Raw genomic sequence first — 144,179 nt, 5'->3', positions numbered from 1 at the left:
CTACCTACCTCTTACACTTTACATGAGAGAAAAATAAATTATCAACTATAAGCCCCTGTTGTTTAGTCTCTGTTAAAACAGCCATGCATTAAAGCAACATCCATTGGATCATAAAAAAGGCAAGAAACTTCCAGAAAAACATCAACTTCTGCTTTATTGACTACACCAAAGCCTTTGACTGCGTGGATCACAACAAACTGGAAAATTCTTCAAGGGATGGGAATACCAGGCCACCTGACCTGCCTCCTGAGAAATCTGTATGCAGGTCAAGAAGCAACAGTTAGAACTGGACATGGAACAACAAACTGGTTCTAAATCGGGAGAGGAGTATGTCAAGGCTGTATACTGTCACTCTGCTTATTTAACTTAATTGCAGAGTACATCATCAGAAATGCTGGACTGGAAGAAGCACAAGCTGGAATCAAGATTGCCAGGAGAACTATCAATAACCTCAAATACGCAGATGAGACCACACTTATGTCAGAAATCGAAGAAGAACCAAAAAGACTCTTGAAAGTGAAAGTAGGCTTAAAGCTCAACATTCAGAAAACTAAGATCATGGCATCCAGTCCCATCACTTCATGGCAAATAGATGAAGAAACAATGGAAACAGGGAGAGACTATTTTGGGGGGCTCCAAAATCACTGCAGATGGTGACTGCAACCATGAAATTAAAAGACACTTACTCCTTGGAAGAAAAGCTATGCCCAACCTACTACTACTACTACTAAGTCACTTCAGTTGTGTCCTACTCTGTGCGACCCCATAGATGGCAGCCCACCGGGCTCCCCGCCCCTGGGATCCTCCAGGCAAGAACACTGGAGTGGGCTGCCCTTTCCTTCTCCAATGCATGAAAGTGAAAAGTGAAAGTGAAGTCACTCAGACATGTCCGACTCTTAGCGACCCCATGGACTGCAGCCTACCAGGTTCCTCTGTCTATGGGATTTTCCAGGCAAGAGTACTGGAGTGGGGTGCCACTGCCTCCTCCAACCTAGACAGTATATTAAAAAGCAGAGACATTACTCTGCCAACAAAGGTCCATCTAGTCAAAGCTATGGTTTTTCCAGTAGTCATGTATGGATGTGAGAGTTGGACTTATAAAAAGGCTGAGCGCCAAAGAATTGATGCTTTTGAACTGTGGTGTTGGAGAAGACTCTAGAGAGTCCCTTAGACTGCAAGGAGATCCAACCAGTCCATCCTAAAGGAAATCAGCCCTGAATATTCATTGGAAGGACTGATGTTAAAGCTGAAACTCCAATACTTTGGCCACCTGATAAGAAGAACTGACTCATTGGAAAAGACCCTGATGCTGGGAAAGACTGAGGGCAGGAGGAGAATGGGATGACAGAGGATGAGACGGTTGGATGGCATCACCAACTTGATGGACATGAGTTTGAGTAAGCTCCAGGAGTTGGTGATGGACAGGGAAGCCTAGCATGCTGCAGTCCATGGGGTCGCAAAGAGTCGGACACGACTGAGCAACTAAACTGAAATGAAAGCAGCCAAATCCATACACTTTACTTCAAATATATATTCATCTTTTGATACTACTCTACTCTTTGGGTACAGCTCTTAAAATTTATGTAGTATAAAATACCTTCCAAACTTAGCTAAAATTGTATCTCACCAGTTATAACAAATACTGCAAGCATTTTGTCGAATTTATTTTTGCCACAACCAAGCATATTACTATTAGATGGAATGTTCTGCTAAGAAGACCTTTTTGCCCACTATGAAGCAGGGTTAAACATGCTGCAAATAAGAAGTAAGAAGCATGTCATAATGTCATGCTGGCACAAACAGCCCAAACTTATTAAACATGCAAAAACTTTCCCTCATGAATATAAGCAAGAAAGCAGTCAAAGCGGTAACAGCTCCATTCATAAAAAAAAACCACAGTGAACAGAGGCAAATCTGCCTGTACAGATCCTATGGTATACTATTAATTTCTAGCAGTGATTATACTACAATTATTGTTGAATTGTTTAGAGCAGTAATTCCCTTAGAAACTGGATTTGACTTTATGCAACAGAAACTCTATTGCTTGGTTTAACCACATGTAAAGCCATTTACTCCTTGGAAGGAAAGTTATGACCAACCTAGACAGCATGTTAAAAAGCAGAGACATTACTTTGTCCACAAAGGTCCATCTAGTCAAGGCTATGGTTTTTCTAGTAGTCATGTATGGATGTGAGAGTTGGACTATAAAGAAAGCTGAGTGCCAAAGAACTGATGCTTTTGAATTGTGGTGTTGGAGAAGACTCTTGAGAGTCCCTTGGACTGCAAGGAGATCCAGCCAGTCCATGCTAAAGGAGATCAGTCCTGGGTATTCATTGGAAGGACTGATGTTAAAGCTGAAACTCCAATACTTTGGCCACCTGATGCAAAGAGCTGACTCATTGGAAAAGATGCTGATGCTGGGGAGATTGAGGGCAGGAGGAGAAGGGGATGACAGAGGATGAGATGGTTGGATGGCATCACTGACTCAATGGACATGGGTTTGGGTAGACTCCAGGAGTTAGTGGTGGACAGGGAGGCCTGGCGTGCTGTGGTTCATGGGGTCGCAAAGAGTCGGACACGACTGAGCGACTGAACTGAACTGAACCACATGTAAGATTAGTTATATCACATTTAAAGAAATCTAGAGTAGACTGTAAGGTCCACTTTCTCTTAGTAGGGAAGAAGGAGAGTAGATAAGAGTAAGGAACCATCTGTTTCTACCATCAGTTCAGATCAGTCGTGCCCAAATCTTTGCAACACTATGGACTGCAGGACACCAGTCATCCCTGTCCATCACCAACTCCTGCAGCTTACTTAAACTCAAGTCCATCGAGTTGATGATGCCATCCAACCATCTCATCCTCTGTCATCCCCTTCTCTTCCTGCCTTCAATCATTCCCAGCATCAGGGTGTTTTCCAATGAGTCAGTTCTTCATATCAGGTGACCAAAGTATTGGAGTTTCAGCTTCAACATCAGTCCTTCCAATGGATACCCAGGAGTGATCTCTTTAGCATGGACTGGTTGGATCTCCTTGCAGTCCAAGGGACTCTCAAGAGTCTTCTCAAATACCACAGTTCATAAGAATCAATTCTTTGGCACTCAGCCTTTTTATAAGTCCAACTCTCACATCTATACATGACTACTGGAAAAACCGTAGCTTTGACTAGACAGACCTCTGTTGGCAAAGTAATGACTCTGCTTTTTAATATGCTGTCTAGGTTGGGCATAGCTTTTCTTTCAAGGACCAAGCATCTTGTAATTTCATGGCTGCCGTCACCACCTGCAGTGATTTTGGAGCCCAAAAAATAAAGTCTGACACTGTTTCCACTCTTTCCCCATCTATTTGCCATGAAGTGATGGGACCGGATGCAGTGATCTTAGTTTTCTGAATGCTGAGTTTAAGCCAACTTTTTCACTCTCCTCTTTCACTTTCATCAAGAGGCTCTTTAGTTCTTCTTTGCTTTCTACCATAAGGGTGGTGTCATCTGTATATCTGAGGTTACTGATATTTCTTCCAGAAATTTTGATTCCAGCTTGTGCTTCATCCAGCCCAACATTTCTGATGATGTACTCTGCATATAAGTTAAATAAGCAGGGTGACAATATACACCCTTGATGTACTCCTTTCCTGACTGGAACCAGTCTGTTGTTCCATGTCCATTTCTAACTGTTCCTTCTTGATCTGCATCAGGATTTCTCAGGAGGCAGGTCAGGTGGTCTGGTATTCCCATCTCTTGAAGAATTTTCCACAATTTTGTGATCTACACAGTCAAAGGCTTTGGCATAGTCAATAAAGCAGATGTTTTTCTGGAACTCTCTTGCTTTTTCTATGTTCCAGCAGATGTTGGCAATTTGATCTCTGGTTCCTTTGCCTTTTCTAAATCCAGCTTGATAATATGGAAATTCACAGTTCATGTACTGTTGAAGCCTGGCTTGGAAAGTTTTGAGCATTACTTTGCTAGCATGTGAGATGAGTGCAATTGTGCAGAATCAAACATTCTTTGGCATTGCCTTTCTTTGGGATTGGAATGAAAACTGACCTTTTCTACCATGTATTGTCACTAAAATTTCTGCTACTCTCTGGATATCATGTGCTCAGAAAGACTAGAACCACTGGAATACAAGATTCCAAACATTTCTGAACACTCACCAATCCATTCTATTACTTCTTTTCACAGTACTTTGTCATTTTATCATAGGAAGAATGAACACAACTGCTTATTAATCTTATTTTTCTTTGTTATGTCTTCATTATTAATTTAAAATGTTTAATACTAAATTAAAGATATTCACCATTTTTTTACATTCATAAAATTCACGAGGTATGGCCCTTTTCTTGAATCTGAGTGAGCACTGTGACTGCTTGTCGGATAGAAGATGACAGAAACAGTGCTGGGCCAGTTTTCAGGTCATAGCCTCAATAGGCTGGTATCTTCCTTTTCCTGTCTTTTTAAATACATACTCTTGGAAATTTGTTACCATGTTGGGAGGAAGTTCAAACAACATTGTGGAAAGGCCAACAGGCAAATAAATCAAGGCCACTAGTGCACAACACTGCTAATCTCCCAGCTCAGAACTGGCACCAACTTGCCAGCTTTTACAGTGAGCCATTTTATAAATAGATCCTTTACCTTCAGTTGAGCTGTCCTAACTGATGCTTCATAGAGCAGAAATGAGCTGCTCCTTCTGAACACTGCCCAAATTTCAGATTTGTGAGTAATGTAACTGCTATGCTTTTAAGCTGTTAAGTCCTGGGTGTTTGTTACGCAGCAATAAATTATGTTCAGTGAAAGAAATGAATGATGCTTCATGTGCATGCTTAGTCGCTCAGTCATATCTGACTCTTTGCAACCCCATAAACTATAGCCCAGCAGGCTCCTCTGTCCATGAGATTCTCCAGGCAGGAATACTGGAGTTGGTAGCCATTCCCTTCCCCAGGGGATCTTCCTCACCCAGGGACTGAAATGGGTCTCCTGCACTACAGGTGGATTCTTTATTGTCTGAGCTACCAGGGAAGCTCCTTAATGATGCTTAATGAAATGTAAATATAAAATGAATTTCTAGTAGTCAAATATTGTGAAGAATATAAATATCATCATGAACATGCCACTTATCTTTATTTAGTACAATAAGCCAAACTGTATTTATTACTAGTATTTGACTTTGAGTTTATCTTGCTATATGCACAGAGCCATTGACACAAATATTTGGTCTAAAAATTAAGAGGGGTAGATATTTTCCTCATTCACATGAAAACAAAAAGTATTTAGGAATAAAAATGAAAACTATACCTGAAAAGTATTTGATGTAACAGTATCACCTTCCTGAATTCTGAAGAATTTAGAATAAAGATCGCCTATTTTTTTTAACAACGTACAGCTAGCTCTATTGTGTTTCACTATTTAGAGGATTGGTTACTGACACTAAGCCACTCAGCTGATAAACAAAAAATGAAACAACAGAATAGAGTGCAATGGTCAGTCAGAATGGTTTATCTGTCTAATGTTGCAGCATAGTATAATTTCAGCTTACATATTTTCTTTTTAGTCTACTACGTGTATAATGTTTAGGGTTTTCAGCAGATGAAGTCATTTCAAAGTAGAGCTCCCTAGTCTGTTTAGAGGTGCAACTAGAGATACTTTTCCTTATCCATCTCAGGATGAGTCTCACCCCTAAATTAAAACTTTTTAATGTACCCAACACACAAATAAACATTACAGTTGATTTTTCAATGAGACCTGGTCCATGAGTGGGCAATTTGGTATGAGATCTGAAAATTGAATCACATTTTGCCCTCTCACTTTCTATAAAAATAGACATGTTAGGATATAATAGGTGGTTTATGACCAAAACTCAAACTAATAATGTCTTAAACATGTTCACAATAGACAGTATAATGTTACTATGGCAGCTCTGCTCTGCAAGTTGTTCAGGGACCCAGACTCCTTTTGTCTTGTTGTTCCTCTATCTTTAGGCTATTTTCTTCACCCAAGATGGCTTGTCACCACATCCACATTCCAAGCAATAGGATGAAAAAAGGGCATGCCTTCCCTTTCAGGATGCAACCTAAAGTTTCACAGATCAATTCTGCTCACATGACATTGGCTGGAATTAGTTAACACAGCCACATCCAACTGAAAGAAAGGTTATTGGAAAAGGTGTTTGATATATTTTAAATCTTTTTATGTTTATTGAGACTTATTTTATTGCCTAACTTGATATCTACCCTGGAGAGTGTTCTATGTGCGATTGAAAAAATATATATTCTGTTGATCTTGGATGAAATGTTCAATAAATATCTGTTAAGTTTAAAAAGAAAGAAAGAAAGAAAGGTGGACAATGTGCAGGCTTTATTCGGTATGGCCATGCATCCAGCAAAAAAAATTCAGTATTCTACTGCTATGAGAAAGAAATGGAGATTAGATGTTGAGCAACAACGAGAACGCCTTCCATAGGTGCACTCTCTTTGAAGGAAGGATGAATCTTCCAGCTAATATTTTACATTATACAAAATCAGTGACTTGAATTTTCTGCCTGAATGAACAGTAGACAAATGCTTTACCTAAACCACTCTGACCAAAATTTCATAAAGAATTCTTAACTATCAAATGAGATGATGCATTTTTAAGTCATCTTTATGTACTAGTCATAAAATAGTATAATAAAGAAACCAGAAGTCATTGATTCAGACATGGCTAATAGATATTCACCGCACTTTTATCTTTGCTAAGCAACAATTTCTAGAGTGCTCTACATGTTTGCTTTTTATATAATTTTAACGTACATAATATCTTTCAGCAGACAATCTCAAGAAGCTTTTATAAACATTAATTAACTGAACTTCACACCACTCTTGAGAACTGAGAATTAATACATCCATTTACATGGCAGGAAGCCAGATGAACATTACAGTCAAGCAATATGGAGCTTACTTAGTTTCAGCCATGTAACAACATCAAATAAGCAGTACTAGAAACTCAATGTTAATCTGAAAATTGGGTATTTAGCTATTTCTAGGCTGGCAAATGATTATTACCCTATATTCAATTCAAGCAAAATCACATTACTAAAACAAACACAAAAGAAACACTATTTTGAAGTGATACTTCAATTTAAATGCAACTGATACTTAATCTTCTATATATAAATCTAAATATAAAAATAAAATTGAAACGATTCTCACCAGATAGACTTTTAGCATGAATCTTGATGTAATTTGTTTCCAGATTTGCTTTAAAAAATGTTATTCAATTCATGTGTAAGGAAAAGATAGCACATATCGGATTTCTCTGAATAAAATAACCAAACTATATACGAATACATGTTATGTGTACTTTCTCAACCTATCTTAGAGTTATTGTGATGAATAAACAATAAAAATATGGTAAAATATATTACTGTGAATACACTATCCAAAGAGCTAACTTCTCAGTATGACTGAAACATATTGATAATACTTAAGATCCCAAAACTGTTATTCATTGGAAAAAATTAATTATATGATTTTATTTGTTGTAGGGAATTTTCCAAATACACAGAGATTTGTAGGACCATAACCATGGTCCCTTAATGAAGCAGATAAGATTAGCTTAGTCACTAAATAAAAGCTTTAACATTACACTTATTTCTTGCAATCTAATCTAGGTCTGAAAAAAGTGAGGTCTAAGCCTCACTTTAATGGAAGCTAAAATACAGAAATAAAGGCAAGAGCATTATTTATTTTTTTATACGACTGGACAAGTGTCCAGTCCAAGATTTACTGATGACAAACAGCATGAAGACTAATGAAATATGAACCAATAGCTTTTAGCTCAGAGTTTCATCAGTAAGCTTTCCAAAATGCTCCTTGAATAGATTTTTTCAAACCCTTCAAAAAAAAAGCAATACAAAGTTTAGATATAGGAGAATATCCTGAAAGATCTTTTGAAGCTGCTCATTTTCCAAATCACAAGAAACTTAAAACAAATTTTTGGAAAATTTCTCCTAGGACATTTATCCTGGCTAGGTTAATAAAGAGAGGGAACTGGGATTCCATTCCACCTGGCTCACCCTTTCCTATGGACTGACACACCCAAAACATTAGACTTTTAAGCCAGCTAACTAATGAAAGCCATTTCAGAGCTAATAGTTTAAACTTATTTTGTTTGGTTGAAGGGATGTGGGGAGTACTTTTCCAAAGAAATGTCAAGTTACTTTAGTAACTTACCCAAGGAAAAGAATTCTCGTCATCAAAACCTGATAAACATGCAAAGTCTCTGCCAATAGTAATGGTGGAATAGAAACATGATAATAATTCATGATAGAATGGGAAATAACTTTATCTAGGGATATAATAACTCTTTTTAATAAAGATACATATATATGTTTTCCAATACATATTACAAAGTTTTATTGGTTTCTTTTTAAATAAAACTAAAAAATTCTGTCTACGTATATGACATGAAATTCATTTTAACAACGGTTACTGAGAGTCTTCTACTGTGTATAGTAAAAGATATGGAAATGAGCAAGACAAGTTCTGCCTTCAAGAAGTATACAATGAAAAGGAAGATGAGGAGGTATATTTCCAGGGAGAATAAAATAAGTATTGCTAGAAAAGGAGAACTTTAAAGGAGGGAAAAAAAATGAGTTTCTTGGAAGATTCAGGAAAGGTTGATTAACCAAGGAAATATTTTACATGGACCTTAATGGATAGGTAAGATTTTGGTGTTTGGAATCTAAGAGTGCACAACAGTGATGGAAGGATTCCAAGTAACAAAAACAAAAACAGGAGAAATGAAAGTCTAAAGCATACTGAGTGGTATAGTGTAGAATGTAGAGAGCCATGTAATAGAATATAAATTTGGAAAAATAGATCAGGGTCAATACTGTTCTTTTGGGCTTGCAATATGTACCTCAAAAGTACTGGGTACAGGGACTTCCCTGGTGGTCCAGTGGTTAAAACTTTGTGCTTCCACTGCAGAGAATATGGGTTCAATCCCTGGTCAGAGAACTAAGATCCTACATGTTGTGTGGCACAGCCAAAAAAAAAGTGTGGGTACAAACTCCTGAGACGATTTGATTTTAAGAACTTGTTCCATACACTCTTTATTACTAAGAGTACTCATTCAATGCTTGTGATAGTGAGCTGTGCCAAATAATTGTACAGTAAATGCTCTGAATGCTTTATTAATTATGCACTTAAAATGATCATAGCTAAATTAAAACTTCATTTATATTCTTCAAATGAGAACTACATTGGCTGAATAGCATCTGTGATCTTTTTCTCTTTGAATATATAAATATATTGTAGAAGAACTTTAGAATCTAAAAATGAACCTTAGAGGTTCGATGTCTCCTAAACAACCCTTCTCCTGAAATGTTGAAGGAGCTGCTGCTGCTGCTGCTGCTAAGTCGCTTCAGTCGTGTCCGACTCTGTGCGACCCCATAGATGGCAGCCCACCAGGCTCCCATCCCTGGGATTCTCCAGGCAAGAACACTGGAGTGGGCTGCCATTTCCTTCTCCAATGCATGAAAGTGAAAAGTAAAAGTGATGTCGCTCAGTCGTGTCCGACTCCTAGCGACCCCATGGACTGCAGCCTACCAGGCTCCTCCACCCATGGGATTTTCCAGGCAAGAGTACTGGAGTGGGTTGCCATTGCCTTCTCCGTGTTGAAGGAGAACCAGTATTAAATGACTTAAGTTTGACTTCCTCTCTGTGCCCCTTCTTTTAATAGAATTATTAATTAGTATTGAGATAACCCAATGCAAGCTCAGCTCTTAGAGCCAAATGTGATATAAAAGATCGTGTGCTACGTCTCTTCATTCAGGTCTGACTCACTGCGACCCTATGGTCTGGGGCCCACCAGGCTCTTCTGTCCATGGAATTCTTCAGGCAAGAATACTGGAGTGGGTTGCCATAGCCTCCTCCAGGGGATCTTCCTTACCCAGGGATCAAACCCCCATCTCTTACGTCTGCTGCATTGGCAGGCAGGTTCTTTACCACTAGCACCACCTGGGAAGCCCAATACGAAAGATTACACATACCCAATTGCTTGTTTAACATCCAGGAAATTAAAACCCATAGATTGTGACTCATCTAAAGTTACCCAGTGAGTTACCCTAGCAAATTTTCAGAGCTAAAGATGAACAGATAAAATATTCAGAGCAAGAGAGAAAACTTACTGAATTTGCCAAAAAAGTATTTTTTTTCTATTTGTCAAAGATCACCTACTAAATTAAAACTTCAATTTTAAATAATTAAGACAAGTATGTCTGAAACTGTTTTTATCACTTATGTTTCTTTGTTCACATTTGTTTCTTTGTTAATCCTCAAAGATGCTACGATGCCTAGCATGGTATCTATTTCATATATACATATATATTTTGTATACATATGAAAAAATTCTATGATAAATCCCACAGGTTTAACATCTCAATTCTGGAGGCCCAGAAGAGACAGCAGAGGAGATGAACAGGAGAAAAAGTCATGTAAAATATTATCAAATTTTTCAACAACAAGAATGAAGTTAGAAGATAATAGATATTTGTCTTTCAATCTAGACTTCTACATCCACACAACCTATCAAGCAAGCAATAGGGTAAAATAAAAACACATCCAGACTTACTAGGTCTTAAAAAATTTCTGTCACATGCATCCTCTTTCTCCTTCTTTAATTTTTATTTGAGGTAAAATTGGTATTAACATGATATAAGTTTCAAGAGGGCAACATTATAACCCAACACCTCCATACATTACAAAGTGATCATCACCAAAGGTTTAGTTACCACCCATCACCATATAATTGACTGCCTTCACCCATTTCACCCACCTCTCAACTCCCTGTCCCTCCAGTAACCACCAATCTGGGGTTACCATACCACCATACAGAATGCACCAATCACATGCACCCTTTTTCAGGAGGCTACAGGAGGCAGTGCTCCACCAAAAAATGAAAGAGTAAACCAAGAAAGAGGAAAACAGAGGACCTGGGAAAGGTAAGAGGTAACAGAGGTACAGAGGTGAGAGGTAACAGAAGTGTCACTCACCCTACTTCTGCCCTCGGGGCTCATGCCTAGGATGTAGCATTGCTTCATCCCTTAGTCCTGACACATAGTACCGCTTCTTAATTTTTAACTTTGTCATTCATTTTTCAACCTTAATTCAGATACTCTGGCTATATTACCATAGCCATCACAGATAAATAAGTAAATCTTTAATTTGACCTGACCTGCAGGACCTTATGCTACATGTGATCCCTCATGAATGGACTTCTGTTGAAGTTACATTAGTCCAGTGACCAAGTTACAGATAAGTCCCAGGAGACTTGAATCATATAACCATGAAAGACTACAGCAAGCACCTTTTCAGAAGGATTATGCTGTCATTCAAAAGCCAAACCTTTGCTACATATTTTAGAATATTGCTAAAATTAAGGATCCTTCCTAGGTAAGGTTTCATTTCATTTCTTTTCATTAAAAAGAGGAAGTAATTTCAGGAGCCAAAGCAACAAACAGGCCAATGGAATTTTGCCTGCATGAGCAGTACAGGACCGCTGGCAAGCATGGCTCACTTAGTCTTAGAGTGATAAGAGAGTTTCTTCTCACCCTATAGCCAGGGGCCATGGGCATGATCAGCAAATGCATAAAAAAGATAGGTGTACTCTGAGTCCTTGGTTACATCCAAGTACAACCCTCCTTCCCCATGCCCATGAGACTGGTTTATTGATACCTTCCAGTTACACACTCTACCTCATTTGTGATAGGGCTAATGGACACATCCAGTTCCCTACATTTTTGCCTCCTCAGTACTAAGCAGTAGATACCTTGTGAGCAACTGATAGAAAACAGCTAGCAAGCATATTATCTGGACAAAAAAAAAAAAAAATTGTCCCAAGAATTTTCAACACACTGCATGGTTCTCCCTTTGTGTAGTACATATAATACATCTTTTGGGGAGTTTATACTCATCTCAGTGTGACTTTCTTAAGAATAATCAACACTGGCACCCTTTGTTAATCCCATTTTTTCCCTAAGAAATGGGAAAGGCATGGATCAAACGTCATGAGACCCATAAAACTGGTTGCATATGAAGGCTTTGTCTTGAGAGCACATCTCCAATGCTTGCTACGCCTTCAGAGAAGTCTACAGAGGATATAGCCCAATTTCCAGACTTGCTTGTGCATTTTTAAAACTTTATAAATACATAGATACCACGGATTTTACACAAATGGATTAAAGGGGTATTATTTCTGGTGTCTGGCCTAACCAAGCAAACGCAAAGCTGGATTATACTGTATTTTCAACATGGAAGCCCCTTCTGAAGGTACAACACTCTAAGAGATGTAAAACCTTCTACCTCTGCCCATCCTCGATGACAGCCTTTCTTGTTTTCTTTGCCCTAACTGCTTTCTGATCCATAAAGGAGAAGACAGGAAAAAAATCACATGAATTAATATATCATGCAGTTACACTATCAACAACAACAACAAAAGAATTATAATATAGTGTGAGATATATGTGAGAAAACAGATGAAGTGTGAGATAGTGTGAGAAAATAGATGAAGCAACCTGTTGGCCAGCCCAGGGTGTGGGACAGAGGGTAGTGGGAGAGGGCCAGTCAAGGAAGCACTTCAACATTAGTTGAAGAATGAGTCAAAATTTGCCGTGCAAATATAAGAAGGAAGGCCATTCCCACCAGAGAAATAAACAACGCCAATACCATTGCCTTTGCCGACAAGGCTGCTGACACTGCCTCCTTCACCATTTTCTTCTTGGAATAGAAGACATCCGTGTTCTCCATTACTGGCTTTGGAGAAAAGCAACACACACACACACACAAAGTACTCTCCAGGATACACCTCTTTCTAGGTCAAGTCTCATTTCCCAATACTGACAACAAAGTCAATACCTCATCACTATCATCCTTGAAGTTCACCCTCTTCCCAGGGTAGGAGTGGTCTACGAAGAGAAAAGCAAATGTTTATTCCAGAGTTCTTGAATGGGAGCCCCTTCTCCTCATTCCTGTTCTTGACCTGCTCATGACGGGATCATCACTGAGCCAACAGAATCAGGAACTCTATTCCACAGCTGTTCTTTCAACAAAAACCAACATGCTGTGCACTTCACCCCAAGAATGGCTCAATCTGCCAGCAAGAAGAAAATCTTTTTTCCTGCCACAATCTGCCTTAGTCCTCCTCCCTGTCTCCAAGGCATCTGGGATCGTCATGCCTGGCTCTCTTTGGCCCAGACAACTCTAGAACAGTAGATTGTATTAAAATGTTCACATCCAAATAATAACAATGATGATTTATTTTGAAGGCATAAGAACCAAATGTTGAATTTTCATGAAATTCCTCTTAGTTATCCTGACAATTTCTCCTAGATACAATAAGATCAACATTTTGCACTAATGATCACTATCACATCAGTAAAAACAACAGTCTCTCAAAATCAAAACAACTTCATATGATAAAAATTTCAAGTATTCAGTTCAGTCACTTAGTCATGTCCAACTCTTTGTGACCCCATGTACTGCAGCACACCAGGCTTCCCTGTCCATCACCAACTCCTGGAATTTACTCAAACTCATGTCCATTGAGTCAGTGATGCCATCCAACCACCTCATCCTCTGTTATCCCCTTCTCCTCCTGCATTCAATCTTTCCCAGCATCAGGGTCTTTTCCAATGAGTCAGTTCTTCGCATTAGGTGGCAAAAGTATTGGAGCTTCAGCTTTAGCATCAGTCCTTCCAATGAATATTCATTGCTGATTTCCTTTAAGACTGACTGGTTTGATCACCTTGCAGTCCAAGGGACTCTCAAGAATCTTCTCCAGCACCACAGTTCAAAAGCATCAATTCTTCGGCGCTCAGCTTTCTTCATAGTCCAACTCTCACATCCATACATGACCACTGGAAAAACCATAGCATTGATAAGATGGACCTTTACTGGCAAAGTAATGGCTCTGCTTTTTAATATGCTGTCTAGGTTGGGCATAGCTTTTCTTCCAAGGAGTAAGCGTCTTTTAATTTCATGGCTGTAGTCACCACCTGCAGTGATTTTGGAACCCAAAAAAATAAAGTCTCTCACTGTATCCATTGTTTCACCATCTATTTGCCATGAAGTGATGAGAACAGATGCCACGATCTTAGTTCTCTCAATGTTAAGTTTTAAGCCAACTTTTTCACTCTTCTCTTTCACTTTCATCAAGAGGCTCTTTAATTCTTCTTTGCTTTCTGCCACAAGGGTGATGTCATCTGCATATCTGAGGTTATTGATATTTCTCCTGGCAATCTTGATTCCAGCTTGTGCTTCATGTAGTCCAGCATTTCACATGATATACTCTTCACATAAGTTAAATAAGCAGGGTGACAATATACAGCCTTGACGTACTCCTTTCCCGATTTGGAATCAGTCCATGTTCAGTCTAATTGTTGCTTCTTGATCTGCATACAGATTTCTCAGGAGACAGGTCAGGTGGTCTGGTGTTCCCATCTCTTAAAGAATTTTTCACAGTTTGTTGTGATCCACACAGTCAAAGGCTTTGGCATAGTCAATAAAGCAGAAGTAGATGTTCCTCTGGAACATCTTTTTCTATGATCAATCAGATGTTGCCAATTTGTTCTCTGGTGCCTCTGCCTTTTCTCAATCGAGTTTGAAGAACTGTCAAGTTGTTCAACTCTACGAGCTTCTCTGGCAGGTATGGGGTTTGATTCTAAATGTGATTTTGCCCCTCCTACCATCTTTCTGGGGCTTCTCCTTTGCTCTTGGACATGGAGTATAATTTTTTGCTGGGATCCAACCTTCTCCTGTCAATGGTTATTCAGCAGTGAGTTGTTGAACAACTGTCAACAGCGACAGTTGTCAAATTGTTCAAGTATTAAATGTAGTATTTTTTTCAAGGAGTTATGTTTGAAAATACGCTTTGGTTGCAGCTTTAAAAAGATTCAGTCTGGGAACCTGAAACACTATGAGTGATACGGAAGAAGGAATTTATAATAAGAATTAGTATCTACCCAATTGTGGGAAGAGCTGAGAAGATAAAGATCCAAAAAACTGCAATTGAAGGAACAGGGGAAAAAAAGTCACAAACATGTCAGAACTTGTAGGGAGCCAGCACATACTGCTGTTGGGATGGGGACTACAAAGTCTGTGAAAGGTTGCTGGCTCTTCACCTCTACCACCTATTGAGTTGTCAAAAAAGCATCTAATGGAAGCCTGAGGTCACTTCTGATGGGCAAGGCCAGCATCAGGAAGGAGGGAAGAGCAAGAACAAACCAGCACTCAGCAGAACCCCAGGCTCGATAATAAGTTTCAGAATATAATGACTGCTGCTTCTCTTTTGCCTTCCAGAACTCACGGTTTTTGTTTAGACCAACTCCAATCTGGAATTAGATGGAGAAGGAGAGTCTAAGAAACGTAGTTCTCAGCATAATGAAATAGACAATAGAACAATCAGGCACATTGGTATTTTGACTTAACTACCAGACCTCCAAAACCCAAAATGACAAGTTATTATGTCCCAGAATTTCATTAAATAACAACAACAACAACAAAGATAAACTTTCCTTTAAGTCAAAGTGATCTGTCTAAAATGTAGTATTCTAATTATCTTATTTAAAATATTTTAGTGGCTCCTTATCACCTTATCACCACACGGATTTTCTTTCTTGGTGTGCTATATAAAACCCATCATATTCTGATGCTCACCTACTTATTGAGAAGGGCATGGCAACCCACTCCAGTACTGTTGCCTGGAGAATCCCATGGACTGAGGAGACTGGCAGACTACAGTCCATAACGTCGCAAAGAGTTGGACACGATTGAAGTGACTGAGCTTACACACACTCACCTACTTATTTAGCCTGATTTTCTGTCCTAGTCTCAAACATACCACACTTTCAACTATTTTGAACCACTTGCAAAATGCTGAATATTTCATTATTTTAAGCCTATGTGCCTACTCCCTCTCTTAAGAATGAACTTCCTCACCACCATCCCCCTGTAAATACAGTCACCTGGCAAACTCCTGCTCATCCTTTCACATGTGGCTCAAATGTGGCCTCCCTTGGTGTCTTCCATGTTTCCTCACCTCCTCCTGATCCCCACAGTCAGTTCATAATACTCTCCTAACAGTGTTTTGCATTTGCCACATTGTACCAGGTCCGCTAATTTATATGGCTTTCTATGCCAGACTACAATCTCCTCAGTGTTAAGGACACATCTCATTCATCTTTGTAGCCCCAGACACTAACACTTCTCTGGCACATGGCAGGGGCTCAATAAACATTTGGTTAGAAATTTACCTGATGGATTACAAAACCTGACATGTTTAAATATTTTATTCCATATTTATAACTGCTTCTATACAAATTATGATTCTCATAAAATATAGGTTTATATTTATAAAGAACTGATTAATTTGGAAGTAATTCAATAGATGTAGATGGCCAAATATTGAAATTCAGTCTAAATCTTCAAATGGCCCTAAATCATATGACCTCACTGACCAGACTAATAAGATCTCAATTTCTACATCTCGGTTTCACTGGTGCTGTTTAAACAGGCTCCTGACCTGCCATTGGGATATAGAACAACAAAGGAAACATCTGGTTTTTCTTAACTTTGGGGTGACAAATCCATTTGTTAACAGTAGCAACGCGAGAGCCGACAGTACTTGATAACAGCTCTAACATGGGGAGCTTGGGCCAAAACAGATGGCCCAGACACTTCAGGCAAAGCTTTAAAAAGATGTCTTTTCTAATTCAGGTTGCATACTCCTTAAAAGTCCCTTCAACACAAGCAGAGATTTGCAGATGATTTTATTGGCTCTGACAAGAGGTCTGTCAAGAGGTTAGTTTGCAATTGCCTCTTGGGGGTAGTTTGGTTGGATTTTGTTTTTCAAAGTAAGTAAAGGCAGGAATGTTTATAACAGACCAAAAAACTGGAACTCTGAAGCAGTTTACATCACCACTGACTTTCTGAACATGACCTCTGACTAGTCACAATTTTTCTGTGCACTCAATTTTTAAAACTTTGTTGGTAAACCAAAATTAATGCAGAGTTAGTGTCTTTCCTTCCAGGTATATATATTAATAATAATTATGTTTAGACTCTGAAGTTGTTAAACAAAAGGTTAAAATCTGGCCAATGGAAAAGCATTGGAATTATCTTTCTTATACATCAGAATACATTAGTTATGTGTAATACTTACAATGACTCTAATTAAACATTTCAAACATTCTATCACTTTTCAACGTCACTAAAACCTAGATATTCCCTCTCAACCTGTTATGCTTTGTAGCCATTTCTGAATTGCCAAATTTACTTTTGGATTCACTAAATATACTCTTCTTGAATTATTAAATCAATCAGTCACTGGAACAGAAAAAAGAATTTTATCATGTATGAACAAGGCAGTAGTTAATAAGAAGCACACACTGAAGTGCTTTCTTCTTAATATAATGTCCCTTTATATATAGAACAATTAGTAAATTGTTTGCTATATTCACTCCAAATTGACTTGTTTAGTAAAATTTTGGTTGATATTTAATTTTTTTAAATCATTTATATCAGACTTTGGAACTGCTTTTATAGCTGACGAAACTAATCCACAGGGATTAAGTGCCAAAGCCCTCATCTAATTAGTAGTAAAACCTAGAAGTAAAGTAATTACACAAACATACTCATATACACATTTTTAAAGGGTTATTCACAAAGAAAAGTTGATAAATGGAGGAAACACTTTTTTAGTACATTGTTTCACAAAATGGATTAATCCATTTGTATTACTGCCAAACAGTTTAGATTAACAGATGAAATGGATAAAGTAGTTGAGAAATAATGTCATACTATTTTATATGAAAATGAAAGATTTCTTCTTATATTCTTTACCAAAATATTTTTAACAGTTTACCACAAGGTAAAGACAGAAATAAACTGTGGAAAATTCTGAAAGAGATGGGAATACCAGACCACCTGACCTGCCTCTTGAGAAAGCTGTATGCAGGTCAGGAAGCAACAGTTAGAAATGGACATACAACAACAGACTGGTTCCAAATAGGAAAAGGAGTACGTCAAGGCTGTATATTGTCACCCTGCTTATTTAACTTATATGCAGAGTACATCATGAGAAACGCTGGACTGGAAGAAACACAAGCTGGAATCAAGATTGCCGGGAAAAGTATCAATAACCTCAGATATGCAGATGACACCACCCTTATGGCAGAAAGTGAAGAGGAACTAAAGAGCCTCTTGATGAAGGTGAAAGAAGAGAGCAAAAAGCTGGCTTAAAACTCAACATTCCAAAACTAAGATCATGGCATCCAGTCCCATCACTTCATGGCAAATAGATGGGGAAATGATGGACACAGTGAGAGACTTTATTTTGGGGGCTCCAAAATCACTGCAGATGGTGACTGCAGTCATGAAAATTAAAAGACGCTTGCTCCTTGGAAGAAAAGCTATGACCAAACTAGACAGCATATTAAAAAACAGAGACATTATTCTGTCAACAAAGGTCTAGTCTAGTCAAAGCTATGGTTTTTCCACTGGTCACGTATGGATGTGAGAGTTGGACAATAAAGAAAGCTGAGCACCCAAGAATTGAATCTTTTGAGCTGTGGTATTGGAGAAGACTCTTGAGAGTCCCTTGGACTGCAAGAAGAGCAAACTAGTCAATCCTAAAGGAAATCAGCCCTGAATATTCATTGGAAGGACTGATGCTAAAGCTGAAACTCCAATACTTTTGCCACCTGATGTGAAGAAATAACTCATTAGAAAACACCGTGAAGCCTGGAAAGATTGAAGGCAGAAGAAGGGGACTACAGAGGATGAGATGGTTGAATGGCATCACCGACTTGATGGATATGAGTCTGAGCAAGTACCAGGTGTTGGTGATGGACATGGAAGCTTGGCGTGCTGCAATACATAGGGTCACAAAGAGTCAGGCACGACTAAAGCAACTGAACTGAATTGAAAGACAGAAAAAACGAGGGGAAGGGTGGAGAGAGGATAGAAGGGGAGAGGAGGGAAGGGGAAAGGAGAGGAAAGAAAAAGAAAAAAGGAAATTAACACAGTTTCAGGGAGGAAAGTATTTTGATGTATTTTTTTTAATTGGTGGAAAATTGATTTACAATGTTGTATTGGTTTCTGCCATGCAACAATGTGAATCAGACATAATATATATCGCCTCTCTTGAGCCTCCCTCTTCTCCCTCCATCCTCTAAGTCATCACAGAGCACCAGCCTGGGCTCGCTGTGTTATATAGCAATTTAGTAATAACTATTTTGCACAAGACAGTGTATATATATCAGTGCTACTTTCTCGAGGAAGGAAAGTATTGACAGAAAGAATTATGAGAGCAGGCTTCTGGGACTTTCTGCAAGTTTTAGTCTTTATTTCGTGTCTTATGAGGGGACAGATAGTCTCCAAAAGACCCTCTATTACTACTGACTCTCCGTCACCTGGTACTCCTCTTTCTTTCTCACATTCCCCCGGGTCTCCAAAGGAGAGCTCAGGTGTTGTGAAAACAGAGACACTGGGGAGAGAGCATTCCAGTTCCTCTTCACACAGGGAGATCTTGGTCATAAGCACTCAAAGTCCAACACTTAGGTCACCCTGACTGCCCAGGCCCCATGCTCCACCCTGGATAGTGTTCTATAGATGGACAACGTAGGTGGTGCCAGCACCTTCACTATGCATGGCAACATCCAGTTCCGAAGGCAAACAGAGGGGTGACTCTGTCTTAGGTTGTGACTGACTTTGTAGACAGAGAAGGGAAAATGAAAGGAAGCCTTGATTTCTCCTGACCTACATTAAAAGACTGCACCATTCACCACAGGACCAGGGACAGTTTATAATAGTTGCAGGTGGACATGGCAACTCACTCCAGTATTCTTGCCTGGGAAATCCCATGGACAGAGGAGCCTGCCGGGCTACAGTCCATGGGGTCACAAAAGAGTTGGACATGATTTAGCCATTAAACAGCAACAACAAGGGGAGGTGCAGGAGTTCTAGAAAGAGACAGACTTATGCCTGTTGTGTGACCATGGGTAAGTTACAAGATCTCTTTGAGTTTCATTTTTCTGGATGTAAACCAAGAAGTGTGATACTCATCTTGGAGTTTTGTTATAAGGACCTAAGTAGAACTCAAACACATGACAGATACATAGTAGACACTTAATAAATGAGAATGAAATGCATCGTATATTTTCCTGATTTGGGGAAAGAGGCAATAAGCTGGATGTGAAAATGAACAAAATTAAAGCAGCCTGTTGGAGATGGTAATTTATTTTCCATTTTTCTGCCTCCAGTTTCCTAGACCTTCTGATTAAAATTGTGATACTTATAACTTTTAAGAGCCTAGCAGTCTTGTACTTGTTCTCAGTATTGAATATGCTTACTTATATTTTTAGATAACTTTATTATTGCATGTTTTAGAGAGCCCAGCCACAAATATGTGACCAATATAAATGGACATAAAAGCAGGTCATACTGAAAGTGCCATATTTTCATTCTTTAAGGCAAGGCTTTACAAAGTATGTTACCTATTAAACTAATTTTATACAAAATTGCTACTAAAGATGTTAAGAAGGGAAAAAGGCATGTTTTTGCTTTTTTTCTGTTGTGGTTTTTCCACTTGAATTTTCAGAATCTTCAATAGTCTAATATACATGATGTATCTCTAAAAAGGTAAGAGAAGTTCTATATCCCCAAATTGTATTTATCCACAAAATGACCTAAGGAACTATAACCTGAATTCTTCTTATCCTTTTGAGGAGACATCTTCCATAGGCACAATAACAGGGGCACTGGGGCCAGGGAAGGGAGGAGAGCAGAGAGAATCCAAGAATAAGAAAGGGGTCACAAATCCTAATGCCTAAAAAAGTGACATCACGATCAGAGGTAGGCAGTATGCATTAAAAGAGAAGATGGGAGGACAATGGCAAACTGTAGAACACATCCTCTGTCTACACAATTCCCATTTTTAAAAAGCACTTTATGAGCCTCCACATATCTGTGGGCCCTTTCACACAGTGCCAATAAGAAGTCACTGTTCTAAGAAGACTGCTTTCATTTTTGTTTCAAAAATAGTACCATGTGAATACACTTAAAGAGTACCATCAAATTACAAAACAGATGGAAATTTTTTTTGTGTTGAAGGGAGAGCAGAAAGTGTGTGACATGTTTAGAGTAGAGCAGGTTTAGAGCACGTTTAGAACTGCTGTTCCTCTTCTTCTTGACCATGGCTACCTTTAGGTCCATCTCAGGATTAAGACGGAGGAGGTAATGGCACCCCACTCTAGTACTTTTGCCTGGAAAACCCCATGGATGGAGGGGCCTGGTAGGCTGCAGTCCATGGGGTCACCAAGAGCCGGACACGACTGAGTGACTTCACTTTCACTTTTCACTTTCATGCTTTGGAGAAGAAAATGACAACCCACTCCAGTGTTCTTGCCTGGAGAATCCCAGGGACAGGGGAGCCTGGTGAGCTGCCGTCTATGGGGTCACACAGAGTCGGACACAACTGAAGTGACTTAGCAGCAGCAGCAGGATTAAGAGATGGGATTGTCTTTATAGTTAAGCACTATGTGTTACTGACAAAATACATGTTAAAGAGTAACTCATGCCTTTTGAGCACTTACATTTTACCAGAAACTATTTCATGTGCTTTATTTACAGGTTCTCATTTCATCCTCACAATATCACTATTATTTTCCCCATTTTACAGATAAGGAACAGAGACTTTAAGCCACTGGCCTACAGTTAATAACATAACAAGCCGCAGAATTGAGATTGCAATCCAGGCTGCCTGGTTCTAAAACTCAAACTCTTGAACTACTATGCCAAATTCAGTCTTGAAGATGTCTTTCTTCCCATTTGAGGGGTATATCAGTTTTGAATGCTTCTGGCCCCAGGTGACAGGTGGCCCCTGGCTAACAGTGCCTGGAACAAGTATTTTTTCCATAAAATTAGACATCTGGAAGCAAGTGTCAACTGGCATTGGTGCTATAGCTCTGCAATGTCAGAGTCAACTTCTCTCCCCATTGCTAGCTCTCTGCTGAGAGAGAGCTATTTATAATTGTATTATAAATAAATTTAAAAAGTAAGAAGTGGGAAGGCACTGCCCAAGTTTACCACATCCTTATAATGAGAAAACTGAAGTCTTGCCCAGAGGTCTCCAACAGAATTCAGCTTAACCTCCTTGCCAGAATGATATCACATAGTCATGTCTGCTAGCAAAGGAGTTTGAGAAAGCAAGAATTTCTCCTTTCCAGCACTAACAGTGGAGGCAAGCAAGGGAATATCTGGTTAGGAACAGGTGCTGGTCAAGCCAGCCAGCAGCACCAGCCGCAGGAGTTTGGTTTGGTTCAGAAAATACCAACAGAACTTTGTCATACAGTGTGTCACCCATGCCACAGACCCAAGGAAAATTACATAGCAACAATTAGAGTTTGCCGTAAACCCAAAATGGAATTGTAGAATTCCTATTGCATTTTTAAAGTGTCTGCTTCTACCGAAATCCTTCTTCTAACCCTTTTTCTGATCAAATTTGTCTAGTAGTGTGCAAAACTGATTATTTGATTTTCACACACTCATACTTTTGTCATGTTATTCTTAGTTATGCTATTTTTATAAAATGTTTTCTCCTTATTTATGGTTAATAAATCAAAATGATAATTTTTAATCCAGTTTCAAAATTGTATGGAAATTTGTTAGTAACTAGAAACTAGGAAACTTCAGGGATTAAAATATAGATTATTTGGATTTATAATCTATTTCATTATCCAGTTTGCAATGTTTTTGCTGGGTCTTTCTACCACTTAAATTGCAATTTTTTTTCTATTTTTATCATGGCACACAAACTCAGAAAACCTGTTACAGCAACTACATAATACAATCTAAAAACCCAGTTAACATATTGCTATGGAAACCAGGAAATAGAAAAATAGAAACAGCACTCTAATCATTCCCTTGGACAGCTATGGCTAGTTGTGTGTGTGTAAATTCATTAATTTATTCTTTTATTGAAATTGAAAGTTTGTACTGAACCCAAATATATAATTCACCTGTCCACCAATAGTACCAGCGCCCTTCAACTAGTAAATTAGCATTTTAATATGATTATTTTAATGTGAAGTAGTCGTTGTTAAATTGTGTCATGTGATATCAGAAAATCTTCAGTAGAACTGGGTTGTTTAGGTGGCCTTGCCAGCCTGCAGTCTCTTGGCACGGTGTGAAAAACACCTGGGCTGGGACTTGAGAGCCTGCTTCTAATCTCTCCTCTTTAACTAACCAGCTGGGTGAGGCTCTTAGGAATTCTTAGGTTCTTGGTTTCCTCATCTGGAAATGGTTCCATGCCGGGCGCTAGTATTACCTAAAATAACAAGAACTTTCCTTTTCCACAAAATTGGGGACTCATGAGGTAAATCACTTTTGAGGGTTGAAAGTGCTCTGTGTAGTGCCTGCCTCATAAGAAGCTCTCAGGAAAACGATAAGTGTGCCAACTATATTTTTCTGTTTTTAATTCTGTGGTAAATAATTCCTGAACCTGCATGGTAAATGCTGTTTTGTTCCTTGACTCTCATTAACTAACAGCCGCCATTATCTGACTAGCCCTTGAGAGAGTTGGAAAGGAGACCTGCTCAGTCCTTACAGACAAGGCTGTAACTTTCATAAGCTTTATATTTAAACGTGAGATTTTTAAAAAAGCTACCTTAACACAAAAATAATCCACCAAGCCCTCAACCCCCCTTCTTAATATCGTGATTTCCACATTTAAGAATTAAACTTTTGTTCTGTTGTGTTGTTTGCCTAGTTATTTAATCAGCCTATTTCCTGCTATGAAGGGGGGGAGGGGTAAAAGGGTGGTGGTGGGGGAGCTAAAGAAGCAAGTTTCCTCAGGGTTAAACTCCTGTTGTTCCTCCCTTCAGAAATCTGAGTTATCATAATAGGGGATAATCATTGCATTAATGAAACCATTGGGACAATTTGTCTACCCACTCCTATCTCCTTATCTGACAAAGAATTCCCTGTTTGTGTGGTGCCCAAATCTCCGCGTCCCCGGGTCAGCGCTCCGCGGCTAACGGAGATGAAACGCGGGAAAAGCTCTTTAGAGCAGAGCCTCGAGCTTTCGCGCCGGTAGCGCGGGGGTGCGCGCCTCGTGCGCGTCGTGTGCGCGCCTAGTGCTCTCGGTGCTTCAGGGCCGCTAGCCACACGGGCACCAGGAGGGGGAGACTCGCTGCCGCTTATCGTCAGGCTGTGCTAACTTCAAACTGCCCGAGCTGAGGGCGGGGAGAGTGCGAGCGGCCAGGGCGAGAAAACTACTCCACCTAGAAAGTTTCACCTTGTCGTGGACGGGGGAGGGGCGGGAGGAAACGCGACCCCCCGCGGGGCCCGGCGCGGCGCGCGGGCGGCAGGAAGGGCGGGGGCCGATTTCCCCCTCAGGGTGTTGCCAGTCCCCACCTCAGCGCTCCTGGGACCTGTGGACGAGGTGGACGGACCTCGCGTGAGACGGGCTGACACGTGCAGGGGCGGGCGGGCGAAAGCCCGAGTCTGTTCTCCTGGCCGTGCTTCCTCCTGGACGTGCCCGGGCTGCCCCGGGCCGCGCGCGCCGGTGCCCGGCTGAGTCACTGGCCGGGCAGCTCGAGGGTGGGAAGGGGCGGAGGGAGAGCGGGGCGGAGGGAGGGCGCAGCCGGAGGGCGGACTAGTGCGCGGCTGGGCCCGGCCGCAGGTGACCCGGAGGCTTTCGCCGCCCGCGGCGCCCCCAGCGCTTTGTGACCAGATGCGGTGTCCAGCGGAGGGCGGGAGCCAAATGCGGGACGACAGCTGACTTGCTTCGAGGAGGCAGGGAGGCGCGGAGCGCGCGGGTGGTCCCTGCGCGCTTGACTTCTCTTCCGCCGGTTCCTGGGTGCCGCAAGGTAAAACTCCAGCCCGCTTCTGCTTTTCCACCCCCACCCCTGGCCCTGGCCGATCTGCTCTTTGTTCCCCCGGAGACCTGACTGGTGTTCAGGAGGGCAAGATCAGAAAGGTGGGTGAGAGTTCAGGGGCTTCAGAAACTGAACGGTTGTGGCCCCAGAGGCTAGGTCGAAACTACAATGGGGCTTTTCGTTTTAGGGAGTTGCTTCTGACAGCCACCTGTGTGACTCAGGAGAGAGGGGCGCTGGGGTAGGAGATGGTGTGTGACTGTTACTGCCCGCAAGTTCCAAGGCTGTGATCTGACTCAGCCTTTACAAAAGGGATCGAGTCACCCTGTCGTAGGGTGATGTGACCAGAAAGGAGCAAGCAAGCAGTTTTCTAGTTTCCAGCCTTGCTTTATGCACATTACGTGGGTCAGCTTCCAAGGGGCAGGTGTTTCTGTGAGGGGCTGAATTTTTAATTTCTGGCAAATACACAGGTCTTGTGATCCATCATTTTCAATCTTACTTTCTTTGCTGGGGCTCTGTGGAGGACATCTATCTTATTAGGTGAAATAGATTATAACCAGAGGTCAGTCAGTCTGGTGTACTGCTGCTGATCCAATAATTAAACCAGAAACGAAGGTATTTTCACAGACTATTGCCAATGCAGAATTTACTCCAAAGTATGGTTTCACATTTCATACCTTTTATGTTTTAAAAGAGCCGTTTACTAATTTGGCAGTTGGAGAGAGTTCCTGTGGCTCATGCATGCATAGTCGCCCAGTGTGTTTTACCTTATCACAGTTTTATATTCAAAGGAGCCCTGAGCAGAATGAAATATTGTCAACTCTCTTAGGCAAAATAATCAGGCTCCTTTAATTGCCAAGTTAAGACAGTCGATGAATCTGAGAGGATTGTAAAAATTGACGTTGGAGAGAATATAGAGTATCTGGACCCTCTCCTGAATTTTAAGAACAGTGTTCACATTTTGTAGAGTTGGGTGGAGACTTATTCTGTCAGTTTCATCAACCAGACACATGCACATTGCCATGCAAATGGATTCAGACATTATTTTCCTTTACAGCTAAACTATTATAGCTGACTAATGAATTTTTTCTGCATGAGGATGATCTGAAAATGATGTACATCATGTTTCTGTGTGCTTCTAGGATATAAATTGTGCTTTTAAGTAAACTGTAAATGGTGCTTGGATTATTTACAGGTACATAGCTTTTCTTTCTAGGTTTAAGCTTATTGGGTTTTGTTTTAACATGTAATCTTCCCTAATGGAACAAAAAGTGAGGGGCTTTGGTTCCAGTTGTAGACTGCAAGTCTGTGATGTATTCAGTGTTAACTCTTTCTGAACTGCTGAATAATACAAGTAAGATTTACGTCACTCATAAGAAATTTTTTAGTATCAAAACTGTGGCTAATTCCTTGTAAAATTTACTGGTGTTTTAAAAATTCTATTCAGGCCTTGTTTCAGACTTTACAGTGCATAAGCCTATAATTACTGCCTAAATATATTTTGATTTTTAACGTGGTATAATTTATAACATTTAGAAGATGATCTGCTGACTACTGCTTTTTCAAAGATTGCCTTGTTCTTAATACATCACAATAGAGGTTTACATTAAATGTACTCTATGTCCCTTCAGAATTAGTGGATGAGGGTTTTCTGAATGATAAAGATGTATTAGATTAAACCACAGCCAGTCAGTATGAAAGTTCATAAGTAGTATTTTCATAACTTTTAAACCTACAGTAGAAGAAAAATGATACTTTTGTAAGCAGGAGAAAACCCCTTATAAATTCATGTTAAGACTACAACCTACTATAATCTTGAAATTCTTTAAAATTTGTTTAAAGGAGGATTAGACTAAAAAATGCATATCAAAAATCAATTTCCTTAACTGTTGGTAAAAAAAAAAAAAATAGTCCAAAATAACATTAGTCTAATTTGCCTTTTGCACATCTCTGTAATAGCCTGAAGAAACTTTTTCTCAAATGTGGTCACCTCACAACAAGGTGAATAATCAAAAGGGCTACCATTCTCTCAGGAGACACACCTTTCTCTGACTGCACCGATACCCTTGGTGACACATTCATGATGACAGTTCCCTGCAAATTGAGAGCACCTCCCATCTCTCTGCCACCTTCCTCCTCATCTGTCCCCTTTGGTTTGGTTAGAGCTGCTTTCAAGTCGTCTGTGCCTCCCTATCTCGTGATTTCATGGTTTCTTCTTTACTGTCATTAGGTTCACCAGAATCATCTATGCTTTCCTTTCCCTGTCATCCCCCCGTATTTCTCTTGAGCTGCTAATGTTTGTTCATGGAAAACTGAATTTCCTAATTGTGCCACCTTAAAGGGAGAAAATATGCAGACTCAAGCGCTAGGGAATTAATCTTTACCTCACTGGTGTGTGTTGAAACTGGTGTCTTTGACACTTAGCCCTCCAGGCAGAGTTTCTCCATGGGCTTTCCTCAGTGTAAAATAGTCACTTGTTAGTAATAAATGATGAATATACTGACTAATGTCAATTCAGGATCACTTTGATTCCCTGTTCTTAACAGAGTTGCTGCCAGGCCCACATTTGCCTTAGCAAAAAATAGCTAAGAACTGTAACTTAAACATCATATGTGTTTGGTACTAGAGGAACACTTTTAAAAAGGAAGAAATGAAACATCTGCCCTTGAAGAATTAAATATTCAGAAAAATCAATCACATGCAAAATGGAATCAAGGTCCATAATTGTTAGGGGGATCTCATAACCGAATGACAACCTTAGGAAAAAAATTCTATTATTTAATAGCAAAGAGATCAACCTACTTGCTATTAAGATAATTTTTTTTTTTAAATCACAAGATTGGAACTTAAAATTTTGAAGCTGCTTCTGAGCATATCATCTTTCTGATATTACAACACCATTAAAAAATAGGCACGGTTGATACCAGTATCTTAACCTCCTCATATTATCGACAAGGCAGCTGTGCGTGAGCCTAGCTCACATGCTATTTTCATGGCACCCCACAGCCTCTGCCCGGTCATCAAGGAAGGTTTACTATTTGAACCATTTTCCACTGAGGTGTATGTTGGGATTCTTCAGTTAGTGATAAATGATGACTATAACATTTCTAGTCTCAGGAGTTTTTCTCATCTTTTTTTCCAATTCTTTTTCCTTCCTTGTTCTTTCTGTAGTAAAGCATACCAAGAAAGATCTCCATTCATATGTGTGGGGCATTCTTCTATTATCAGATTAGAGCTGTGAGTAATTTTGTAATCTACACTTCTATCAGAAACCCCATTCTCAGATATCTCTTCAGCTGTGTTTAACAGTTTAGTATATTCCCCCTGGGATTTGTTTCAATAAAAACATCCAGTAAAATCTGACCACTTTGTTTTTCAAGGGACAAAATGAAGAATGTGTTTTTATAAGCTGTAAAATGTAATTGAGAGAAAAATCACACGTGTGGCATTTGTAACAGGAGGTGTGAGCATAGTGAAATAAAAAAACAACAGTGAACTAGCCAATCACATACTCAGGTATACATATTTCTTTGTGATTGTGTAAATTTGTGCAAGTGTGTGTATACAGGTTACTCCTGTTGTTTTATATTTCTATAAGAAATTCTGTAACTATAAGGTAATTAGAAATTATATAAAATTTATGAGCCATGTAGATTATATAATGGTCTATAGGATTTGAAAAGTATTTTTTCTAATATAACAAAGAATTATGAAATTTGACCTGAGCAATTATGAAATATGGTCAAAGAATCACAGGTTCTAGTGAAAGCCAGTTTCTTATACTCTTAAGAATGTGTTTGAGGGTTTAGGCATTCAGAATAAATTGTTATGCACCTACCAGGCATAATTCTAGACTCTGGCAATGAATGCAGCAAAGAATAAAACAGACAAAAGTCTCTGACTTAATGTTGCCCTGTTTTATATTGAAGAAGGCAAACTAAATAAAATACAGAAATAAAATGTATGTGAGGTGATGATGAGAGCTATAAGGAAGCATAGAGAGAGTAGTAAGATAGGAGGGAATGGACTGGTGACTGAAAAATTCAGTAGTGGGTCAGAGAAAGCCTTAATTCAGAGGTGACCTTTGAGCTAGAACCTAAAGGAAATGAAAGAATGAGGCATGTGGATATCTGGAGCAGGACCTCTCCTTTGCATTCCTTGAGAGTGTCATTCTCATTTTTTTTCTCTCTGAAATTGTGCAATGCACAGCTGTACATGGACTCCATGGTCATTTATGGGAAGTACTGGGACAGTGCCTGCCATACTTCCTTACAGTCTCAAGGGTGAGGTTGAAGGAGAGACCCACATCCCTTGGTTTGAGGACTATGAAAGAAGAGAACCATGATCTTTTCTTACATTTATTCCCACACCTCATTCTTGATCAGTGATATTGCTCCATTCAGACAATTTCCCTTCTTATTTTCTACACTGTGAGCCTGGCCTAATAGAATTTGATTAGAGTAATACTCAACAGCCTTTGTCACAGATCCCTTTCATAGTATAAATCTGGACGCAGCAAAGGAGGCAGTTGCTGATGGTTTACAACTTCTGTCTGCAATGTACTTCTTTTCTTGCCTTCTCTGTCCTTCCTTTTCCCTTTCCAGTGTTAAATCAGTATGTTGAATTTTCTTCTTCTTTTCTTCTTCCCCACTTATGTTTTGTCTATATCCTGTATAAAGATTTGTAAACAGGTAACCTAAATGAATAAAACTAACCCTTTTACTGCTAAGTTGCTTCAGTCGTGTCTGACTCTTAGCAACCCCATGGACTGCAGCCTACCAGGCTCCTCCGTCTGTGGGATTTTCCAGGCATGAGTACTGGAGTGGGGTGCCATTGCCTTCTCCAACCCTTTTACTAGGGAACAACAATTTGCTCAGAAAAAGCCCTAGCAAAGCAATGCTCAAAATTCTTCAAGCTAGGCTTCAACAGTATGTGAACCATGAACTTCCAGATGTTCAAGCTGGATTTAGAAGAGGCAGAGGAACCAAGGATCAAATTGCCAACATCCGTTGCATCATAGAAAAAGCAAGAGAGTTCCAGAAAAACATCTGCTGCTGCTGTTAAGTCGCTTCAGTTGTGTCCGACTCTGTGTGACTCCATAGACAGCAGCCCACCAGGCTCCCTGGTTCCTGGGATTTTCCAGGCAAGAACACTGGAGTGGGTTGCCATTACCTTCTCCTTTATTGACTACGCCAAAGCTTTTGACTATGTGGATCACATCAAACTGTGGAAAATTCTTCAAGAGATGGGAAATTCTTCAGACCACCTGTCCTGTCTCCTGAGAAATCTGTATGCAGGTCAAGAAGCAACAGTTAGAACTGGACATGGAACAACAGACTGATTCCAAATCAGGAAAGGAGTATGTCAAGGCTGTATATTGTCACCCTGCTTATTTAACTTATATGCAGAGTACATCATGAGAAATGTTGGACTGGAAGAAGCACAACCTGGAATCAAGATTGCCGGGAGAAATATCAATAACCTCAGAAATGCAGATGACACCACCCTTATGGCAGAAAGCAAAGAAGAACTAAAGAACCTCTTGATGAAAGTGAAAGAGGAGAGTGAAAAAGTTTAAAACTCAACATTCAGAAAACTAAGATCATGGCATGTGTTCCTATCACTTCATGGCAGATAGGTGGAGAAACAGTGGAAACAGTGAGAGACGATTTTTGGGGGCTCCAAAATCACTGCAGATGGTGACTGCAGCCATGAAATTGAAATACACTTGCTCCTTGGAAGAAAAGTTACAACCAACCTAGACAGCATACTAAAAAACAGTCATTACTTTGCCAACAGAGGTCCGTCTAGTCAAAGCTATGATTTTTCCAGTAGTCATGTATGGATGTGAGAGTTGGAACATAAAGAAAGCTGAGCACCAAAGAATTGATGCTTTTGAACTGTGGTGTTGGAGAAGACTCTTGAGAGTCCCTTGGACTGCAAGGAGATCCAACCAGTCCATCCTAAAGGAAATCAGCCCCGAATATTCAATGGAAGGACTGATGCTGAAGCTGAAACTCCAATATTTTGGCCACCTGATGTGAAGAACTGACTGATTTAAAAGACCCTGATGCTGGGAAGGATTGAGGGCAGGAGGAGAAGGGGACAACAGAGGATGAGATAGTTGGATAGCATCACCAACTCAATGGACATGAGTTTGAGTAAACTCTGGGAGTTGGTAACAGACAGGGAGGCCTGGCGTGCTGCAGTCTATGAGGTCTCCGTCAGACACAACTGAGCAACTGAACTGAAGAGGGGGCAGCCACTGCTTGGCATCATCAGAGTTGCTGTGAGGCTCAGTGAGTGGCATGGGACCATGTGGTGTCTTTCAGAATTTTTAAACCTAGAAATCTCTCAGTTTAAAAATGTTGACTCAATATCTTTAAAATTGTGCAGCCTAGAGAGCCAAAGTGTTTGCAGGCCAGATTTAATTCCTGGTAGTCTCACTTGTGTTCTTGGCCACAACTCTGCATGCCAAGTGGTCCCACTTGGCATTAGCTTCAGATACTGTTTAATTCAGCAGCTATTGCTGCTGCTGCTAAGTTGCTTCAGTCGTGTCCAACTCTGTGCAACCCCATAGACGGCAGCCTACCAGGCTCCCCCATCCCTGGGATTCTCCAGGCAAGAACACTGGAGTGGGTTGCCATTTCCTTCTCCAATGCATGAAAGTGAAAAGTGAAAGTGAAGTCACTCAGTCGTGTCTGACTCTCAGCGATCCCATGGACTGCAGCCTACCAGGCTCCTCCGTCCATGGGACTCTCCAGGCAAGAGTACTGGAGTGGGGTGCCATTGCCTTCTCCGTCAGCAGCATGCGTGGCCAAAGAACCCCAGACAGCTCTGTAAAGTACTTTATCTTTAGAGGTCTCAGGCTTTTTACCTCACTGGAAAATTGGCTTAGCAATTTTAAGAAGAGATATTCCCTAATTCATCATCTATATTGGCACATACTTATTTTCCTAAACTCATCAACCCACGTACTTTCTATCAAACTGTATATTCTGAACTAAAGAGTAGTACAGTTATTTCATTCTTAAATTACAGCATTTTTTTTTGAAATCTAAATTCATTATAACTTTATATGTATATTTCACATTTTATTTCCAAGTTCTCATTCAGAATAAACTCTGTTTGGAATACTGGTGCTTTCTTTGTTCTGTTTTTTATGATCTGTCTAACTTCACCAGTTGTTATTCCTCTACTACTGAAATTCAAAACGTGCACTGTGCTGGTTTCGAGAGCCTTTTAAAAGCCCTCCTATTTTTGCAAACCTATTTTTTCCAAAGGAATAAAAGCTCATAGGTTGTGCACTGACTTGTTTCCTTTAATCCTAAAAACTCAGTGAAATACCCAGGCTAGCGGCCTTCCGGAAGGCTATTGTGTTAGAACGGAAGATTATGTACTGTATTTCTTCCTACTATTTTAAATGCAAATATAATAATATATCATGAAGCTGTGTACATATTAAGATCAGTGGCCTTTTCCTGTTTTGAAATGATCTCTTGTTCCTTGGTAGTTGGAAATCTGAATCTAGCACCTAGAATCTTGGGTCCAGTTTTAAAGTGGTATGTAAAAGAAAGAATTGACTTGGAGAAATTCAAATGTACTTCAATTGTTCAATAAGATTATGGGATTTTTCTGGTTTTTAATATTTTCTTGAGAATATCAAGAGCATTCAGAGCTAGAGATTTGAAATAATGTGTCTTTACAAAGCAGAGAGAGGTGGAGTAAATTTGTTTAGCAGAAGGTAGGTTGTCTCCTTTGAGCCCTAATCATGTGGGAAAGTAAAACCTAGCCAAGTTTTAGGTCCATAAGATAACTCAGAATATCTTTAAAAATAAATTTTGGCTTTTCTCAGGAGTAAAATATGTTTAAACAGCATTTTGGCTCTTAAAATTTAAACCTAGGGGTCTTTTAAAGGAAATCTAATCCTTGTGTTTTTGATTCACTAAATCCTAAATCATTACCCATAAACTGTATGTCTCTCTAAGCTCTTTGATGTCTAAGAAATCTTTGAAATAATGTAAGCCCCCTTTTGTTCCAGAAAAATAGGAAGTTGGTTTTTGTTAAGGGTCAGTAAACAGTATCTTCAAAAATCTGAGTTAGATCTAAAATCCTGCAACCATGACAAAATGGATGTTTGAATGAGTACTAATGCATTTTTCTGATGCAATGTGGAAAATGTAAGTGCTTTTAAAGACCTTGCTTACTATTGGTATTCCATTGTAATCCTTACTAACCCCAAGGAAATTGTTTTGGAACAACTCCTTTTTATTGTAATATAGAGTCCAAATGTTTATCATTTTATCCTGGCACACAGTAGGTGCTCAGTAAATATTTTGTTAAATGTTAAGTGAATGACTTCTGCCCAGAACCTTCCAGCTAATGTCAATCTTTTTATTCAGTATTAATATCCATCTGTCATATCTTGGAATGAGATCTATTCTGAGTCAGTGACCTGATTCAACAAATTTTAAAAATAAACCATATAACTAAACATATGACACTTATTGAAATTCATTCTGTACCATGAAGAAACAGCCTTACAAAGAGTGCTGAAAATAGGAAGGAATTTCTAGGCTAATTTGATTAAATATTCAGTTGTTAACATATGCTTTCTAAAAATTGATTTTTCCCCCTTTTACTGTTCCTGCCATCCTTCTATCCACCTTGACATGCTTACTGATTGAAAGCTTTGCACAGAAAAGGGCAGGTTATTTGTATCTGTAAGCAAGAGCAGCAAGTTCAAACAGGCTTGGAAAACATAATGCTATAATCATAAGTTGCCATAATATAAGAGGGGAGAGGGGTACTCCACAATAATAGTGGTGTTTAGTTTTGCTCCAAATTGTATAGGTGTCACATCTTTGAACTCTATTGTGTGGGGGAAAAATACCTTCTTAATGTAGTTAGATTTCCTGTTTATGAGTGTGTATTTTCTGGTAACTAGACTTCCCATATAGACTTGGAATAAGCATGTAGCTTTAAGTGCAATTGAAATGCACATGATTAGAGTATTGAAGGCTATGGAGAGAGTAATTTCTCTCCAAAAGAAAAAAAGTGGTATTTGGACAAAGGCATAGAACTGAATCATGGTCATTGACATTCTTCTTGATACCATGTTGTGAATTTCTAACAACTCATCACATTTTGTTCCCAGAAAAGCTTTCCTGGTCAAAAGTGTGTTGTTTCTATATGACATTGGGGTGCCAGAATTTGATCTATTGTTTTTTTTTTTTTAATATATTTTGGTGGGGACAAAAAGGAAATCTGTGCTATTATGGTCTTGAATTAGAGGATTTTTAGGTGAATCTGAAAGTTTGCTGACTACATATATTATCATTAAACTTGTTTTGAAATTTGTAGATAACAGTGTATAAGGAGTAACTTATTTGTATGGTTTTGACATTCTTAATTTCTATTTCAGTGGTTGACCAAACCATCAGTAATAATTATATATTCATATGTTTGTACACATTCTCATTTAGGGGATTTTTTAAACTCTAAAGGTCTCACAGCCTGATAAATGAGCAGTCAAATGCTTCTGTATTTGTACATTTGGAAAATGTGATTCAATTTAAGACATTTTTGCAATAACTCTCATGCTGCAAGTATAGGAAATAGATAATGAAAGAGAAGACCTGCAAGTTTTGCCAGGACTTTGGGTCAACAAGGTTAAAGGAAGGGAGAGGTGGGTGGATACGCTTAAGGGTCATGGATTTGGGTGCATTGCAAGTCATGGAGTGTCCCAATAGGAGTCAGGCTGCGACCTTCTGAATAGAAAAAAAGTTGGTCAAAACAGTATTTGGAATCAAGGGAAGCTCACAGGAAAATGGTAGGCGTATGATAAGCAAGGTCGAAACCCTCCAACTCTGTGGTTTGATTCTGGGAGAAACGATAGACTATCATCTAGCCATTTCTAAATCAAGGCTCTTAGTCTATCCTACTCTTAGCGACCAGTAAGAATAACAGGAATATGTAGCAGAAAAAGAAAGAACTTTGATTCTGCATGTCAGAGGCATGTGCTGTGCACTTTTAGCTACTCAAGAACACTGTAATGAAATTCTGAGTTCTCAGAACAAATTAAAGAGTATTAAAAGAAAAACCAAACTTACAAATGTTTTACACCATTTTCATGACTAAAATTTTCTAGCATATCAGGGTATTGTAATGCATCCATTACTGTTAGAAGCAAAAGTTATGGCCCTTAAAACTGTGGTGGTTGGTGGTTTAGTCACTAAGTCGTGTCCAACTCTTGCAGCCCCATGTACTGTAGCCTGCCAGGCTTCTCTGTCCACAGAATTCTCCAGGCAAGAATATTGGAGTGGGTTGCTGTTTCATTCTCTAGGGGACCTTCCAACCCAGGAATCAAACCCAGGTCTCCTGCATTGCAGGCAGATTCTTTACCCACTGAGCTATGAGGGAAGTGTATCAAGATATTGTAATTCGTCTATTACTGTTAGAATCAAGAGTTATAGCCCTTAAAACTATATCCATAGTTACTTTTAGATTTGGGATATCATCTGCAGTGGACATATATTAACTTTTCTTGCAGATATTATTTTGAGACCATTTCTTTGGGTTTCAATTGCACAGAATTCATGCTGGAGTATGTGTAAGAATTGTACTTCTCATGTTCTAAACTTCGTTGTCTAAGAGTTGAGGAAAGCTTCTCTCGAGAGCTGCCTTCACTTCCCGTCTTTATGCTCCTCTGGGAGTCTTGCTGCTGCTAAGTCGCTTCAGTCGTGTCCGACTCTGTGCGACCCTGTAGACGGCAGCCCACCAGGCTCCCCCGTCCCTGGGATTCTCCAGGCAAGAACACTGGAGTGGGTTGCCATTTCCTTCTCCAATGCATGAAAGTGAAAAGTGAAAGTGAAGTCGCTCAGTCGTGTCCAACTCTTAGCGACTCCATGGACTGCAGCCTACCAGGCTCCTCTGTCCGTGGGATTTTCCAGGCAAGAGTACTGGAGTGGGGTTTCTTTTGATTCTGGCTTCACATTCAGGCAGAATCCCTCCAACACTGTCCAAAGTGAGCCTGTGACCTGACTACTATCTAGTTAAGATAGACAGCAGACAGGGAATCATTTAGGGCCTATATGAAACTCTGGACCTAAAATATCACCCTAGCTAGTCTTTTAATTGATTATAAAAGTATACAATAAATATTTTAAGTTCTGTCACTTTATTTATATATAAAGAAGCAGCCAAAGCAAAAGTTGTTGACAGAAGGAAATGTTCTAACAGATATGAAGGTGCTTTTTGGACTTTTTAAAGTTCACTCATAGTTCAGTTGGTGAAGAATCTGCCTGCAGTGCAGGAGACCCTGGTTGGATTCCTGGGTTGGGAAGATGTGCTGGAGAAGGGATAGGCTACCCACTCCAGTATTCTTGGGCTTCCCTTGTGGCTCAGCTGGTAAAGAATCCTCCTGGAATGCGGGAGACATGGGTTTGATTCCTGGGCTGGGAAGATCCCCTGGAGAAAGGAAAGGCTACCCACTCCAGTATTCTGGCCTAGAGAATTCCATGGACTGTATAGTTCATGGGGTCACAAAGAGTTGGACACAACTGAAAGATTATCACTTTCACTTTCTGTCATATCAGAATTAAGATACTTCTAAATTTATTTCAGTCTCACTATCAATTTGGATTGTTCATTGAAATCTGTAAGTTAAGGTTCAATGATTTTAAACATTCTTCTGGTTTTCAAATAGCTTACCAAAAAAAACCTGTTCTTTAAATCACTAGAAAAGTGCAGATATAACCCTGGACAGTTTCACTAATGACAATGAAAGGTGACAGTCCTAGAATCTATGTCATAACTTGATTAATTGCTTTTCAAATGTTATTAAGGATTCTGAATGAATAATAAGATTGGTGTTTAGTATCAAGGCTCCCTCACAATTCCTAAATGGGTTTTAATTTTCAGAGTTAAATAATCATTATATCTAATTCATTTCTTTAACATCTTTAGACTGTTGGTTTTATTGAGAAGAGAACAGAGTATCTATTTCAATATGTTTTTCTTTTCCCTGATGTTATTCCTTATAGATTTCAATAATAATGGTTTTGAAATAAAAACAGTCCAATTCTGGCATTTCCTCTTAATAAAGGTTCATAGATCTGATGGATTATATAAACATGACAAGGAATTCACTTCAAAGATTATGATTATGGGAGCATTTAATTCTCAAATCTGCCTTGCTGCCTGTTTAGATACTCAGTAAAAATGAGCATTGTGCATTAGGATAAATGTTACCTTGAGAACTTTTATTTTTGCTTTGGTCATTGCTCATTTTGACCGGTCTATAGCACCTGCTTCTCTTACCAGCATATCTGTTTACTTGTCTGTAGTCTCATTTTTACCTCTTGCCACCACAGTGATTGGGCTTCCTTGGTGGCTCATCTGGTAAAGAATCCGCATGCAATGCAGGAGGTCTGGGTTTGATCCCTGGGTTGGGAAGATCCCCTGGATAAGGGAACGGTTACCTACTTCAGTATTCTAGCCTGGAGAATTCCATGAACTGTGTAGTTCATGGGGTCACAAAGAATTGGACACGACTGAGTAACTTTCACTAGTGGCTACAAGCTTCCATTATTCCCTCAAGTTCTTGAATCTCTTTGGCTCCCCTTTTCAGTATAGTATCTTCACTTATAACTTAAAGAGTAAATAGAATCCTAAATGATTTGCATGTCACCCATTATTACCTCCTTGCTTCTGTGTGAGATGATGAAATGGTCTTTTCAACTTATGGTCTTGGTCTCATTCTTCCCCACGTCTTTAAGCACCTTGCTCCATCTGTCCCACCATCCCTACCAACCCCTCTCATCTTTAAAGCCTCTATCACCATTTTTCACTCAGCCCTTACTCAACTTGCTTCTTCTAGGAAGAAAGAATACACATACGTCACACACCTGATAAGATCCGTAATATACAGTTACCTTAAGTATTCACTCCTATTTCTGCCTTATTCTTTAAAGAATTTCTGAAAATCTCTAAGTGAAAGTGAAAGTGAAGTCGCTCAGTTGTGTCCAACTCTTTGGGACCCCATGGCCTGTAGCCTACCAGGCTTCTTGGTCCATGGGATTCTCCAGGCAAGAATACTGGAGTGGGTTACCATTTCCTTCTCCAGGAGATCTTCCTGACCCAGGGGTTGAACCCAGGTCTCCTGCATTATAGGCAAACACTTTACCATCTCATTTTTTTCTACTGCCATTCATTTTTTAACTCATTCAATTCAAGCAGTTTGTTCCCCGCACTCAAGAAAGTATCCTCTAAACACTGGAAACCTCATTGCCAAATCTGACAGACAGTTCTTTTATACCATTTGACCCTTCTATGAGATCTGATACTGTACACCTTGCTTTTCCTTTCTTGAAATTTCTCTTCAAGCTTCTGAAATGCCACTTAAACCTTTTTTTTTTTTTGCCTTTAGATATAAAGTTTAGATTCTGGTCCTCTTCAGGGTTTCATCTGAATCCCTCCTTTCTCTTGCTGAACATGTCCATAGGTGATATCACTTACCTCCATGACCTCAAGTACTCTCATGGGTCATTTCTGACTCCCTCTTTTCTTCTGACCACTCTGCCTATGTTGTTAACCACCTTAAAGACACTGCCACTTGAATGACAAACAGATACCTCAGTTATTAACTGAAGTATTATTTTTGCCCCAAAACTCTTCTCTGCCTATTTTCCTTACCTTTGATTATTACGTACAAGATAGACATTGTATAGTCATGTTTGACTTCTCATCTCCTTTATGGTCAAAATCCATGTTGAATCACTGTCACATAAATTTCTAATTTAGTCCTTTTTTTCTGTCCTGTCCATATTGCCAGGGTTTTTGTTCAGGGTCATTCTTTCATTTATTAATTTATTCCATTATCTATCTTTCAACAAATTCTTATCAAGTGCCATGAATGACTGTATCTGCTGTGCTTTCAGTTATGTCAAGCTCTTTGCGACACTATGAACTGTAGCCCACCAGGCTCCTCTGTCCATGGAGATTTTCCTGGCAAGAATACTGGAGTGGGTTGCTATGCCCTCCTCCAGGGGATCTTCCCAACCCAGGGATAGAACCTGTGTCTCTAAAGTCTCATGCATTGGCAGGCAGGCTCTTTACCACTGGTGCTACTTGGGAAGCCCTAATGGCACTATGCCAAGGGCTAAAGATGGAGCTTGTAGCCTGGCGGGAGTTAAGAATAAGTAAATTACAATACAGCATTATAAAATCTAGATAAGGGAAAGGCAGGTTTGATGTATTAGCACTTGGGAGAGTTCCTAATCCCATCCTACAGGGCAAGAGGGGCATTGGTGAAAGCATCCTAGAAGAAGTGTTTCCTAAGATGAGACTTGAAGAGACGGTAAGAGTTAACCAGTTGAACGTGAGGGCAGAGGTGTTCCATAAGAGAGATCTACGTGCTGAAACCCAGAGTAGAAGAACACATGGCCAGCTTCAACAATTCATGCAAAGACAGGATGGCTGGAGCCTGGATTTCTAGGGAGGTGATGGCAAGTGTCAAGGTGGGAGAATTAGGCAGAAGCCACATCATGCATGGCTTTTAAGCTGTGCTAAGGAGTTGGTCTGTTTTTAAACATAAAAAGTGATATAATCAGACCATCTTTTTAGAAAGAAATCTCTACTACATTGGGGAATGGATGATCAGGGATAAGAAGGGAGATGGAAGATCAAGTAATAAATACAAGCAAGAAGTGATACTGCCCTGGGGATAGATACAGGTGGACATATTTAAAATACCTGAAGGGAGGAGTTAGGCATGATGGGAATGTGGGAATGGAGATAGGATATGGAACGGCAGAACAAGTATCATGGGAGTAGATGGAGGTGCCAGAGGTCTATCCAACTGCTCCTTTGTAGTCACCCTTTTCACCAACCTGTTGGCGCTGGTGTGCCCGAGCACACAGTTCTCTCTCCGTTCCCTACACACCTTCCCCTGGTGGTCTCATTCATGTCATGGTTTTTCATACCATTAATATGCAGACAGCTTTCTAATTTAAGTCTCTAGTCCAGATCTTTCTCCTTAACTCCAGGGCTCAAATACCCAACTGCAAACTCAGTATCTCATTTTGGGTGCCTAAGAAGTATCTCAAGCATGAACAAAACTAAACTTCTGATCTTCGCACAGCCCTGCCAAACTTGCTCCACCCTCCTGCTCCTCAATATCTGTGACTGGCAGAGTCATTCTCCCTTTACCAAAGCCAAAATCTTTTAGCTTATTCTTGACTCCTTTTTTTCCTCACACACCTCATCTCCAAATCCACCTGCAAATCCTTTTAGCTCTGTGTTCAAAATATGACCAGAATTCAGTCACCTCTCATCATTTATTCTTTTCTCTTGGCCTAGGCGACTGCCATCACTCACCTGGACATTACGGCAGCTTCCCAATCCCTAACCGGCATCATGTCTGTTTTAGCACTATTCCACCCCCTGCCACCGGAAATCCCTCACACCTAGTCAAAGTGATTCTATTAAAATATAATCACTTCCTTGTTCACCACTCTGCCATGTCTTCACATTTCACTCTCCAATAAAAGCTCAAGACTACAAGGTCCTGCTTGCTCTGATTCTTTGTCTTTGATATAATCTCTTAGTCACTGAGGTACAGGCTTATTGGCCCTGTGCTGTGCATTCTTCATCCTTTGACGCTGGTTTGTTTTTTTTTGCCAGTAACATTCATCAACTTCTTTTATTCACATTCTGAAACTGCTTTACTTGTTGAGAACACTTAACAAACAATATAAATACTTTTCGCATGGAGCCCTGCATTTTCTCTCAACACTTATTCATCAGCTTCTAATATACTACATGATTGATGTAACTGTTTTATGTATTTGTTGTCTGGAACCACCTGCCACAAAGTACATTCCACAACAGCAGGCATGTTTGTTTTGTTTACTGATATATCCCCAAACATCTTGCATATATTAGGTGCTCAATAAATATTGGTCAAATTTAGTCTTAAATAGCTGTTGAACAGGACTTCCCTGGTGGCTCAGTGGTAAAGAATCCACTTGCCAGTGCAGGAGACACGGGTTCAATCCCTGATCCAGAAAGATCCCACATGCCTCGGAGCAACTAAGCTTGTGAGCCACAACTATTGAGCCTGTACTCTAGAGCCCAAGAAATGTAACTGCTGAGCCCGTGTGCCCTAGAACCCATGCTCCGCAACAAGAGAAGCCACCGCAACTAGGAGCCCATGCATCACAACTAGAGAAAAATTCTGCACAACAATGAGGACACAGCCAATAAATAAATAAGTACTTTCTAAAAAATAGCTGTTGAACGTACAAAACTGATGCTTGAGAGATGGACTTCTGGACTCTCTGAACATAAAGAGGTGAAGATACAGATCTAGGAGTCTGTGCTTTATTGGAAGTCTTCATCCTCTATTGCCTGGGAAGATGCAGTGACCTTCTGTTACATCTTCTGGTCCCTAGTTTCTTTCCCCTCCAATCCATTCACCACAGACACCAAAGTTGTCGAATTACAGTTATAAGTAGGCTGGTTTCCATGTCTTGATTAAAATTTCCCAGGGGTTCTCCACTACTAAAAGAGTGCAGAGCCCTCAGCAGGATTGTAAGACTTTCTGTGATGTGCCCCACTTAACCTTCCAACTTCATCCACACCCAGGCCCAGCCCACACAGCTTCTGTGCCAGTTACAGCATCCTAAACAGCCCTGCACATGGCACCTGCGTGGGTGTTGTGTCTGTCCAGAGTATCTGTCTCCTGCCTTGACTGTGCCTTAGCAACTCCAGCTTATCCGATATAGTAATATCTTCACTCTGAAATACTCTGTGGCCCATCCTTTACCGTAGTTAGCTCTCCTTCCCTATATTCCTCCAGAGATGTGCACCCATCTGGAATGCACAAACTAGAGGGCAGTGAGTGGGACAGGAGGCTGGAACTGCCGACCAGTGGGCAGCATCTGTATGGTTAGCAAGTTTTTTTGATATCTTGACCTCTTTTCTCTGTTTCTCTCCCTCAAACACACATACACTGCTCTGAATTATTTTTCCTTGATCAGTTATATAAATGCAATCCTGAGCACACTTGTTTTTAAGTTGTCCTAACCTTTTGGTTTATTGATTTTTCAAAGATGCAGAGTGTTTACTGAGGTTCAGATATTGGATTCAATTCTTACTTTTCTGTTCTGTTCTATTTTTACGAGGATTGCTTTGTTTGGCATTCTTAATTTAAAAGTATTTAAGATTTCTGTAGAAGGTTTTATTTGGATCTTTTATTCTCTGATTATTGATCTCAATGTAGTGATATTTACATGCTTTTTTCTCTCAACACAGAACTGCGTTACGTTTACACAAGGAATCCACATTTATACAAAATGTGGCCAGTTTTGTTATTTCTTCTATTCACATTATTTTCTTATTTTCTAAAAGCTTTTTTATACTTTGCCTGAAAAGAAAATGTTATATACTGACAAAATTCACCTTGAAAAGTGTCCCTGGTTCACTTCACCACCAGAGAGTCTACCTGGTAACTTTGATTTCCAGAAAAGTTCTCATGTGTGAACAAAATAAAATTCAGGCTTACCCTAAGAACTAAGTGCAAATAGTGGTAAAGGAGGGCACCTCTTCACTCGACCACTCCGTATTTCAGGGTCGCAGCCTGGCCTTTGGCATCCTTATGTGTCTCCTCTTTTTCTGTTTTCCCCTGGATGCTGCTCTCTCTTTATGTGACAGTGGCCATGACATAAATAGGTCCACTTACCACCAGCATTCCTCTGTAGGCATTTGATTTCTGCTCTAGGTAACACTGGAAGAGATTAATCAGTTATATAAACTCACTCGTGAGCACAGTTCTCCCCATTTGGAATTCACTGTCTTATACTGAGAGCATTTTCAACCACCGAGGGAGGGAAATGTCTGATTCATTAATGAGTAATGTACCAGCTTCCTCTCTGTGTCTCCCTTCAGTGGTTCACATTCAGACCATTCAGTCAGGTTCATCCTAATCAAATCCTGTAATTGACTGCAACTGGAGAAGATTGCGAGGCTATTTTTTTAAAAATTTAATTCGTGTACTTAGATGTTTCTCAAATGTGACCTGGGGGTTTGAGTTATTCAGGATTTCTGGATTAATTGAACAAAATCTGATAGCACTTCTGCACAATCTGAACTATAAAATTGCATCTTTCCATTAGGCTGAAAAATAATTTTAAATAGTTTTATGGAATTTCAAGAATCTTAGCACTTTAATATTGAAAGCTTAATCTTCATATTTTCAAGGGCAGTGAAACATTCTTACCTGACCTACAGCTTATTAATGGGACAAAGGCTGTCCATCAATTAAGACACTGACAGTTCAATGTATTTTCTGAACAGGACCTTTTAATGATATGCACAATGATAAAACAAATGTCCATTTATTCTTAATTCCCAGAAGTTGAATACTTTCAGCCATTCTTAAAAGGACAAAGATATTTACTAACAGAGTAAGACTATGTGAAGGATAGTCTTGAGAATATAATGGAATTCAGTTCTTTTTATCTTTACTAGTATCATATCAGAGTTGAACAATGATCTCAATCATATGTTACAGCTGGAAAATGCAAGTTGGCTTTTTCTTGTGCAATGATTCAGTCATTTTCAACTTTTAAAATGTTTATTGGAAGAAGGGATACAGTATTAGATAAAAATCTGAGTAAGAGCACTATTTGGGTCTCTTTCAAAGAAACAACATTTGTGTAATAATCAGGAGTAATTGTTTAGAGCAGCCACCAAAATAATATTTATAACACATTAAAATCATTTTGTGCCATGTTTCTTTTCTCCTACAGAAACCTACATATGAATTTTAATAACCTTTTTATTATAAAGTATGCAAATAAATATAGGAATTCTTTTTCTGTTTCAGAAATTTCATGTCAGTGACAGGTTGCCATATAGACTGTAATGAGCTCACAAATCTTTTCCTTGATTTTTAGGGGAAAAAAACCTTTATTTTATATGGTTATATTTTCATAGGATCTTTAAAACCACCTGTTATGAACAGGTTACCTTGATAATCACTTTGAAAACAGCATATTTTAGATACACAGCATCAAAACATCAACAACAACCCCCCAAAAAAGTATGCACTTTTGCAACATGTGTGTGCTATAAAAACCTAAAAAGTACTGTTCTACTCCAACTGATAGATAGGTTTGGCCAAAATAGTTTCAATCTAAGTTCTGTTAATAAAAACGGTAATTATTCCCTTATTTTTCTCCATTTGCTTACAACTCATATTGTCATGTAATACACATTCATGGGACATAAGTATACTAAAATTTTATTCATTGTTTAATATGAAATTCAATTTAAGCATTCTGTATACTCATTTGCTAAGCCTCAGTGGTGATGTGGATTTACTTTTCTTTAAAGAGGTAAAATAATAGTTCCTTCCTGGAGAAGGCAATGGCAGCCTACTCTAGTCCTCTTGCCTGGAGAATCCCATGGAGGGAGGAGCCTGGTAGGCTACAGTCCATGGGGTCGCAAAGAGTCGGACACGACTGAGCGACTAACACACATACACACACACAATAGTTCCTTGTTTGTTGTTCTATGTTAGTGTGGAAAGCCCTTACAGTGGCCTTTGTCTTAGAGTACAATTTAAGAAGGACTTCAGGAACTTGAAATAGCTTGAGAGGAAAACCGCAAGATGGCCAACGAGTAGAAAAATAAGAAATAATACTATTTAAACTGTGGATAAGAGGGCTAAGGTGATGAAAGAGTCGGCAAGTATTTGGAGTGGGCTCACCCAGTGGACTATGCCAAGTTCCTCATTTTTGATGAGGGTAAGCAGAAACTGGCTACACAGCTTAGGAAGATGAGCATAAAAGCAGCATTTATTGAATGCCAAATTCCAGTGTCTCATAATTTATCTTTAACCCTCCTGTCCAACCCATGGATGTGTACCCTTATTATTCCCATGTTTTAGATGAAGAAACTGACACTTGGAGTCAGAAAGTATGTAAGTGGTAAAGCCCGGATTCACATCACATTGAAGTGTGATGACACTGAAGCCCGTACTCTCTCCACTACACATGCCTTCTTCTCCAGAAGGCTTATGAGTTATTGGGAACAATGTTGTCAAGCAAAATAGTCTGTAAATATTAGACATAAAATGAAATCATGTGTGTTTTGACTCATTTAAATGTGGTCATATAAAAGAGTAGTCATGTGGGGAAAAATCATGAAGACTCCTTATGTGCCTTTGACTTACTATTAGAAATCATCGTCAAGGTAGTGTCTGGCTACATTAGAAAGGATTTTTGACATGCATTATTTTATCTTTCTGAAGTCAGTTTTAGGTTTTTTGATGATAATAACACTTAAGTGTTAAAACTTTAGACCTAAGAATTAAATGTTCCACAAGGCATGTTTTAAAATTTGCTGTTTCAACAATCCAGTAGATCTGTCACTTTTCAAGTTAGGTTGCACATTTAGATTTTCAGCATTTATTTTACTGTCTTCAAATCCACAGACTGTACACTTTTTGGGGATAGAAACTCTCTATTTATACAGGGGCATGGTATACAATGGGAGCTCACAAATATTTGATTAATATTTGATAAGCTATGACTTCATAAGTAATGAGTGTTTATAAATATAATATTTTAAATGTCATCAGGAATCTCCTATTAGGATCTTCTTTCCTGGACTTTGTTTTTATGGGCACCCTTTTAAATTAATGGAAATAATATATAAATGTAGAAAGGGCTAAGAATTTTCCCTAGTATTTCACTGTGGTAAGTCATCCTGGAGAATTTAGCCATGACTGTTTTTATGACTGCAATTTCCTTAATACGGGACTTCAGCCATTTTCCATCATCATAAATCCCTTTTATACACTTAAAAGCAGGATTGAAGTGTTTTCTAGCTTTTTATATCCTGACTCTTCACTTAGATACATTATTTCTATCTTTGATAGAAATATTTCTATCAAATACATTATTTCTATTTTTATGTTAAATTCTAAAGGAGATCAGCCCTGGGTGTTCTTTGGAAGGAATGATGCTAAAGCTGAAACTCTAGTACTTTGGCCACCTCATGCGAAGAGTTGAGTCATTGGAAAAGACTCTGATGCTGGGAGGGATTGAGGGCAGGAGGAAAAGGGGACGACAGGGGATGAGATGGCTGGATGGCATCACCGACTCGATGGATGTGAGTTTGAGTGAACTCCGGGAGTTGGCGATGGACAGGGAGGCCTGGCGTGCTGCGATTCGTGGGGTTGCAAAGAGTCGGACATGACTGAGTGACTGAACTGAACTGAACTGAAATATTGAGGTAGAATTTGAAACTATAGAGCAGGATAAAAGCTACTACAGCACCTCAGAAATTTTAACTAGAAGATACTTTCCAAATGCAGATTGAAATATTTAATTATTCAAGTAAATAAACAATCTTTTCCAGTTACTCCAGTTACTTGAATATTTTATATAAGGCTGCTTTTGTGCACTTGAGTTTGAATTCACAAGTTTGTAGAATCTTCAAGTGGACATTATTTGGTCAAGACTTCTTCAGGCACAAGAAATAAAATAATCCCAATGAAACTGCTGATAAAAAAAAGAGAAAGAAAGGAGGAAAGGAAAAATTTACTGGTTCTCATTAGCTGAAGAAGACCCAGTAGAAATGGATACTTCAGCAATTGCACTAGTGACTTGCCTTTCTCCATGTCTAGAATGTTCTATCCCTTGGGTCATTTTCATGCCAAGGCAGGCTTTTTCCACCTAGTGACAAAATGGTCATCAAACACTACAAATGAACATCATCCTTAGGGCTGGTGATCTTTAAAAGAGAGAGAGATCTCCTCCCAGTATCTATGCTGCTGCTGCTAAGTCGCTTCAGTCGTGTCCGACTCTGCGACCCCAGAGACGGCAGCCCACCAGGCTCCCCCGTCCCTGGGATTCTCCAGGCAAGAACACTGGAGTGGGTTGCCATTTCCTTCTCCAATGCATGAAAGTGAAAAGTGAAAGTGAAGTCACTCAGTCGTGTCCGACTCCTAGCGAACCCATGGACTGCAACCTACCAGGCTCTCCTGTCCATGGGATTTTCCAGGCAAGAGTACTGGAGTGGGGTGCCATTGCCTTCTCCGCCCAGTATCTATATTAAGCCCCAAAAGACTCTGGCTGCCTTGCTTTAGTCACATGCTCACCCCTGACCAGGCTCTGGGTCAGAAGAATAGAATTCACTAACAGACCAGCCTGGTTTGCAAGCTCACCTTCAGGTGAGGAGGTGATTGACGGCCCCATTAGATAGGGGAGAGTTTTCAAAAGAGTTGCCAGTAGTAGAGAGAGTCGGGGCTGTGCAAGTAAATACAGAAAATTTTTTCAAAATATTGTGCCTTTAAGTCTTTTCCAGGAAATACAAATAATTTGAAACAGTCCAAATAAGCATCATATTTTTTAAAAAAATATAAATACACTTATAAAAACTAGATATCATGTTTTTCATATTTTAGATAATATTTTATCCTCTTTGAATCTCTTTTTTTTTTTTCATAAAAACATGGGATTTTTCCATTTTCCTTAAAAAAATGTGAGCAATGCTTATCTTCTAAGAAAACATTCAGATTAGAAGAATTTATATAATGGATCGAATCTTATAAACTATAAAGCACTGACTATATAGTTATAAAATATTATGATTTCTAAGAAAATTCCTAAAGAAAGCAAATTTACCCATTTCAGTGTTTTAAAAGTGTCTCCCTTACAAAACCTGTTCCATAACTCCTGTCATATTTTTTCATGAGGCATCAGTACTTGCTTACAACATAGGGGCTTCCTGTGGCACAGACAGTAAAGAATTTGCCTATAGTGCAGGAGACCTGGAGGCTGTCCCTGGCTTGGGACGATCCCCTGGAAAACCAAATGACTACCCACTCCAGTATTCTGGCCTGGAGAATTCCATGGAAAGAGGAGCCTGGTGGGCTGCAGTGCATGGGGTTGCAGAGTCGGATATGACTGAGTGACTTTCGTAACACAGGCATATGCTTTGAGACAAGTTTTTGTTGATGAGGACAGTGATGGTGATGGTGGTAATGGTGATAGGCACAGGTAGTTAATAAATTCTTAGAGAATTAAGTGTATTTCTAGATTTCTAGGGCATGAAAAGCCCAATGTAAGCACGTTTCAATATATGAGAAAACTAGAGGTAGATAGATGGCATACAGAGTTGAGTAGGTGGTATTACCTTTAGGTTAAGCTAGTATTTGTAGCTAATAGAGCAGTCCTCTTTAAAGGAAATACCCCTAAATACCAAAACTTTAATGACAAAGGTACCATTGAGATAATCACTCCCAGGAAATACGTTGCCAGTGAGATTATCTTAACTATCAACTAAAAAGGAATAAAGAAATGTTTTATGAATGATTCAGTTTCACCTGCTATGTGCATGACATTTTAAGAGAATGAATTAGTCAGTCTGTTTGAATCATCTTTACGTGTTCCTTTTAGTAAGGATCTCAAAGTTGGTTAAATGGCCAGCACTATTTCAGAAAGAAAGAAAAAACAAACAGTAAAAAGACATTTTATATTGAAAGCCTGATCCAAGCATATCACAGGAAATAAATATATCAAGGCAAAAATATATGAAAGATGAAAGTATTTCTGGAGTCACTCCCAACATAAATATTAAAATTGCTCACACAGCCTGATCTGGCAGATGATAGGGAAGAAAAAGAAATGCCAATTCAATGGCACTGGAGTAAAATGTAGAAAAACAATCTCAGAGTTTAATATTATTAGAGTTGAATATACTTCAAAAGTTCATCAATTCAACCCAGGGGTATGCTTGTAGGTATTTAATAACCATCCCTCCATGGGGGGAGAGCTCTGATTTGTAGTGTTTGCCAACTTCTATGGTGTAAATACTTCCACCACGGCCAATGTCAAGCTACCAAGATGAGGTCACTGAACATGAGTTGCGAAGAGATGCACATGATAAGCTCCCATTAGCTGGTTCCAGAGGACTCCATTACACAACTTGTTAAACACTATAATTTTGCAAATAAGAAAGCAGCTAAAGCCAAAGGAACTGGGTGAATGCTTTGGGGTCGTACAACTATGTAGCTGTACTGCCACAACTAAAACTCAGGGTAATGCCCCCCCACCCCATGCTGAGCTTCACTACTGTGAATGCATTGTGAGGAAAGGACCATGACTGATTGATTGATAGACCTGCCTGACTCCCTTAACCTGGTTAATTTTCCCTTGTGGGGCTCCCATAGACATTTCCATGTTGAGTTTAAATTGTCGCCTGTTTGCTTCCTTGACTAATCTGAGATCTCACTGACAATTTGAAAGTGTTTTACTTATTTTTGTATCTTCAGCACTCTGCACAGTATCTGGAATACACTACATGGTCGAAAAGTATTAGTTGAGCACATGAACAAACAATAATTGAGATATTTATTGGCTTACTGTGTGCCAAGCACTGCTTGTAGGGGTTTATAAGCATTCATTCACTGAATCCCCCTCTCAGAGTGACCATCACAAGAGACAGGTGCTATAATCACTCTGATATTTCAGATGAGAAAACAGATGCTCAGAAAGATTTACCCAAGGTCGCACAGACAGTGAATGGACTCAAACCCTGCAGTCTGTCTCCAGAGCCTATGCACTCACTCACTCAGATGTCAGTTAACTGGCAGCATCATCAGGGTGTATAGCTCAGCAACATATATTTCCAGAAGTATTCCTCGACTACTTGTAAAGGACGCAAACATTTCCTAGAGAAGATCCAATCTGACCAATACACACCATTGTTAATGGGGACCTTAATTAATTGGAATGATGAGTAAAACAGGATGTTTGTTTTCTTTTTATCTGAGGAGTAAACAGAAACCCATATTTTAATTTAAAATTCTGTTGTTGACATGGGCCCTAGTCCTATATTTTTGCTTTAATAAATTTTTTAAAAAATTAACCTTTCTTTGATTTCTCAACCTGAAAAACCACGTCACTATTTGCTATCAAGAGAATGTAAAGAGAGTATAAGAGACTGAGTTACTAACTCCAGGGGAATTCTGCATTGTTTTTTCCTTAAATAGATTTTTTTTTTTCCTCCTTCCCTACTGGTTTTCTTATGATTTGCCATCTCACTAAGCAAGATAACAAAGAAACCTGTTAATGCATTTGTATATTTTCTTGGGTTCTAGTTGATTGAGGTTTAGTATCGTGAAACACTTACCTACCAACCTTAAGATATGAACCTGTTTTTTAAACATAATATAATACCTCAGATTTTTTAAAAAGTTTTGAAGGCTCCCTCAAAAAGCCTAGAAGAAAAAAGTCATTCTCACTCCACACTATTAATGGGCATCAATTAAGATGCAATTTGGTTGTAGTGCTTTTTTTGTTCTTTTAACAGTGATATTTCATTTATATTCTTCCCTTATTGTTTTTCTAGAGAAAATACAGTGATAAATTATGTATTAGACTAATATTTCCATTTTCAGGAGATACAGTGATACCATTTTGAGAAGTGCCTTTAATTTTTCTGCATAATATATTCTAGAAGGTTTAGGCACTTATTTGTAGTTTGTATTATCTTCTAATAGGACCACTTGTCTTGAATGCTTTTCTTAACAATCCTTGCAATTCCCACCACCAGCGCAAAAATTTTTCTAGTAAATTTCCAATTAAAATTACATACAAAAACAGCACATTTATGTGTGTTTATAAATATATGTACACGTGTAAGAATCATATCAGTTCAGTTTAGTTCAGTCGCTCAGTGTCCAACTCCTTGTGACCCCATGAATTGCAGCACGCCAGGCCTCCCTGTCCATCACCAACTCCCGGAGTTTACTCAAACTCATGTCCATCGAGTTGGTGATGCCATCCAGCCATCTCATCCTCTGTCATCCCCTTCTCCTCCTGCCCCCAATCCCTCCCAGCATCAGAGTCTTTTCCAGTGAGTCAACTCTTTGCATGAGGTGACCAAATTATTGGAGTTTCAGCATCAGTCCTTCCAATGAATACTCAGGACTGATCTTGAGAATGGACTGGTTGGATCTCCTTGCAGTCCAAGGGACTCTCAAGAGTCTTCTCCAACACCACAGTTCAAAAGCATCAATTCTTTGGCACTCAGCTTTCTTCACAGTCCAACTCTCACATCTATATATGACCACTGGAAAAACCATAGCCTTGACTAGACGGATGTTTGTTGGCAAAGTAATGTCTCTGCTTTTGAATACGCTGTCTAGGTTGGTCATAACTTTCCTTCCAAGGAGTAAGTGTCTTTTTAATTTCATGGCTGCAATCACCATCTGCAGTGATTTTGGAGTCCAAAAAAATAAAGTCTGACACTGTTTCCACTGTTTCCCCATCTACTTCCCATGAACTGATGGGACCAGATGCCATGATCATAGTTTTCAGAATCATATAGTTATATATATATATGTATACACATACACACATATGCTATGTAACTGAGCAAATTGCTTTCAAAGATGAGATCTCTTTTTGATACTTGGAGCAGTCATGTGAGGCCATTGGACCCTGGGACTCAGAGGTGAATGAATGAATTGCCTAAAGTCACACAACTAGAGAGGGAAAGGGCCAGAACCAGAGCTCTGTCTCGCTTCTGCTCCGATGCACTCTCCCTCTTAGCTCAGGAAACTGTTTCAGTGTTAGTGAAGCATTCAACAGACTGTACAGGTTCTTGTCAGCCAGATGTGGGACTGAATCTGGTTCTGACTGTGTGACTTTGGGCAAGTTTGCTTGCCTAGAAATGGAGAATAGTAATGCTTCCTACGTCACAGGGTGTTTATGAAGAGTATATCAGAGGTTCAGCAGAATGCCTGGCACGTGGTGTAGGCACTCAATACATGTTATTGTTATTTTTACTATTACATGTTTTATTCCTTATTGAAGCTCTGCCTTGCCCTCTGTAATTTTGTAGCCTTTAAAGCCTATATCCCCTAATCAGATGCCTTCATTTGGATCCTGAAAATCATTGTATCCTTAACCTTTCTTGTTTTTTTTCCATATCTCATGAATGTGAAGAGGAAGTCATATACATTGTGTCTTATCTTCAGGAAGCCCTAAAAGCTACTATACAATCCTTTCTTTCATTTCTTGCTGACCTCAGATTGCATGCCCTGCTGTAGATATTCTAAACTTTCTCCTACACCCTGAAGTCAGTCCTTGGTAACTCCTCTGTATCATCAATTTCAGCAGATGATCATATACCCTAATTTATTTTTAGATATTGAGATCATATGCCCTAAACTCCTTAAATGTCCCTATATCTTTATCTGACATCTCATCCTCTCCTGCTGTCTCAGAAAGAGAGTCTTCTCTTACATTTCAGGGCTCTTGGAAATGCCTCATTTTGCTCTCTTGGAATGTTGATCAAGTACTTTTATCTCCCTCATTTGCCCTTCTTGTTTTCCCCACTTCTCTAGGTTCAACTACTTGTTTTTCTCCTGACTGTGTCACATACTCTCTCTTGTACAAATGGCTCTCCCACTAGAAATTCCCATTCCTCGTTGTCCTTCAGGACTCAACTCCAGCATCATTTCCAGTATGATTGTTTGCCCTTCCTACAGACTGACATAATTTCTGTCAACCTTGTGCCTCTACCAAGTGACTGTGAGGTTTGCAGGGGAGGTACCATGTTCTGTATTCCCAGCATCTACCACAGTGTCTGGCCTTTAGTAAATACCTAACAAATGTTAGAAGGAAAAGAGACCTACAAATGAGTGTCTTTCCTACAAATTAAAGTCCCCTCAACCCTCACTGTCCTTCCTTTGACAAGCATTCTACTTCCTCATCACACATTCCCTTTCAATTCAGTGTCTGACACCACTGTTGAATCTACTGAAAGTACTCTTGTGAAGGTCAACAAGTAGCCTTTGTATGATTATATCCACTTTCCTGACCCTTTCACCCACCGTCTGTGACACAGTGCAATACTGGCTGTCTTGACATCTCCCTGAACTAACTTACCTCCCTTGACTCCTTCCCTAGTTTTTCCAGTGTGCAAATAGCCAAGACGTGGTTCATTTGTCTTCTCTTCCTTCACCTTGTCCCTCCAGGAACATAGTCATTCTTGTTATTAACCATCACCTCTCTGCGCAGAGTTTGTTTCTGTTCCAATCACAATCCTATTTATCCCACTAAGATCAAGTTCTGGAGTTTCATTCTTTCTAATGCAGAGATGGCAGATACTTGGCACCCATGCTTCTGCTTGCCTCTGTCTCGTCTAAGAGGGATATTATTTCACCCAAGACCAGTTGCACTACTTTCTCAGTATGAGCAGGCTTCTCAGAATTTTCATTATACTCCTCTGTCGCTTGGTACTAATGCTCTGTCGCTTGGTACTAATGCTATCTTGCTTGGAATCTTCATTCTTTTACTCACCTGCTTACTGGTAAACAGTGTAAAACCTATTAGTCATCCCTGTAGTAGATCATTTTCACTCATTTCTCAACAACACATCAAACTCAACATGTTTACAGTCAGCTTATCATATTCTTCGATCGTTAGCCTAACTTCCTCCTGCTGACTACCCTAGCTTTGTAACTTGTTCCATTCCACTTTTTCCCAGATTACACTGCTTATCCTTTACCTTGTCTTTTGTGCTCCACCAACTTAGGTGTCAAATCTTATTTATTCAAATAACTCTCACTCATCCCTTCCTTTCTATTTTTGGGGCCACCATTTGCTTCTGGCCCTTTTTACCTGGTTGTGGGCTATAATACCTGTCATCTGGCCTCCTCATTGCCAGGTTCTACCTGCTCTAAGTCACTTTGCCTCCAGATCAATCTACCTAGAGTAAAACCTTGCTCATATGACTCTCTACCTCAGAATCCTTCAGTGACTTTCTATTATCTCCTAAATAATGCCTGTAATTCCTGTCAATTGGGTAAGATAAAATTATCTTTGATTTTGGAATCAATAAGATTTGGATTCAGGTTCTGGCTACTACACTTATCTGTTCTGTGACTTTGAACTTACTGTTTAATTTTTATTCACTCATTTATTCAACATATATTTATTGAACACCTTCTTTGGTCTAGGCTCTATATGAAGCCCATGAGATGGAGTGATGAGCCAAACAGGCATTGTCCTTTTCTTCTGGATCTCAAACATATTGGACTTGTCCATATTTCTCATGATCATAGTCATCCCAAGTACAGGCCATACTTTCCTCTCTTGATGCTTTTAGCTTCTGGTTTTTGCTATACAGAAAATCATAATAGCATGCACTATAGTAATTTTCATATGTGTATCATATCTCAGCTTCAGTGTAAGTTCACTGAAGGGTAAGTGCCATGTCCCATTTCCCAAACTGCAAGCACAGAGCCATGCACAGTGAATTCTGTTGTGTTTCTATGGACCTCGAGTTAGTCTTTGGCATAATTACAATGCCCAGTATGTTTTTGGAGACTCCTTTTGTCCTGTTAGAATTTCACATTTTTTAAAATGAAGAGGAAGTAGTAGCCATTTGGTTTCTGCTTCTAAGACCTCTCTTTTCCAAACCTGCCTGTAACTATTATAAGTAGAACTCACAATGTGCACCTTCAGTTTTTAAAACCTGAATAACAAGTCCACTCATGCTTCCTAGTAGAAATACTGTCCGTGCACATAAAATGGAATGTTAAAATAACGTTCTTTTAACTAAATAGCTTTTGACTTGGTAATGAACAATATGTTGTTTTTCCCTGAGAAATAATTCCAGCATTTTAGTCCTAAAGATTATATTTTATACATTTTAAGCTTGCTGTTTTTACATTCCCAGTGATCTTACATTATTAAGTTAAGCATTTGCCTATCCAAAACAATAGGTCAATTATAGCCAAATTATAACCATACCTTTTCTCTGCATACAAAATCCTATAAACAGCATGTGATCATATTGCTTCTAGAATTTATGATTGTTTTCTTCCAAAAGGAAGCTAAATTTAGCTTAGTAATTCTACATGCTCCCAAGGAAACAATGCCTGCTGTGATTTGTAGAGTAAATGAATCTGAACCACAGTTCCTTTACTTGACTAACTGAGAAAGTTTAAATATCACCCTAGTCATTAACCACAGATATTAAACCACATGAAACAACCAGCAAGGGGTTAAGAAAGAAATGTGCTATTTTTCTGACTTCACTGCTGAATGAGTCTAACTTAGTTGTTGTATCGTTCTTAATACAGAACATTGTTTGCATCTTATAATGGTTCTCTAAAATTACTTGTTTGTGGCTTGAGTTCTAAAATTAAAACTATGTAAAGTCATGTCCAACTGCACAATGCATCTTTATGTGAAGTCAGCTAGAGTTTTTTGTTTTCACTCAATGTAAAAATTCCAGTTAGGAAGATTTGTTTCTAACAGTCTAACTGGTATAGTTCTCGCAGTTTCTTCTTCTTTGTTTCTAATGACAACTAAACTGCTCTCGCCTTGAACGTCTTTTGGCAGATAAAATTCTCACCATGAAGGCCCCTGCTGTGCTTGCACCTGGCATTCTTGTGCTTCTGTTTACCTTCGTGCAGAAGAGCAATGGGGAGTGTAAAGAGGCACTAGTAAAATCCAGGATGAATGTGAACATGCAATATCAGCTTCCTAACTTCACTGCAGAAACATCCATTCAGAATGTTGTTTTGCACAAACATCACATTTACCTCGGTGCCGTTAACTACATTTACGTTTTAAATGACAAAGACCTTCAGAAGGTTGCTGAGTACAAGACTGGGCCTGTGCTGGAACACCCAGATTGTTTCCCATGTCAGGACTGCAGCCATAAAGCCAATTTATCAGGTGGTGTTTGGAAAGATAACATCAACATGGCTCTGCTTGTTGACACGTACTATGATGATCAACTCATTAGCTGTGGCAGTGTCCACAGAGGGACCTGCCAGCGACACGTCCTTCCACCCAACAATACTGCAGACATAGAGTCGGAGGTTCACTGCATGTACTCTCCTCAGGCAGACGAAGAGACCAACCAGTGTCCTGACTGTGTGGTGAGTGCCCTGGGAACCAAAGTCCTACTGTCTGAAAAGGACCGATTCATCAACTTCTTCGTGGGCAATACCATAAATTCTTCTTACCTTCCAGATTATATATTGCACTCGATATCAGTGAGAAGGCTAAAGGAAACACAAGATGGTTTTAAGTTTTTGACAGACCAATCCTATATTGATGTTCTACCTGAACTCCGAGATTCCTACCCCATTAAGTATGTCCACGCCTTTGAAAGCAACCATTTTATTTACTTTTTGACGGTCCAGCGGGAAACTCTAGATGCTCAGACTTTTCACACAAGAATAATCAGGTTCTGTTCCGCAGACTCTGGATTGCATTCGTACATGGAAATGCCTCTGGAGTGTATTCTGACGGAAAAGAGAAGAAAGAGATCCACAAAGCAGGAAGTGTTTAATATTCTCCAAGCTGCATATGTCAGTAAGCCTGGGGCTCAGCTCGCTAGGCAAATAGGTGCCAGCCTGAATGATGACATTCTGTACGGGGTGTTTGCACAAAGCAAGCCAGATTCCTCAGAACCAATGAATCGTTCTGCTGTCTGTGCATTCCCTGTCAAATATGTCAATGAGTTCTTCAACAAAATCGTCAACAAAAACAATGTGAGATGTCTCCAGCACTTTTATGGCCCCAACCATGAACACTGCTTCAATAGGGTAAGTCACACAGGTTTCCTACTTGCAAATTATGAGGCACATGTCAGAATAGGTACCAGCCTAAAAGTGTAATATTAATAGCATTTAGAACAAGATGCTTAATTGTAGGTGTTAAAGGCTTTTTTTTTAATGAGGTCCCATTCTCTTACTGATGTATGAATTGTCTGTATTCTTGGCTTTACTTAAAGAAACTTAACTAAAAACAAACAGAAAACTCTTCTAGAATGTTGATACATTAAACATTTTTAAGTGCACTAATATGCTTCTCTGAATTAATTAGAAAACTATAGAGGAAATTTTTGCTCTCAGATTCCTCCTTTGGATCTTGGCTTCAATGCCTGAAGTCCTACTTGAATGGGCATGTATCTACCAAGTTCTGATTTGGTGCTTTTCACCTGGTTGACATTCGATGTCTATAGATATAAATATTTTGATTGATGATTGTTTATACAACATAAAATGGTATTTTCACAGGAACTGTTAGGGAAATTCTTTGTTGCTTTGATTTAAATATAGTAAAGGCTACCAGTTATACCCAGAGGATTTATCCTGCTGGTCATCAGATCATTTAGGGCTAGCATCAAATTGAGAGGAAGAACATCAAATTGGGAGTCCATTGTGGCCTTGCGCTTTCTTGGTGGGGACCCAGATTTGAACATTACAGACTTGCTATGCCTCCTAACCTAAGGACCACTATGATCATAATTGGATGAAAAAATGGTATAGCTTTTCTAAAGACACCTGACTTTGAAAATGTACATCTCCCTTACTCTTAACAGTTTTCAGTCTAAGTGGTAAAGGTTATAATTGCAAGCAGGAAGAACATTACACATGTCCTTGATAAAAGGAAGTATATAATTTGCAGATGGGTACCAAGGACATATGAATTCAGAAACGTTTGTTTTACTTTTGCTGAAATGTCTAGGATACTTCTCCAGATGGAAACTCTACGTAGTTTATTTATAAAGTTAGAAAAATGCTTCAGAGAAAATGAATCCATCTTTCAGTGAACTAAAGCCATAACTTACTTCCTTTCCTCTCGAAAGTCTATGAATATACATAATATACATACATATAAATTCCAACTAAGACTTATTTCTCCCTGAATACATTTTAATATGTGTGGCAAAATCTGTGAGAAGCAATGGGATTGCTCATGAGGCTACCCCTTTTCCTTACTAGAAAATGCAAAAGAATGAAAGGAAACAAAAAACCTTTCAGAAACCTGGGAATTAGGAAATAAAAGTGTAATATTAATAGTATTTCAGAGAAAACACTTTTCCTGCATCCAATAAATTGCTTCAGAAACACAAGTTTAGAAATGAGTCAACTGGAAATTCCTGCAGGGCCTCTAAAGCACATGACTTTGTTATTTAAATCTTGTGTAAATTTGTTGAAAACTAAAGAGACTTTACCTTACAAGGATATATTGATATCTTATCTCTTTGCTTTATTTTGTACATTTCAAACCCCAGATATAAAAGTATTTATCAATTCTAGAAATTCTCAAAACACAGCTGAACTTTATCCTACCCGTTTGACATTTTTAGTGTTCCAAGAGGAACAAAAAGGCAGGATTACCCAATGAAATTCAGGTCAGTTTTATCACCCAGGAAAAATGCCCAAAATGCACCAACCACACCTGAAACTATTATCACTCCCATTGCAAAAATTCTTGTGGGAAACAAGATGAAACTTGCCAACATAGTCTTCTCACAAAGGAAGCCAACTTTAATACTAGCCAAATTCCATAAAGACAAATACCTTCAAATCTCTTCATTTATTTGCCTGTTTATCTTTTCTGGTTACTGAAGGTCAGAATTCTTCCAAGAATGAAACTACCCACGTTCTCAGTTTTCATATACCCACCACAGAAGGACCTCAGGTTGTTCCAGTAACCAGCATACAGACATTTCCCAGCTTCATCTTAAAATGAAGGCACCTAGAGCCATTACTCACACAAAACCAAATGATTTACAGGATCAAATTAGTTTGGAAAGACTCTAAGCAACACAACTACTCCATTTTGTCTTGGCAAATTTACTTGGCAGAGATATCAGGTGACCCAACAATTTCCTGGAACTGAGTTTTTATTTTGGCATAACATTTAGTGAGTAGATACATATATTATAGTTTTGTTATTAACATGTCTAATCGATCAGATCTTTATAGAGGAACCATTGTGTGCTCTGTGGACAAAGAAAGCTGCAGCGCTAACTTTCCACTGAGGCTTTGAGAGCATGTTCGCAGCAGCAGGGGTTTTCTGGCTCTCCTTGAGCTTCTGCCCTGTACAAACTGTATCTCTATCACAGGATCAGACAGAGCACCAGGAAAGGGTCTTTTAGGTTTTAAGGGTCCAGCAGCAGTACCAGACCTGACTTGCTTATTTTAGATCATGTATTATGTTGCTTTTTCCACTCTCACATTTTATAAAAGTATATGTGCAGACTTTCATATACATCTTCTCATACTGATGACATCACTAAAACCCTCTTTCGAGTTATCTGATAGTTTCCAGAGCAGGTTGTCTTCACCTCTTAGTTATTTGTACTTCAAAACTCGTTGATTCCTCATATGATGCTGTTTCTGGAAACTTATCCCACGCCACAGATATCCATTCATGTACTATTAGTGTTGACTATTAGTTCTTCATCTTTATAGTGTAACCGTTTTCTTTGTTGCTTTTGAAAGTGACTGCTAAAGGGTTTGTTCACAGTGATTTCTACCTTTTAGAATTATGAGATTCCACATCCACAAATAATTAAATCTTTGGTTAAAAGTCTTTACTGCCCTTTTTACGCATTCATCATTCAACCACTGTAAGCATTCTAAATTAGTATTGATTGAAGTTGTTTTAGGTTAATGTGTGTTCCCTAAACGGTACATTGTTATTCAACATAAAGTAACTGAGAAAATGCCACATAATCTGGAGACTTGGAAAATCCCCAAATTTGGGCATTAAAAAAAAACCCTCATCTTCTATTTTGGGATAAACTATTAAAAATTCACTCTAAGCACATTGATTGGATATCCAACAGTGTCATATAAGAGATTTAGTAACATGACAGTTATTCCAGGGAAAAAACTAGGATCAGTATACATTGGCCTAATTTCTTCCAAATAATCAATATTGAATAAAGGAATGTTTTGTCCTCAAATCAGCAAAGATCCTGTTCCCTAAATTACAGTATACTTATTAACAGAAGTAGAATTATGTGTTTGGAAAGATTTTTAATCAAAGTTGAAATGAAAAAGGGGTCTTTGAAATATCTCTCACCTATCTAAAAAATAGTTATGACATTATACTTTCTCTTGCAATACCAATATCAAAGTTTTATTTTACATATAAGCATTTGAAAGAACATAAATAGACTTGTAGCAAATATTTTTACCAATATCTTGGTCATCTTAATGACCAGTGATTGATCATTTAAATGGGAAAAGCATGCAATTTGGTGTCAGAGTCACCTGGTTGGAAGCCCTCGTCTCCTATGTGCCACCCGTGTAACTTCTTCCACATTACCTAATTCTTAGAGCCTCAGTCTCCTCATTTGTAACATGCAGATAGCAATACCTACTTCTCAGGCTTTCTATAAAAACATGGGATAATAAATATAAAGTACCTGGCACATAAGATAATCATAAATTTAGCTAGTTGGGAGGCAGCACAATCTCATGGAACAAGAGATCTGGATTCAAACTTGTACCCCATGATTTTCTATCTGCCTGTCCTGAGCTGCTGCTACTGCTAAGTCACTTCAGTTGTGTCTGACTCTGTGCGACCCCATAGACAGCAGCCCACCTGGCAAGAACACTGGAGTGGGTTGCCATTTCCTTCTCCAATGCATGAAAGTGAAAAGTGAAAGTGAAGTTGCTCAGTCGTGTCTGACTCTTTGCGACCCCATGGACTGCAGCCTACCAGGCTCCTCCGTCCATGGAATTTTCCAGGCAAGAGTACTGGAGTGGGTTTGCCATTGCCTTCTCCAGCCTGTCCTGAGAGCATATTTAAATCCAATGAACCCATTTTCCTCCATGCAGGACTATGGTATGGACAAGTGCAACAATGTTTATAAGAGGCTCTAACTTTGTCCTTGGTACATTATAAGTAATAGCTCTCATTGTAAGGGGTATTTGTGTAAAGAAAGTCAAATTCAAATTACTGGATTGTTTTCTGGAAGAGGCACATTCTGGTTCTATTGCTCTTGAGAGTCTTTTACTTCCCTGGCTGACTGTTATGAGTGACCACCTCTGTAATGTTTAATTTGTGTAAGTCCTCCTGAATACTTAACAGTTTCAAAAGGCAAAAAGGAGATATGGGAGTCGTGGTGGTTTGGAGGGTGACGAGAAGGACAACTGGATCAGAATTGTGCTGTGTAGTCAGTCTAGAAGGTATAAGGTGCTCCTTTCCCTGACCTTAATTCTAACTTCCTATGGCATTATAAAGTACAATGCTTATGTTATGCTTAAGTTATATGTTCAAGAATTTGCAGATAATGAAATTTTAGAAAAAGTCAACCTCAAGGTTGTTTGTACCAAGCTTCCTTGTTTTTAAACATCATTTATACTCAAATTCAAAGAGTAGCCAACTGCTTCCCAAAATAAAGGAAACTTAAAGTAGTAATTTTCCATCTCCGTTTCAGAGTGCCAAAGTTAAAGGGTCACCACTCAGAGCCATCAAAGGAAGAAAGCAAAATGATTAGAACAGTTTTGAATGAAAACAAAATCAAAACAAGATGCAAACAAGGGGTAATAGGAATAGGCATAAAAATAAACATATGGTGATGTTTCTTTATTACTATTATAAAGATGATAGATGAGTAAAATTGGGTTACATTTAAGTTGTAATGGAAGAAAATAATTGCAGCCTTCCATCAGGAAACCACAAGGACCATTATTGATCTGTCATCCTCAGGGCATGTCTCATAATATTTAATAAAATAAACAAAGATTTATAACTCTTTAGGCTATATATCTATAATCTCCCATACCACACCATTTGAACTGGAAATGTGGAGTCAGTGTTACAAGTAACATCCATATAATTATACTGGTTTGGCATGCTTATTTAAACAGTCTAGCACTCTCAAGAGAACACATTTCGTATTAGGGATGAAAAATGTGAAGTCAGATTTCAGGGTTTTTTTACTTCCTGTGCTTCAAAATGAGAGAATGTTATCCTATATGTAAAATGCTATTGAGGATTCTTCATTCTAAACACACTAAACGTCTTGGCCATATGCCAAATGTAATAGATTACCAAAGCAAAATCTTGCAAGAAAGAAAATCCTTGACATCTAAGGATTCAATCTACTTTAAAAAAAAAAAATCTAAGTAGAAATTCTATACACTTGATTCCTTTCCTTCTGTAAACTCTTCTTTATTGTCTCTCAGGCTCAGGGAGTTGCTGCTCCCTAACTTAGTTGAATTTTCCATGTTGTCTGTCACATGAAATGTACTACATTGCATTATTTTATTAAGAGGAATTTTAAATTATTTTCTTTCCAGAATTTTGTAACACTGAGATCACAGGGCATACCATTGGGGTATTAGAAAACATGTTACAGAGTGAGCCATTAAAGATCTTGGCTTTTTTCTCATCCTCCTGATAACCCTTCTTTAAACCATTTTGTAGTTTATTCGCAGGTAGGACGGGGGAGCCTGGTGGGCTGCCGTCTGTGGGGTCGCACAGGGAGCACACCCTAGGAAAGAATGAAAAAACAAAGACATGACGTTTGAAATAAGTTAAACAAAGAAACACAGTTAACACTGAGACTATCACCAAAACTGTAAATAGGTTTAACCTGTGAATTATATCAATTCAGAATGTGACTGACAATATTTCCCACCTGTACATGGGTATTTATGCGTTAACTGTGTGACATGCATTATAAATTAATTCTTCATTTTTCTCAATGTCCTTTGAAGCAAGTTGTGTGATCTTTTATTTAAGTAGTTGATTTCTACGTGGAGATTCGCTTCATTAAATTAATTGAGCAAACAATAAGGAGTTCGGGCAAAAAAATAAATCCTAAATTTGGTCTTTGAAAAGTTGAAGTGATAATAAAATTCTGAAGCTACAGCTCTGGTACATACATTATTGCCATACCACCACATGATTAGAGACTTCTAAAAGCATATGAGACTTCACATTTTGATAAGAATATTCACCTCCTTGAGTAATCATGGATTTTTTATTCCACATAATGTATCAAATTTTTGAATGTTACATCCTTCCTTCAGACTTCTGTCTTATTGATGACATTCCATCCTGCATTATTATCTCCTCTAATAAGAAAAATGAGGAGCTGTCATAAATTGGATAGAAGACCCACCAGGAATTTCTGCCGTTGCTTATTCATAGGTTGGCACAGATACTGAGTCAGTGGGCACCCGGAGTTCAGGATGACTCAGTGCCCAGATATGTGCTGTAAGTCACATCTCCAGTGTCCAGAGAGGGCTGCAAAGGGCTCATTTATCAGGGAAATGAACCAAGTGTTCAGCTACTCTTGATATCATTAATACTCCTTTTATTTTTTAAAAAATATAATAGTGAATGTGGTAAATGATTCTAGGATCCTGGATACATTCCAGTCTGCTCATTATGCATTCTTCCTCTATCTAAAATTGTTCATTTGCATATGAATGACTTGCTAAGTAAAAGCCTTGGAAAAGAGGCTTCCTGCACTTCACCCTAGACCTAGGCTAAGGTAGAGCAGATAAAGTGTGTCTTCCTTCTATACTGCAAAAATACCTCATACTCTCTTGTTTCTCAACAAGAGAAAGAAAAATATATTATAAATGCTTGCTAATATAGAATAAGGCTTGTTTTAACTATTCTTGATGTTCAGTAATGGAGGTGTTTTATGAACAGTATCTAACTATAAAACAAAAAAATAATTAATTCAGACTAAAGTCTGACTTCAGTTGTTTGATTTGGATAAATCACCAAAATGTTCATCAATCAAAGGACATTAAAATGGTGATGTTTCAAATGATGCTGTAGGTAAAGGCATGAATTGAGGTCAGTTTTGATTTGTAAAGCATTCTCTTCTAGAACTGATACTACAAAAATTAAGTTGCTGAGTTGTCATCTCAAAATATATGGCTTTCTCATGATTTGCTAGAATTTGAGTCCATGTACCAAAAAATGTAAATCCATATGATACTAAATTTTCTGATGACATTTCAAATTTAAAATCCATTTAACACTTGCCTCTAGCAACTAGTCTACAAACTAAACTACAGGAAAAGTGCTACCCAAGGAAATGGGAAAAATACAAAGATTAAATTGGTATGTTAGCTCTGAGTGAATCAATAGTATTTAGTGCTAATGCACTAAGCAGATTACAAGCACTAATGCAATGGCAGTCAATAGTAAAAATGAATATCTCTAAAAATTATCTTGGCAATAAAATGTGCAACATTTTCCATTTATTTTAAGCTAATTACATTACATGCTTGTTCATTCATTTTATTAGTTTAAACCAAGTAGCAGAAGCCTAATCATTTCATTTAATGCCTAAAACAGCCGAAAACTTGTAATCTTTGTTTTCTTCAAGAGACAGAGGAAAGGACTTATTCATACAACTAAGATTCAATAAAAAATTCAACAGAAATTTACTGACTGTCTAACCCTACTGGCCTTAAAATAATGAGTGATATAGGCCTGGTTCTTGCCTTTATGAAGCAAACCTGCTGGGAGAGGAGATGACAATAAACAGTCATACCAGCAAACAAATACATATTGATAATTTATGAAATACAGTGTAAGGGAAATAGGCATCTGTGAATGCAAATGAAGAGGAAGATCTAAATTTGGTAGTATAGTCACAAAAGGCCAGCTTGAAGAGGTGAAAGTTTACTTTTTCATGAAACTAAAAGTTAACTTACATAAAGCTCAGAATTTTAGAAAAAGCAATTATGTCTTTATTGCATGGTCAAGTACATAGCCAGTTTTTAACAAACTGATAGCCATTACCTATATCATAAGTTTGTGGTCTTAACTACATGCTGTGGCTTTTTGAAATGAGTTCTTACTGTAAGTGCATATTACTTTAAACGTAGAAAAATCTATCACAAGAAGTAAAACTGTGCTGGAGAATTTAACTTTTTAAACACTTTCTCTTTTTTAAAAAAAGTTGTCAGTGTTTCCGAACTTTGTCTTTTCTTTGGTTTCTAAGAAATTGTCACTTTTTACTAAGTATTAATAATTCTTATTATGAAGAAGATAATGTGTGGATTTCTAGAAGCTAAGGACATAATTTAGATAGCACTCATTTTCACTGCCTCTCATAGCCTATCACTTTAATCACCTTCTTTGAAAACAGAAATTTCTTGTATCTGTCAAAGTTGTTTCTTTCTTCTCCCCCTCTTCTTTCTTCTGTGGCCAACATTTAGGACCCTACTCATCAGAAAAATCCATGTTTCTTAGGGACAGATAGGATTGTCCTTTTACCAGTAAGTCCTATGACAAAAAAAAAAAAATAGTCATAGAATTATGAAAATACACAAAATAAGCTCTTTTGAGACTGTCAAAGTTGTAAAAGTTGATGGAATTGAAAGGAATGTGATGCTGAGCCTCATTGTCTTTCTGCATCTGTGGACTGTCCTCTACACAACTACATCCATTTTACACCATTTCCTTCTCATGAGAATAATGTGGCCTTGAGGGCCAAGTGAGAGACAAGTATTCCCAAGGACTCATGAGATATCATGGGCACCTGCTGAGTGTACATGAGCATGTACATGGGCATGTGCTGTAGTTCTAATGCATCTCTGGCTACAGACACATATTGCCTTTTTCTTTCATGATAGTCATGTTTATCTGTATATATTTAATTCTGCAAATATCTAAATAAGTTTGCCTTAGGCACTTTGTCATGCTTTTTTGTACCTAAGGATGTGCCTTGCAGATCATAGACAATAGTGTTGATTTTGACAAAAAATTTGTCTTCCAAAAAATTTGCACAGTAAAGAGAGACCATCTGATTTGCTACAGTGTTTGGATAAAAGTCCTGGTAAAATCAACAAATACATTTTTGTGACTGGATCACAAGAAGCATTGTTTTTGTCATCTCTGCAAATCGCAAATATTTGCAATGCAGGTGAAAAAATATGTATGAAAAGTAGAAAGAAATTCTCACTTTTGCATTGTTCACTTTGTTCACATTTGTTTGGCCCTGAATGAAGTAGAGTTTGCCAAGGGAAAAGATGAGGGAATAGGAGCCATTTATTCTTTAGGGCTTATTCCTGTGCCTACAAGTCAGAGAGGTCACTGGCTTGCCCCTTCCTGAAGGCTATAATTACAGGCAGAGGACTGTTTATTTTCCAGTAAAGTGACCAGAATTTTGAATGTTAAGAGATTGTTTATAAGAGTACCTTGTGAGTATGGTTTATACAAAACCTCAGAAAATATTAGGGATGTGAAATTATTTTTCTTCATGTTTTCACTAATCTGAGAAGGTCTAAGACACTGAAATATTCTACAGTGCAATAACAGAGGTGAATATGAGGTCAAGTTAGGTGATCCTGGTACTAAAGGAACTGAATTAAATTAATAAAGAAGAATTTATAATATAATATTCCTGATGATTCATCAAATATAAATTTATCTGTGGCTCCAACATCATGGTAAACAAGAATCAGTAAATATATTAGTAAGAGTAATTGAGAAATATCTCTAATTTGAAAAACACCAGTTGCATTGGATTTAGAGCTGATGTGGGGAAAAAATACACAGTATTTTATACTCTCAACTAAACTCACTCTCATTTCAGAAGAGTCAGAGGAAAAGTATTAATTCCAAGTAGAACTGGGCAGACAAAGCACAAGATCAATTCTGTTACTGACTAATAGGGATACTAGTCAGTGTTTGCAGAATGATGAATAGTATTTAAGTGGTGGTTTAACAATAGTAAGTACTACTTGTAATTAATATTGAAATGTCAAAGTTCAGGGTTTTGGCATGTACAAAGTGGAAGGACTAAAATATGTGCCTGCTTTTAAAAATGATATGGTAAATTTTGACAGTTATGGTATCTATCTATCTACTCTTTTAGAATCAAACAGTTATGAAAACATAAACAGCAGTTTCAGATTTTTAGGCAAACAACACTTTTTATGATCCTGGGTATGGGGTTTGGTGGTGTAGTAATTGACTGCAGGCCTCCTGTCCTATGTCCATTTGTTTTTAGTGGATTCTACACATGAAAACATTGGAGAAGGCAATGGCACCCCACTCCAGTACTCTTGCCTGGAAAATCCCATGGACAGAGGAGCCTGGTAGGCTGCAGTCCATGGGGTCGCTAAGAGTTGGACACGACTGAGTGACTTCACTTTCACTTTTCACTTTCATGCATTGGAGAAGGAAATGGCAACCCACTCCAGTGTTCTTGCCTGGAGAATCCCAGGGATGGGGGAGCCTGGTGGGCTGCCATCTATGGGGTTGCACAGAGTCAGACACAACTGAAGTGACTTAGCAGCAGCAGCAGCACACAGGAAAACATAGTCACTTTAGTGTTGAAAATTTGAAGTTCATCTTTTATGACACAGTTACAGATCCTGGGAAAATATACACCAGGACTTTACCATACCTAACAAAAGAAAATTCTATATTAAAAAAAAAAAAAAAAAACCCTCCAAATTATAGGATCTAGGGTAGCCATGGTGTGAACTATGTGATATTGAGTATCTTATCACACTAGTGATAAGATAACAAGCCAGTTGAATGAACATGAACTCATGAAAAAAGGATTATTAAAGATTTGAAAAGTAAACACCTAAATTTTCATAAGTAAATATTAATTTAGTATTTGTGTGAGCTTTAGATATTAAAGTTCTCCCTGTACTCTCTGGGCCCTTACAGCCAGCTGTTAGAGCTCCTGGTGCCTTATTTAATACTCTATAAACTGGTGTTCAAGAACTGGTTAAGAAACAGTCAATTTTTCTATTTTCTCTGCCAATATGTAATAAAATCTCTGATCCAGTGAGTTACTGGACAATTATTTTAATAACAATGTTGACATAGCTTCCTCTTACCTTTTTTTGCTACTAGCACAGCTTTCTAAATTCCAGGTGAATCACAAGTTTAACTGAACTATTGTTTGTTTAATGTTCTGTTTCCTTCTAACCTTATTCTTGTCTATCAACCTCAGCTCAGTCCCTGAAGGCTCAGGAAACTCTCTGTTGAGATTAAGTAATGGTTTACACAGCCTCTCTCACTCATTAACCCATGTTGACATTCTCGTTCAGTGCACTAACCTTATTTAAGACCTTCTTAAGTACCATAACCAGCTGCTGGTTCCGGTGCAACTAACAGCACCTATTTAATCAAGAAATAATATTTCCAAAGAAATTATTTCACCTATCTAAACCGTCTTCATTAGCATGACCTAATTAAGTCTGTTTCTTCTGTGCCTTCTCTAGAAGAAAACCTGGTCATAGTAAACATGAACTTTGAAAATCTTTACTTCTTCTCTCCTTCTGTGTATGCCCAAAGCAGAAACAGAAAAGTGTATACTGTCATTCTGTACAGGTTTTGTTTTTATTCATCTGTTGAAAATGATACCAATAAGATAAGACTAGATCTCCCTGGCTCCATCTTCGTCCCCAAGTAGTCTGAATGGTTCCAGACTGCTCTTGGAGTAAGTAATCTTTCTTGAAAGCCAACCCATGTATGTAACTGCATCCCTTAAAAGTAATTTGAGGGTTCCCCAGTGGTTTCAGTGTGAGGTCCACACTCTCCAGTGTGGTATTCAAGGGGTTTCTTACCTTGACCCTGGCTATTTCCTGGTCTTCCTTGTCTTCCTTCACACTCAGTGGTGGTCTGGCAAATGTTTAACTCGGGCCAGGCTTTCCCAGTGGTTCAGCAGTAAAGAATCACCTACAGTGCAGGAGATCCAGGTTCGATCCTTGGGTCAGAAAGATCCTCTGAAGAAGGGAATGCCTACCCACTCCGGTATTCTTGCCTGGAAAATTCCATGGACAGTGAAGCCTGGTGGGCTACAGTCCATGGAGTCTCAAAGAGTTGGACACAACTGAGCAACTAATACACCCACAGGAGGAGTAGAAGTCCTTGATTTGTGATCTTTTATCAAGTTGGGTTTCGTAAATACCTGCAGCAAGCCAATTTCAAGTCACTGAATAAAAATTAAGAAGAAATGTTCACAATTGTTTCTGTAAGTTGGTACAAGATGCCTCAAGCATACCACTGCCACTCTGCCCTACTCTCAACTTTCTATTTTCTCTCATTCTTATATTTTCCTTTTTTCTACTCTTTTAGCAAATTTCAATTTTACATTACAGTGTTATCAATTATATCCATGTTATGCATTAGATCCCAGACCTTATTTATCTTTTCACTGAAAGTTTGTATGCTTTTACCAAACTTTCTCTATTCCCACACCACCCTTGGCCCTGGCAACCACTTTTCTAGTCTCTGTTTCTATGAATACAACTTTTAAAAATAAAATTCTACATATAAATGATCCAATGAAATACTTGTTTTTCTTTGTCTGACTTATTCCATTTAGCATAGTACCCTCAAGGTTCATACATATTGTCACAAATGACAGGAATTCCTTCTTTTTTTTAGGATTGAATAATATCCATTTGTGTGTATATATGTGTGTGTGTGTGTATACGCACACACACACATCTTGTTCTATTCATCCATTGATGGCCATTTAGGTTGTTTCCATGTCTTGGCTTTTGTGACTTGTTCTGCAATGAACATGGAAGCACAAGTATCTCTTAGAGATGATGGTTTTGTTTCCTTTGGATATATACTCAAAAGTGGGCTCATGTGATAGTTCTATTTTTAATTTCTTGAGGAACCTTCATACTGTTTACCATAGCAGTTTACATTTCCACCAAAGGTGTACAAGAATCCCCTTTTCTTCACATTCTAATAAGTATTTGCTATCTCTTGTATTTTAATAATCATCCTGATGGGTATGAGGTGGTATCTCACTGTGGTTTTAATTTGCATTTCCCTGGTGATTAATGGTGTTGAGCAACTTTTCATGTGCCCGTTGGCCATTTATGTGTCTTTTTTTGAAAAATATCTATTCAGGTTCTTTGCCTGTTCTTAAGTTATATTTTGTTTTGCTTTTGAGTTGTATGCTTTTTTTGCATTATTAACCCCTTATTGGATATGTGTCAACTTATCATACTTGTAGTTTCCAGAATTCATCAGTCTCTCTCAGAACCCTGACTTAACTCATATTATTTCACCTACCTCAGTTTCCCTTTGACACTTATTTTGTCAGGTTAACATTTTCTCCGTGTTTTTTACAACTCTATTAAGGCATTTCCTTCCCTAGAAAACCTCCTCCAACTTTTTCCCAACTCATCATTCTAGGTAAGTTGCCTTTCCTGTATACACCAGTAGCACTCTTTGCTTATTTCTAGGATATCTTTAATCATATTTCATAGTAATGTGTTTGCTGGTCCCTTATAGCTCCTTGAAGATATGGATTATAGCTTTTACCTCCATACCTTCAGTACCTACCAAAATAGCTTGAACAAAATATATATTTATCAAAAGAACAATTAGTTGTGACAAAACCTCATATTTCAAATAATGTAATAGAATGCTGATTAACAAAAATAATCTTATCTGTAGATAAAACAGCTTTCTTTCTCTTCCCCCAAAACTAATTGATAAAACTGGAAACTTTCCAAGAGTTAAAGAACACTGAAGAAATTCTGGAAAGTTCCATTCACCATTACCTATGCCCTTTCCTTACACTCATACACACACACACACACACACACACTCATACTCACATGCACACACACCCTCCTCCATCTACCAGTTTAAGATGAAGATGAATCAAAGAACAAAAGGAGAAAAATGAAAAAAGAAAAGATCAAGATAAGGACGATGAATAGACAGAAATTCCAGAACTTTGTACTTAACCAAAATTGGGAAGACATAATAAAGCCATTTAAAAATAAAAGAAAGACAGTGTAACCTCTGAGCTCCTAAAAGCTTTCTCACGCCTATCAACAGAGCATCTTCTTTGTGTGGGTGACATGGTCTTTATGAGGGACCTTATTGCAAAGCCTTCTGGTGGTTATTGCTCAAGCAGTGGTACCAGTAGAAGCATTCTTCCATGAAGTTTGCTTTTGGAATCCATAGATTTTTCACCACTGATCACCAATCTGTGATTTCAAGTTGAAAGTACAGGCTAAGGAAAAGAAGTTTGAACATGAAAATCTTTTTCAGTACCTCCTTTACCATGGCCACAGGATTAGACTCCACAGTGGCACTGTTTCATAGGCACTTAAGCACATGCTTGGTGCAGAGAGAAACTTTTTTGAGTTTGGCCTTGATATAGCTGCAGTCGGATTAGAAGAGAGTTTTGTCAGGGTCTCAAGGACCTTGGCCAGTGAGAAGGGTGGCCCACAGATTTTAGGCAGGAACAAGTGGAAAAGAGGAGTGAAGAGCCTCACTGCACAGTGATAAGATGGAAAGGAGTTATAAGAGATAATGACAGAGATGGCAGGCTAGAATACAGTTCTGGGTTTAAACAACATTTGGAGGCATAATTGAAGGACTCTGGTTTCATCCATCTTTCACCTCTCCTGGCCCTCCACGAAGACGTTCATCAGCCTGTTTCTATTGAGCATGACTCTGTTAGACACATAAACAGACCATGGCCCTTTTATTCTTCAGGTGGAACTACTTCTGTTTTATTGGTTAATGCAGGGTAACTGCTGTTCTGTCTTTGAATATCTCTCATACTTCTCTGAGTAAGTATACATTGAATTTTTTCTGTTAATAAAAGCAGAAAATCTCTGTGCACTAAGCATTAAAATCTGCCTCCCTTGGAACAACTTTTTTTTAATGAATCACTCTCACTCATGAAGGTGATTGAAAGGCACTATGAAGGCTGCTAACCTAAACCACATGGCCTTGGTCTGTTTCAGATCTGAATCACCTTAGGAAACGATGATAAAGAAGCAAACGTTTTAACATTCAAAATTCCAAAGCCCGTATCATTGTAAAATTGAATCATCTTTTGAATCCTGACAGTGTCTCAAGAGGAAAATAAATATGTATATTTATTTCATTTATTTATAAATGCATTTGTACACATGTATATATAAATCCATATACACATACACATAAAATATATTCTGCTCCAAGTATTTCTCTCTTCCCTCTTCACTAATTCAACTTCTGTCATGGCCAGGCTCAACTTTGTCCTCTGCCATGAGCTGTTTAAGCCCACTCTGATCTCATCCTTATCTAATTTTACAGCATTTACTACCTATACCAATGTTTTCAGAACTTAGCTATCAACAGTAACTTTTGTACTTTATATTATTAATTAGCTATAATGTAAAGTACAAAAAAAATGTGCCTACCTCTTGTTTCCTTCGTGCACACTGCCTTCAAGTGATATTGAGGGAACAGGCTGGACTTTGGAAACATTTGCTAGGGTTGTCAAACTATGACCTGTTTTTGTGTACCCAGCAAGTTAACAATGGTTTTTACATTTTTAAAAGGTTAAAAAAATACACAGACTAAACTAGAATATGCTATAGGAACCCAATGGCACTCAAAAGCCAAGTTTTTGCTTTCTGAAAAAAGAAAATGTTAGTCAGTCGTGTCCGACTCTTTGTGACCCCATGGACCATAGCCCACCAGACTCCTCTATCCACGGAATTCTCCAGGCAAGAATACTGAAGTGGTTAGCCATTCTCATCTCCAGGGGATCTTCCCAACCCAGGGATTGAACCCTGGTCTCTTGCATTGCAGGCAGATTCTTTAGTCTGAACCACTAGGAAAGCCGCTTTTGCTCCCTAACCCTGTACATAAAACTGGTGCCAAGCCCCGCTTTAAGAATAATGAAAAATAATGGTGGATAGATAATAAGTCTGACCTTGCTATATATAGATAATTCTATGAAATAGGTGTGAGTGTTTCCATTTTACAGGCTTCTTAACCTAAATAATTAGAATTTTGAACTTTTTCTTCTAGGCACAATGAAGACTCAGTAGACCAACCAACAACAACAGTAATAATAACAACAACTATTTGTGTTCTTAAGCACAAGAGCATAGACTTACGCCTTTTTTGTTTGCTTTTATATCCTCCAATATCCAGGACAATATCATGGCCTGGTTTTGTATTAGTTTCCTAGAACTGCCACAACAAATGACCACAAAGTTGGTGACTTAAAACAATAGAAATTTATTCTCTTGTAGTTCTGGAGTCCAGGAGTCTGAAATGAACATGTCAGCCAAGGTTATGCTCCCTCTAAAGGTTCTAGGGGAAAACCCTTCCGTGTACAACTCTTACAGTTCTGGGGGTCCCAGCCATTCCTTAGGGTGTAGCAGCATAACTCCAATCACTGACTTCATGTTCACATGGCCGCCTTCCCTGTGTGTCTCTCTGTGTCTTCTCCTTAGGAAGACACCAGACATTGGACTTAGGACTCACACTAAATCCAGGAGTGTTTCATCTCAAGATTCTTAACTAATTAATTGGACAGAGCCTATTTCCAAATAAGGTCACATTTTGATGTTCCAGGTGGCTATATGACTTTTGGCGGAACTCTATTCACCCTGCCACAGACCTCAATAAATGTTTTTGAATGAAGGAAGTGACCATTTAATATATTGCTGACACTGGAGTTGTTTCATTTAAACCTTGAAACAATTCTATTAGGTATGTGTTTTTCTGTTTTTCAAGTGAAGAACTGAGGTTTCAAGATCTAAGTATCCCCCCTAGTTCACACAGACAATGAAGGCAGGGTCATCCCTGAACCCATACTCTTTTCCACTAGGCTTGTGTGATTGCCACTAGGCATGACTAAGAAGTGGACTTGAGGAAGGAGATTATGGAATCAAGGAAATCAGATTGTAGGAGTCTTATTATGAACTTTGCTTTAATTCAGTAGAAAAAATGTGAGTAGATAGGTAGACATAAACAATAAAGGAAGAGGAAGAGTTAAAGATGACTAAGACCTCAGGCTTAGGGAGAGAGTGACTATGATGCTGTATAGAAATAGGAAACTGGAAAGGGAATCAGCTTGGAAAGAAAAAATGATGAGTTTCCATGTCATCAATGGTACATTCAAACTTGGCCTTAAGGCAGTTGCAGAGACGGGGCTGGTCCTCAGAACAGAGAATGCGCCTGGGTGTGTAAAGTTAAGTCATCACCACAAGACAGCTCCATTACCTCATGAATCACCAGAGTTGAGCCAGCAGCTGGCTGGCCAGATGTCTGGTTATACTATGTTCATGACTGACTGAAGCTGCCCTTTATTCCTTCCTAGAGATGGTCAACCTTTAACTCTGCTCATTCATTTTGCTCCTCTGCTAGAACTCCAACTGAAGTTTTAGGTTATTGAAGCCATGAGGCAGGATCACTTCATCAAGAGACATTTGTGGCAGCAAAAATACTAAGGAAGCTTCTTTCTTTTAAATCATGACTGAGCCCAACATCAGATATCCCCTTCTTAGCACAAAACAATGAAGTCACATTCTTAGGGTTTGACCACAGCATCCTAATAGCCTGAAAGTGAAAGTGTTAGTTGCTCAGTTGTGTCGGTTCTTTGCAACCCCATGGACTGTAGCCTACCAGGTTCTGTGTCCATGGAGTTCTCCAGGCAAGAATACTGTAGTGGGCTGCCGTTCCCTTCTCCAGAGGATCTTCCTGACCCAGGGATTGAACTTGGGTCTCTTGCGTTGCAGGCATATTCTGATAGTCTGGCATTGCATTAAAGACCCCAACAGGAAGGGCCTGCTCTGCCAGAGAGCTGACTCTTCAGCATTTTTCAGAGAATCCCATCTTGTTGATGTCTTAGACATCTGAGAACAGACTGAGAGAAGCTGAACTACATCTGAAAGAAGCATAAGCAGACACTGAAGTTCAAAGCTCTGTGCCTCTGCCTGTGGTCAGCTCTCAATACCACCCACCTCCCAGTCCAATGTAGCAAATATAAGAGAGCACATGAATAAAATTTAGGGAAACAAACGAAATGGAGTTCCTGAAATTAAAGCAGTTGAGTTTTAGCCAACTCTGTTAAAAGGCTTAGACAAAGAAAAACTTTCTATTTTGAAATATGTATCCCCCTGAAAAACATTATTACATGTCCATAAAATGTATCCAAAATATAATTATGAATAAACAATATTAAATTGTTTCTGTTAATTTAGTCATGGGCAAGGAGGGAAGAGAGCTGGTATGAGTGAACTGGCAAAGATCTCACAAGATAGAACATTTTTAAAAATCTCTCTGCAAGACTGATTTAAATTATCTATAGATGAGCTAAATTTGTCCTATAGATCAATTAGAAGAATCACTATTTTAAATATATCACATACTTAATTATACTGAATTAAATGTAATTGCATATTCACTGCATGCATCATAATGTTAATTAGGGGAAACATTTTGAATCAAATACATTGAAGTATATAGCACTTCAGTTTTCTTTATAAAATAGTATATGTTTCAGTCAGGTTAGAGATATTTGTCAAGTACTCATGAAAAGGTAAAGAAAGACTAAATTAAAGGGATTGTTTACGGATTGTTGAGTAATTCCTGTTATTTAACTCTGACAGTATATGGGCTTCCCTGGTGGCTCAGCAGTAAAGAATCCACCTGCAGGGCAGAAGACACAAGAGACACAGGTTCGATCCCTGAGTGGGGAAGATCCCCTGGAGAAGGGCTTAGCAACCTCTCCAGTGTTCTTGCCTGGAGAATCTCATGGACAGGTGAATGTGGTGGGCGACAGTCCATGCGGTTGCAAAGAGCTGGACACAACTGAAGTGACAGAGCACACATGCACATGACAGTATATAAGGTTCTAGGTTAAAGAAGCAAGGCTTTAACAAGCTTAAAGAAAAACCAAAACAGGATGTTTACCATTGTTTCTCAGAATTAACAGCACATAATTATTTTAGAAGACGATAAACCTTTAAAAGCTAAATGCTTTTCAAACCTTCTTATAAAATAGGTGTATATATCCAGAATCTATGTTTGTTTTGAAGCAGCCTCTGGTGGTTGGGGGACAGTGATCACTCATGGCATTTTAAACATCATAAGCAATCATTTGTTCCAACAGTGGGCCGGTGGCAGCTTGGTGATTCCAGGCCCAGGGAAGCTTTGGAGAGTCACCCGTAGACCCACAGCATGGTAGAGCTGGAAGAGAAAGTTGAAATCAGTTCTCTCCACCTCTCCCTTTATAGATAAGGAGCGGGCAGCCTAGGAGAGTAGTGAAGACCCTGGGGCACAATGACCTCAGTTTAATCTTAGCCCTGCTACAGCCGAGCATGTGACCTTTCAGTCCTTCAGCTTGCTCCTAGGATTGTTAAGAGGATTCAGTGAATGAGTATTTCAAAAATGCTTAGAACAATGCCTGACACATTATACACACTATGAACAAATGTTTGTTATATAAATAAAACTCAGACCAAGATAGATCAAGCAATTTGCCTGAGTTCATGGGATTCATCAAATCTTAGCTAGGGTAGAACCATTCCTCTCCTGTTCTCATTTTTCGTTCCTCCCAGGTCCTTATTAGACTATCCTTAAGAGTGTGGGTTTGCCTCAGAAATACTGTGAGAACCAATAAATAAATAGCACAATGCAATATAGGGAATACAGAATTTAGATCAACACCTTGGATTCAGGTTCTAATTGTTGTTGTTTAGTCGCTAAGTTGTGTCCAAATCTTTGCAGCTCCATGGACTGTAAACCCCCAGGCTCCTCTGTCCATGGGATTTCCCAGGCAAGAATACTGGAGCAGGTTGCCATTCTTTTCTCCAGGGGACTTTCCCAACCCAGGGATTGAGCCCAAATTTCCAGCTTTACAGGTGGATTCTTTACCACTGAGCCACCAGGGAAGCCCTCAGGCTCTGATACTTAGCATCGACTCTCTGAACCTCAATTTCTTCACCTGTAGAAATATGATAATCATGACAAACCCAGCTGAGACTTGTTGAGAGAATCAGATGAGATAATGTACTTTGAAAACCATAATGCACCATGCAGATGTTATTTAACATCAGTATTGTGAGCTTCTGTGAGCTGAGAAAAGCTATGAGAATGTTTCAAACCTGCTTAAGACATCAAGAAGTTGGGTTGGAGAAAATACTTAATAGACTCCACTTTGTTACTTCCCATTTATTCACTGTTTTCTTTTAAAATTTATTTTTAATGATTATATTCATATACACAAAAGAATAATGTATACATGTATGTGTTATGTGTGTGAAAAATAAATACTGATTCTCTACCATGAAGCTTAAAAAGAGAATATTACCAATGCCTTTGAAGCCCCCCGCCCAGTCACATCCCTCCCCTCCTGCCCCAGAAAATTGGGTAAATGGAATTTGTGAATTATTTGTTCATCTTCCCCTTGCCTTTAGTTGTGCTACCCATGTGTATATGCCTAGACAATGTATTGTACTGGGTGATTTTCTCTCTTGACTCAAATATCTCAAGTTGTATGGTATCTTCCCCGTGCCCTGTACTGTCCTCTAATCTTAGTCTTTGTCACTGTCTCCCCTCCCCCATCCAATAAAACACATTACTTCTTTAATTGAAAAGATGTTGCAAAGAGAGACTTTGGAAGAGTCAGGGTTCAGGTTTACATGAGCAGGGAGTGGGTATCGGTGGCCAGTGGGAGGGGGATGTCAGCTGCCAAAGCAAGTGCAAGAATACAATAATGGGAAGGCTCTTGTGTCATTATAGCCACTTTGAGATTCGTTTGGTGTCCTAGATGGTCACTTGACCATCTTAATGAGAAATCTTAATGCCTTAAATGGAAAAAAGACTAGAAATGTAAATAGAGGCAGATTTGGATGTCATACGGCTTTTGGGAAGCAACTGAAGTATTGAAGGATGAAGTGACAGCTCATAACGGCTTCAAGGCAGATGAAGTGGGACACAGATGGAAGGGGAACACCTCACCTGGGGCAGGGGTACTGGGGTGGGTGGAGGTAGCACTGAAGAGACACTGTGGACAGGGTTTAGCAAGACTTAGTAACTGGTTGGCTGTGAGAGATGCTAGAGAAAGAGAAGTTGGTGATGGCTGACATTTCAAGTTACCAGGATGGAAACCTCATAATGTTCACTAACCAAAACAGGTGATAAAAAGGTAGGTCTGAGAGTCACATGACTAGAACAGCCCAAATTGCTGGAGGTCATCTCTGTCCCATGGTCCAGAAAATAATGATTAATTCCAGCCTTTCTCCCAGAAAAGGAATCATAGAAGGCAAATCTACATTTCCTACTTTGAAGAGTTGTGGGTTTACATGTTGAATGGTAACTTTTGTTAAGTGATTCTTACTCCTGAGAATTACAGTTTCCCTAACTTTCAGTTTCTTGTACATAAAATGAGGGGGCTGGAGTAAGGTGATCTCTAAGGCCCTTTCCATTTTTGTAACTCTGAAATCCTAGGAACTTTGCCCAGAATAGTTAACGGTAGCAAAAGCAGTTCTTGAGCTTGAGAATCAGAGAGAATTAAATTTGAATGCCTCTTCACTGTGAACCTGTGGCCACCCTTGGCTGTCCTGAGTCTCCTGCTGAAATTCAATGTGATAGAACCTCACCGGGCTACTGTGTCTCTGCTTATATGTGAAAATGCCCAGCTCAGTGCCTGGCACAGTGTAGGTGCAGGGTAAGGACTGATTTCCTCCCTCCCTTCCTTCCTTCTTCCTCCCTTTGTTACCAAAAAGAGAGTTTCATCTGGCTCCTCAACTGGTGCTGGGGTGAACCTTTCTTGTTAGACTCTTCTAACAAGGTGCCCCAAAGCAGCTGTTGTACCAAAGAACTGCTCTCCACACGCTGCATTCACTTTTACCCCAAAACACAAGACCTCTGGGTTCAAGAGAAGCACAAGAACACAAGTGGCAAGGAGACCCCTGGCAGCGGGTCTATAGTTGTTCTTCCAGTTAGACGCAAATCCCACTCCAGATGTCACATCCAGAAACTAACTGTTGTAAAGTGGTGAGAAGTCACCCCATCTTCCCTGAGCAAATGAGCAAGGAACATATTCACTCGTTATCTGTAAGAGAGTGAATCAGATGGATATCTTGTCGTATTTACACAACACTTTACCTTTGCACTGCTGAGAGTTTAAAACAAGGCTCCTTAATAGTTAAAAATCTACTGTTCAAGCTCAAAGACAGCCTGCAGCTCTGCAAGCCAGTTCCTGCCACCCTGACCACAACTGTCAAGTTTATCTGGATTCTCAGCAAGAAGAGACAAGAAGTAGTCCCTCTCCCGCAGATCTCAGCTGTGGCGAAAAGGAAAAGGAGAAAGGTTGGGTTGGGGTCCCCTGGCTTATGAAATTTGAATGCCACTCAAACCAGACATGATGTTTGTTGGCTTTGGCTCCAAAGTACACAATTTTTCAAGATCAAGGAATTCTGTACATTCTATTCCAACATTGTACAGAGTTTTGTACTTTGGAGTTTGTTGGGGGGCTGGGGATTGGGGAGAAGAGGGAGTAGAGACATAATTTAATCCTCTCATTCCTGAGGAACTACCATTTAGAGAACTTATATTTCCTGAAGGAGATGCCTTGAAGTGTGCAGTGTAAATGTTACGTTAATTCTGATGCAGAGTTCTACAGTTGTTAAGCCTTACCTGTGATAAAGCCAATAAGCAAATGAAATTTCACTATTTTAAAGCATCATACCATATGTTTGTTTTGTACATTTTTTAAATCAGTTATTAACTAATGGTAAAAAAAAAAAAAAAAGCCTTACACATGAGAAAACAGACAAATAGACGCTAAGGTTCTGGTCCTGTTTTTTTGCCTTCATTTAGAAAGACCAATGAGGTCCTGCAGGTTTGCAAACAATCTGAGATGCATCTAACCTCTGTTCTCCAGGTTGCCCCATTCAGCAACACAGATCACAAAGCAAGCTGGGTAGGAAAATGGGCTTTAACCCTGGGTTACTCTGCAAATGCATTAATTTTTCAGCAGACTTGTTAAATACAATGTGCTAGGCAGGGTAAACAGTGAGATTAAAAGATGAATGAGACAGTTCCTGGACTCTTATTGGTTGGTGTTCAGTCAATAACTAAGTCATGTCAGAATCTTTGTGACCCCATAGACTGCAGCATGCCTGCCTTCCCTGATCTTCACTATCTCCTGGAGTTTGCTCAAATTCATATCCATTGAGTCAGTGATGCTGTCCTACCATCTCATCTCTGTCGTCCCTTCCCCTGTCCTCAGTCTTTCCCAGCCCCAGGGTTTTTTCCTAGTGAGTTGGCTCTTCACATCAGGTGACCAAAGTATTAGAGCTTCAGCCTCAGCATCAGACCTTCCAATGAATATTCAGGGTTGATTCTCTTTGGGATTGACTGGTTTGATATCCTTGTTGGCCAAGGGCCTCTCAAGAGTCTTGTTCAGCACCACAGTTCAAAAACATCAAATCTTCAACAGTTAACCTTCTTTGTGGTCCAACTTTCACATCCGTACATGGAAAAACCAAAGCTTTGACTATATGGACTTTGTTGGCCAAGTGATAGCTCTGCTTTCTAATATGCCATCTAGGTTTGTCATAGCTTTTCTTCCAAGGAACAAGCGTGTTTTAATTTCATGGTTGCAGTCACCATTTACTGTAATTTTGGAGCCCAAGAAAATCTGTCATTATTTCCATTTTTCCCCCCCTGTCTATTTGCCATGATGAAGTGATAGGACCAGATGCCATGATCTTAGTTTTTTGAATGTTGAGTTTTAAGCCAGCTTTTTCACTCTCCTTTCACCCTCATCAAGAGGCTCTTTAATTCCTTTTCTCTTTCTGCCACTAGAGTGGTATCATCTAGTAGACTGCTGCTGCTAGCTTACAACCTAAGACTCTGCTCCACAATTTGCCAATTGTTTTATATCTTGATGAATCCATCATATCTCCACCAGCACTGAATCCCAAGTCAAGTCTGAGCCTTTAAAGTTCCCAGAATGCCTCCTAGACATAGAAAAAAGTAGAACAAGAAATGAACAAAATCAGAGAAGCTGACTCTGAAGAGCAGCCTCCTCTATAACAGAATACTTGAGAAGGCCTTTGATTTAAAATTGGCCTCTGTTCCTTTAAGAAGCTTCTCTAGTTCCAGCCCTGCTCAAAATGGATGACTGATCACCAGTGGAAACCTAATTACCAATTAATCAGTTACTATTGAACTGATCGTACATCTCAGTTATTTGCTACTCCTCAAAGCAATCTATAGCACTTTAGTGAAGAAAAGCTTCTAATTAAATAGTAAAAGAGTACTCACTAATATATATCAAAAATATCTAGAACTAGAACATCTTATTAATTATAAGTCATAAGTTTAGCATCTCTGAGACCTTCTGTTCACTAATTTTTCACTATTTAAAATAAAAAAGTTGTTGTTGCTGTATAAAACAGCACGTTAGGTTATATTTAACCATAAAAGTTAATAGATGTAAGAACTTTGCATTCTATGTGACATAAGTTTGACATTATGGAGTAAGGTTATTTTATATGTTGTTGTTGCTTAGCCGTGTCCAACTCTTTTGCAACTCTCATGGACTGTAGCTCTCCAGGCTCCTCTGTCCATGGGATTTCCCAGGCAAGAATGCTAGAGTGGTTTTTCATTTCCTTCTCCAGGGGATCTTTCTAACCCAGGGATCGAATCTACATTTCCTGCATTGGCAGGCAGGTTTTTTACCACTGCGCCACCAGGGAAGCCTATTTTACATAAGGATATATATATATATATATTTTTTTTTTCCTGGAGATTATGACTTTATTTTTTTTTTAATTTTATTTAATTTTTAAACTTTTTATTTTAGTTTGTTCTTAAACACTCAGTTGGTTTGAAATATACTGTAACAACTTTCTGATTATGACAAATAAAACAGGACAATAATAGAAAATCTCTATAATCTCTAAATCATTTTCCAGACTTCTGCTACATATAAAGATGTGTAAAACTGAAAATTTTCTCTCTTTCTTCCAAGTTAGGCTTTGTTTTACTTATACAACTTTTTGCCCCAGTTATCTGCCTCAGAGTTACCAGTTTGCAATCATTTTGTCAGGATAGTCAGAGTCGGTCTCTACATTTGTCTCTTGTAAACTCTTAAACTACCCCCATTCCTGAAAAAAAAAAAATAGCTTTAGTAATTCGGTTTGTATCTTTACTCTCATTCCCCATCTACCCATAATTGATTTACTTACTTGTTCATTCATTCAATTAATATTTATTATACATCTACTGTGTGTGGCATTTCATCTACTACTAACAATATAGTAGTAAACAAGCAGAGTCTCTGATCATAGGAAGCCACATGGGAAGTCTCACATGACTCATATTATCACAAAAACAAATAATGGTTGCAGCAATAAGTGCCATTTCACATAGGTACATGGTATTATGGCAGTCTATCATAGAAGCATTTGACCTCGATATTGAGATCAGGGTAGACATTTTGAAAAACTGATGACAAACTGAGATCTGAAGGAGGTATAGGAGTTACCAAGGTGAATGGAGGTGGAAGGAGCAGAAGGAACAGCATGTTCAGAGACTCTGTAAGGAGGACATTTGGCTTATTTGGGGAACTGAAAGAAGGCCAGCTCACTGGAGCATAGGGAGCAAGGAAGAAAACAATGCAGGCTGAGTCTGGAGAATTTGAACAGGGGCTGGATGAGGCAGGAGCCAACCGGGCATGTTAAAAATATTGTCCTTGATCCTATGAGCAGTGGGGAAATGTTAAGCATTTTAAGCAGAGTGACATGATGAGATATGTGGTTTAAAAAGAAAACTTGGCTGCAGTGTGGAGAATGGATCTAGAAAGAGGTTGAATGAGATTGGATTGGTCAGGTCCAGTTAAGCCATTCTCATAGTCCAAGAAAGAGATGACGGTACCTTGGATGAAGTTGCCATGGTGGAGATAAAGAAAAGTGGATGGACTCAGGAGATATTTAGAAAGTGCAATTGATGGGACTTGGCAGTAGACTGTTTATGGGGAAGAATCAGGGATAACACTTAAATTTCTGACTTGTGCACCTGGAGAAATGGTGGAGCCATTTGCTGGAGTGCATTGTATCATGAGATCAGGCAAGGAGGATTGTTGTTTCTACTTTGGTCATGTTGAGCCTGAGGTCTCTGAGACATCTGAATGCCAGTTTCGTAGGCAGTTTGATAAATGTACAGTCAGCTCAGAGGAGCAGTGTAGCCTGGAGGCACAAATATGAGTGTCAACTAAAAACAATAAAACATATCCTGGGTAGAGAGTATCAAGAGTGAGCAGAGTGAGCCCTAAGATGGAGCCTTGAAGAACCCTAACATTGATAGGCAAGCATGGATGGTCCTGCAGAGGAGACAAATGCTACAGTTTGAGAAGTAGTAGAAGGGAAAGTAGTATGTCAAGGCTGTATATTGTCACCCTGCTTATTTAACTTATATGCAGAGTACATCGTGAGAAATGCTGGACTAGATGAAACACAAGCTGGAATCAAGATTGCTGGGAGAAATATCAATAACCTCAGATATGCAGATGACACCACCTTTATGGTGGAAAGCCAAGAACTAAAGAGCCTCTTGATGAAAGTGAAAGAGGAGAGTGAAAAAGTTGGCTTAAACCTCAGTATTCAGAAAACTGAGATCATGGCATCTGTTCCCATCACTTCATGGCAAATAGATGGGAAACAATGGAAATAGTGAGAGACTTTATTTTGGGGGGCTCCAAAATCACTGCAGATGGTGACTGCAGCCATGAAATTAAGACTCTTGCTCCTTGGAAGAAAAGTTATGACCAACCTAGACAGCATTTTAAAAAGCAGAGACATCACTTTGCCAACAAAGGTCCATCTAGTCAAAGCTATGGTTTTTCCAGTAGTTATGTATGGATGTGAGAGTTGGACTATAAAGAAAGCTGAGTGCCAAAGAATTAATGCTTTTGAACTGTGGTGTTGGAGAAGACTCTTGAGAGTCCCTTGGACAGCAAGGAGATTAAACCAGTCCATCCTAAAGGAAATCAGTCCTGATTATTCATTGGAAAGACTGATGTTGAAGCTGAAGCTCCGATACTTTGGCCACTTCATGCGAAGAGCTGATTCATTTGAAAAGACCCTGGTGCTGGGAAAGATTGAAGGCAGGAGAAGAAGGGGATGACAGATGATGAGATGGTTGGATGGCATCACTGACTCAATGGATATGAATTTGAGTAAGCTCCAGGAGTTGATAATGGACAGGGAAGCCTAGCGTGCTGCAGTCCATGGGGTCGCAAAGAGTTGGACATGATTGAGTGACTGAACTGACTGAGAAGGAAAAGCAGGAGACTGAAGAGTCAAGGAGAAGGGAGGGATCCAAGTGCTTGTCATATATTAGTGAACAATATTATTTAAATCCTTTCACTTGAAGTTAAAACTAAACGATAAATTACCACCTGATTGGGTGGTAATTGCCTTTTAGTTAGCTGGTTAATAAAGCATTTGATGTATAACTTTTGCATTTTTTGAGCCTTTCACCATAATGAGGACAATTTCTCTGTGTTCTCTGTGTACTGGGTTCTTTTATAGGAGATTTCTATAAACTAGCTCATTTAATCTTTAGAGCAGCTCTGTAAGGTAGGTGCATTTCTGTAATTTTCTCAGTTTTACAAATGGAAGAACTGAAACAGAAGTAACATGAATTTCGCAAACATATAGATAATTGCTGTATGATGCAGGCACCTGGGTCTAGGGTTGGTTCTCCGCTGCTTTCTCATGAATTATCTATAAATCATCACTCCACACCACCTCACTGTACACAAAGGCACAAAGGCACACAGTTTAAAATATAGTGTCCCAGTGTGACTCCCACATTTGTGATTATTCCAGTTGATATCCATCTCACTGGACTTGCCTGCTAGAAGCATTGCCTTTATGTCCAGGCCTGAGACATTCATAGTTTTGTTTTTCTCCTACTAGCGCCTGCTGAATTCCATTTTTATGTACTTACATGTGGCCGTTTTTATGTACTTAACATGTGGAGCCGTGGTACAAACTGTGATGATAAGATCTGACCCTAGTTTTAAAAAGTGAAAGTGCAAGTATTAGTCGCTCCATCGTGTCTGACTCTTTGCGACCCCATGGACTGTAGCTCACCAGGCTCCTCTGTCCATGAGATTCTCCAGGCAAGAATACTCAAGTGGATTGCCATTCCCTTTGCCAGGGGATCTTCCTGACTCAGAGATCAAGCCCAGGGTCTCCTGCATCTCAGGCAGATTCTTTACCATCTGAGCCACCAAGGAAGCCCTAATTTTAGCGTCTGTGTATATACAACAGCACTTACTGATACTGAAGTCATTTAGATCACGGGAACTGTTTCTGCCTATCTGGGGCTATATGTCCATTTTCAGATTGTTATCCTTGCCATTCCCTCTAACCTCTGAAAAGACACACCAGAAAGTTTCTTAACAGCTTGCTCACATCTGGACTCACATTAATTCTATGACCATATTTTATTCCAGACACTTTTGAGAAATTCATCAGGATGTGAAGTGCGCAATGATGAATATCGAACAGAGTTTACCACAGCTTTGCCACGCGTTGACTTATTCACGGGCCAGTTCAACCAAGTCCTCTTAACATCTATATCCACCTTTATCAAAGGAGATCTCACCATCGCTAATCTCGGGACATCAGAAGGTCGATTCATGCAGGTACATACTTTCTGAGAGTGGCTGTGTCTGTTTTATCCAGTGTCATACAATTAATTTGCTTCTCTTTTTACAGTAAGGTGTTGGCAAATACTGTAAAGTGAAAATCACAGTGGAAGCTAGAGACACAGACTGAAAGCAAAACAATGAAGCCTAGTCCCTTTCTTGAAGTGTATGGCCTTTTTTTGTTAAATTCTTAAAGCTTTCAGTTTAAATGTGGTTGCTTTAATTTTCTTGCCTGGAACAGTTTGAGGTTTTTTTTTCCATTCATGATTTAAATCACATGATTGGAAAATAAAATGAAACAATTAAAGCACTTCCAGGCGATGTTTTCCTATTTCAGGAGAAGCTACAGATCAAAGGAGAGCTATTGTGTGAGCTGTGCGTCTCCATGAGAAGAAACATTCACATCATTGAGAAATATTGGCAGGCGTTAGGAAGGGACGTTATCATCAGAATCCCATTGTAACTCCAGCTCTTCTGATTCTGCAAAATGATGGGGTCAGACACAAAGAAGTACAAACACTGGGGGAAAAAAGATCCAGATTTTGTTAAGAAATGCTTTTAATGGATAGCAACAGTATTCCCATACAATAAAAGTTCACATTTCAGAGTCGCAGTTATCGTGTCTCCTAGATACAAAACCCCTAGCACTTTGCAGAAATTAAGATGCTCTCATGTTGGGTCTGTTTTACTGTTTTAATAGTTATTGGTAGTGCTTTCAACATGAGTTCATTAGTAGATTCTTGGTTAATGCACAATGACGATGGTATCTATGGAAATGTTGACTTTCCACAAAGACTAGAAATTTCTTTAAAAGGGAGATATTTATTTCGTGATCATCTGACATAATTAACATCCTGGTCAGGAAATGACTTTCAGTAAAGCAATTGAGGATGATGATGTTTTCCTATGACTTGCTCATTTGTACATTCTCTATCTGTATTCTTTAACAAAACATATTTTTAAAAACCACCACTGTCTTTATAGCAGTCTGGATATGCATCAGATGTTCTTCTTGTACTAGTGGGCCTGGTGGAATTTTTGCAAAATCATAAAACGTGTAAATAAAACTTTCCCACTTCACAACGAATCATACAGATCTAAATGATTCCACACTTGGTCTCCCCTCCTCCCACTGCTTCACAATTAGCTATGCTTTTTCTTCCTTGCTCCCTCTCTCTCAGTCCAGTGTTCCTATTTACCCACTTCAAACCATTTAATTTTGTCCTCAAAATGTTAAGGAGAGATGCCCAGCCCCATCCAACACAGACAAGCACTCTAACAAATTTGAAATATGGTCATATCTACTATCCTTGTAAAATGTGTGTTGTTATCTGGTGTTTATATGTGTTTTTAGTTGATATTTATGTTATTCTAGAGAATTCCAAGAAAAATCTGAAGAAGAATGACTGAACCTAGCATCTGTTGAATTCTCACTGGCTTCCCTATGTTCATTTCCTTGTGTTATCTTTTTTTCTGCTTTCGTTTTTTTATTTTGTGTATTACCTCACCAATCCGGTTGCATATTAATAAGCTTTCTTCTACAGTCACTTTAGGTCTGACACTTTTTCACATCACAAGGTTCCTGGCCTATTTCCAGATTCTGAAGTTCTAATAAAATTCCACTTTTGTATAGAATGCTTTAATAACTGAGTAAATTCTGCTGTGTGACAGATTTCAGATTTCACCAAGTGGTATGTTATATATATCAGTTTCATTAGAATAGAAATACTGTAACAAATGTTTTATTCTTATCTCCCAGCATTTTCATCAAAGAAGCTATAATATATCTGTGCATCCATAACACCAAAGATGAAAATAAGTATTTAAATAATTACTTTTCTTATGAAAAGCACTGATATCCTTGATTTTTTGAAACCAGGTAACTCTCAATTCATTCCTTATATATCAGGAACATACTAACTATGCTTTACTAGGCAAATAAGTGAGGCAAAGGAAGCTGTGACAGAGAACCTTCCTCTGAAGAACTGAATTTTTAGTAGGGGAGATAGAAACATGTACCTGATACCTAGAGAAAACAAAGACATAAAAAACACAAGGCTATTGAGACTCACCGAGAGAGGATCTGTTTCTCTGCCACTTGCCTAAAAGAATTCCATTTGGTAAAATTTTATGTAAATAATCCTAAACCATTTAAAGGATCAAAGAATCACCATCACTAAAATCCAGTTTGTTTACAGCAAATAATGTTGGAGATGGAGTCAGGAGTACAGCAAAAACTTGGGGACCATCCAGCCTAATCTATCCAAGCAGTGACTTAACTTCTGTAAATGTTTTGACTGCACTGAAGTGCTGAATCTGTGGCCAAGCCTAAGTTTCTACAACCCATGTTTCAATAATACTATGAAGTTTCTGTTACAAAATAGAAGGGACATAATTTTTTTCCCCAAAGACAGCTGCCATACATGAAAAGGAACAGAAGAATGATTTTACTTCCTTCCTACCCTGAAGCCTAAAGGCAAAGTTGCTTTGCAAATGTTTTCTCCCAAGAGTTTGCAGCTGTTTCTGCCTTTCCTATTGTGCTTATGTTCAGCTCTAGCTGGGAATACAAGCTTCAGCTCCAGCTGTTGGGTGCAAAGTGAATCAGGTATTTCACAGTGGTTATTTGATTAGCAAGACTTATATTGTTTAGCTAACAATATTATATGTATGGAAGAGAAGACATTTTTGACATGTTTCTAACATTTAAGCATGTAACTTATCTCATACAGGTGCAGCTATGTCTAAATATACTAATGTGTACATATATTCAAGTCTATCTGTAGAGCCATGTCAATGTAGATCTAGATTTGAAAAACAGTTTTTATTTGTGTGATTGCTCTCTTGGGATGCTTTAAAGTAAAATAATATGATAAGCACTGTTGGAGATAGTGTAAGTAAACAGTAAGAACAGGGCTTCTTACAAGTTGTGGAGGGGGTGGGGATGTAGAAAAGAACAAGGCTGGAGAACATGAGCACAGAGTGCAGGGCTACGTGGGAGAGGGAAGCAGGATACTCATGAAGATCACAGGACTAATCACAGGGATTGCCCACATCTCCCCTTCTGAGCTCCTCGTCTAATCTACATCCAAAAACAATGCTTGCTTGATTTTTTTTTTACAGCACTTATATAAGGCCTTTAATCTCTAGATGCAAGCGTTGCTATTAAAATATTTGTGCATGACTGTCAGACCAGGGAGAGTGAGTGGATGAGGATGGGGTGGGGGTGGGCACACACTTTCCAGACTTTTTGCAAGTTCATCTCCACATTTACTGGCTTGTCTGCATACAGTGGCTGCTGCCTGAGCGCTGTCATAGATGTCATTCGATTCTTTGGTATCATCCTTCTCTTCCCCCATCCCCCTTTCTGTGAGATGCTGTTACCACCCATAAGCCCTTTTCTCTTGACTGGTTGGTCTTAAGCAAGAAAGTTCAAGAGGTAGGGATCACCTAAAAAGACATCCTTAGCTCATGGTCATTACTTACAACCATTACCTAAAGGATTATATTAGTAATCAGTGAACCTGAGAGTAATTACTCACTTCCAGTAAGAAAAATCAATTTATTTATTGACCTCCTGTCTCCAAATTCCTTCGGTTCCTGTGCCACCATCATGGTATTTCAGTGCTTTGTGTTGAAGCCTGCAGCATGTTACATTTGGGATTACTGCTATTTTAGACTATGTAGACACAGATCATCAACTCATCAATGCTGTGAGCAGCCTGCAGGGACACAGCCAAACGAAGTTTGAACTTCCACATTCTCTTCAGAGATTGCTGACTTACCTATCTCCTTTATAAAGTGATCAAATTAAAATATCATCTGCCTTTTTTTAAAAGGCATACATCATCAATTTGGTTATGTCTATAAAGAACAGTAACTTTGGTATATTTCTTTAGAAGAAAATATGTTTCATGGATTCTGAGATTTCTTCTGTGAGGAAAAAAACATCTGTTGTAAATAATAATTACAGAGTTATGTCCATACCAAAAAATTAAGCCCAGTTCATATATAGTCTCCGAAAATGAATTAATGCATGATCTTGAAATACATACATCTTGTAAATTGTTATAGCATAGAAATTTAAAATATCATAAGTATTTGAAACATTGAAAAATGCTAACCTTTTGGGTTTTTTTTTTTTGGTAGCAGTGAATAACTGGAATTTCTTATTTAGGTGCTTACTTGAAAGAAATGGAGAGGCATTTTAAAACCAAATATATTTATCAGTAGCCTCTTTGAAATTCAGACAGATATACTCTGTGTATAGGTTGACTAATCCTATAATCATTATATTTGAAATACTGATTTGAAAGTTTTGGATTTTTAAAATTGTTACACAGTTACTAGCTTATATGTTTCTTAGATGCTTGAATTTTTTTACAGAGGTCTCAATTTGGTATTGACTCATTTCGACTCACTTTGACTCATTTCAAAAAATTGAGACACACACATTGATAATACAATCATAAAGAAGATTGCTATTTGTACATATCCTGGCCTTTGTAGTATCAGGTTGGTATAGAAACACTTGTGCCCCTTTACCAAAAAGAGTGACAGAACAAAGCAAAGTTTCATTTAATTCAACTTTTGCCGCCTGGTACTTTGTCTTACTACTTCTAATTTTAAGTTGTCAGCACTAATCAGTGATCTCCACTTCTTATGTTTCATTTTTTTAGTTCTAGAAAGCTCGATGTTTACCGTGGTTGAAACAAAGCTCTTCGTATCTGATTTCTTTCTAGACAAATATCAATTTCTTTCACATACTTAAGATATAAACCTATTGCTGGTGTTTTAGTCAGTTTGGGCTGCTGTAACAAATTAACATACTAGGTGGCTTTAAAAAACAAACATTTATTTCTCAGAATTCTGTAGGCTGGGAATTCCAAGATCAAGATGCCAGCAGATGTGGTGTCTAGGGAGAGTCTGCTTCCTGGTCCACAGATTGCCATCTTTTTGCTGGGTACTCACATGGTGGAAAGAGGGCAAGAGAACTCTGTGGAATCCCATTTATAGGGCATTAATTGTCAACACAGTAGAAACTCAAAATATAATTGCTGGTCTCTATTTCTTACTGATTGTTCTAAGAATGCCAGGTGATTTATCATAAGAATTAAATTTAAAAGCTGGATTTTGTTCTGTCCTTAGAAATATCTCCATGACAACCAAAAGGAACTTATTTCTTGCAAACATTGCTTCAGGAGTATTTTGAGAGTTAAAGTGGTTACCCAATTACTTAGAATTTTAGCAAGAAGAGAAAGTGAGGAGTTAATGATAGAAACACATTCTTGGCATTTTATAGCAATAGGTATCCTTCCAGAGAAAGGGCTAATGATCAACTGAAAAGGTATTTGCATCTGTGACATAACCTCTGCTTGAGACTCCACGCAGTCATCTCACTTTTCCCCAGCTTTCATGTCTTATCTGTTTCATCTCATTTTTTATACCAAGCCACACTCATCCTAGTTCATGATCAAAAGTTTTGAACTTGTCGGCTGTACTAATAACATTTCCTCTGTGCTATCAGAAACTATCTAGATGTGGAGTCTTTCTCTTTAGGCACACTTAACTTGTACAGCCAAGATTACTGAAACAAGGAGTATTTGGCAAGGCAAACATATTGTGAAATTTGTTTTAATGCTTTGACTCACAAGTGGCTCTTGGGAGCTCAGAGTTGAAGTTTTTTATTGGTGTTTACTCTGGTGCTCCAAGAGTATATTTGAGTGTTTAAGAAGAGGTCAAGCAAACAGTTTCTGGCATGAGAGAAAGTTCCTTGGAAACCTGACTTGTACTTTCTAGCTAAAATTCTCTATCATATTTTCTTTATGGAAAATAATAGTACCTACCCTGTAGGCTTATAGTGAAGACTAAACAAAATACATATTTAAAGCACTTAACACAATGCCTGGCTCAGTTACCATCATATATGGTGTTCTCCAGATAAAGAGTCTTAACAGGTAATAAACCAAATCAATCTATCCAAGTTCCAGTGGTGCAAAGAACATCTTTGTGAAAAGAGAAATATTAATTCTTTCTGGGAAATGGATATTTGATTGGGCTTCCATATTTGATAAAGTCAAGAGTAAGTGTTAGTCACTGAGTCGTCTCTGACTCTCTGGGACTCCATGGACTGTAGCCTGCCAGGCTCCTCTGTTCATGGATTTTTCCAGGCAAGAATACTGGAGTGGATAACCATTCCCTTCTCCAGGAGATCTTCCCAACACAGGAATCAAACCCAGATCTCCTGCGCTACAGGTGGATTCTTTACCATCTGAGCCACCAGGGAAGCCCAAAGTCAAAGATGATGACCTATTAAATTAAGAAGAGATTGCTTATTGTAGATATGGGGAATGATATTAAAGAGATCAAAAAGATACGAGAAAAAAAAAGTAGGAGCTGATCGTTATGTAGGAGGTCTGAATAGAAGGGAAGGTATAAGAGAAACAGACACAAAATTCAAATATCTATAGGAAGGTTCAGAAGGATGAATAATCTCCATTGAAGTAGAAAGCACAGAATGAGGCAGAGAACAGAATCAGTTTATTAAAAGAGGCTGTTATGTTTTTTGGGTTTTTACTTGTGTGTGAGAAAAGGAATTTTTTTCCCTTTGCAGTTTGAAGTGATTGACAACAATCAGAGAAATATTTTTTTTAAATGGGGAGCAGGGGAGCATGAGGGGTAGGAAAAACAAGAGGTGATGAGCACCAGAAATAAGTCAAGATAGAAAAAAATGGTTAACTGAAATAATTTGGTGTAGAAGCTTTAGACGTCTGGTGTTCTGATATTCTGCTTGAAACCAGCACCAGCGGGAGGTAGCACTGGTAACTGATTTTTTCTTTTTTGCATTCCCTACAAAAGTCACAAATAACTATTTGGCCCTAAATTTAGGAATAACAGTAGTTTCCATTCTTTTCCATTCCAACCAAATGACCTTCAGTCTATCACTTAGTTTCTGTGCAAATATAGCCACCCTGCTTAATGGAGTTGTTTTGAACGTGTTGAGTGTTTGGTGTAGAGCAAATGTTTGAAAAAAAAAAGTCATGATGTTTAACTTTTACAGCCCTGTGTGAACTTGGTCCATTTCTCTATCAACAATCCAGTCTGTGGGAGCAAATTAGGGATTTGGGGAATCTTCCCAAATTGTTTCAGGGTAAATAGCTCCTTTATTGTGCTGAAGGAAAAATTTACTACTGGTTCCCCAGAACATTTTTATGTTGTGTGTTTGTTAGAGTACTAAGCAGTTCATTCCCATTTTATGGATAAGAAAGCTGAGGTAGAAGTGGTTTATTATTTAATCTCAATCTCACAGATGCCCACATTTGTCCCATGATTCAAACGTGGCAAACAAATGCCCTTTCAGTGAAATGTAAAAGGGTATTTGGATGTCAAGCAATTTCATAAAGTTGGTTTCAAGCCCAGAGCTATGCTCAACATTGTGCACCTTCCTGTGGATAGAATGTTATGGCCTATTTAAGAATGAGAGTGCGTCTAAGCTCTCCTGTAGTCTGAGTGTTCACCTTCTTCTGATCTTATACCTGGACTTCATTATTACTGGGTTCTAGCGACTGGACTGATGGAATTTTATAGCTGAGAACCATCCCAAATTAGAAATACCTGACAACAAGAATGACACCACTCATCAAATCTCCTTTCCAAGACATTGTTAAAACCATCAGGTCTTATTATAAAACCAGGCCAAGAAGCAGAACCTTATTTATAACCAAAGTAATAATGTACGATGGGACAATGGTTTATAAGAAATGACAGCACATCATTTCAAAGTTAGCTGAGGGCCTATTTCGACCTCAAAAGATCTATAAATATGGCTAAAGGGTAGCAAAGCTGGAACCAGTTCCAGGTCTCCAGACTCCCTGTTCACTACACTTTCCTGTACGTCAAGGGAAGCTGCCTGGTGGGGAGGGTCAGGAGGATAGATTTAAAAATAATCCAGAATCCTTATAGCGTAAATGAGGTCTTCTGGGGTGAGTTTTGGCTCCTCCAGTTCCCAGTACAATCGTGAGCATGTGTCTGCATGTGCTGGCTGAATGGCTGGAAAATCTCCTTTCCTAGAAATCATTAAAAGATCATAGGCAAAACTCTGTCTTGGGGGTTCAAATGAATTGTCTTCAAGGCAGGAGATTAGAAGATGTATTGATTTACAGTGCAATAAACTGTTGGGCATATCGTTCAAACATCCATGAGCTCATCTAATCTGGTATTACCATTATCATCCACGTTTTCCCCTGATAGTATATTTAAACTGAGCTTGTTGGACTGTTGGACTAAGAGTGCTTTCTGGTTTGTTTCTCAGGTTGTGGTTTCTCGATCAGGATCATTAACTCCTCACGTGAATTTTCGCCTGGATTCCCACCCTGTGTCTCCAGAAGTGATTGTGGAGCACCCGCTAAACCAGAATGGCTATACACTGGTTGTCACTGGGAAGAAGGTAAGCCCTGTTCCATAGGAAGGTTCCATCAATGTGGTTCCTCCTGAGTGGATATTTACAGCCATTGTCACCTGGTCCTTTTTAACTTCTCCCTTCATCTGGATTTATCTCTCTTCTATGAAGCTCTTTCCTGAGTATTCCAGACATCTCCTAAAATCAAGTTAAATTTTTACTTGGGGAAAATTGGACCTATGGGAGGTCATCTTCATGAGGTAAACTTCTCCTTTTGTCCTATATTTCTCAATGAGAAACACAAACACACAAAATGAGAATTACAGTCCTAAGGGCAGAACTCTAGTGCAGGCAGATAACTCCTGAAGTGTATGTTGGAAGAGATTATGCTGGCCAATAATCCCTTTTCCCTGAGAGGAGGTGCATTTTGGTGCCAGAATGATATGTAACCTTACTTAGAATTTCCCAGAGGTTCAAGTGTGTTTTCCAGTAGCTTAAATTATACTCTCTTGTTATTTTAAAATCATCTCAGCAGGGGAGGAATAAATTGGGAGATTGGGTCTGACATATATACACTACTGTGTGTAAAATAGATAACTAATAAGGACCTATTGTATAACACAGGGAACTCTACTCAATAATCTGTAATGACCTGTATGGGAAAAAAATCAAAAAAGAGTGGATATATGTATATGTATAACTGATTCACTTTGTTGTATAGCAGAAACTAATACAATACTGTAAATCAACTATACTCCAAGAAAAATTTTTTTGAAAAGTATATCATCTCAAACTTTTCCCCACTAAATAGAACCTCTAACATTGCGTGATAATGCTTGTGTTCACTGGACAGTAATAGTTACTTTTATCACATATGTGCCAAAAGTGGAAGGAAGGAAAAAAAGTTTTTTTAAGTTTAATCATATTAGCATTATTACATGATGTGCACACATAAGTGGCATCTCTGTTAGACTCTGTAAAATTATATTTGTATGTATCTTTGATGTATTTAGTTTTTATTTAACAAGCAAACAAAACCCTCCTCTGGAAGCTCTTTCCATCACTTGTCTTCACAGATCACCAAGATCCCGCTGAATGGCCTGGGCTGTGAACATTTCCAGTCCTGCAGTCAGTGCCTCTCAGCCCCTTCCTTTGTGCAATGTGGCTGGTGCCATGATAAATGTGTGCGATTGGAGGAATGCTCCAGTGGAACGTGGACTCAAGAGACCTGTCTGCCAACAATCTACAAGGTAGGAGTCTCTGTCAACTGTCGTATGTGTTTTGTTTTGGAAAGCATAAATTCCATGGATTAAAAAATTCAAAATCAAAGTGTTTATTTGTCTGTGAGGCATCAGCCCAAGCACCACCTCCCTCCCTCCAGGTTCTCCCTTTAGGGTGTCTTTGGGCACAAGCCCCTGGACCCTGAACTTGAAGTGCGTGCTTCACACTCTCCTTAGGCAGTTGCTCTCCCTTAGCAGATGTGTGAATAGAAGAGTAGTGGCTAGAGAGCAACACTGCTCCGCATTTCCTCACACTGGGACCTGTTCCCTTCTGACCTGCCCATTCTGATTCCTCACCAGCTACTTTATCTACCAGGTGCCCAGACATAAGCCTCCATCATACATAGGGATCTAGTCATCATAACACAGAACCCTAACCTGGACCGTGCAAGCTAGAGGTCCAAGCCATGCTGGAGCAGGCAAACGGGGTTTTGTTCTTTCCAACGCATAGATGGTGGCTGTCTCATTATTGATGAGAGTAGAGGTTACTTCTCAGGGCAAGTTGGGAGGCAAGTGGATGGTGGACACATAGGTAGCTGTGTGCCTTCTCTCAAAGTTCATGGAAGAGAAGTAAAGACACAGCTGATAACCTCACTAACTTCTATACTCTGCAAGCCAATTCATTCTTTAATTCATTCCAGAAACATTTACTGAGTGCCTACCACACAGCTGTCTCTCTTCTAGACACTGGGGGGACATATTCCCAAACAAGACAAAAGTACCTCCTGCTCTTAGAAAACTGAGCTTCTAGCAGTGCACTTCAGCCATGATATTGTAGACACACTCTCTCTCTGTTGCCTTGTTTGCTTAAGCATGTATTTGGTGCTCTGAAAATCTCCATGGCAATTTGTAAAAATTTCTTTCTTGATTCAAACACATTTTGCTTGAAGCTACTAACCTGGTAAGGACTCAGTGTGTGTTTTCTCTGCCTGCATGTGGAACAGTTGGACTTCGGTAATAATAAATGATGCACGTGAAAGAATCGAGTTAAAGATCTTGGTCGGTCGCCTGGTTCAAGCCCAAGTAAACAGAGTGTGCAAGTTAGAACAGGATCTGCCCCCAAACACATGGCTGTTTTCATTTAGCTACGGTTTGGGCAAAGATTTGTACTGGGTGACTGGGTTTTAAACCAAATCATTTTCTGTTAGGTGTGACACAATTATTAAGCCTCAGCTTGATCAGCTAGAGAATAAACGAGAAGATATTACAACAAATTTAAATCTATAGTGTTTATGCACTTTTTGTTTGTGTGTTTAATACACTTTTAAAACCACATGCAGTTTTATACTTTTAAAAACACATAGCTTTGGCAGTTTGAGACACCAGGAATCTGAATGCAGCTATTCCATGAAAGGCATGGGGAGTGTGTGTGTGTGTGTGTGTGTGTGTGTGTGTGTGCATGCATGTATGCATATGCAATTAAATCACAACAATTTCATTTCAAAAACAACCAACCTGCTGTTTTAAATAAAAAGCAGGTTGAGAACCTGTACAAATGAAACATCTAATTTTGACCAGTTTACCACCTTTTGTTATTAATATTTATGAAAGCTACATTAAAATGGTTAAAAACAGTAAATATTTTAGAATTTTCTGGAACTAGACTCTCTCATAATGTTTGAATCTCCCCTCCTCCACCTTCCCTAACTCCAGCACTCTAACTGGAAATTTTTAAAAGGTTGGGTTGTATCACGCACAATTCACTGAGGCTTGGGCTGTACAGTTAGAAAGAAAGTACTGCAGCTGAGTCCATAAATCCCTTTTGGTTCATAGTTGTTAGGAAGATTTCATGCTGCACTAGAGCATGACATTTAGCATTCTTACTGCAAAGAATAAGACAGATTATTCATCTTTTTCTTATCTGTCTTAAATGCTGCAGGCACAAAACCCAGCTAATATGTAGAGTTTCACTTTCCTATAAATGTAAGTCAACCTGCTTTTCAAGGTACATGATGTTCAGTGGCTGAGATTCTCTGCAGTCCCACGTATGAAATATTTCAGGAGTGCAAGCCCATTATTTTGTTTCAAGCATGTTATCTGATCTTGTACTTAAAGAGCAATGAAAATGCTTCAGAAAAGAAAGAGCACTTTCCAATATATTCTGAATTTATTAGGATAAAATTGTCATATCTTGTAGGATTAGAGTTCAGTCCCGTGAGACAGTAAAACAGTTTATTAATTGATCAGAAGACTCAGATAAGAAGCAGCAGTGATATCTTATGAGGGACATGAGATATTTTATCTCTTTTCTGCAGTACACTGCCACCAATATATTTGTGACATTTACTGAAGAGACAGATTTTAATTTTCCAAGGTTGTTGTTGTTATTTTTATTTTCTCATGTATTATCCTGATGGGTTTTGAAAACATGATCATTTAAATCATTTTCACCTGTTTAAGGACAATAGCTATTTTTGTGGCTATTTCTACCCTATCCAGACCCAGCCTCTGTGGCTTTATGCCGTACACTCATTTCCTTCTCACAGAGTTTCTCTACCCTCAGGATAACACAGTTTGCCAGCCCATTGTTGGTTCTGTCCCAGGGTGTGTAGTCCAAGACTGTGTCTTTCCTTTTCCCCCGGAAGAGTGAACGTTACCCCGTAAGCTAAGGCAGAATAGCTCAGTTGCCTGCCTCTAATTTTCAGCCAGGAGAGAAAAGCTAAGAAAAGCTGGCCTTTCAAATCCTGATGATCTCACAGAGGTTTTATATTAATAGCACCCAAATCTGTTGCCAGCACACCAATTGACCAACTCTCAGTGTCTTTTCTGAAATCATCACACAATCCCTTTGTCTTATATAGAAAGTGATGATGAACGTGGAGTGACAGACTTCAGTTTTTACATAGAAAGGGGAGATCTAGGCAGTGGGATCGGGCCAACATCAGCCTTAGGCAGCTGTTTTCAGTGGGGAAGACTCCTCATTAAAAGAGGAAATAACAGCTGTGTGCCTGCCTCAGGCTGAAGAGAGCCCTGGAGGGTTAGATGTCTTTTTCTCTCCTACTGAATTTCTAACATAATAATAAACAGATTTTTTTTCTAGCAATTCTCATTGGCTAGACATGGACGAGGTAAATTTTCATGAAAGGCACAACTGTATAATGGATTTCATGGGTAAAGTAGCTATATAAAGGCATTAGGCTAAGACTTTTACAGGGGTTTGACAACAAGGGTATGACATTGGTTTGCGGTTATTTACTTGGGAGGGATGGTAACATTTGCAGATTTGAATTTTGCTAAAAGCTCTTCTAAAGTGTAAAAGAGTCACTTTTACACTTTCACTAACTAGTCTTCAGCAAATGCCCTTACTGATTTTTGAGTTGCCTGTATAGCAGTGCTATGTTTTCCCACCATTGTACTTTACAGCACAATTTACAATATGTCCCCCCAAAAGAGTATTTCCTTTCTCAATTGTCACAAAGCTGCTGAGGAGAAGCTTATTTTTAACATGGAAATTTGTTTTGTTTTAATAGTTTTAGCCTAAAAATAGTTGTCTTGTAGACTTCATAAGAGCCTAGTGCTATCTTATATCACAGTTGCCAAATTTTTATTAACGAATTTGTTTTACTTTTAATACACCAAATATAAGCCTGCAATAATAAAAGGAACCTATTATTATGTAATACTGAGCCTGAAGTAAATAAGTCAATCCTAGAAATGAAATATACAATGATGCCAAAAGAAATAATTAGAAACATTGCTATAATACAGATCACACCTGAGGCCCTCTCCAATTCTGTTTTTATCTATTTCTAACAGAATATGTTGACTATATTAAATGTTACATCATTTTTAGCTTGTTAACTAACCAGCTGGTATATATCAAATAGTGACTATATTTAAAGGAAAAAAATGGTAGTTAGTAATAAATGTGAATTAAGAATAAGTAATTATTAAGTAAAATAAGTTCACTTATTCATTTATTGATGCCTGGCACATAGCAGATGATTTATAAATAAATAGTGAATGAATAGGGGCGTCCCTGGTGGCTCAGTGGTAAAGAATCTGGCCTGCAATGCAGGATAGCCAGGTTCGATCCCTGGGTTGGGAAGATCCCCTGGAGGACGGCATGGCAACCCACTCCAGTACTCTTGCCTAGGGAATCCCATGGACAGAGGAGCCATGCAGGCCACAGTCCATAGGGTCGCACAGAGTCAGACACGACTAAAGTGGCTAAGCAGCAGCAGCAGCAGTGAATGAATGAATGGCATATATGTATTAAATACCATATACGTGACTGATATTCTGATAGCTGTTAAATGCAACTGTGAAAACACTGGGTATAGAAAGAAGTATTTTTACTGCATGACTTTCTCCTCTGGGTGGGGAATACCATAGCAACAATATGCGTGTAGCATATACCCAGCTGGTACTCAGAACAAGGCATATATTGGTGCTTGGCTTCTAGGACCCATGAAGGAGTTTTGATCAGAGTTCAATCTGGAGGCCCAGATTATATAAGCATATAAAAGTATGGGTTATATAAAATGTAAAATTTGGGCCCAAAGTGTGTCTACTTCATCCCAAAAAGGCCTTTCATCCCCACCTAGGCTGAATTTGGCCTCTTTCTCATCTCTAAATCTTCTGAAAACAACTTGTTTCATCAACCTGACAGATAGTTTTAATGTTTGTTCCAGATACTCTGAGATTTGTGTCCCTTTTTCCTTCAGTGAAAATTCAATTTTTTTAGATAATGGGAGAAGGAAGGATTTCAGATTCTTTGAGGATACGTATTTTGTCTGTTTGTTTTCCACACATATGAAAGATAATAATGTACTCGCTCTTTTTAAGTTCTATATTGTCCTTATAGGTTTTTCCAACTAGTGCCCCCCTTGAAGGAGGGACAACACTGACTGTTTGTGGCTGGGACTTTGGATTCAAGAGGAATAATAAATTTGATTTGAAGAAAACCAGAGTTCTCCTTGGCAATGAGAGCTGCACCTTAACCTTAACTGAGAGCACAACAAACATGTAAGGACCTAAAAACACTTGGCCAGGGTGTGGCTGGAAAACAGGTTTTAGTTTTGAATGAATACTTGTAAAACTTGCCCCAAAAGTCCATCTCTTGAGTTAAAAAATGTCTTGGTCCACCACTCCCCTTGTGGATTTATTTTGTTTTTAAAACTATTTACTCACCAGGATTAAGGAGGGAGAAAGTGACATTACTCAGATGAAGAAAAGAAAAATCTAGCATCTGGGAATTTTTCAACCATTTTTGTAACAACTCGAGAAATTGTCTGGGTAGATTTGAAAGTGTAGCACTGGCTGGAGTTGGTCCATCTAAAGTCTTCAATAGGGAGACTCTTTCCAACAGTTTTTTCTATAAAAATCAGAGAAGAGCTCAATATGGACCCTCTTTTCTAAATTCACTTTCTGAATCTCAGAAATAGTGAAGCGGCTGTATCACACTTTTGAGACTCCTTGTTTTTGATGAGTTTATATTTAGCTGATCTTTATTGACACTGTAATGGAAAGTTAAAGCGTTAGTCACTCAGTCGTATCCGACTCTTTTCGACCTCATGGTCTGTCCGTGGAATTCTGCAAGCAAGAATACTGGAATGGTTTGCCAGAAAGGAGTGTATCTCATGTAGTCTTTCTCAAATCTCAGGAAATAGCAATGTTATCCCTATTTTACAAAGTGGTAACTGAAGTTCAGAAAGATAGATTAGTAGAGGTAATTCAGAGAGTAAAAGCTGAACAGGCCTTCAAACTCAGCTCTCTTGATCCAAGACCTGTGCCTGTTCTACTATATCCTACTTGTAACTTATATAAGATCTGAATCCCATAATGAACAGAGAACCCAGAAATTTTTAGTATGTAGTAACAATAACCAAACATTTGACGTTTTATAGTTTGACCTATTCTTTCAAGTGGTTATTTTATACCTACTAGAATTCCTTCCAGGGTTATGCAAAGATCTAAATCTACTCATCTTATTTTACTGAGGCCAAAACATCAATTAATGTCATACTTGTTTAGCTTAATGGCAAAAAAATTCATTCAAGAAATCCCCCTTGTAAGTTCTTGCTCATTGCTTATAAATTAGAGCCTATAAAAGTGAGACACAATTCATCCTCATTTTTAAAAGTTTCTTAATAAAGCAAATTATACTTTTTGGGATTATAATAATATTATTAATTTAAAAGTAATTTTGTGGAAAGCCTATTTTTATTTTATCATTATCGTTATTAAATAAATGTGTATAACCACAAAAAGGCATCTTTTGACATACTTTGAAGAGGAGATTTCTCCTTAGTTGTAATCAGCGCATTGTTTCGTATGCTATCAAAATACCATTTCTATAAGTATGCCAAACATTATGCCTACAATTGTAGAGGATTAGACTGAGATTATTATGAACTTTTCGATTGGTGAGTTCTACATCGATGATGTTTAACATTTCCTGTTTGGTCTGTATGAATAATACAAGACAGTCAATATAAAGTTTAGCATAATAGTACAGAAATAGAGCTATACAATTTTCAGTCTTGATGCTTACTTGGAAACTCTGCTTGCTATTTAGAGTAGTCAGCTCACTATTTGGAGATAATAACTCTTAATATAAAACACCAAGCCAGAAAATGCTTTTGGACTTATATAAAACTTCGCTTTTTCAGGTTGAAATGCACAGTTGGTCCTGCAATGAATGAACATTTCAATATGTCCATAGTTATTTCAAACAGCCGTGGGTCAGTAGAGTATAGTGCGTTTTCCTATGTGGTAAGTCTGGGCATTCATTTTCTCATGAACTAGGATATTTAATTATTACTTAATCTACTTAGAGTTATAAAATTGACAGGTTATTTTATTTTGTTTTTATCTCTTATTCAGGATCCTATAATAACAAGTATTTCTCCAAATTATGGTCCAAAAACTGGTGGCACTTTACTTACATTAACTGGAAAGCACCTAAACAGTGGAAATTCAAGACACATTTCAATTGGTGGAAAAACATGTACTTTAAAAAGGTGTTGTAGTTTATCTTTTGTTTCATCAGTCAAGTTGGATTAATATTTGTACCTAACAAATCAAGAAAATATTGTTATTTTGTGGCAAAAAGACAAGAGGTTTATTATTTACTGTCCTAACCTTTAAAAACTTCTTCCTTCCCGAATCCGTCTACTCCTTTTTGCTGTTTTTCCTACCCTTCCCTTATGGTTTATTAATTCCACTTGTAAGTTTGTCTTCCCATCCACCTTCTTTATTGTTATACTTAGTATCCCACCTATGCTATAAGCTGTGAGGTTCTGTTAATTGACAATAAACATTTCCATCAAGATTTACAATTAGATCAGATCACTTTGGGGTGGTGAGAGCCATGAGGGAGACTAGGTTAGGAAGTTACGTTTCTGCTTCTTAAGAGATGGGAAAGCTTAAATCAAGTACCAAAACTTTAAAAATTGCTTAAAATCCCAAATAGTTTTAAGTCGGATGGCTTGCCTACAACAAAGCTAAGTCTGGGATCTAGTCAAATGCAAACACCCAACATTAAAAAGAGCTTTTTTCCCCCTAGAAATTCCCATTTAGGTGCTATTGACTGATGTCCTTTTTGACTTATGGATATAATTCTAATATATGTGTGTCTTATTAATGAAGATCCATTTTCTTAATTTTTTGTTCAGTGTTTCACATAGTATTCTCGAATGTTATACCCCAGCCCAAAGTGCTCCAACTGAGTTTTCTGTTAAGTTGAAAATTGACTTAGCCAACCGAGAGGTGAACAGCTTCATTTACCGGGAAGACCCCATTGTCTATGAAATACATCCCACCAAATCTTTTATTAGGTAAGTAAAAGTTTCTGATGGGTATAAGAAAATAATGAACTTGAGGGTGATTGGCTGCCAAATAGTCAAAAGGAAGATAGTTTTATTTCTGGATTTGATACTATTGCATTTCTTTTGAAGGATACCTTACCAATTCAGGAGTGAAAACTACAGTCAGGTTCTGAGTACAATTTGACTTTATCAATGCTAGTTCATGCCATTTTATCCTAATCTAAATAGATTTCGTTAAAACAATTTAACTGAACATCATAGTATTTAAGCACTTATATTATGTACATTTTAATTCTTTACTAACCTTAGTGCCTAAAAGTGGAATCACCTTTTTCTGTCCATTTTACAGTGTATTTTTCCTTACCTAATTTACACACAGCTTTTCCCTATACCAGTGTGTTAATCACTCAGTCCTGTCCGACTCTTTGTGATCCCGTGGACTATAGCTTGCCAGGGTTCCTCTGTCCATGGAATTTTCCAGGCAAGAATACTGGATTGGGTTGCCATTCCCTTCTCTGTGAGATATTCCTGCCCCAGGGATCGAATCCAGGTCTCCCACATTGCAGGCAGATTCTTTACTGTCTGAGCCAATACCAGACTCCCTCCAAATCAGTATCTCATTGGACCCATTTCAGTCTGCCTTATTTCTGTTATTTCAATCAGTCTAGCAACAGTAGTTAAATTCATTTTTCTTTGTATTTTTTTCAGACAGGAAAAAATATTTCTTTTGTGTGTTTGGTGAATAAAAAGAAATTCATTCCTTCAGCTTATGAAATAATGAATTTTTAAAATATTTCCAGGTTAAATAAGTTATTTCCAAAGAAAATTTACCACTGAACTTTCATTTGACTTCAGTTGTGGCTGTAACTTGTAGTTACTACATGTGATTTAATTTCATTTCTCTCTTAAAATACTTGATAGAGAAAGAACCTCTCATAGCTATTTTTCTATTTTATTTTGCTCCCAGTGGTGGGAGTACAATAACAGGTGTTGGAAAAAACCTGAATTCAGTTAGTGTCCTAAAGATGGTAATAAATGTGCATGAAGCCGGAAGGAACTTTACAGTGGTAAGTCCTCTACGTGATAGTTGTGCTTAGAACTCTGCATCTCTGCCTCTACTGCCAGCTTTCAGGGTACCAGAGACATTTCAGTTTTGCCTTTAATGTCTGCTATTTGTCTTACTTGCATGTAGTCAATAGGATTTTTTAAATTCAACGACTAAAAATATCTAGTCTCAGGCTAACATAAAACACACTCACACATAATGTTTAGACACAAATAATGATTATCAACTTGAGGCAGTGTTTTTTAAAAAACAGTCAGTACAAATGCAAACTACATCATCCCTGTCTTAGTCTGTTCAGGGTTCTATAACAAAAATACCATAGACTGAGTGGCTTACACAGCAAACATTTGTTTTTTCTCACAGTTCTCAAGGTTGGGAAGTCCAAGACCAGGGTGCCAGCAGATCTGGCTTTCTGGGGAGGGCCCACTTCCTGGTTTGTAGCTGATTATGTTCTCATTGTATCCTCACATGGAGGGGAAAGAAAGAGTAAGCAAGCTCTCTTGTGTCTCCTCTTATGAGGGTGTTAATTCCATCATGAGAACTTCACTCTCATGACCTACTTACCTCCCAAAGGCCCCATCTCCAAATACCATCATGTGAGGGATTAGAGTTCCAAATATGAATTTGAGGAGGATGCAAACATTCAAACCAAAACATTTCCCTATCCTCCTTTTTATAATGCCCCATAGAACATCAACCTTTTTGGTCTAATAAAACCCCTGGGTAAAGCCTTTAATCTTGCCAAAGCATCCTAAGTGGTACGGTGTTTTCTTTCATATCCCTTCTTAACCATGCCTCTTGTCCTTTTGTTAGCATGTTATCAAATAATGAAAAAGAACATTAAAATACTTATGTCCTGGAGTGGGTATGATGTGTAACACTTCTTCACCTTTTTTCTTTTATTTGCAAGGTCCATCAGAATTTATCTGAATTCCTTCTTAAATTGACCTATTTTGTGCTCTGACAGTTTTGGGTCACATTGAAGTGGCAGTTTTACTTCAGACTTTAGGAAGTTTGGAGTTATTTTGAAGATTATATATTTTGTTGTTTTTCTCTGATATAAAATACCCATAATCTAGTCAGACTTGTACACGCAACTTAGGAAAGTTCTAAGTGCCCCCTCTCAGGCAGGGTCTTGATTGGGGAGGTAATAGATTGAATTACAGCACTTCCTTTTAGATTCCCATCCAATATTTCTTGAAGGCTAAGGCCGCAGTGTGCTTTAATTACAAAAACCAATTTGGGGCTAAAAATGTCAAGCCAAATCACCAAACGATAAGGTCATCTCAAATAAGATTTTTCTTGACCTTCTCAATCAGCCACATTGCATCACCTCTAAAGAGTATTATTAGATTTTTATAATATTCCTGAGAGATTATACTCTAGGGAGTCCCCATATGAAGTAGAGAGCTTTGAAACCAATCCCTGCACATGGCCACAAACAAAGTTAGAATACCACCACTATTAATTTAAAGGACATCAGTTCTCCACAACCAGGCATAGCAATTTTTCATTAACCAATAAAAATAACAATAACCCCCTTTGGTGTTGGCATGCAACTTTTTAAAGTAGAAGTCTGAGAAATTATTAGTTTATCTAATTCACACTGAGGTTACATTATTAAAATCATGCCTAAGATTTCTTCCCTCTGCCTCACCAACATTATGATGACATGTGACATCATTCATTCATTTGTAATATGTAGTTTTTAAAAACCTCCTAGGTGTGACAAAGAAGATTGAAACAACAGTAGAAGATTAGAATCTTATCTGTTTGCATATCTGGAAATGTAAAATTTGTTATTTTAGCCACAAAGATATTAAATAGAACAATGGATTCAATTTGGACAGGAATGAAAAATTCAGTGGGTCTATTTGACTATTGTTTGCAAAAAAATCTCATAAAGAGACCCGTGTTCTTTCCATATTCCCTGATTCTTGTAGAATCTGAAGCTGACCATGATGAATTGAAGCCATTCATTATTTAACAGATGAAAACTCTTGGTCAGGTCTGATTTAGATTTACTGATCCAGCCAGAGTAAATTTCCAGTCTAACAAATTCAGATCTTTTAAAATAAAAATATTGATCACCTTCTTAACAAAATGCATATTAATTTGTTAACATACATTATGCCCCAGAAGCCAGAAGTTTGTTAATTTTCAAATTTCTTGTTACATAGAAAATTATTGTAATAGCAGTAAAGTTGTTCCTTTCCTTTTTTCAAGATCATAGGATAGCTTTTAGCATTGTAATATGAATTTGATACAAAACTAAGTAATATTTTATACGTATTATGTCTGTATATCATTTTTCTTTATCTGCATATAGCACACATTTTTCAATAAAGAACAATTTTTTAATTATTTTTAAAAGAAAATATCAAATATCCAGTTTTGTTTGTGCTTTTTCTGTATATCCTGAGTATTTTTCTATTGTGGACATAAGTAATTGTTTTATCTCCAACTCTACTTGTCAAAGAAAAGGAAATCTAAGGGATGTTGTTGCTTGTTTGTCTTTTCCTTGGAGGGAAAAATGCAACCATTTAACCTTAAATGCATCACTTTGTGTTGCTGGTTTCGTCTAAGCACAATCAAGAGGAAACCACATTTTCCAAACTTCTATAAATCAGAATTACAAAGGGGAAAATTTTTAATGAAAGATGAAAGGACATGAAATAATGATAGCAGAACCTTTGTAAAATAGGATAGGAAAAGTTTGACCAATGTAGAATACAGAGTGAACAAAAAACCACACAGCATGGGAGTCATGTGAATTTTAGAGCCAGTGGTCTAGGATTTATCTTCTTTACTTTGCTACTCAGAGCTTTGTGACCTGGTCTGATGATATCAGCTCAAAAAGCTCTAGCACCTACCTCATAGGATTATTGTGAGAATTAAATGACACCAGCCTTGTAAAATATTTTGCACAGAACCTGGCACTCAGTAATTGATAGCTTAAAACACACTAATAAGATGATCTTGCTACATAATTAATTACAGTGTGAACCACATGGTGCTTGGCAGTTGACAAAGCACTTTACCTTGTAGTATTCCACACTGTGAATAACATTTTAATGTTAATTTCTAAATGAGGCAACTGAGTTTCCAAGTGAGGGCTTTGCCCTAATTCTTAAAGGTTGGTTTAAAGCTAAGATGCGAACAGGACTTAAATTGTACAAAGTTCAGCTTCCCACTCTGCAATAGCTGTTTCATAAGCAGCCACCCTCCTGGTGACTCCTGTCTTCTTAAGGAAGATAAAGTGACAGAGGAACGAGACAGCTTCAGATAGAATAGCTTACATCTTCCCAGCAAGTGAAGCTTTGTAGCTCCTTTAAGGCTGGATTGTTTAGATAATCTTACATCCGTCGTTTCCAGAAATGTGTTCTTCAATATTAGTGAGTTAAATGGAGATTTTTTTTCATATAATGTATATTTTCAATTGATTGAAACAGTGAAATGTGAAAGTTGCTGTTGATGATGTCAAGCTGTGTTCTGTTTACAGTGAATAATTGGTGTCTTACTATAGGCATGTCAACATCGCTCTAATTCAGAGATAATCTGCTGTACAACTCCTTCAATAGAACAGCTGAACCTACAACTCCCCCTGAAAACCAAAGCCTTTTTCATGTTAGATGGGATCCATTCCAAATACTTTGATCTCATTTATGTACATAATCCTGTGTTTAAGCCTTTTGAAAAGCCAGTGATGATCTCAGTAGGCAATGAAAATGTACTGGAAATTAAGGTAAGAAATGCTTAAAATGCTCTCTTAAATCATCAACTTGCACTTAATTGACTTCATAGCTATGTGAATAAAATTGTTGTGCTTGGTCATTATCTTATATTACATTAGCTAATATCTAAGTTCTGAAAAGCAAATCTTTTGACATAGGACTAAAAGGTATGCATAATCATGGACTGCTTTTTAATGAAGCATTTAAAAATTCTTTCTTAATGTATATAATAAAGAGTAGTAAATGTAGGACACAAATCCTTTAAGTAAGTTGCCTGTGATTTATTCTTCTGCCGATGTTACTTACATATTTCCCTGGACACCTAAATGTGCTCATTACAACATAAAAGGTAAAAGTCATAAAAGTAAAGACATCAACTGTAATTCTGTACTTCCTTCTAATACTTGGAATTTTGCATTTGGGTGTGGTCACCTCTAAGCTGATTTATAAATGAAGCTGAATTTCCTCTACCTCAGGAATATATAAGCCTCTAAATATAATTTAATTGGACAATAACAAATCACCTTTTCTAAACCAGCCTGTTGCAAATAAAGAACACCAAAACCCCAGAGAGGTTACATGGTTTGACAAGTGATCAGATTGAGGCAGAACAAAGACTAGAATACAACTCTTTTATGTTGCTTCAGTCATTTTTACCTCAAATAGTAATAAAAGAGGCAATATGATCAAAACTTTAATTATCTATAGTCTCAGTCTCTAGAAACAGCAAAATATTTATATTTCAACATGATGTTTTAGACATGCAGTATTTTTCCCCAAGAGATAGCCTGAATGCAAATATGAGCAAACACAAAGTAATAGGGTAGTCCTTGTTTAGATGTAATATAAATTCCCATAGATCATCTCCCTATAAGTAAGAGTATGTTTTTACTAAAATTGTTCTGCTTTTTCAACAAGACTTTGTCTACAGCCAAACCCATGTACACATTCACACTCATACAAGTTTACTAACCTCCCAATTGTGTTTTGCACAATAATTAAGCAAGCCCAGCATGAAATTAAATGGAAGCCTGCTTCAGTGAACAGCATGTTTACCATAGCAAAGTTCTTTCATCTGCTTCTTTAATTAGTTTTAGAAAGGGAAAAAGAGCTTTTATCACTTTTTTTTTTCAATAAAATTAATCTAGTGTGACCTTTTGCTTTCAACAATTACTGTGTTTGCCATTTCAAAGATTCCATTTGGTTTTTCTTGATGAAAACAAAGGTTTATTTGCAAATACTTCTACACCCAGATAAATTCTATTTTTCTGTTCCTGTATCTGTCATGGAAGGATTAGAGAATAATGGTTCTTTATCTACCCTTTCTAATAGTCTTACAAGGAGGAGAAAACTCCTTTTTCTATAAATTACATACCCATTATTCAATGTCCTACAAAATTGTTGGACCAAGAAAAATATGATTTGACATCATCCTCAGCCTTTAATGCTATTCCCAACCTGGCCCAAGAGGTCTCTGGAAATAGACACAAGAGACTTTCTTTTCTTGTCTATATACAGAATGACTCTTTTCTCTAACAATGGTCTATCACCTGTCATGTCACAGAGTGGCAATCGGGGGAAAATAGGAACAGTTTAGGGGGACTATTTTGGGAGTGTCATGATTTAGTCATCTCCCATATTTTATGTATATGTAAGAGAAAATCTAAGCTATACGAGAATCTTTGTGTCACAGCAGTTTAACCCTTTATCAGTTTCTAAAGTTGACCATATTAAAACCTCTGCCTCTCTGAAATAAGGAACATAAAGCAAGAGAAGAGAAAAGGTCTCTTCTGGACAAACAGTAAACTGTTTTTAGCAAAAGAAAGGGTGCTATTTTATTTCATGTTGTTCATGTTCAATTACCATTCAAAACATGAATGTGAAATATATTTGTGTTCCATCAGTGAAAGCACCATGGAGAGAATTGTATTTAGAGTGAGATTTGCTTCTTTTTGCCAGGAAGAGTTTTGTGCTGCTTAAGCAGCCATGCATATAAGAATTATTTGGCTAAAAAGAGATTGTGATAGTTTCCAGCCCTAGTTGTGAGAATTGCCTTAGTCAGTATTTAGCCCAGTGATTACACCATGGCCCAGAGGGTCAGTCAAGTTTGGATCAAGAGAACATAATAGAGACTAAGTATCGGTCTTCCTCAGCATGAATCAGAAACTCCATAATGTGTGTGGTAGTTTGTATCGAAGGCTTAGGCACCAGTGTGGACAGTGGTCATCAGAAATAAACATCTTTTTGGGAGTACACATGAAGGCACAGTGTTCATGTCAGCAACAGCTCACGTTTTTGTGAAATTTTAGTTAACACAGTACTTTGACAAATATTGTTTCATTAGAGATTCATGTGGACATATGAGGTTGGGAGGTCAGTGATGATTATCCCCCTTTGCTGCTGCTGCTGCTAAGTCACTTCAGTAGTGTCCCCCTTTATAGATAAGTAAACAGAGGTTTAGAAAGATTAGATAGTTTGTCTTGGGTCACGTAGGGAGCAAACAGTATAACTTGGGCTCACAATCAAATTTCTTGATTCCATATTTGGTCTTCTTTCTATGGCACCCCACTCCAGTACTCTTGCCTGGAAAATCCCATGGATGGAGGAGCCTGGTAGGTTGCGGTCCATGGGGTCGTTAAGAGTCGGACACGACTGAGCGACTTCACTTTCATGTTTCACTTTTATGCATTAGAGAAGGAAATGGCAACCCACTCCAGTGTTCTTGCCTGGAGAATCCCAGGGACGGGGGAGCCTGGTGGGCTGCCGTCTACAGGGTCGCACAGAGTCGGACCACGACTGAAGTGACTCAGCAGCAGCAGCTACTACATTACAAAGCTTTGCATATTAACTTTCATTTAATGTATACCAAAATACCTTTTATAATAGGGAAATTTTCTATCATGTGGTATGTAGATGTCCATGCAATCCTTTAAGTAAAATAGCTCTAAACTCTTTACAAATACCTGAAAGTCAATTCTGATGAAAAGAAACCCGATATTTCCTAATTATCCTATTATATGACTTTTTATTCATATTTTGTGGAAACTAGAGAAACACAGTATTTAATGCTGGAACTAGAACTGCCTGACACTGCCCTGGGGCTATATCATATTCTAGAGCATATTGATATACATGGTAATAGAGATGCTTCAGAAATTCAGTTTGGAGAAGTTGATTAAAACATGAAAAGGAGCAGGAAGATCAGCTAAGTCAAGGAACAGGAACTTGGGCTATGATACTAGGAAGGAGCCTAAGAACAAAGCTCAGGTAGAGCTCACTCAGATGGAGGTCTGTGTCAGTGTCTTGGCATTAGAAGGATTTAGAAGGGAGAGTCGTTCGCTAAGTCCACTTCCTGCCCAGAGCCACCAGATTTTGTCTTCCTCCCACTTCTGGCTGATGTACCTGGAATTACAGGCCCAAAACCCATTCACAACCACTGTGAGGCCAGTTCTGTCTACAACAGGGTAGAAATGAAGGGCTCTTTTCTTAGAAGTCATTTGGCCCAGTGTCAAGACCTATTCTTATTGATTGTTTTCATAAGCTGACACTTAATCCTTGAACAATATAAGTTGAACTGCTCAGGTCCAACTTACATGCAGGTTTTTTTCAATAAATACATACTACAGTCCTATGTGATCCTGCATTGAAAGAATCCATGGTTTCAGAACCTCAGATACAGAGGGCTGACTGAAATTATGTGTGGATTTTCAAATACACAGGGATCAGCACCCATAACCCCCATGTTATTCAGGGGTCAACTGTTTTTCTTTGTGCTATACACTTTAATATGCATTCTGAGGTAGGGGAAGCCATATTCCAGGGCTTATAGACAGCACCTGTGGTATCCTACTGACCCAAGTAGCCAGTGAAGAAGCCAGTTTAATTTTGGTTCCCCCAGTTTTTCTCAAATGACCTGGGAACTTTTCTCCCCAAATGCCTGTTAATGTCCGGTGCACTTAGTTTTGAAGCTTCCCATCAAGGTTCTTTGCCCTAATTCCCAAGCTGAGGAGGCTCATATTCTCTCGGTAAAGTGTAAATGTCCCTCTACCACCACCTCACTGATTTTTCTGCTGCCAGCCTCCCTGAACCATGGCTGAGTCCTACTGCCATCCCCCTACATGGCCTTAGCTGACTTGCCCAGATTCAATATTGTGACCACCTGGACACGTGAAAACTTGTAAGATCCCTTGTGTAATGATATTATTTTTCAAGTCCTGCTTCTACTCCTATCTACTTTGTTCTTTAACCAGCTCAGACATGGGTTCCCAGGCCTGAGTCCTAGGTAGAAACATGTCATACCTGGCCAGAGTTGCAGAGGAAAGGGCAAGAGACTTACTAATATGACACATTAGGAGTAATAGTTTTTTGACTTTAAAAATGTATTCATTTTAACATTGCAGTGAGAAAAAGCAACTCTTACTCATCGTTATATTCTCAGTAACTAGCGTTTTGTCTGACTCTTTGAGACCCTATGGACTGTAGCCCACCAGGCTCCTCTGTCCATGGGTTTCTCCAGGCGAGAATACTGGAATGGGTTGCCATTTCCTTCTCCAGGGGATCTTCCTGACCCAGGGATCAAACCCGCATCTCCTGCAGCCCCTGCAGTGCAGGCGGATTCTTTACCACAGGGCCACCGGGGAAGCCTAATTTTGTATCAAATGGAATTGATTTGCTTCAAGACCAAGTCTCTTCTTGAACCTTAGTTCTCAATGTGTAAAGCAGTAATGACAATAATCTCTACCTCAGGAAAGTGTCTTTACAGGATAAAATGAGATAATTACAACTCTAGATTGCTCTATATATGTAAGGGATTGAAGACCAGAAATCTCCTTTTATATTGCTTTATTTAAAAACCTATTGGACTTCCCTGGTGTTCCAGTGGCTAAGACTTTACATTCCCAGCAGAAGGCCTAGGTTCAATCCCTGATCAGGGAACTAGATCCCATGTGCTACCACTGAAGAGTTTGAATGCCACAACTAAAGATGTCGCATGCCAGAACTAAGACTGGCACAGCCAAATAAATAAATAAAAACAAAAAAACCTTATATATAATGACTGAAAGGTCAACTAATCCAACTTTGTTCTACTATTTATATTATACTATTTAATAATAGTTAATATTAAATAATAAAAAGTAAATAAAATTTCTAAACATATACATTTTTTTCCATAGCTTGATAAAGCTATGTTTTTTTTAAATGACAAAAACTAGCCTATACCTTCTTTTTTTCCTCCTGATTCAATCCTCTCTGTTATATAGTAGTGGACTTCCAGTATCACATTTTCTATATCTTGGATTGTAGACTTTTAAAATAATCACTATGCATACAAAGCTGATAGTAATTTCTAACATAAGAAACTAATCATTGTGCATTTCTTAGGAGGCACAAATGAGAAAGTTTTGTTGTTCAGCTTTGTCATCTGTTTTTGTTTTGGAGATGCTTTTATGCAACATCCTAGGCAACCCTGAGCCTAAAGGAGTACTGGAAATGTAGATGCAGTATGTTCATCCCTTCCCCCAGCCTTCATCATTATCTAAGCTGGCAAGACACGTTTTAGTCATTCCCTCATAAATCAAGCCCTCCAGCTCTTTAATCTCTTTCCTTTGTCATTTCCTGAATTCCCTCCAATATGTGGTCCAGGGCTGTCCTCCTCAGTCCTAACCAACAAGTTGTCATTTGAAGCCGCAAGGTGACCTGTTAGATTTATGTGCTTCTGCATGGACTTGCCCTGTGTGGCTGACCTGGTTCAATGGAGTACGCATACTGCCTCTGGAAGTATCATAAGGATAGAGTTTGTCTATATCAATTTTTTTTTAAACTTCAAATTCATGTTAGAAAGAAGAATTTTCTTCTAACTTCTTTTCCCAGGATATCTTACCTAGCACTCTATCGAGATCTATATGAGGCAATGTAAGACTAGTTTGTCAGGTATTAAAGATCATGTAAAATAAAGTGGAAAACAAGGTAGCAGTACTATAGTTGTTACTGGCTGCTCTTTGTCCCTCAGAAAAATACAATTCTGTTTTGATATCTTTCTCCTCTGACTAATGGCTTTTTAATAAATACTGTAACCATACTCATTAAGTCTTCATATGAGAAACTGGACCTCTGTTTTCATTTCTTTCCCAAGGGTAATTATTGGTTTCTTAAACAAAACAGTGATATTTTAAATGCATAATGGTGACTTCATTTAACTAAATATGTCAAATTGAATAATGTTTTTAATGTCCTCATGTAACTATATAATTGTTCAAAATAATATAATCATGCTCTCATCATAATGAGGGTCTTATGGCATCTTACAAGAATGTCTTTAAAAGTGGATTCATTTTGTATAGGATTCAACGGTTAAGAAGAATGAAAAGAAACTGCCCAACTCAAACACCAAAGAAATACATTGACTTTTATATCCATACATCAAAATCTCTGGAGATGGGACCTGGGCATCAGTATTTTATATAAAGCCCTCATTGTGATTCTAAAAGTGAAGCCAGAGCTAAGTGTCTCTGCATTAGGCAGCTCAAACTAAATCTCTAAATTATTTCCCTTTTGCCAACCATCAGTACTCCCTGAAAACATTAATAAGTTGATTATGAAAAAGACATCATTTGACCTAAGGGTATGAGTCAAGAATCTCTCCTTTTCTCTAAAATCCAATTTGATGGAAAAGCTAGATCCTATGATTCCTGACTAATTAGTACCCTGAAATGGTCACTCTCTATTTCAACCATCCAAATCCCCATGAAAATGAGTGTCAGATAATCATGTGCCTTGATAAACAACATGGCCTGTGTTTGCAGTATATTTATATTCCTTCATAATTGTTTGCATTCCTTCAAAATTGTGAAGTGTTAACTAGCTCCTTTTTTTTTTTTTTTTCCTTCTAGGGAAATGATATTGACCCTGAAGCAGTTAAAGGGGAGGTGTTAAAAGTTGGAAATAAGAGCTGTGAAAATATACACTCACACTCTGAAGCTGTTTTATGTACGGTCCCCAGTGACCTGCTGAAATTGAACAGCGAACTAAATATAGAGGTGGGATTCCTGCTTTCCTCTCATGATGTAAATAAAGATGCCAGTGTAATTATGTCACTTGCAGGCTTAAAATAAATCATTAAAGCTCATTTGTGTGTAGGCTTTAGCTCATCAGTTCAGCTTGATTCTTAATTGTTATTTTAGAAATAGTGATGTTTTTGTTGCACTGTCTCCTTCCCAAGCTTCAAAAGGTAGGTCTCAAAAGTCCTTGTTGGCTACACTCTTCTCCATCATGCCACACTCTTGCTGAAATTTGCTGTAATCCTCAGGAGGGATGAGGACACATTCAGTGGTGTCTTTTCCCACCTCTCACCACCCTAGGAGGCCAGAGCCAACACAGTACTGCCAGCCACAGTGATCTCAAATGCATAGTCCCATAAATAAAAGAATGTGTATACACTGGATGAAGTGAAGTAAGAAACTATTTTATAGCAACCCTTTTCATATAAACAGCTATCTTCATTCCTTTAAAAGGCTGAGTAATATTCCACTATGTAGATATACCACATTTTGTTTACCCAAATATATGTGGTTTTTAAAGGGGTCTTGAAGTTTTCAAACAGTTATGAAATGGGAACATATAAAAAATTTAAAAATAAAAAGCTAAATCATGAGATCAGAGTTTGGAGTTCAAATGGACCATAAATCCAAAAAATCATACCGTGTTAGAGCTGGAAGGAGCATCAGAATTTCTTCTGTGTATCAAAACAAAGCAAATAAAACTACTCTGAGATTTTATTATCCCATAATAATAACATAATTATTCACTTCTTATGGGGAGTCTCCTGTGCCCTCTACCCTATCCTCTAGGACAGAATTAATGTTCTGTTGTCTCTGCTTCTTACAATATGTTCGTGCTTCTACAGTACATATCATCGTGAACTATAACCATTTATTTTATTTTTTTTAATCATTTACTTTTGTGTTTGTGTCCCTTTCACACTTTAGTTCCTCGTGGTCAGAGACTGATTTTTATCTTTTTATTCCTAGTACCTAGTTATAAGCACAAACAGCTAGGCATCATGTAAGTATTTCAGTGATTAGTAGCCCCTAATTATTTGAACACTGAACAAGAATTGAAGAATGTCTTAATACTCTGGAGGCAATTATTCCACTTCTAGAACAGTAATAACCAGGTATTATTTTGAGCCTAGAGAGATTATATTTCAACTGTGTAGTGTATTTTGTACATATCATGGTTAATTTCTGACTTTTATTTGTCATTTGTAGTGGAAGCAAGCAATTTCTTCAACTGTTCTTGGAAAAGTGATAGTTCAACCAGATCAGAATTTCACAGGATTGATTGTTGGTGTTGTCTCAATATCAATAATACTCTTACTGTTACTCGGGCTTTTCCTGTGGCTGAAAAAAAGGAAGCAAATTAAAGGTGCATAATTTTTTTATTGTCTGTTTTAAAGGCGTTGCCTTAACAATACAATCATTACAGTTTAAAATTGTCATAGATTCATGTGTGTGGTCTTATGCAATCCATAAAAGCCATGAGTTCTGGTCACCGGATCAAAGTCTATTGGGACCCATGATAGCCAAGTCTTTAACGAGGTCTTTCTCTCTCTTTTAAGATCTGGGCAGTGAATTAGTTCGCTATGATGCAAGAGTACACACTCCACATTTGGATAGGCTTGTCAGTGCCCGAAGTGTAAGCCCAACTACAGAAATGGTTTCCAATGAATCTGTAGACTACCGAGCTACTTTTCCAGAAGGTATACTTCAGTTTATTTTTCTGAAAAATACCTATACATACACCTCAGTGGGTTGTGGCAGTGTTGTTTATTTTTGGTTTTGCCTTTATATTTTTATAAAAATATAAAAGAAGTAGTCACCTCTTCTTTGGCCAAAGAAGTATTTAATTTGACACAAAGTTACATGACTCTTATTTTTAAATGAACTCATATATGAGATTTTTTAGAGTCTTTAAGCTCTATTCTCACAAAAAAGTTCATTTTAAAAATCATTTGAGCAAAGGTAAGCTGTTTATCATCTCAGTGCAATGCTAAGAAACTGTGAAGCTCTCTTTAACAACCCAGGAAGAGTTAAGATACAAGACATATTTATTGAAACAGAAGTTGGTACTGCTATATTTTTTTTTACCTGCTGATCCTCAGACATTTAAATTATACCTTTAGCACTCCTTTGAAGGAGTCTCAATGAACTGTTAGCACCCAGTCTTTTATCCACAGCATCCCAGGACTTGAATTTATTTTGAGTCTTAACCAGTGTGTGCTTAGTTGCTCAGTCATGTCTGACCCTTTGTGGCCCGCCAGACCCCTCTGTCCATGGGATTTCTCAGGCAAGAATATTGGAGTGGGTTGCCATTTCCTTCTCCAGGGATCTTCCCAGGGATCAAACCCAGGTCTCCTGCTTCACCATCGGAGCCACCAGGAACCCAGTTATGCTGTTTAAAAAGGAGAGTTAACATTAGGCCTAATAATTGTCAGATTAAGCACAGTATTTCACATTGTTTTATTTAAACTCTCCTGGTAAAAGCAGAATGTCTGTATTGTATCTGCTCCATTATCTTTAGAAGTTACAGGACGTGAGTCAAGTACAAGCATTTTCCTGGTTGAATATTTACCACTGGACAAATAAAATGAGTCACAGATTGTTGAAGATACTGCAGAACTTAGAAGTTGCTCATCAAAACAAGTACAAGAGCAGTGAGGCACTTAACATTTTAATTTTTTCAACACTTACTGCCTCTTACTTTTTCAAGTTTATGTTAGTTCTACAGATGCCATTAATGTCTTTTCCCACATGACTCCATTCACCTTTAAGAATCCAGGCTCTTAACAACATGGGAAAATCAAATCCAGTTTATAGTTTTGAAATGTAGACCTATTTATTATTTTTTATTCACATTTAATGGCTCAAGTTTGAGATCTTTAAAATTAACAAGTGACTCTTTTGAAGAAGTATACTTAATTTTCCTTCAGCCTCTTTGCTCACCAGACCTCTGTCATCATTGCTAAGGAACTTGAGTTTCATCCTCTTTCCTACAGTGAACCTACTCCTTGGAGACATGGAAAAGTAAAATAGGCAAAAGAAGGTTACCCAGAGAAGAATGAGGAAATGCACAGCCAGTACCTAAGAAAGAGGCACTTAGAGAGCTTCTCTCTGTGTGTGTGGTAGGGACAGCCTCTTTATGAGTCTTTTCTGCAGACTTAGAATACACTGTGTGTCAAACCAGAATCACACTGATGGTTTGTGCACATGTTTGAACTTAACGGAAAGGTCAGTACAATTTCTATGCCAGAGAACTTTTTCTTGTGCCTCATCAAGGATTTCCCTCCATCTCTACACCTCTGAGAATTTAGAACCCTAATCTTTAGGTGCAAAAGTTTGAGAAGTGAAGGCAGAGGAACTGAGTTTATAGTTTCCATCATCTGGCTCATCTGCATTTCCCCCCTAGGAAAGGTTTGAAAATCCTGACTCTGGGATTAAAGCAACAGACACCCAGCTAGGCTCCTTCCATCCCTCATCCATCTAACATCTCAAGCACTCCCCTAATGTTCTACATCCTTTAAAGAAGGATATAGAATGCATCTGTCTCATTTCTAGCAAATGATTACTATAACTTACAATTTTCATAACTACAGGTGATCCCAAAGCTCTTCTGGAACCACTGCTGAGTTTACTGCTCTGGCCAAATTGATGTAGTACCCAAACTGTCCAGTGTGGCAAACACTAAACATGTTTAAGTGGGTTTAAGAATAATCAGAGGTACCATCAACTTTCTTTTTATGCCGCTCTCTTAAGTTCTCATTCTCCTGATCATTTGCAAGCAAACAATATTTTCTTTTGATGCTAATGAGGACCCTCCCCCCACATAGGCCTCCCTTCTCTGTGTTATATACTAATACATTTCAATACCCAACCTAGTTTATCTTCAAGTCAGTTGCTTCCAATATAACACCCTCTCCTTGACATATATGGATTCCCATTGGAAAGGGCAAAGCAACTGTTGCCTTCTCTGCCCTATTTGACATTAAGAAATGTGCTCTCAGCCCCACAATTTCCTACCTAGTAAAAGGGAACCTTGCCTGAGACTCGTTATAAAGATCAACTTACAAGGAATGTTGATGTGATCCCTTTCCAAGTGCCCTCTAAGCAATGAGGATGGCACACCAACCCAGTCCTTAGCTGCTCCCTCTAAACAAGGATAATACTAGATCTGCTGCCGCCACCACAGGATGGAAAACTTACCACAAATATGGAAAGTTTTCATTTCTAAAAGTTTAACCATTACACATGTCTAGTTGTTTGTATGTATGTGTGTGTGTGTGTATATATATATATAGAGAGAGAGAGAGAGAGAGGAAAGAGAGAGAGAGAAAGGTATATATTTCATTATACATATTTTTCTTTGACCAGGAATCCACATACATTTTGAGCAATACTAATTAATTCCATTAATAAACAGTAGTCTCTCAAAAGGCTTCTTTTTTCCTTTTCCTAGAGTTCAGTTGAATTTTTGTGGGACAAGGCAGTTGCTTGACTACTTTTACCACTTTTCATTCTTATGAGTATAGAATGTTAAAAAACAACCCTCAAGCTTGACTTTTGCTATATAAAAGAAAATGTCTAAGGAAATGAAAAGGAAAAAACCAACTTTCAAAGTTACTCCTTAATGTAAGAAAATCAATAAATGTTTTTTATAAACACATACACACATACCCATATCTTTTCCCAATTTACTATTTTATTAGATCAATTCCTTTGTAAAGGTTTTTCCTAGCCTCATGTAGTGATACAATAATTATTTCTTTACATTTACATTTAAATTTTGATTTTGTTATTAATTCAGTTTGCTTCTCCTGTTGCAGTCCCCACTAATTGAGGTTTTGCTACTGTCTCTAATAATTTTGCTTAATCTTGCAGACCAGTTTCCTAATGCATCTCAGAATGGGTCATGCAGACAAGTGCAGTATCCTCTGACAGATCTATCCCCCATCTTAACTAGTGGGGACTCTGATATATCCAGTCCATTACTGCAAAATACCGTCCACATCGACCTCAGTGCTCTAAATCCAGAGCTGGTCCAGGCAGTTCAGCACGTAGTAATTGGGCCGAGCAGTCTGATTGTACATTTCAATGAAGTCATAGGAAGAGGTAAGTATTTCCACTCAGCTTTTTGTTAAACACAATTTTCCAGTAAGCATTTTATCTTCTGCCTTTACAGATTAGGAATTAGACAATGGTGAAAGCAACTGACAGAGCAGTGATAACAAGTGCGCTTGATTTCTGTTCTGCAGAAATACAACCCTGCAAATCACATCCATGGGGATTTGCCCCTGTGCATGGAGACAACTTGATAATCACCCAGACATCTTACTAATGAATCACATTCCTTCCTCACCTTTTTCATAATGACAACTATAATTTCTTGAAAGTGCCTTTTACTTCTGTCTAAAAATCATTCTATTAAATTCTAATATTTTCACTCATATCTCCTTCCAGTCTTTCTTTACCCTGAGAATATTGACTAACTCTATGAAGTCCTGGTTTATAGCAGTTTGTACACTGCTGGACAGCATCAGGAGAAAGGGAATTTATAGCCTTCCCTTGATCTGAAGCAGTATACATCATCTCTACAATGCACTCCAATTTCTTTATACAAAGAGGAATGAATATTTGTATTAAGCCAGCCAGAGCAGCAATAACAGCTAGCATATACAGTACTGGAGGAAATATTGAGCAGGAAAAGAAACCAACCAGAAGCCAGGAAATGAACTCCACTGTTCCCTTTTTTTTCTAAAAAGGTTTTACCTTTAATACCAAATGGCTTCTGATCCTTTTATTCAGTATGTGCTGCAAGAGATAGCACAGATGTCAGCCAGCATGATGCAGAGGAGGCTGAAGGGACATTCACTAGGCCTTCCCATTTTCCTGTGATAGCATCAACACATTCCTCTATCATATACTCCAGATTTTAGTCCTTAGCATGCTCCCCTTCACAAATAGCAGCCTCACTGTTAACAGACATCTTTCACATCAGAGTAATACATAGTTCTTTTACCAGTCTATAAATCTCAGTAACTACCAGTTTTAGAATGTGTGACTAAACTAATTATGTTCTAATTCTACATATTCTAAAATTAGTATTTTGTATTTTTATCATGAAAGGTGCTAAAATGGCAGTTATCTCTCTTATAAAGTAGTAATATGAATGATTCTGTGAATACTACTGTTTATTTATATGCTTTCCCCAAGAGAATGTGAGCCCTCAAGAGTGTAGGTTTTATTTATTCATCTTTGCATTACCAGAGGGTAGACTAATGCCCAACACTCACATGCTAGGCACTCGGGGAGTCTTAGCCAGCTGGATGAATTTCTTAATGACTTACACAGCTATCAGACATTTGGAACCTCTGGGGAAAATTACTGCCACTGGATGAAAGGCTACCATTGGGAAAGTGATGTGGCTAAAACCAGAGAGAACTGGATGAAATGACTCAGAGTGAATTTGCTTCATTCAGGCCATTGTCTTTCAGTTTCTGCCAGCCTGGGTTTCATATTAACCAGTGACTAATGGGGGAAATCCTTATTCTATAATGCTCATCTTATTTCTAATGGTGACATTTTTATCTCATTTCAGTTTATTGAAATATAGAGACCTTATTTTATTGTAGTTCTTCATGTGGATAAAACTTTATTTTTATATTTAAAAGATATTTTTTGATCCTTAATAATAATGTTCCTTATATGAGGCAGATGTTACTCCTGTTTTCACTGGTTCCACTGTTATTGAATAGTTTATTATCTTAACCTCTAATAACAATTACATCACCTAAATATTTTACCATGTATTAAATAATAATATTGCTCTTATCTTTGAGTAAAATATATCTACATATTTTACAAACACAAGTAGTGGTACTGTTAATCAAAAGCATAAGAAACAATGTACTTTTTTGCCATGTAGGAAACAAACAAGAAATGAAGATCATGAAGAGCTTAATAAATAATACTAAACAAATAAAACTAATGCAGCACTAACCAAGTTCCCTCTATCACGTAGGACATTTTGGGTGTGTATATCATGGAACTTTGTTGGACAACGATGATAAGAAAATTCACTGTGCTGTGAAATCCTTGAATAGTAAGTTGTATTTTATTTAACAGTGGAGTACACTTCTGTGGCTGCAGACTAATAAACAGTTCATAATAAAATGTTGATTTACACTCTCCCTTGTGGAAAAATCAGTGACTAGCTGGAACGATGGATCTAATCCTAAAATGTGTGATCGAAATTCTTATTGAAATATTTCCCCAGAAATTATCCCTCAGAGCTCTCATAAGTAAGAATGAAAGAGATTCTTGGATGAGCCTAAGTATCATTTAAATATGTTTGGCTTATAATATTTGTTTTGCAAGTGACATTTATGGAAACTATTGGAAGCATTTTGGCGCATACAGTAGTAATGACTCATTGTACCCAGAGGCATTACTATAATTATTTCTTTAACCACAACTTCCATCAAAAAGATAAAAAATGAAATAAGTCAAACAAGAGAAAACAGCAGAAAATTGAAAAATTATAAATGTGGTAATACCTCATTTATCCACATTTTTGATGAATGAGATAATCCATTAATTAAATGAACTTCCTTAGCAAGTGATACTTACCCCCTTTTAAAGCTAGAATATATATATTTTTAGTATTATTTACTATCGAGAAAAATCTGCTTAAAATGGAATGCATACTCCTTTTAAGAAGCAGGGAATGCTAGAGTTACTCAGTTTTCCTGGGTCTTTCCCATGTATATGTGTTATTAAACTTAGTTTGAAATTTTTTCCTGTTTAAAAAAAGAGAGAAGAAATATGGAATGCTTCCAAACATAAACTAAGACTTTATTACTGACCCAGAGCCATAATTATGGCATGAATTACTATCTTGTACAACCCACCGTACTCCTTATAGTCGAGTTTGCCTGGCTTCACCTTTGCTGACAGGCCTCACATGTCAAGTCAATGTGCTTGCCTTTTCTACCCTCATTTCTAAGTTTCTGCTCATAGTTTGAGGCAGCCTAAAAAAATGTTAACAAGATACATTACAAATTTATATTGGAATTAATGTTTTCAATGCATGTGTGAAAGGTTTTCCTACAAGATATGTTATCAACAGAAATATTTCAGCCTTTTTGAACATAAATCTGCATGCTGAACAGTGTTCTGTATGGTTCATTTTGTTGGAAGTCTAACCACAAGATAATTAAAGCAACAATTTATATGAAATCTAACTACAAACTGTGATGGATTAAGTATAATTGTCAATAAATTTGCCTCAATAAAGAGCAGTACTGCCAGTTGTAGTAAGAAGTCCTATTGCCAAGAAATCTTTCTCTGTCCCTGGTGTATGTTGATCTCTATTTGGTCCAGATGGATGTCCAGGCCTTGGATGCACTGCATTTGTAAAAGAGTATCATCACTGACACTGATACTAATCAGATTAATAAATTAAAGGATGTTAACTCTTCATTAGTGCTGACTAATATCAGGCCCTTGGGATCTCTATTTGGAAACTATTATAACAAAAGAGTCTACTTAGATAGCATAGGCAACATTTGGTCTTCAAATCCTCCTAGTCCAGGGACTGGAAAACTATGGCCTGCTGCCTGTTTTTGTAAACAGTTTATCAAGACTCAGCCACTGTTATCAGCCATTAGTGGCTGCTTTTGCACTGCAATGGCAAGAGTTGTGTATTTGCAACAGAGACCATGTGGCTTAGAAAGCCAAAAATATTTACTGTCTTGTCCTTTACAGAAAAGTTTGCCAACCCATGCCTTGCTAGACTCTTTCAAAAACAAGGGCAGGTGGTGACTCAAAAGTGCAGCACAGGTGACATCATTCACTCAATTGTATTGTAAAATAACACTCTGAGGATGAGGCATCAGGGCAAGATGTAGTCCAATGGCTTTATATTCTGTGCTGTCTCTCCCTGAACCTGATGAAGTAATCATTGTCCCTGTAATGAAGTTAATGTCTCCACTGCTGGCTTTCTCAGGAATCACTGACATAGGAGAAGTTTCCCAATTTCTGACTGAGGGAATCATCATGAAAGATTTTAGTCATCCCAATGTTCTCTCACTTTTGGGAATCTGCCTTCGAAGTGAGGGGTCTCCACTGGTGGTCCTACCATACATGAAACACGGGGATCTTCGAAATTTCATTAGGAATGAGACTCATGTAAGTATATTGCCAAGCTTACTAACTTATGAACTAGCCTTAAGCCAGCCAGCCTTCCAAAAGGTGCTATTTTGAACCTTTTTAAAATTTTTAGCCAAAGAAATCCATGTGAAATGTTGACACCGTTCAAATGGACAGAGGCCCATTCAGTTCTCTGGTTTCTCAAAATCCTGTGTCCTAGTGGGAAGATAGTGAATCATAGAAGGGTTTCCAGGGATGGTGATTCTTATCTGCCCTGCAGGCAGCCTTGCTCTGCCATCCCCCAGACAGGTACACATCTTGCAATGCCTACTATACACCACAAAAAGCACTGCACAGGAGACATAGAGCCAGAATGAGCCTCAGCCTAAAGGCAGTTTTAACCTTAGAAGGAAATATATTGAAAATTAATTATGAATGAATCTCACTATTCTTCAAAGTTGCTGCCCACTCTTCCACCTCAGGACCTTTGCATTTCCTAGTCTCTCCACCTAGACTACTCTTCTCCAAAATATCCACATATCTCACTTGGTTATTAATTTCAGCTTTCTGCCCTAATATCATCTTCAAAATAAAGCTTCCCCAACTTGTCTAAAATTGCAGCTGACCACTACACTCTCATGCCTTCTTTCTTTCTCGTCTCCGCTGCTTTGTTTTTATCCATCACTCCCTCATATACTGAGGCCTGAATTGTCCAAAACTGGCCATAAGCCACTCATGAAATGTGACTAGTGTAAATTGAGATTTGCTGTAAGTGTAGAATACATCCCAGGTTTTCAATATTTAGTATAAAAAAAGAAGGTAAAATATCTCATCAGTAATTATTTATACTGATTACATGTTAAAATGATATTATTTTGGATATGTGGGTTGAAAAACATACTTTGAAAATAATTTTTGCTTGTTTCTTTTTAATTCTTTAATGAGACTACTAGAAAAATTTTAACTACATATGTGGCTTGTCTCATATTTCTATTGAACAGTACTCTACTAGGTAATAAATAAATGATAGCTGTGTATATGTATATATGTGTGTATATACACACACATACACACGTATCTTATTAGAGTACAAGCACATGAGGGTAGGTAATTTTGTTTGTATGTTGTTCACTGCTATAGCTCCAACACCTAAAATAAAGTTAAGTACATAGACTCTCAGGAGATATCTGCTGAATGAATGAGTTCAGGGTTACAAAAGAGATTCTTAGATGTTTCCAAATGACAGTTTTGTTAGTGACATTTATGCTAGTTCCAAAAAGGCTGAGCAAACAATGGCTAGACCAGGAATAGGGAGGGAAGAAGAAGTCTCCAGAACTGAAGTCACAGATGGCCCCAAGCTGCTTTTTGGCTTCTGTGAACAGACCTCTTTAGACATTATGGAGTAGTTTTACTCTGGATCAAAAAAACTTCATAAACATGGGATCAGATTCTTAGAGAAATGAGCTTTAGGATAGTAAAGAAATATTTTGCATTCAGTCAAAAGAGAATACTCTCTAGCTCTGAATTTTTGCAAATAAGGTGAATTTACTTTACAAAATACCATTGCCTTTATAGTCCAGGGAGTCTGTACTTATTACAACCACTAACAGATATATCTTAAAGAGAGGCCAAAAACACAGGAAATGGCCTCTCTACGTGCTGGGTGCATTAAGGTGGGCTGTAGCCCTCCTTACAGGGTCCCCACTGGCTGCCTCTTTACCTCACAAACTTCACTGTGGCTGCTGAAGAAGAGTTATCCTGTTCCTGATGACCAGGCACTGCAGTGACATCTGGGTGACTTCAGATACAGTTCTTATAGTTACTAAAGCCATTATGCTGTCCATCCAAGTTTATGGGTTGAACATATGGAGAATGAGATCTCCTGTTTTCTGTGTGGGTTCAGGCCACTGTTGCTTCAATACCAGTAGGAGGGCTTCTAATATGATTGATTTCACTAAGCTTTGGAGTCTTAACAGATATAGGCTTTGGAATCTTAACAGATATAGGCTAAAATCCTAACTCCACAACTTACCATCTGAGAGATTTAGAGTGATTTATTTCTCTCAAAGCTTCTTGTATTAACCATGTATTTCTGGAGACCTGCCGACCCTGGAAGGACTGCTTTCCCCAGTTCCCACAGGAATGGCAAATTCCCAGAGGTATTAAACAGCTCACCTTCAGAGACCATGCCTTTCATCACTAAACCAACCACTCCAGAGCCCATACCCCAACCACCTCCTTTAAAGGGTGCCAACACCCTGGCCACCATCTACCTGCCCTCATCACTTCAAGACCAGGTACTAGACTTCTAGGGACAGTCCTTACACCCCAGACCCACTGAAATTATTCAAACCAGCTGATTCTAAGCTGCTTCCTCTGCCTCGCCCGTTCCTTCCCACAGAAATCACCATAAAGGCTCTTGCTTATGTTTTCCCCTTGTTTCCTCTGCCTCCTAACCAACCCTGGTGCTTCCCTGTGTGGCCTTGCATGACCTGCCATGCCTCCTCTTGGGAATTGTGAGTAACAGTCTTTTTGATGGCCTTTGTTCCCATCTGCTGGCTGTACCCTACCTGAATAATAATAAACTCCACATTTTAAAACAACTCCAGTTCCCCATCTGGAAAATGGACAGAAGTGAGTGTATAAGGATTAATCAAAATTTATAAAAAACCTCTAACATGGTATATTGCAAATAACAGATACTAAGTAAATGATGATTATCAACAGGAAACAAGTTATTATTTGAAATAGGTAATTCTTTGCTGTTGATAAGAAATTGATAAGGTAATTCTTATCAATATTTCAGAATTCTAAGACCATAGCTAGAACAGTAAATGCTTATTGTTTATGGGTTTCCAATTCTCTTTGATTACAGAACCCAACTGTAAAAGATCTTATTGGCTTTGGTCTTCAAGTAGCCAAAGGCATGGAATATCTTGCAAGCAAAAAGTTTGTCCACAGAGACTTGGCTGCAAGAAACTGTATGTAAGTATAAGAATCTCTGTGCCTGCAGTCCATAAGTGACAGGGAGGAACCTGTTTCCCACTCTTCAAGGCTAGTGAGGATGTTTTCTCTTCTCACGTAAAAGTCCTCTATTTTCGTCACAGTTCTAAATCGATGTGTAAGCACTGGGTATGTAGGTGGAGCTTTCAGGCTTTATCAAACAGAATTTAAAAGGAATTCTCCCGAGGGGGGTCTTAAACAGCTGTTGTGGCCCTAGCTTTTCTTTTTCCTTCCCGCCCATAGCCCCCAGTGTTGTGGTTTCACACTGCATTAGTGTTTGGAAGGGACAATTCGATCTGCAGCATTTTACAGTGAAACGGAGAGGGGCTGGTAACACAAATACCAACATATTGTAACTTCCCAAGAGTGGATTTGAAGTCAGCCTGCAGAAACCCTACCAAAAATGGTATTTGAGAATGAATATACAAAGAGGTTTATTTGTGTCTGGCTGCCTGGGCTGTATAATACAACAGTCAACAGTCGGTAATTGATTCAGTGCTTTCCCTTCCATAGCACTGATTCATGACTTATGGTATGTGTGAAAGAAAGAACTGTGCTATTAATTTCCTACCTTGGTTTTGGTCAGTGTGACAACAAAGCCATCTTAAACAAAGGATACATAGCCTCAGATAGAAGAATTGATTTTCCTGGAACCCTGCTGTTTTCCTAGATGCTTTACTGTGTATCCGTTTTCTCTATTACCTCACTGGTAAAAAGAGTTGTAGGTACTAGCCTAGCCCTTTGAGAAGGAAAAAATGAAATAACAGTCCCCTGTCATATCTCCCCCATAAAACTAAGTATTGCTAATAAGTTGACAAGTGGTAATTACTGATTGCTTTGGGTAGTCAGTTGGCATACTCGATTTAGCAACCAAAGAAAGCTGGGAGGGTGGCTAATTTTACTACTTCTCCAGATCTACATTAAAGCAAAAAAGATTTTCTTATGCCACATCATTCACAATCTCTTCCCTTGGCCTGTTGAATTTGAAATGTAAATGTCAAGCATTTTTATTCAAGGATTCCATTGTGATTTAGCGCTAGTCAGTACAGGCCAGATGAAGCCCTTCCTGCAGAAATTATGGATTTCAAATACTGAAGCTGCTTATTCTAATCAATAGAGATTCAGAATCACTGTAAATTATTCTCTTTTAGCCACTGGTAATAATTTTTGTTTTTTCTGTAGGCTGGATGAAAAATTCACCGTCAAGGTTGCTGATTTTGGTCTTGCCAGAGACGTGTATGATAAGGAATACTATAGCGTACACAACAAAACAGGTGCAAAACTGCCAGTGAAATGGATGGCTTTAGAAAGCCTGCAGACTCAGAAATTTACCACCAAGTCAGATGTGGTAATGTATTCATCACCTCAACCTCCTCTTTACTTTCATAGCCAACTTTTATATTAATTTTATGGGAACTTAATTTTTTTTAAAAAGAAATCTTCAACACCATAATTTCAGCTTTTTTAATAAGTAAAAATGGGCTTGATTGTCTAACAGGTACCCATACTATGGCCTCATAAATTCATTCATTTATTCAAAAAATGTTTGAATAAATGTCCAACAGAACAGCATGTTAGGTCCTTGGGAACCAGGTGTAAGCCCTGCCCTCCAAGAGCTTTGTTCAGCAGGAGAGGGAAGCCATTTCATCACTAACTCACACAAAGTAGACTGGGATTAATCTAGTCACTCGTAGCTCAAGGGCAGAAAAATTCTACCTAGAGAAACCTGGAAGCTGTCTCTGAGGCACATCTAGCAGTGAAGACATTATTCCTTTGCCTAGCCCTCCTTTATCTGCAAAGGTCATCCTCCTCTCACAGAACAAGCATCTGAGGGCGTGCAGCAGAGCTCTGAGGGTGGGGGAGACACTCACCTGGGCAGCTGAATCTACCGTACTGCCCTTTCACCTGGTGGAGAAGGTGAGTCTTGAAATGGGCTTTAAAGTAAGGATGATGGAATGGACGGTAAAATAAAAAATGCCAATCCAGGTGAGATAAAAGGGCAGGAAAGTATACACTTCTTTAAAGTTCTAAGCAAACAATAAGCATTGGTGATTTGGCAAAAATAGAAGGCACAGAGGGAAGTTATAAGAATAAATTGAGAAAAATATTTTCATAGTAGATCATAGAGATCCTTGGAAAGCAAACTAGGGAGTCTGGAATTTATTCTCTGGCCATGTGGAAACATTAAAATGTAATCAGATTACACTATAGCCTTTCTTCATTCTGCAAAATGTTTCGAGAGGAGTAGACACAGGAAGACAAAGTGAGAGGTAGAATATGAAATAACATAGGTACTGTCAAAACAGAAAAGATGGAAGAGAAGGCATCTCAGAGGTGGAAACATCAGTATTTAGCAAGAAATTGATAAAAGGCATAGCTGAGCGAAGTTATATACTGGTGTAATTACAATTATGTGAGATAGAGGCACAAAAGCCAGTTTAAGAGGAAAAATAGCAATTGTGCCTTGCACATGCTGAGTTTGACCTGGGAGTAGGAAATACAGACAGAGGTGTCTTTCATGCAACTGGAAGTGTGGATCTGCAGCTTGTACAAACACTTTGGTTGTCTTAATCAACACCATACACTGGGTGGCTTACACAGCAGATGTTTACTTTTCACAGTTCTGGTGGCTGGAAGTGGGAAATGGGGATTCCAGTGTGGTCAAATTCTGGCGAGGCAAGCACATGGTCACCTTCTCACTATGCCTTATGCTGGGGAGAGAGCAAGAGTAAGCTCTGTGGGTCTCTTCTTGTAAGGGCACTAATCCCATCCTCATGACCTCATATAAACCTAATTTTCTCCCAAAGCCTCCCCATCTAAATGCCATCACACTGGGAGTTAGAGTTTCAACATACGAATTTTGAAAAGGATGGTGCACAATTCAGTCCATAGCAGAGTTCATGGCTGGAAATAGGCTTTTGAGACTCCAATACAGTTATTCAAAGGAACCTACATACATGCCATGAAGGAGAAAAGCAGAGAGATGGGAGACCCAGAGGAAGAGAAAGTGTCAAGAAGAAATGGGGTATGGTCAGCAGAGGCTCCTGCTACTCAGAGCACAAGAAGGGTCTTGGAACCTGAATGATTTGGTCTAGAGTGTGTGGAGGAGCCTGGGTGTTGAATGGAATGTTCTATTTGCCTTTCATAAATCAAGAGGACTATGATATGTGGAGGTAGGAAAACAGCAATGCCTCAGTCCTTGACGATAACAAGAAAAGCATTAACTGGTGACATCAGCAAACAAGGTGGGAAGGAAATAGCATTAATGGAGGACATAGATTGCAAAAGAGAAAGGATTGGCAGCTATTAAGATGTAACATGGGATGGGGATCTGTGTGTGGCTTTGGGAGGTGAGAAGTTGTCTACCCTCCTCCCTGAGAGTCAGCAAGAGAGAGAGGTGTGGCCTCTATTGGTAAGAGTTTTGAAGACATTGTGGTCTTTAAGTGAAAGTAGAGTTTCGGTTCCTGAGGAAGTGGAAGAGTCATTAGAGAATAAGCTGAGGGTGACTGAGAGCCTGTTTTCAGTGAACACATGTATCACAGGACATAGTGGAGGAATGGGACTTCAGGGTGGTTAAGATTGGTAAGTGGATGTGATAGTCCATGCTAGAGCTTATTGCCTGGATTTTGATCCTGAAAGATTGTGAAAAAGAGGAAATAAAAAGGTGCTAGAGAGGTAGGCTGGGAAAACATTAGTGATGGTGACAGGTAAAGGCATCAGGTAAGGAGACTTAATCCATCCTGAAAGCATACACATTTCATCTAGACTTGACTACCGCTAGGAAGGAGATGGAGAAGGCAATGGCACCCCACTCCAGTACTGTTGCCCGGAAAATCCCATGGATGGAGGAGCCTGGTAGGCTGCAGTCCATGGGGTCGCTAAGAGTCAGACATGACTGAGCGACTTAACTTTCACTTTCCACTTTCATGCATTGGAGAAGGAAATGGCAACCTACCCCAGTGTTCTTGCCTGGAGAGTCCCATGGACGGAGAAGCCTGGTAGGCTGCAGTCCATGGGGTCGCACAAAGTCGGACACGACTGAAGCGACTACGTAGTAGGAGGAGGAGGAGGAAGGAGAACCAACTCTTAGAACTCAATAAGAAGGCAAAATAACCCATTTTTTAAAAATAGGCAGAAGATTTGAATAAACATTTTACCAAGGAGATGTATGAATACCTAGCTAATAAGCACATGAAAACATATGCCCACACAGAGACTTGCTCATGAATGCTCACAGCAGTGTTATTCATAATAGTCAATTATGAATAGTCAAAACCAGGAGCAATTTTGATGTCCATCAACTGGGAAATGGGCATATAAAGTGTGGTATATCTATACAACAGAATAATGGTATTCAGTAATGAGAAAGAACCACTGATGCATGCTGCAATGTGGATAAACCTCAAAAACATTATGTCAGGTGAAAGAAGGCAGACTCAAAATTATTACACATTGAGTAATTCCATTTATGTGAAATTTCTAGAAAAGGGCAAAAAGCTGAGACAGAAAACAGATCAGTGGTTGCCTGGGGCTGAGAGTGGGAGCAAAGATTGACTACCAACAGGCATGAGGGAAGTTTCTGGGATGTTAGAATTGATCTAAAACTGAATAGTGATGATAGCTGCACTACTATATAAATTTACTAAACATCATTGACTATACACGTACAGTTGGCAAATTTTATGACATATAAATCATATCTCAGCAAAGTTATTAATACAAGTGTGATGAAATTTTGGATGCTCAAGGCAAGAGTTGGGATTCTGAGCTTTTTGATAGTCCTGTACCACTCACCACTATCTCCACAAAAATACACATGCACAGCAAGAGTTTAGCACTTCTTGTAAAGCAACTGTCACTCAGATACTTATGAAATTTACACAGGCTTCTATAGATTCAAAGTGCTATGTCTTTCTCCCTCTCATTGAAAGACTCTATACTGTACTATATAAAGGGTGAACCTGAGTAGTCCATACCATGCTGCTTTGACAAATTGTTATTGATTGGATGGTTATTGATGGTTATTGATGGATTTATAAATTTGCATAAAGTTTTCATTTCTAGGACAGCACAATCTTTTGAATGTTGACATGGAACATATCCAAGCACCTGTAATAACCTGTATTATGTTGAGACCTACAGACAAAAACTTGCCTGTTTGTAGGAAGGTGTACTTTCTCACAAATGCCCAGATGCAGTTCAGCTAAAATCTAAATACTCTTGAAAGCCTTCCCAACAACTGAAGTATCTTCTATACATGTAATTACTCATATCCAGTGTTGCATAGTGTTTGTGCTTAGTACAAGTGCTTTCACTGAAGTCAGTACTGACTTCTTTGTTCAACCAACTGGCTTTCTCATCCTGCTTCATCATTCTGCTGCATTTAATATCATCAGCTGTCCTGCTCTTGAAATTTCCTTCTCCTTTGTTTTCAGGGCCACTGTACCATCCTGTTTTCCTCCTGCTTTTAGACTGTGTTTTCTTTACCTTGACAGCTTCTCTTTCTTCTCTCACAGCCTACATACAACTGTCCCCCAGGATTTTGGTCTTAAGGTGTCAGTCTCTCTCAACAGTTTCAACCATTTCCATCAACAGTCACCTTTGCATCTTACGAGATGTTTTCATCAGCAACACAAATTTACTGTGTTCAAAGTCAAGTTCTTTTCTGCCAACTGTTGATGCCTCACTTCTTTATTTCTATTAATGGTATCACCATTGTGCAATATACCAACTCTTCATCCTTTCTATTGTGCAGTTCCGTAGGTTTTAAAGATTGCATCAGTTGTATGACCCAAATCACCACAACCAGGATGTGAAACAGTTCCATCATCCCAGAAAATTTCCTTACACCTCTTGATGGTGTAACATACCCTAACCTTAAAACCTGGAAACCATGGGTTCATTTTCTCTCTGTAGTTTTACCTTTTCTAGAATGTTCTATAAATGGAATCATACAGTAGATAGCCCTTGAGTCTGTCTCCTTCACATAGCATAATGCATTTGAGAGGATCAGTAGTATCAATGTTTCCACAGTTATTCTTTTTTTATTATGATAAAAAACATAAAGTTGACCATCTTAACCATTTTAAGTGTATTGTACAGTGTGCACAGTGCTATGCAACTGATTTCTAGAACTTGCAAAGCTGAAACTCTATATCCACTGAACAACTCCCCATTTCTCCCTCCCCCAGCATCTCTGGCAACTGCCATTCTACTTTCTAAGAGTTTGACTATTTTAGATACTTCATTATAAGTGAAATCATAGTATTTCTCTTTTTGTAACTGGTTTATTTCACATAAGTAGGTTTGCTGGATCATATGTATTCTATTTTCTAGTGTTTTTTAAATTGGGTTATTTTTTATTTTTAAGAGTTCATTATGTGTTCTGGTTATAGGTACATGTTATCAGATATGTGTTCTTACAAATAATACTTTTTAGTCTGTGGCTTGCCTTTTTAATTGTATCTTTCAAAGAGCAGAAGTTTTCAGTTTTATTGAAAAGATTATCAACCTACCAGTTGCTAAATTTTATCAATTAATCCATTTTTAAATCAGTTATGCTTTTTTATAAAGGTATTATATCAGTTTACTTTTCTATTTTTTTATTGAAGGATAATTGCTTTTTTGAATGCTCAAATTTGGCTATATCTATTCCTTGATTGCTGCAGCAATGTGCCTATCACTTTTTATAGCTTATAATAGTCTCTTACCTCTAATAACTGCTTTCAGCTTCGTCTTTGGTAAAACTAGGCAGAGATTCTTCAGATGAGCTCACTGCTGGTGCTCAGATATTCAGAAAGCCTTGATCATTCACACAATAAGCATGAATGACTGTGCTCTCCTGTCTTGAAGCTAAAACTGACTTGCTTCCAATCATTTTTAATGCACAGGCATCGTACACCTCCCCCACCCCTTTGTCTCTCTCTGTCCTTCTCTATCCCTCCCTCACATGCCCCACTCCCACTTTCTGTTCTTGGTCAGTATCATTCTCTTCCTTCACTTCCGCACCCCCTACCATCCAGTCAGTCCAAGCTGTTAAGGGGAATTTGGAATGCACACTGTTCATGAAACTGCCTCCCTCTCACCTCTTCTGTCCCATGATTTCTCCAATCCTCCGCTGATATCAGTTGCCTAAATCATACAATTCCTTGGGTTTCCCTGGTGGCTCAGCTGGGTAAAGAATCCACCTGCAATGTGGGAGAACTGGGTTCAATCCTTGGGTTGGGAAGATCCCCTAGAGAAGGGAAAGGCTACCCACTCCAGTATTCTGGCCTGGAGAATTCCATGGACTGTATAGTGCATAGGGTCCCAAAGAGTTGAATACGACTGAACGACTTTCACTATAATTCCTTATAGGACTAAATTTATCCAACTCTTCCCCCTTGTTTTTGCAAATTTGCCTCCAGACCTCCTATAACCTAGGCTGTCAGTTAGGGAGACCTGATCACACACTCAGAGAAGGCAATGGCACCCCACTCCAGTACTTTTGCCTGGAGAATCCCATGGACGGAGGAGCCTGGTGGGCTGCAGTCCATGGGGTCGATCACATACTAGTAATCAGCCTCTCAGAACCTCGGTTCCTCATTCTTGAAACATCTACAAAACTGAATACATTACAGACTTGTTATAAGGATTAAATAAGACAATCTTTTTTTAAAGGGCATGATGCCCACCCATGCCAAGCTCATTTGATGACACGTGCTCTCTCCCACCGCTTTAATTCGGGAAAGCAAATTAGAGAGTTCGCTCTCCCGGCAGAGTTCAGTCTCTCCCGGGAGAGAGAGAGTTCAGTCTCATAAGGTTCCATGTTGCCAGTATTCAGTAGCAGCCCTCACCTGCCCCATTCAAAAGTGTCCTAACTGGTCTCCATATTGTGGATGAGCTTCCCCTGTTTGTTTAAAGCAGTGTTTACAGATGCAATCTCCTGGAGCTCAACCCCAGTCACGTCCCATTGATTTCAGTTTAACCCATGATTAACATTCAAAAACACAGTCCCCTTTCAACCTTATTCAAAAACACGGTCCCCTTTCAACCTTATCTGTCCTTCATCCCTTCATCTGCTCCACACGTCAAGCAGAGTGACCTGTTGTCCTTACAGTTCAAAAAAACACGTTTGAGTGTCTTACCCTTTACCCCTGGGCCCACTGCCTTCATCCAGAATACTCTTTCTGCCCTCACAATACATGTATCTACAGAACAAACTCTCGCAGTTTCTCAGGACCCACTATACTGTCACTTTCTTCCTGAAGCCTCTCTTAGTTACCCCATTATCCCTTAGCCTTTTCACAACATCTGTACCTCTTTTCTATAATAGCTCTGTATTGTAGTTATTAGATCTTATTGTTCTACGTGACAGTTAATTACATAACTAATTGCATAATTCTCTCAACCCTGTTAAATCAGCCTCAGGGCCTGTCCAGTAACTTGGACAGTAACCTACCTGTGCATCATCAAAGGTCAGTGTGTGCTAAGTCACGTTCATCGTGTCCACCTCTTTGTGACCATATGGACTGTATCCCGCCAGGCTCCTCTGTCCATGGGATTCTCCAGGCAAGAATACTCGAGTGGGTTGCCATTTCCTTCTCCAGGGGATCTTCCCAACTCAGGGATTGAACCTGCATCTGTCTCCTGCATCGGCAGGCCAGTTCTTTACCTCTAGCACCACGCCACATGGGAAGCCCTCAAGGGTCAATAGATACTTGTTAAACTGATTTAAATTCTAATGCAAATTCTGGGACTTAACACAGTGGTGTCATCAGAAGTGGCTCAGAAGATTTTGAGGCTTTGAAAACTTTGAAAGGCTCCTGCTGCTGCTGCTGCTGCTAAGTCACTTCAGTCGTGTCCAACTCTGTGTGACCCCACAGACGACAGCCCACCAGGCTCCCCGTCCCTGGGATTCTCCAGGCAAGAACACTGGAGTGGATTACCATTTCCTTCTCCAATGCATGAAAGTGAAAAGTGAAAGTGAAGTCGCTCAGTCATGTCTGACCCTCAGCGACCCCATGGACTACAGCCTTCCAGGCTCCTCCATCCATGGGATTTTCCAGGCAAGAGTACTGGAGTGGGGTGCCATTGCCTTTTCCATGAAAGACTCCAGAAGACAGCAAATTTATCTAGTACTCTGCCCCGCCTCCCCCCACCCACCCACCCAAGGAGTTTGTTTTCTCTATTTGGATCAAGGAAGTCAGTGGCCTTAAAGCATTCTTAAACTTGGACGAAAGGAAAAAGTCATTCATGGAGATTTGTATCAGCAACTACAATGTCTACCTGCTTGCTTCCTTTCAGAAACACATGCTTTAGTCTCCTTGCTGAGTTATGAGCTACACTTGCATCTCAGTTTTATGTTTTCCGCTCTTCATGTCTGGGCTATATTCTCCTTGCCCTCCAAGCTTCTTTTTCCTCAGGGCCTCATTTCTGCCCCTATATGCTGCTGTGTGCAAGTGTCTTGGAAGTGTGGTGAGAGAACTGGTTTCCTGGGTCCTCTGCCCGGGGGGTGACCCACACATATTGATTTACTCTCATTGTGTCATTCTCACCTTGGCACATGTCCAGGGTGAGATAACATGCATGACCTGATCTATTCCAAGGAGAGTGCTCCAAATCAAGAAACTGCATATTTAGTGAAGTTTGGTAGACCAAGCAAAACCCAAGAGTCGTGAACTCTGAAATGTTTATCCCTGTGTGAATTCAGATTTATTGAGGAATTTTTAGCAGATCAGTCAACCTCTCTGTGTCCTTGTGATCATCCTATAAAGTACTGTTACAGCTGTTTTATATTAATTTCCTCCTATAACATTTTCAAAATATAGTTATTTTATTGAAATTCATTTTCATTCAAGAGCCTTGATGCTGAGCAGTCTTATTACTTCTGATTTTTAATATAGATTTTTATTTTTACTGACTTAGACCTTTTAACATTAACTTTTAGATATGGTTACATTTCTTAAGGAGTATTTCCATTCATTTGGAAATTCCACAGATTTAAATTTTGGAAGCCTTGTCTTCTTTTTTTTTTTTTTTACTAATAGTCTAAAATTGTAATGAAGCCATTGAATAAAGAAGGATAGAAACATGTTAATGCTGTGACTCCATAAGAAAGAACTTGGAAAACGCACTGTGCTAACTACTGATGAAATTGTAATCATCATGTGGATTTCAGGCATCCTTTTTGAAAACTTTACATTTACTTGTAATCTAAATTTTAATTCTGGCTTAAACAAGTCATAAACTTATGTTACTAATTGTCTTCAAGGAAAACTTTGCCTAAAACAGCAATAGTGTTGAATACTAAACCAAGTTTTGTAATGAAGACCTACTGATCACCTTTCATATTTGTGCGGCCATTCTTCCCTTACCTGGATTCTCCCTTCCCTTGTTTGACCAGTGGTCCTTTGGCGTGCTTCTCTGGGAACTGATGACAAGAGGAGCACCACCTTATCCTGACGTCAACACCTTTGACATAACAGTTTACTTGTTGCAAGGAAGAAGGCTCCTACAACCTGAATACTGCCCAGATCCCTTGTAAGTAAGAATTCCAGCAGTGTCTTCTGTAGCTCATATGTTCTTTACTTTTGCAGAAGTGCTTGCCTTCAGAGTCCTCACAGCATTGCATCCTTTCTGAAACAGGTATGAAGTGATGCTGAAATGCTGGCACCCTAAAGCTGAACTGCGCCCATCCTTTTCTGAACTGGTCTCCAGGATATCCGTGATATTCTCTACTTTCATTGGGGAGCACTATGTCCATGTGAATGCTACTTACGTGAACGTCAAATGTGTCGCTCCATATCCTTCTCTGTTGTCATCACAAGATAATGTCAGTGGCGAGGATGATGATGACACATGATGGATGGAGGCACCTGTGCCACTGAGTCCCCGTCTGAGAAACATCACTGAACTGCCTGAACAACAGTCTACCCTTTGTCCAACATTCTTTTCACTGCCTGGCCACTGAAAGGCCACCGGGTACTTTTTGCTTTTGCCAAGATTGCACTATTATAGGACCTTATATTGTTATTAAAATGACTGGATTCTACAGAATTTCTCATCTGACAAAGCATCAGAGCAAGCAGCTTGGTCTCGCAGACCAGTGACCAACAGCAATTCTGCAGCTGTGATAATGCTTCTGTCACATTCAGGCCAAAACCCAAATGCTGGGTTGAAATTTTTTAAAATCAAGATCCCACTTGATTTCATATGGGAAAGTGAAGCAATGCATTTTGAAGACTTCTTAATGACAGAAAATTGAAAAGAAATGGTAATGTCCCAACAGGGCATGGCAGCCCTGGAACCAAACCACTCATTTAGAATTAAAATGTTTCAAAGAACTTATGTGTTGTATGAAAAACACATTTTTTTTATCACCGATGTTGTCATTTGCCCATTAGGTAAACATTCCCTTTTAAATTTTTGTCTACACATTCCTTTTATTGGAGAACTATCCATAGACAATACAGTCAACATTTCAAAACAGCAGGACATGAAATATGTTTATAACTTTATAGGAATATTTACATATTGTACATAAACAACATTTACGTTTTCATAAAATAGCTTAGTCGCAGTGAAATATTTGTCATTTAAAAATCAACTGTTTAAGAATGATACTTTGCTAATCTGGTTGTGGACACTTAGAAGTTTTATCTTTTTTTAATGACAACTCTGAAAATAAAACAAGTAATTTGTGATGACAGTTGTTTTTAAAGGTAACTCAGCATGTTTTTGAAGCAGAATACCTCTGACTAAAAGCATTATTGGTTCCAACCATGGCTTATATGTAGAGCCTTGGAAAGAATCAATGGACTGGAAACGTCAGCCTCTTTGTCAGGTGGCAGCTTTCCACCCCACAGACAATTGAAACAACCAAATCAGGGGGAATCCAGTTTTGTATTAGAACATTATGTGTTATTAAGCAAAACATATTTTAGAGAAAAAATATGTTGATTGAAAGTTCTGACCATTTCGCCTGGATGAACAGTTACTCTGGTCAGGACTTTTGTGATGTTTTGTTCTGTGGGATTTTGTGCTTACTACTGTATAATGCATGTGGCACAGGATACTCAAACTGGTTTTGTTGATGTAAACATTTAAAGTATTATATTTTTATAAAAAGGTTTATTTTTAATGATGTGAGAAAACTTTTGTTAGGCCACAAAAATACTGCACTGTGAACATTTCAGAAAAGGTATGTCGAACTTGGATTAATAACAGCATGATTTTAAATGGCTGTGAATAAGTGATAAGGAAATGTACTGACTGCCAGAACTCCCCACCCTCATTACATCACCAGGACTTGAAGCCAAGGGTTAACACAGCAAGCTATAAAGAGGGTGTGTTTATAGTAGAGTTGAGCTAAAACCCAATAGTAGAGTTAAGCTCTTTTTGTGAGACAGTGATTACAACTGAAAGTTCTTTGACAGTGGTGGAACTTACCAGAAGACCCAAGGAATTGTACTGCAGAGATATTCCAATTCAAATATTATTATTTCAGAAGTGTATAGAGTGATACTAATTACAGAATATTGTAAATAATGGATGAGGAAGAAAAAAATCTGCTCTGCAGGAAGAAACGGTTTCTACTAATGTCAGGAGAATGAACACATCAAGAATAGAGCTTATGGAAACAACTCATCAACAAGACTGCACACCTGTATATATGCTTGCAAAAGCTACAATGTGAATTTCATGTTTGCTATTTATAAACGTGTCCTTTGGTTAATATGTCTAGACAGACTGTGGGAGTTAAGTGATTCTTCTAAGAATTAGATACTTGTCACTGCCTATACCTGCAGTTGAGCTGAATGGTACTTTGTATGTTAATAGTTGTTGTTCGGATAAATCATACAATTAAAGTGATGTATCGTCTTGTATACTGAAAGTTGGTTATTGTTAGTCATGCTTGATTACCTGCCCGTTTACATAAGGACAGGGGAAGCCTAAGATTGATTTTACCTGGCTACATCAAGTCATCCATTAGAAGAGTGTTGTTAGTCAAGTTAATGCTGCTGCTGCTGCTGCTGCTAAGTTGCTTCAGTCATGTCTGACTCTGTGCGACCCCACAGACGGCAGCCCACCAGGCTCTCCCGTCCCTGGGATTCTCCAGGCAAGAACACTGGAGTGGGTTGCCATTTCCTTCTCCAATGCATGAAAGTGGAAAATGAAAAGTGAAAGTGAAGTTGCTCAGTCGTGTCTGACTTAGCAACCCCATGGACTGCAGCCTACCAGGCTCCTACTGGAGTGGGTTGCCATTGCCTTCTCCACAAGTTAATGCATCCTTACCTAAAAGAATTTGCATCCCTGAGTTTCAGGAAGTCTCTGCCTTTCTAAACCATGTTTCCCCTGACCTGCTGCATTTCCTAGCATTTCCCTAACAGTCTTTCAGCTGCCAGAGCACCTGGCCCCTACTTCAGCTCGATGCTCTTCTCCAGTAAGGTGCATCCTTGTACCAGAAGATAACGACAATGGAACTGCAACCTGCAGTTGGCACAGAGATACCCAGTTGGGTGTTGGAGGAGAGAGAACTTCTTACCGCCTGAAAACCTCACTTTTCATGGAGAGTTCCCACTCTTCAGGTGTCCCCAGGGATTAGCGAAACTATCTTCAGGTTATATCTGTGAGTATTGTTGTAATGGTAAAGGAATTCAGAGGTGAAATTTCAGTCATCTAAGTCTTGGGGCAATCTGATTTTTTTTTTTTAAAAAGGTCCAGGTTTAAACCAATGCCTACAAAGTGTGGTGGGGGCTGATTCTTTAGTGAGAGAATTTAATGCCCTTCCCAGTCAGACTCTTTCTCTGCCAAGAGATGCATTTCCATAGGACGTTGTCAGACCATATACCCCCGAAAGATAACTTGTCATCCTTACATCCCAAGTATCTGGCACGTAGCAGATCTTCAAACAATTGCTCAACTGAAACAGGATTTTCTTGTCTTCAGTCAGTCACTTTAAGCCATCATAGATAACAGAGTTGCGTATGCAAGTCCCATGATATTTAGTGAATCACCGACATGGCGGTTGGAAAGGAACCTTTCTAGGGAGAGAGGGATAAAAAGATACCTCTTTGCAGATTTTTGCTGGGTACTCTGAATTTTTAATTATCACAAGATTTTTTTATTCCACAGTGTAGGCATCAATTATGTTTTTGCTCTCTGAACTACACAAGAGATTGCCTCCTTAGAGAAATATGTTGAAGAGATAGAAAACCTGTACAAGCACATTAAATGTTTAATTGCTGGCATCTTGCTTTGTTAATTTACCCAGTTTAATTAAGGAAAAAAAGTAACATGTAAAAGAAATTAATTTTTAATTCATTTAAATATTTAGTGAACATCTACATATGTCAGGCATTATACTAGGTAATGGGAATACAAATAAACACTTTCCCACCCCAAGAAATTTAATCGAAGAGACAATATTACACAGTTAGTGAATACTAGAATTGAATTTTTTTAGATCTGTAAACCATCTTGAAGAGGCTTCATAGTCTATAACTGGGAGTTTGTAGCTTTTGACCCCTTGGCCTGTTTTTCTCACTGTCTTATCCCCTCTGGCTATCACCAATCTGTTTTCTGTATCTATGAGCAATTTTTGTAGGGTTATCTTGTGATTTGGTTTTGGGTGTTTTGATGGTTTGTTCCTTTTAGATTCCACATATAAGAGAGTCTGACTTATTTTACTTAGCACAATGTCATCAAGGTCCATACAGGTTGTAGCAAATGGCAAGATTTCCTTCTTTTTATGGCTAAATTTTATATGGGCTTCCCTGGTAACTCAAATGGTAAAGAATCTGCCTGCAATGCAGGAGACCCAGGTTCAATCCCTGGGTCTCGAAGATTCCCTGGAGAAGGAAATGGCAACCCACTCCAGTATTCTTGCCTAGAGAATTCCATGGACAGAGGAGCCTGGCAGGCTACAGTTCATAAGTCACAAAGCATCTAACACGACTGAATGACTAACATGTAACACTATATACTTTTCTTTGTCTGTTCATCCCACCAATAGATATTTAGATTGTTTCCATGTCTTGGCTATTATAAATAATGCTGCAGTGAACATGAGAGTGCATATATCTTTTTTGAGTTAGAATTTTCATTTCCTTCAGATAAATGTCCAAAAGTGGACTTGTTGGATTGTATGCAAGTTTTCTCTTTTTAATTTTTTTTAGGAACTCCCATACTATTCTCCATAGTGGCTGCATTAATTTACATTCCCAGTAGGGCACAAGGGTTCCTTGTTCTCAACATCCTCATCAGCATTTGTTTTCTCTTGCCTTTTACCCCTCTTGTCTTTTTGATAAATAGCCATCCTAACAGGTGTGAGCTGACATGTCACTGGGATTTTGATTTGCATTTCCCTAATGTTTGGTGATGTTGAGCACAATTTCATGTACATGTTGACCATCTATATATCATCTTTGGAAAAATGTCTATTCAGATATTCTGCCTAATTTTTAATTGGATTGTTATTTTGCTGAGTTGTGTGAGTTCTTTATGTATTTTGGATTTGTGGATATTTTCCCCCATTCAGTAGTTTGACTTTCCCTTTTGTTGATGGTATCCTTTGCTGTGCAGAAACTTTTAAATTTTATATAGTCCCACTTGTTTGTTTTTGCTTTTGTTGCCTTCCCTTTTGCTGTCAGACTCAAACAGTTATTGCCAAGATTTACGTCAAGGAGCTTACTACCTATGTTTTCTTCTAGGGGTTTTATGTTTTCAGGTCTTACATTCAAGTCTTTAATCCATTTTGAGTTGATTTTTGTGAATGGTATAACATAGTGGTCCAGTTTCATTCTTTTGTATATGTCTGCCCAGTTTTCCCAACACCATTTATTGAGAGGATTGTCCCTTCTCCACGAATATTCTGGTGCCTTTGTTGAAAATTAACCAAACACGTATGTGTGGGTTTATTTCTGGGATTTCTTGTTCAGTTCCATTGATCTATGTGTCTAGTTTTAATGCCAATACCATATTGCTTTGATTACTATAGCTTTGTAAAACAGTTTGAAATCAAGGAGGGCATCACAGATTAAACATACCAAGTGAAGCTTCTTCATAAAGCAAAAAGATCAAGCTCTGACTTATTTTGAAAAAATACTGAACCTCTGTCAATCTAAGCTTCGTCTGTCACATAGGTCAATCCTACTTACTGTGCAAGTTGTATAAAGACTAAAAATAGTGTGTAAAGTTCACCTAGATACCATAGTTGCTCGGTAATTGTGATATTATTATTATTATCTTCAATAAAAGCCCATGTAAATGTAGCCTGTAGTTGATGAAAGAGAAATTAAGCCTGAAAGAACCTTATAGATGCTTAAATACAAATTCTTACCCCATCCATCACCTCGTACCAGTTTCATATAGTAGAAATAAAGCTGCTGTTTATTGGACGAGGCTCTCTGCCTCGTCCTTGAGTATTGATGCTGCAGTACAGGTGGGGGTTGAGAAGCGTGACAAAACAGTGACAAGATGGTGGCATCTTTCCTCTTGTGCGGTTCACCCAAAGACTACCTCTGTTCCTTCTTGTTTCTCCAGACTCTCTACTATTTCTTTAATTACTTCTTCAATGACTAGTTTCCTTTTTTCTTGTTTAGCCTTCAGACCTAGAATTAACAACAGACATGGGAAAAAACAACCTGTCTAAATTACAGGAAGGTTGCAGGAAGGCACAAATTTCAGGAATCCCAATTCTCAGTATTCATGTCTAGGGTATGACTGTTCCTTACTTTGCTCAAGTGGATGGTTAATGATTATTCAGACTCAGGAAAAGTAGACTACGTGCAGTATTGTTATATGGTGTTTTATGTTATGTGGGGTGTGTTTGGAAGATAAGGAATACTTCATTAATATTCCAGTCCATCTGGATGACTAGACATACATGGCTGACTACACAGACACAGTAGGTTGCACTCCTGTGGTGCTTTAGACAGTTTCAGGAGATAGGTATGCAGACACTATGCCCCAAAGGAAGAAATGCTTATTGCTTTTAATTCCATAAAGTGTTTTTCCATTTCATACTTGACATTTTTCTTCAAGACTATCTCAATTCCCTATCTATCAAAAATTGGAAATAACTTCAGTCATAAACCAGTGAAATATTTCAGTTGGTGAATTGAAGGTAATAAAACAGAGGCTTGCCCAAACTGTCCTTTGTTGTAAATTACACCAGAGGTCTAGATTACGTCAGCCAAAGGTATTGATCACAATGCTGAGAGGTTTATAACTACTATTGACTTACCATGTGACCCTGGAACAGAAATCCAGGAAAATTGCAAAAGCATATCTATGATAATGAAAAGTCCATCATTAATAGAACTTACTATCCTGTCATCCAACTAGTACTGTGTTGGCTTCAAGGCAAATATTTAACTAATGCTAAAAACAGAAAGTACTTTTGTGTTCACACTTATTTCCATTGCTTGCTTCTGAGCTATTCTGATAAACATGTTTTCCTTCTTATCAATGAAATTATAGATTTATTTAAAAACTTACATGAATTAGTTTGTTCATTAGTTCCATATAAAATTAGCGTCA

General features: G+C 38.5%; 1 protein-coding gene across 3 annotated transcripts; it reads left to right on the top strand.

Annotated features, from left to right (window-relative positions):
* Nucleotides 1–24,817: 24,817 nt before the first annotated feature.
* Nucleotides 24,818–139,530, top strand: MET (MET proto-oncogene, receptor tyrosine kinase). 3 transcript variants are annotated; one of them, XM_061414039.1, is made up of 21 exons: nt 24,818–24,901; nt 55,342–56,558; nt 85,010–85,201; nt 93,513–93,647; nt 94,676–94,849; nt 99,687–99,847; nt 101,494–101,596; nt 101,708–101,844; nt 102,499–102,660; nt 103,619–103,718; nt 107,244–107,462; nt 114,342–114,488; nt 115,719–115,875; nt 116,069–116,209; nt 119,385–119,615; nt 121,525–121,605; nt 123,511–123,692; nt 126,529–126,638; nt 127,839–128,004; nt 137,041–137,177; nt 137,283–139,530. In XM_061414039.1, the coding sequence occupies exons 2-21, from the start codon at nt 55,356–55,358 to the stop codon at nt 137,497–137,499; spliced, it is 4,155 nt and encodes a 1,384-aa protein (XP_061270023.1). In that variant the 5' UTR covers nt 24,818–24,901; nt 55,342–55,355; the 3' UTR covers nt 137,500–139,530. The 3 variants fall into 3 exon arrangements, with proteins under 3 accessions (XP_061270023.1, XP_061270024.1, XP_061270025.1); XM_061414040.1 differs by lacking the exon at nt 24,818–24,901 and adding an exon at nt 24,922–25,011; XM_061414041.1 differs by lacking the exons at nt 24,818–24,901; nt 116,069–116,209 and adding an exon at nt 24,922–25,011.
* The last annotated feature ends 4,649 nt before the right edge of the window (nt 139,531–144,179 follow it).

This window comes from Bos javanicus, chromosome 4, assembly GCF_032452875.1.
Source record: "Bos javanicus breed banteng chromosome 4, ARS-OSU_banteng_1.0, whole genome shotgun sequence".
NCBI lineage: Eukaryota > Metazoa > Chordata > Mammalia > Artiodactyla > Bovidae > Bos > Bos javanicus.
Note: the sequence above shows the minus strand (reverse complement) of the source record. Positions and strands in the feature narration are given on the sequence as shown.

Excerpts from the sequence above, each read along its gene's own strand:
- MET (XM_061414039.1), top strand. The coding sequence starts at position 55,356 with ATGAAGGCCCCTGCTGTGCTTGCACCTGGCATTCTTGTGCTTCTGTTT. Across the intron at positions 56,559-85,009 it reads ATGAACACTGCTTCAATAGG|ACACTTTTGAGAAATTCATC; the intron begins GTAAGTCACACA and ends ATTTTATTCCAG. Across the intron at positions 94,850-99,686 it reads GTCTGCCAACAATCTACAAG|GTTTTTCCAACTAGTGCCCC; the intron begins GTAGGAGTCTCT and ends TTGTCCTTATAG.